At 55.5% G+C, this 121,896-nt stretch overlaps 4 protein-coding genes across 18 annotated transcripts in view; all 4 read right to left on the bottom strand.

The window, feature by feature from the left end:
- Positions 1-8,449: 8,449 nt before the first annotated feature.
- On the bottom strand, positions 8,450-73,113 carry AHDC1 (AT-hook DNA binding motif containing 1). 4 transcript variants are annotated; one of them, XM_060140910.1, is made up of 7 exons: positions 73,086-73,113; positions 72,315-72,412; positions 29,790-29,967; positions 24,593-24,704; positions 24,410-24,447; positions 19,107-24,014; positions 8,450-8,877 (listed from the first exon to the last, which is right to left on the bottom strand). In XM_060140910.1, exon 6 carries the CDS (start codon positions 23,938-23,940, stop codon positions 19,150-19,152), a length of 4,791 nt encoding a protein of 1,596 aa, XP_059996893.1. In that variant the 5' UTR covers positions 23,941-24,014; positions 24,410-24,447; positions 24,593-24,704; positions 29,790-29,967; positions 72,315-72,412; positions 73,086-73,113; the 3' UTR covers positions 8,450-8,877; positions 19,107-19,149. The 4 variants fall into 4 exon arrangements, with proteins under 4 accessions (XP_059996893.1, XP_059996891.1, XP_059996894.1 ...); XM_060140908.1 differs by lacking the exon at positions 73,086-73,113 and adding an exon at positions 72,643-72,866; XM_060140911.1 differs by lacking the exon at positions 73,086-73,113 and having other exon boundaries at positions 24,593-24,809; positions 72,315-72,514.
- An 8,418-nt stretch (positions 73,114-81,531) lies between these two features.
- FGR (FGR proto-oncogene, Src family tyrosine kinase) lies at positions 81,532-99,069 on the bottom strand. 7 transcript variants are annotated; one of them, XM_060140907.1, is made up of 13 exons: positions 98,881-99,069; positions 95,764-95,837; positions 90,583-90,815; positions 90,008-90,110; positions 89,092-89,190; positions 85,880-85,983; positions 85,487-85,636; positions 84,681-84,836; positions 84,405-84,584; positions 83,750-83,826; positions 83,359-83,512; positions 82,452-82,583; positions 81,532-82,343 (listed from the first exon to the last, which is right to left on the bottom strand). In XM_060140907.1, the coding sequence occupies exons 2-13, from the start codon at positions 95,781-95,783 to the stop codon at positions 82,135-82,137; spliced, it is 1,617 nt and encodes a 538-aa protein (XP_059996890.1). In that variant the 5' UTR covers positions 95,784-95,837; positions 98,881-99,069; the 3' UTR covers positions 81,532-82,134. The 7 variants fall into 7 exon arrangements, with proteins under 7 accessions (XP_059996890.1, XP_059996885.1, XP_059996888.1 ...); XM_060140902.1 differs by lacking the exon at positions 95,764-95,837 and adding an exon at positions 91,818-91,880 and having other exon boundaries at positions 98,881-99,012; XM_060140905.1 differs by lacking the exon at positions 95,764-95,837 and adding an exon at positions 91,818-91,880 and having other exon boundaries at positions 90,583-90,812; positions 98,881-99,012.
- A 12,531-nt stretch (positions 99,070-111,600) lies between these two features.
- LOC132516320 (large ribosomal subunit protein eL31-like) lies at positions 111,601-112,054 on the bottom strand. Its single transcript, XM_060142740.1, is given in 1 exon segment — positions 111,601-112,054. A coding segment is annotated over 1 exon segment (378 nt). The 5' UTR covers positions 112,025-112,054; the 3' UTR covers positions 111,601-111,646.
- A 2,930-nt stretch (positions 112,055-114,984) lies between these two features.
- The window catches only part of IFI6 (interferon alpha inducible protein 6), an 8,942-nt gene continuing 2,030 nt past the window's right edge, over positions 114,985-121,896 (bottom strand). For 2 of the 6 annotated variants that reach the window (XM_060140881.1, XM_060140882.1), the window contains 3 exons: positions 121,866-121,896; positions 121,636-121,785; positions 120,618-120,851 (listed from right to left, as the gene is read on the bottom strand). The exon at positions 121,866-121,896 is cut by the window's right edge and continues 23 nt beyond it. In XM_060140881.1, coding sequence (XP_059996864.1) covers positions 120,745-120,851; positions 121,636-121,785; positions 121,866-121,896 — 288 coding nt within the window. In that variant the 3' untranslated portion in view covers positions 120,618-120,744. Of the gene's footprint in view, positions 115,425-120,617; positions 121,145-121,635; positions 121,786-121,865 lie in introns of those variants that run through there. The other 4 variants (XM_060140886.1, XM_060140885.1, XM_060140883.1 and 1 more) reach the window with 3 other exon arrangements.

Here is a 121,896-nt window from a genome sequence, read left to right as displayed (position 1 = left end):
CACCCGGGATGTAAACTCTATGAGGGCTGTAATTTTGGTCTGTATGTTCACGATACCCTTTGTGTCTAGAATAGTGCCCAACACACAGTAGGCACTGGATCATACTTCTCAACTGAATGATGAGCGAGTGTGTGCATGCTTGGCTAGGTGTGGGAAGTGTGTTATATGTCTGAATTGTGTGTGCATGTATCTGGGTGTGTGAACAGGTACATTTCGTGTTGTCCGGGTGTGTGAGGTTTTAGGCATAAGTGGCACGTGGACCAAGTGTGTGCACAGGTGCATGTGTGTGTGTCTAGATCCGCACATAACTGTGTACCTGAAGCTGTGCCCCTTAGGTGAGCATTGCGAGTGTTGGGGGACGTGGCTGTGTGCGTGCACAGTTGTGTGTGCATGTGCAACGGGGGCGGGAAGGCGCTGGCGGCTTCTCCCAGCCTTCAGCACTCACTCAGCTTCACCCCAGGTCGCCTGCTGCGAAATGTCAGTGGCAGAGAAGCTAAAAATACCCGCTCTCCTCCTCCTGCTCACTGCTTGGGCTGACAGGGCTGTGGGGCCCCAGCAGGCCCCTTGGGCCCTGGCGGGAGGAGGAGCTGCTGGGGGAGGGGCGGGTGTGGGGTAAGATAAGGAGGCCCTCCTCAGCACACTCCCTCTCCCTTTCCTCCTGGGCTCCAAAACCAGGCCCCAGGCTCACCTCTGTCAGGAAGCCCTCCAGAACCCCCCAGGAACTGCCACATGCTGGTGTGTGTGTCTATGTGTCCGTCTGTAGTGTCCAGAGCTGCCTGGGAGGGAGGTGCAGCCTCCGTCAGACCGGACCTCATCTGGGCAGGACAGTGCCTCTTCTGTCAGTCCAGGCAGGGACTGGGGAGGACAGAGCTTCAGACAGGGCCTCCTGGGGATGGGCTGTATCTTTCCCCTCAGTCTGAGGGCTCCCAGGGAAAGAGCTGGTGCTGTTTCCTCCCTAGTGCTGAGGGTACAGCCCAGGCTGTATGGGTTCATCTGGAGCTGGTACTGAAGCCACTAGGGCCCTCTGACCTCAAGGCACATCTGCTGCTCCTCAGGGCTTGTGGGCAGGGAGGAGTCTCCGCTCCGCTCACACCCTAGGCCGGCATGTGTTTGTGCTACGGGTATTTGTGTGGGTGCGGGTGGGACATGTCAGGGCCCATGGTCCTTCAGGGACTTGTGTCTCTTCACATGTTGGGCTCCTGGGTGTGTCTTTGCTTACATCTGTGCTGTCAGCAACTGCCTGCCTTAAGCATTGTGGGCAATCAATAAAAGTTTGGGGAGTTGTGTGTTTCTCAGTGTGCGTGTGGGTGACTCCATATGTGAGGCTGGGTTTCTTTCATAATGCAGACCTGCAAACTCTAGCTGGAATGAACTGCGTTAGTATGATAGCTGCTGGTGTTACCACATGGGGATTTTGGTGTGTCAGTGTTCTGAAGTGTCTGTCTCTTATCAGATGGTCAGTGCCTGTTTGTCCTCTGTATCAAGAGGTCTGTGCGTATGTCTGTGTGTTGGGGTTTCAATCCCTTGATTACTGCACTTCTGTGTGTCTACCTGGATGTCATTATGTGAATGGGCATCTCTGTGCCTGTGTGTGTGCCTATGTTAGTTTGATTTCGTGGGTCTCTGTGTCCATGTGTCCCTGCAAATGCTGGAGTTGTCTGTGTGGGTTGAAATCTGTGCACAAACTGGGCACCCTCATCCCCCAGCCCTTTCTCAGGGAATTTTTTTTTTCGGCCATGCCACACGGCTTGCAGGATCTCATTTACCCCACCAGGGATTGAACCTGGGCTACGGCAGTGAAAGCCCAGAACCCTAACCACTAGGCCACCAGGGAACTCCCCCAACCCTTTCTTAGTCTCCCACCATTTCTATGTTGAAGGCCTTGGGTTTTCTGTGTGTGTGTGTGTGTGTGTGTGTGTGTGTGTGTGTGTGTGTGTGTGTGTATCAACTGTCCCCAGCCCCAAAGCCTCCAGCTCTGTGCTCTGCCCTCCCACTCTCTCTCCAGTTGGACTTGAGGTAGGAGCTGAAGCAAAGAGGGCAAGCAGGCACCAGGCACGAAGCCCACCACAGCCAGGGGCTGGGGCCAGGCTGCCACCAGGGCACTGCCTCAGCTTTCCTCCAAGCAAGCGGGTAAGCCAGAGCCTCGGTTACATGTAAACACCAGCTGTGTCAAGACAGCGCAGCTTCTTCTAGGTCAACAGACAGCTGTGGGGTTGCTAGGCAACCGCCTGGCTCCCCCCCATTAACCCCCCCCACCCACTGCCTCTACCTGCAAACCCTCTGCTGGCTCCCCCAACCCTAGAATACCGCCACGCCCCTCCATGCCAATTAAAACATAGGGCCTGAGTGGGTAGGGGGTCAAGGCTGTGTGAAAGGGGGGGGCTCAGGGACTGGGATTAAGGTATGGGGAGTTGTAACCCTTCTGGTGCCAATGCCCCCCTGCCCTCAGTCCTCAGCACACTCCTCCACAGCCCCACCTCACCAGTCAGATGAGCAGAACTGGAGTGATGGTAACTGATTCCCACCCCCACCCACCCCCACTCCCACCCCCGCCCCACCGCCACACACACACACCATAGGCCAAGCCAGAACTGGAGAGATGCTGGAAGCAGATGGAAAGTGAGGGGTGTAGACTGTATTAGTGCTTGGTCAAGTCCCCTCACGCTCCCCAGCCAAGCCTGGCGGAAGACTGGCTGGAGGGACCTCTGGCAACAAAAGGGTTAAATTCCCCCTTTATTTTCCCCCCTCCCAGGATTGCCACCCCGGTTTCCAAGACAGCACCTGCGCTCCCAGCTGCCGTGCCCGTTTGGTGCCCGTGCCCAGGCCGGGCAGCGCCCCAGGCCCTCGCCCCGCGCAGCCTTTCACCTGGCCTCCTCCGGGGGTCCCGCAGCCCCGGGCTTCCCGACCGCCCCAGGCCCCAGGCCAGCATGGGGGAGCGGGGGGAGGCTCTCGCCCTCTGAGTCGGGTGCGCGGGCCAAGCCGCGGGACGGGACGACTCGGGCTGAGCTGGAGGAAGGAGTGGGAGGAGGGAGCGGAACGGACAGGGGGCAGCGCCAGTGGCCGCTCCATTAGTATGCGGCCGCGCTCTGCGCACCATGGCAACCGCTCCCCCAGCGCCGAGCGGGCCAGGCAGCCCCGGGCGCAGCGCGCACCTCTCCTCCCACAGGTGGCGACGCGCGCGGGGCGGGCACGCTCGCACGGGTACGCACACGCGGGCACGCACACTCGGGGCGCCTGGGGCCGCCTGGGGGCGAGCCGAGGGCGCCAGGTGCGCTGGGCCGCCCGGGCCCCGCTCCCGCCGCCTGTGGGCGTGTCCCCAGGTGCTCCAGAGTGAGCCCCGAGGGGGGGTGTACCTGAGGATGTTCTTCCTGTGCCTGGGTGTGTCCCTCAGTGTGCCTGTTGTGCCTCTGTCTCTGGTTGTCCTTGAGGCTATTTGCCTGTCTGTGCTCATTTGCCTCCTTACTCCTGGCTGTATGTGGTTCTGAGTGTGACTGCCGTGGTGGAACTGAGTGTGCCTGTGCCCCTGTATATTTGTGTTTCAGTGTGTGATTGTGTCTCCTATCTTTGTGTCTGTGTGTCTGTATGTTTCTTAGGGTGTGTGTACGGTTGTGTCCGTGTGCGTGCCCATGGCCCTGGGTTTTCCTCTGGAAGAATGCCCCGGGTGCCTGTGACTGTGTATCCCGGTGTGCCTAGATGAGTATTTGTCAGCGTGTGTGTGTGATCTTTGCATGTGACCCTCGGTGTTTGGCATCCGTGTGTTGTGGGGTGTAGCTGTGTGTTGAATTGTGTACCTGTATGTCCCCGAGGACCCATCTCTCCATGTATGACACTGTGCGTTCCTGTGAGCTCCCTGTGTATGTGTCCTGGAGTGTGGCTGTGTGTCCAGGGGCTCCTGGCTCTGTGCCCTTCTCAACTGCACTCCCTGCTGCCTGAGTGAGCTGACACCTGCTCCCTGAGCACTGGGCCCCCTCCTCCCACCTGGCAAGGACAAGGAAGGACACGGAGACAGAGGCGGACATAGAGGCAGAGACAGACAGACTTGGAAGGGGACACAGAGAGCCAAGTAGGCTGGAGAGGTGGTGACCCAGAGTCATGTGATCAGCCTCAGAGCCCAAGACCCAGAAGAGAGAAACAGATCCAAGATCCAGACATTAGAGAGAGGGAGACCCAGAGTCACAGAGAGACCCAGAGCACTAAGTCCGGAACTGCTGAAACAGACCAGAGATCAAGGATGTGGCTCCCCAGCCTCCCTCCCTGTCCCTCCCTCCCTTCCTCCCACTCTAGAGTTTCCAGCCCCAGCTGTGCCTCCTCCACACACCCAAAGCAGAATTCTCCTGGCCCTGGGAGTTTGTGCCCTGAGACTGGAACTCAGCCTCCTCTTTGCAGCAGCTGGCTGTGTGTGTGCGCTTGAGTGTGCACGTGCCACCATCTGTGTGCTGTTCTAGGCTGGTGCCTACTTTGCACACAGCCCTCCCCCATCACCCCCTCCTACACACACACACACACACACACACACACACACACACACACACACACACTGTTGTCCACACTTTCACTGGCCCAGATCATGCACACCTTTATACACATACCACATAGTCAGCCACACTCATTCAAACCCGGAAACATGCCCTGGGTCTCCCTCTCTCAAACACTTCTGCACACAGGGCCAGAAGATCCACCCTGCACACAGCCAACCAGCAAGTGTCACCTTCCTAAGCCCTCCCAGCCAGCCATTCACCCCTTAGCAACCCCTGAGGGGTTCCCAACCCCTGCCACCCACAGGGAAAGACATAAGACCAAATTTGTCAATACTATCAGACCATACACACAAAGGCAGGGACCCCATTTGTCTTGTTCACTGGTGTATCCCCAGGTGCCTGGGACAGTGCTTGGAATCTTATAGATGCTTAAGAAATATCAGTTGAATTAATGTGTTCACACAGTGTCTCTAACAGTCACTGAGAAGAACCCATGGTAATTTACAACCAGCCGCTCAGTGATAACCACTGATGGATACCACAGTGTTCACACAAGAAAGCATCTTATGCACACCTAGGACAACTCATTAAATATAGGTGTGTGCACACAGGTGGCTGCTTGTACGCACTCAGCACAATAGCTAGGTTAGAGGTTCTCAACTTCGGCCGCACTTTAGAACCACCTGGGGAGCTTTTAAAAATCCCCATGCCCAGGCCCCACCCAGACCAATAAAATCTCTGGATTGAGAACCACTGATCTAGATGAATGGACTCAAAAATGTTGACACAAGGATTGTTACCAGGAATGGGGGTAGAATGGGTTTTCACCTTGAACAGTATAGTGAAGCAGACTCCTGAAGGAGATTGCTTGGGTTTCAACCCTGGTGTCATTATTTACTCACTGAGTGGTCTTTGTAAATTACCTCTCTGCACTTGAGTTTCCTGTCTGTAAAATGGGAATGATAATCATTACAGTAAAGTCTCATGGGATTGTTGTGGGGATGGAATGAGTTTATATATATGGCTTAGAATAGTAACTAGTACATAGTGTTATATAATTATTTCTTACTCTTATTTCTATCATTTAAAAATTTTATTATAGAATAGATGAATTGAGGGATGAATTTTATAAGCAAGATTTTTTTGCCTTTAAATTGTTATGAAAAAGTAAGGGCTCAGAGCCAGACTCTGGGCCAACCTACTTCTGCCACCTCCTGTGGGATCTTGGACAGGTCACTTACTCCGTGTCTCTGAACCTGTCTTCCCATCTGTAAATGGGGTGAATATTTTTCTCTACCTCAAGGATTGTCTTGAGGAACAAAAACCTCAGGGAGGCGTTTAATAAATGGCGGCAAAACCCAAATATCTAGGAGCCACATTGCCTTGATGTATTCCGGGATCAGGTGTGGGATTGTGGCTGCGAAGCCCCTTCCCCCAGAAGCCCCAGGGCCCAAGGGCCAAGAGAAGCTTCCATCCCAAAGGCTGGGCCCTTGGCCGTGGCAGATGTCCCTGAGCCTGCTCTCCAAATACACCTCGGCCCCCCTTAGCCCTCTTCAGCCCAGACTAAGCCACAGACCCTAGACTGAGACCCCTCCCCTTCCTGAGCTCCATTCTCTCCAGGAGCCCTTCCTTAACCTTTCAAGGAGCCCCAGTTCTCACCAAGCCTCCCTCCCATCCTGGAAACCACAAGGCCTTCTCTGGGTTCCATCCCTCTCCAGGTGCCCCTCTCTTTTCAGTGAATCCCTACCCCTCCTACAAAGCCCTCTTCAAGTTACAGAGTCCCCTTGCTGGGCTATAATTTCCTCCCTAAACTCCCATTTCCTTCCTGGGTCACCCATCTCCACCCCCACCCCAATTCCTGGGCACACAAGCCTTCACCGTCCCTCCTCCCCATCTTGCAGAGCTGCAACAATCCCTTCCACGGAATAATCCCCCCACTACCCCTTCCCCACTGCACTTCCATCTCCCAGCCCTCAACCCCCTCACCGGGCCCCACCCTCTACCCAGCCGGCCCCACCTGGACAGCCTTCCCTGATCTCTTCCGCTTCCTCAGCAGCCGCTGAACACTCATTTTTTCCCTGCGGGCGATTCTTGGGGCTGAAAACAAACTTCTCCTGGCCTCTCCCACTGGTGCCTTTGAAGCCACCCACCCCTTCCAACCAACCTCCCCCCTGCCCAGGGGTGACCTTTCCAAAGCCCTCTCCCCTCCCCAAACACACACACAGTGTCTACTCCAAACAGACCTAGCCACGTGTGGCTTCCACCCCCTGCTCTTTCCTCCTCTGGGAACTCCCTCATTCTTCTGCCTCGCACCCTGGTCTTGGCCTCCAGGAAACCCTCGCCGGGTCTTACTGCCCCTGCCCCGACTCCCAGCCCCACCCCAGCTGCAGCTTGAGCGAGTGGATGCCTCCGCCCTCACTGCGCAGGAAGGTAGGAACAACGGCGTCTTCAGCTGAGTCTTGGGGCTGCACAGAGGGGGCTTGGTGGGAGGCTGAACCTTCACATCCAGCACAGAGAATGCAGTTTTAGGGACTGTTACCTGCCCCTGTCTGAACCCTCCAGCGTCCTCTTTCAGACAGGGGTGCCCAGAAGGTGGGGGGTCTGTCTCCTGCCTCAGGTGGAGGGTTCCTCTGACCCTCCCAAGGCCTGGGCCTTACCAGTAGGGTCAGGGAGGGGGGCAGGTGGTGCGGAGCTGTCCCTTGGGGTCTCCTTGAGCTTCAGCAGGGAGGGACATAGAGCAGAGCTTTAACATAAACTGGGTCTATGGGAAAAGCGGCTTGCTAAGGACCAGGCAGCCCAAAGTGGGCTTAAGGGCAGTCAAGGGCAGCCAAGAGCTCCCCAAGGTCAGGGGGTGTGATACAGTTCGGCCCTGCCAGGTCCACCAGAAATAGGCACAGGATTAGGAGTTTTCTTCTTCCAAAGTTTACAAAAGCTGGGAGGAAATACAGACCCGGCATTTGGGGTTCAGAGTGGAAAGACAGGAGAAGGCAGATGGGTTTGGCCTAGTCAAACCCTGGAGTTTGCATAGGCAGAGGCAGGTGTGTTGGGATAAAAAAGAGGGGGGCCTGGAGACAAAGGAGACCCAGGCCCTGGGGTAGATGGGAGACACACAAACAGGGGATACTCCAGTCTCTGTGGGAAAGGGGGGTGTCCCACAAGGGTTCTTGCGCTCAGGATTGATGGAGTGTCTGAAAGACAGGTATCCTGAACCAGAGTACAACGGTGGGGTCCAAAGGCTGAGGGGACACAGGACAAATGAAGGGGCTGGAGTCAGAGACCTGGGACTGAGGATGGAGTAAGGGGGTCTAGAAGCAGGGGAGACCCAAGACCGGATTTATAATGGGGGTTCCTCAGGGAGAGGAAACCAAGGACTTGGGGGATAACAGGGGTCTCAGAATCATGGGAGACCCAGGACCTAGGGCAAAAGGAAGGTCTAAAAGGCAGACTCCTTGGACCCGGGACAGAATGCATGGACCAGGGGCCAGGAAACCCCAGGGGGCAGTCTGGGGAGCCCAGAGCCAGGGGAGACTCAGGGCCTAGGGTGGAAAGGGAGGGGCCCAGATGCAAAGGTGACTCAGATCTCAGGCAGAAGGGAGAGCTCTGAGGGAGGGAACACATGAAGGTATTTCAACTCCTCTGGGGACCCAGTGGCTGGTGACGACCCCCAGCTGTCACACCCCTTCCACTCTGTCCACCCTCACTCACCCCCTTTCACAAGACACGAGGTTGTTTTTTTGTTTTTGTTTTTTTTTTTTTTTGCTTTTTTTCATTTCTTTTTAATACAAACTTGGATCTTTGGGTGTGTCCTGCCAACAGAAAACAACAACAACAACAGAAGAGAAAACCCAAAAGAGTGAAAAATAAGAAAAAAAACCCAAAAAAACAAAAAAAAAAGCTCCCGCAAGAGGTTCCTCTCCCTCCCCCCCACCATGCGAATTTGCACACCACGGGACCACAGCAGGTTTACAGAATGCAATATACAATCCACGATTTATAATAAAACAGTATATACAATAAATAGGATATTGTTCATTTTTGTCAAACGACCTGTAGATAAATTTCTCAGTGCATACTTGCAGGGACTCTGGACACCTTGAGGCCCCGCTCGCAACCTCTTGCACACGCTCGCGTTCTCTCTCTCTCTCTTTTTTTTGTCTTTTTCTAAAACTGTGTTTTGTTTTTAAGTTTTGTACATTTTTAAAAAGTATTTACAATTGCTGGTTTTGTGCAGAAAGGGCTCACCTTCGGCTTCTGCGTGGAGGAGATGGGCAGGGAGGGGTGGGGGGGGCGATGGGGCTGCAGGGGGTGCAGGGGAGGTGGGGCGGGAGGCAGAGGGGCAGGCGCCTGCCGGAGGACCATGTGGACGCTGAGAGGGGTCTTGGCGTTGGTTTTCTGAAAGCTGCAGAGAAACACAAGAGAAGAGGCAGAAGTCAGCGGCAGGGACAGACCCTGAGCTCTGGGAAGAGGGAGGTTAAAAGCAGGACCTCCACCCGGTTCCTACCAGGATTCTGAGAGAAGGGAACTGCATTGTTCCTTCTCCCAGAAAATTCCAAGTGGCCCCATCCATGAGCCTCCGGACTGCTTTCTGGCCTGCTCTGAGCTCACTTTCCCCATCTGTAAAATAGGTGTGTGTCCAAGGCCCACACCACTGAGAGGTAAAGGATGTACTGGATGAGGAGCTGGGATTCCAGGCAGTGCAATCTGTTCAGAACCTGAGCTCCTGAGTCAGCTGAGTTCAAACGCTAGCACCACCATTTAACAGCTCTATGACCTTGGGCAAGTCAGTGAATCTTTGTCAGCCTCAGTTTACTCATCTGTAAAAAGGGGATAACAGAACTAGCCCGTAAATTTGTTGGGAAGGTTCAGTGGTTTGAGGCAGATTAAGCCTGGTCCATAAATGTGTCATAAATGATCCTAATTAGTACTAGTCATTATCTTCATGGGGCCCGGGCCAGCTAGGCTCCCCAAGCCTCGGCTTCCTCATGTACCAGTTCGTTTAGTAATTCCTCCTACCTAGGCTGTTCTGAGGAATGACATAATGTGAAGACAGGGCCTTAGCACAGCACAGGTGTGACCCACTGCTTTAATTTCTTCCAAATCCAACCTTCTCCCCATTCCCTATCAATGTCGTTCTGTTCCTTAGAGGGGTGAGGTGATGAGGAAGTCTGTCTGAATAAAGAAATTGCCCAACACAATACCATCTGTTTGGCTGCACCCCGCCTTCCTGAAGCTCAGAAAATCTCGAGTCCCCAGTCCCTACAATCACTAGACAATAGAGATCTCAAGTACCCCCTTTCCCTAGACAGTCGGTCCTAATTATGTTTGCAGGGCTCTGGGGACCTGACTCCCTATCCAGAGCCCTAGCTTTGCTGGGGTGAGTGGGAAGATGCCCAGTGGGAAAGGGGTGGGCTCAGTTATTCTCAAGACCTCCAGTCGTTAGCCTGGCTCTTTCAGAGCTCTGTCCTCTTCTCAGAGCCCTGAAATTCATGTCTCCTACATTGGGTGAGTGACCAACCCACCAAAATTAAGGGGCAGGCGTGAGGGTCCTAAAACCACCTTCTGAGACTCCTCAGCAAGCCATCCACCCTCCCCCACCCCTGCAGGAACCAGGCGGCCACAGAAAGCCTTCCCTCTCTTGTCCTCTTTCTTGGCTTCCCTTTCCAACGGGGCCACATTTAAATTCTGCTCAGCCTTGGCTGCTGTCTGCTGGGCAGTCAGCCCCCGGGAAGACTTTTGTCCCGAGGCTGGACTTGCCAGGACTCCCCTCAGGGAGCCAGGTGGGCTCCTGGGAGGTGGGACAGCACCCCATCCTGGTGCCTCAGCCCAGGCGGCATGCAGAGGCGTGAGGGGGAGGGTAGGAGCTGCATCTGTGTTAAGCTCTCGGGTCTCCTGCTGGTGAGGGGAGGATGGAATATTAGCCATAGGGGTAAGAGGTGTGCTTGTTAGGGCGACAGCTGTATTACAACTGGGGTGATGGGGAGAAAAGCTGTATCGCAACTGGGGTGATCGGGGCAGGGGATACAGCTGGGGTGGGTGTCAGTTCTCCAGTTAGGGTGATAAACAGGGTGGGGGGACAGGTTCAGCTGGAGGGCTGGGGGCATCTATCTGTAGGACAGCTTTACTGCAGTTGAAGAACAGCTGTCAAGCTAAGGAACCCCTGTTGGGGTGACAGATATGGTGTATTGGGGTGACAAGTGAGGGGGAGATTTAGGACGGGCAGCTCCAAACTACTTAGCAAGCGAACTGTGCTGAACCCCAGCCTTCCCTGCTCCCCTTAAGGGCCCCGGGGCAGGCTGGGAGCCTCTGCACAAATCCCTGTCACCCCCGCCCCCTCCAGCCCTTAGCCACTGCCAGTGACCCTCTCCAAGCCAGGTCTCCATGGTGATCTCAGCCCAGCAGGCAGCTCCTGCCAGAACCATTCCCGTGGTGCCCGCGGCCAGGCAGCAGGGAGGCTTTCTCACCCTCTGCTAAGCCACCGCTGTCTCACCTTCCTCCTCACACCGCCCTCCCCAGCTTTCATGACTTGGCCAGAATCTGGGGGGATGGGGAAAGAATCAAAACCAGAGGTTCCTGAGCCAGGGAGAAAGCAGAATGCTATGGCCATGCAGAACCCTGACTTCACCAGGTTCAACTCGCCACGGAACAGAAGCAGTGCTGCTGGGCCAGGTGGCCCAGTGCTGGGCACTGGAGACAAAGCAGACGGCAAGACGGATCTGGTCTCTGCCCTTGAGGGGCTCACAGAGCACAGAGGGAAGCAAAGCGGACCCCAAACCAGGCGATCACACGCAGGGAGATGGGGGTGTGTCAAGAGGAGCCCTGGGGGACTCAGGGAGCACAGCGGGGGCACCTCACCCAGCTTTGGTGAGAGGGCCTGTGGCTCTTCAACACACCGCTGAGCACGGCGCCCAGCACATGCTGGGGTCAACAAGGTGCGCCGACTGAACGAAAGAGCCGTGACCGGTCTGAGTCTGATCGGCGAGTCAAGGTCCAGGTCAGGTGTTGCACATCTCCGGACGCCTCCTCAGACCGCCCTGTTACCATAGCTACTGGGGCACTTATCATTCCCTTCCGTGCTCCTCCTGGGCAGAGACCTGCGTGGGGTACCTCCGTATCCCCGATGCCAGCAGTGGCTGGCGCCCCAGGACACCAGCCATTGTTCACGAGACTTAACCTTTTAGTGCCTCCATAACGAAGGACTGCACGTCCCAGAGTCTCATGCTCCAGTAGTTTTACCATCTGTGAGGCCAGGGCTTTAGGTGGTCTCTGCCTGTCAGTGGGCGCTGGCACTGGGGGTGCCAAGGGAGAGCTGAGCAGGGATTTAAAGTGCTACAGATCACATATAAGTCAGGTTGTCCAAAGAGAGCTGCTCTCCCTGGCAAAAGGAGCATTCATTCAAGCAACCAGCAGACATGTATTCACAGCCGCTAACTGCCAGGCCATGCGCTAAGGTCTAACCCTACCTTCTAGTCTCTACTCTCCAGAAAGGGGTCTCAACATCAAACAAGGCAGTGGAGCAGAAGGCAAAGAGTGCATGAGGATTTGAGAGACGGATATGCTGTGTGACCTAGGGCAAGTCCTTTCCCTCTCTGGGCTTCAGTTGCTATGTAAAATAAGGGGGTTGAACAGGGAATGGCAGAGATCTTCAGGCACTGAGATAGAGCACCAAAGACAAGGGGTCAGAGACAAATCACAGCTGTCCTGGGAGGCTGATCCAGCCTTTCTGATGTCTTCAGGCAAAGTCAGGCTTTTGAGTCCCTTAAATGTGGAGAGGATACTGCTTCCCTGAGGCCCAGACCACACCTGACAGATGGAGATACCCTCTGGACCCAGAGTTCTCTGAAGGATGAAGCTTCCAATTGGGGATGGGTAGGCTGTGGCATGTGGGTGGGTGTGTGGCTCTCCTCCTCACTCCAGGGAAGTTTTTCAAAATCTGTCCACCAGTGACTAGAGGCATTCCTTAAACTCTAGCTCTGCCAGTCATTCCCTCCTTAGAGATCTTCTCCTACCTCCCCCACTGCGGGGCATAGAGAGGGATGCTAGTGGGACCAAATGGGGTTTACTTCCATGGTTGCCCACCAAGCTTGTGTGACCTTGTGCGTATCTCTCACCTCTCAGAGCCTCACGCTCCTTACCTGTCCTGGGAGGAGGCTATACACGCCCCCACCCCGAACACCCACACTCTCCACCCTCCTGATCGGAGATGCCTATATAAGGACAGGCATCTGTCCCACATCTGGGTATGTGTTGGGCATGCAACTGAGTGGAGGCTGAGGAAGTAGCAAGAACATGGAACTGGGTGATCCCCGAGCGACCTTCCTGACTCTACCTTTCTGGGCTTCCCTGCCTGGGTGGCTCTGTGTCTTTGGGCGAGTCCCTCTTCCTCTCTGTAAACTGGAAGGCGCTGAATTTACAGAACTCCAAAAGCCCAGTTAGCCTGAGAGTTGGAACTGGTTTATTTATACACCCCTCCCCTGCCTCATCCTTAGGAGCGCATCTGATAACAGTACGGTTGAGAGAAACCAGCTCATGCCCCGTTACCCAATGCCTAACCTTTTCTCTCACAATTCTCCCTAGTCTACGTGCCCTTCTTTGACTCCTGGAAAAAAAAAAAAAATCCTGACCCTTGAAGTGTCCCCGGCCTGATGAAACACTGGGGAGACAGGGACAGTGCACAGAGATGAGTAACCAGCCTAAAGGAGCTGATGGCATGGTGAGGAAAACATTCCCGGGAAGGGCTGTCATGGATGCATAAAGGGCTGGAGATTAATTGCGCCTGGGAAGGATCCTGGAACGCTTCTTGGAGGAGGCAGTGTCTGAGTGAAAGATAGGAAATGACAGGTGGGAGATAGATGATGACTTGGAAAGGGCGGCCCAGGCCAGGGAACAGCTAAAGCAAAGACACAGGGCACACTGGGGAAAGGGCCTGGAAAGCTCCCTCCCGATCCCACAGTATAGAGCTGGAAAGGGAGGCTGTGTGAGCAGGAGGTCAGGGCTGAAGAAGCAGCCTTGAATACCCGGAATACCAGGTTAGGAAGTCGGGCCTTTATTTTGGAGGCAAGGAGGCTGGCGAGGGAAGGACGCAATCAAAAGGTGTTAAGCAATGAAGTCACCAGAGCAGACATGTTTTAGTCAATTCATCCAGTAAATGTTCTGGGGGGGAGGGGGAGGTTGCTCCAGACACCATGCACCCCAAAATGCTGAGGGACATGCAGCAGCCACAGTGGGGGCTATGGGCTCAGGAAGCGGGGGCAGGTGTTGGGGCAGAGACCTGGCACGCACTGGCTGTGCTGACCCAGGTGGCTGAGCTAGGGCTATAGCTGCCGAGGCCTCAATTTGTTCAAGACCCACTTTCTGCCTCCCCCACCTGCCCCCCCCCAGGAAGCTCTTGCTGTCCGCCCTGCCCTACCACGGTTCAAGAGGGTGGTCCCTGGTATTTCCGGTGGGAGCACTTCAGTCCCTCCCCTGGAGAGTGACGCCCACATGGAGGCTTGTAATGAACACCTGTTTCAAGGCTGTAAACTCCATGAGCGCAGGACACTGCTCATCTTGTTCAGTGGTACCTTTAGTACCGGATGCAATGCCTGGCCCGGGGCAGGCGCCTGGTTCATGCTGGTTGAACACAGCATTAACCTACTTCCTCCTGCCCTCCAGCACAAACAGAGGGCACTATGGCAGCAAAAGTTAGGATGACAAGCAGGGCAAATCTGCCGGGAGAGAAATCATGATGTATTACAAAATCACAAGGCAATCTTCTTTCGGATTATCTGTACCAAAAGAGAGGACTGCTGTGGATAACTGTGTGTGGACAGAGTTTCTAGCTGACCTGGGTCATTTAGGAGTCTGGGTCCTGTTGCCCAACAGGCTTTAGGTCCCTTGGCGTGGGGTCTGTGACTTACCTTGTCTCTGGACCGCCCAGGGAGGACTCAGCCCCACTGTTAAGGCATATAACTAGGTGGTATTTCACAGCCTCCTGCCAAAGGCCCCAAACCCATACTAGAATACCAGCTCCTTCCTAGAAGGGAAGCAGGAAAAGCAGGTGAAGGAGTGCTGGCTACAGAGTCCTGAGCTCGGAGGAAAGGGTCAGAGGTGTGCGACGCGCACAGACGGCGGGGAGGTATTTTATTCACCCATCTACCAACCACTGATTACATGCTTCCTGTGTGCCAGGGACAGGCTAAGTGCTTCACGGGTAATCTCATTTAATTCTCACAAGAGATGCAGTGAGGTGACGTGACTCACCAGGTCACCCAGCTGGTAAGGGATGGAACCGGGCTCTGCACGGAGGCCTGTTTGTGCCCACAGGCATGCTCCTAGCCACCACCCTCCAGTTTCAGGGCCTTGCTCCCTTGGGTTCTTCTGGGTCCACAGGGATGTGGGGAGACGGGCGAGGAGGAGCGTGAGAGGGCATGCTCATGGAGAGATTATATTTCCAGGAAATGAGGGCTCAGCACAAGAAGACCTGGCCTGAAAATGGCTGCAGGAGAGGCAAGAGATCGGATTGGAGGGAGGAGAGCCCCAGAGAGTGGGAAGAGGAGCCCAGGAGAGGCAGGGCAGGCCTGGCTGACCCCTGACGTGAGGGCCTCTTGCCTAGGGCCAGAGGCAAGATCAGGTGACCTCTTGAGGTTTCAAGACATGGAGAGACAAAGCCCAGAGCGGCCAGTGCCTGGCCCAGGTCCGGGCATGCCTGCTGACCCTGGCTGGTTGGTGGCCTTGGAAGCCGCCTTCTGCTCCGGTGAGGCCCCAGCTGGTGTAACCTTGGAGGACCTGTGACATTTCTCTTGGCCTCAGGTCCAGGCCTGAGAGGGAATAGGGAGGAGAGGGGGGACTCGAGATCCCTAAACACCTTGGAGGGCCCTTCCCACCCTCCCACCCTTTCCCCAGGGTCTGGAAGGGCTGATCTTCAGCCAGTGAGGGCCCAAGGCGGAGCCAGTCTGTCTGGCTCTGCATTCCATCTAAGGGACTAGAAGATGTTTGCGGGGCCCAAGTCTCCCTCACCCCCCACCCCCACCCCACCCCGGCCCCACGTCCCTCTCTGTCCCATCAACTCAGCTCCCAGACCATTCAGGTGCCCCATTCCCCACTCTGGCTCCTCCAAGCTTTCTTCTTCTAATTCACATTGGGATGTGACCTGCCCTGGCTCACGGTTTCCTTGGCCTGGAATGCCCCCCCGCCCCCCCGCCCCGTCTCCATCTCCGTGTGTCCAAATCTCGCCTATTCTTCAAGGACGAGCTCAGATGCAGCTTCTTTCACAGAACCTCAAAATCCGTTTAAAATGTCAGACCCAGAAAGGGTTGTAGTGAGCATCCAATCAACCCGTCATTTTGCGGATGGGGAATCAGGGGCGCAGAGTGGAGGGGGAGCAGAGCATCCAGGCTGGGAGGGGGTGCAGTACTGGGTTCAAATCATGACTCTGCCATTTACTACCTATGGATCCCCTGGGCAGGGTTCAGAGCTGTACCTGTTTCCTCAACTCTCTGATGGGGGGTGAGGGTGAGGACCCGCACCTTCCAGGCTGCTGTGAAGGGTCAGTGAGGCAGTGTTGCACGAAGGGCCCAGCACGAATATATGTCCCTTCTCTCACCAAAGGGGCAGAGCGGTGACTTCTGACCCCACGGCCCACCTTCCTGGTGCACGAGCTTTGCTTCTCCCTGCCACTTCCCACCGGGTGTTTGAGGCTCTCTGTGTGCTTGCTTTAGCTTTTTGGGGGTGGACGGGCACTCTTGAGGACAGGGGCCACGTCTGCTTTGTCTTCCCCGTGTCTGGTCTCGGGACAGGCATGGAGGGGCTCAAGACGTGAGGCTAAGCTCAGTGACTGCTCCCCCCGTGCCAAGGGTCAAAAGGGCTCAGTGCCTGTCGGTGAATGAGTGTGTCACTGTCCTCCCTGCTTAAGCCCTCTGTTGACAGTGACACTCCCTCTGTTAACTCTTTTTCCTCACTGTTCTCCTTCCCTATATCCCCAAGGCTTCTTCACTCCCACAATGATTGTAATCAGTCCTTGGGCGGGGCGGGGGGGGGTAGAGTTTGCCCTAGATGAGGGAGTGTTTGGATGAAGAAGGGGGACAGCCCTCCCACCACCATGGTCCAAGCCACCACCACTGCTTGCCTGGGCTACCGCAGCCGGTCTCCCTCCTTCAACACCAGCCCTGCTCCACTGTGGCCCACGACATTCTGAGAACGCTTCAGTGGTTCCCCATTTGTCTTGGGACAAAGTTCAAACTCCTTCCAATGCCCTGCATGATCTGGCCCTGCCCCCTCACCCCCTCACTCAGTGTTGCCGTCCTCCCATCGGCTCCTCAAAGCTGAGCCGCTTCCTGCCTCAGGGCTTTACCCACTGCTGTTCCCTCTGCCCAGAATGCTCTTCCCACTTCCCATTTGGCTGACGCCCCCTCATCTTTCAGGCATCAGCCTCAGCATCTGGTCAGCTGGCCGCAAGCCCTCATGGCCTCCTAGCTTTTCCCCTCTTGCACAGTCCTTCCTACAGCGATAATTACCAACATTCTGTTTACTGTCTTTCCCGCTAAACTGGAAGACCCTTGAGGACCAGGACCTCGTTTGAGGTGTTCACTGCTGTGTCCCCAGTGCCTGGCATGCAGTGGGCGCTGGACAGACGTCTCTGGCTGGAACAACTGAATGCATCGGTTTGAGGACAGTGCTGTGAACTCCCAGCTCTGAGTGGGGAGCGGGGCCAGAATGTGGGGCTGGATGGCATCCCAGTTCCTCCTGCGTTCAGGGCTCACTGGGTGGTTCCATTATGTATCTCACTGAGCCGTGACCTGCCCAAAACCCAGCCCCCTCACCCGTTTATTTTCCCACCCAGAGCCCAGGAGGAAAGCTTTTCGGATTATTTCACATGTCTGGATTATCCATGAGACATCTCCCCTCCAGTGAGAAGGATCAGGAGTTTGACATTTTAAACCCTAAGCAGCTTCTCCCTGGCCTGCTTCAGATCTGCGGCTCTGCTGCTTGCAGTGAGGTGCATGGGGAACGGAAGGCCATTTTTAATCTTGTTCTGGTTTCATTAGGAGGAAAACTATGCTGTCCCCCAAGAAATTCTGGTGCACTGTCTATGCCATGCAGAGTTTTAAGAGCCCAAGAGATTATCAAAGTCAACTGCCTTCAACAGATGGGGAAACAGAGGCGGGGGTGGGGTGGGGTGGAGGAGGGGCGAAAGCTTGGTCAAGGGCGTGTAGCAAGTTGGCCAGTTGGGGAATGGTCCTTCCCCAGGCCTCTTGACTCCCATGTGCTGCCCTCTGCCATCTTCAGGCACCGAGGGAGCTGAGGTCAGGCAGAGAGGGGGTAATAAGTTTCCACTGACATGACTTCAAGACCCTGAGTCACCCTGGCTTCGAACAGCCTTCCCAGAGCAGGGACGGGGCTTTCCAGGAGCCCTCCTATTTATTCTCCAGGAAAAGGCACTCCCAGGAGGCTGCAGTATACTGTAGCAGAGGTCAGGGGGAGTGAGGGGCTCAGAAAGGCCCCCAGCCCACTCCATCACCACCCACCACGTCTGGGTCAATTTTTGTAACAGGTCTGTTCCAAAAGCGGGATCTCATGGGCCAGTTACGGCTGCATTTCTGGAGCAGGTTGTTCATCAAGAAAATGATTCCTCCAACTCTGTCCCGTTTTACCACTTTGCGGGCATTTCCCCTCTTTTATTTTTCTTTTCCTAAACACAAAATCTTAAGAAAACTCAACGAGGTGACAGTACCTGATAAAACAATATCTGAATACCTAACAATATTTAACGGAATTCTTTTTTTTTTTTTTTTTTTGGCCACGCAGTGCGGCTTGCAGGATCGCAGGATCTTTGTTCCCCAACCCGGGATTGAACCCATGCCCCCTGCAGTGGAAACGAGTCCTCACCACTGCGCTGCCAGGGAGTTCCCTAATGGAATTCTTAAGGAAAGCAATTGGCTTCAGGAAAGGGACTGGCTTTTTCTAGGTAGGAAACATCCTGCCTGGGGATAGACCCGTGCTGGCTACAGGTCCCCAGGCACAGGGAGATCCCAACACCCCTGTTGAAAAATAGCCTTTGGGGTACTCTGGGAGACCAGAAAAGGACATACTGGCCACACCCTCAGCCTGGCCCTTGCCAGACTGCATCGTGAACTAAATGAAGCTCCCAGGGAGACAGGGAAGCAGGCAGGGTCAGTATCCTGGATGGGCCTCGGCGGATAATTATCCAACCTGCTTCTTTCTCCATCTGTCACATGCAGGGCGATGCAAACGCCCTCCCTTGCAAGAGGTCAAGTGGTGAGTGCTTCCTGGGACTCAGGTGGTCCCTGCCCACGACCTAGCATGGATGAGGGAAATGAACGCTTGAGGAACCGAACTAGATGGCCCCATCCAGTCTATGGTCCTCCAGCCATTTCAGTAACGGGACCCCCTGAATGCCCAAGCCCCACACTGGGTTCCCCACCCAAGACCCCATCTCCTCCCTAAGACTATTCCCAACATCTAACGCCAGACTCCCTGAATCCCAACTCGGGACCCCAGTCTTGTCCTCAAATCCTTCCTGCTCGTTGCTATACTTCTTCCCCTTGCCCAAGCTCTAATGTCCTCATCCCCCCACCCCACCCCCACCCCACCCCCGGCTTCTTCCCACTGCACCCGCATCCTCAGACTCACCCAGGAACAAAACCTCGAGGTCCAGTCGGCACTTCAGTTGGCACTACAGGGAGGTGACGGTGAATGTGTCCTCAGGGTGAGGTTCCGCCATGGGCCCCAGGAAGCCGCTCTTGGGGCCCCCACCCAGGCCGGGATGCGCCTGCGGCATAAAGCCTGGATACCTGTAGGCGGTATCCTGCAGGGGCAGCAGCGAGTCCCTCGGCACAGGGGACAGGGTTAAGTCACTAAGGAGTGGGCAGCCATAGCCAGCAGCAGCTGCAGCGGGGCCACGGGGTGGGCCGGGCGGCCGGGCCATCTCCAGTGGCTCCTTGTCGGCCTTAGGTGTGGCCGGCGGGCTAGCCAGGTGTGGGGCACTGAGGCACGCGGCCTCCGTCCTGCCCAGGAAGTCAGCCAGCAGCCCTGAACCCACCTTGCCTTCATAGGGCGGGCTGCGGGCAGCTGAGCCTGGCGGGTACCAATATGCTGTACCCTTGCAGCTGGGGGAGTCGTAGTGGGGCTGGCCCAGCGGCAGGTCCCGGCAGCTCAGGTGGGCCTGGGCTGCAGCTGCATGGCTCAGGCTGGCCCCCTGGAGCCCATGCTTGAGGGGCTCACAGGCAGCCAGCTTTGTGGGTGGCGGCCGCAGCTCTTCCTTGAAGCCCAGGGTCGGGGAGCAGGTGGGGGAGTAGGCCTTCTGCAGGCCAGCATCAAACACCGTAGGCGGGTGGGCCAGCGGCGGGAAATGCTTGCCATCCAGCTCAGGGGCACCGAGGCTGGGCGAGTCGCAGTGGAAGCCTTGGCCGAAGGTGCCGTCCGATGGCGTGGACGGGTTCATGGAGTAGGGTCCCATGAAGTCACAGGGATCTCGCTCGCCCACGCTGAAGGCCCTCGACTGCGAGGGCAGCGGTGACATGCTGCTGTCCCCGCTGTAGTAGTCCAGGCCGAGGTCTGGGCTGTCCTGGAACAGCGGGTTGACCGGCTGGGGCTTGGGGATGAACTTGGCTTTGGCCGCCGCCCCGCCCCGCTCCTTCTTGGCTGAGCAGGCCCCGCCCCCCCGTCCACCCCGAGGCTGCCGGGGCCCGGTGCTCCGTTTGGATGGGTAGCCCGCGGCGCTGGCCGAGGCGGTTGACGGGAAGCCCAGATGTGAGGCCTCGAACAGGTCCACCTTCTTCCGCCGTCCACGGCCTGGCTTGGAGCTGCTCTGGAAGAGGACGCTCTGGTTCCAGTTGTAACCGGGAGCGGACGATGCCTCGTTCCAGTCCATCATCAGTTTCTCCAGGCTGGACAGGCTCGACTGGCCCTCGCTGCTCGAGGCCTCGCTGTTGGCACGCCGGAAACCGCCACCGCCGGGCTGATTGAACTGGGTGCTGTCGGAGGATGACTCGGAGAAGGTCTCGGACACGGCTGTCTGCTGCTTCACCTTCTGCGGCGTGTAGTTGGAGATGTCCAGGATCACGTTGGGCTCGCTGACGTGGCAGTCGAAACCGGGATTGTAGAGCTGACTGAAGGCCTCCGAGGCCCAGTCCAGGCCTCCATAGCCCTGCCGGAAAGGCCACTGAGAAGCCCCCGCAAACTGCCGACAGTTCTCAGGCGAGGGCTGGAAGGAGGAGGAGGACGAGGACGCGGCAGAGGTGGCAGAGGCTGTGGTGCCCTTGGGTACCATGTAGCCGCCGGGTGAGACCGTGCTGGCCCGGCTGTCACAGCGCAGGGGTGTGGGGGCCGAACCAGAGAAGGGGCCCCCCTCAGAGCTGTTGAAGAAGGATGCCTTGCTTGGTGGCAGGCAGGGGCCACCGGTAGGCGGTGGGGCGTAGCCAGCGCTGTGGGCGCTGCTGGGTGAGGCAGGGAGGCTGTTGCCACTGCCGTAGGCAAAGCTGCAGTCCTTGCTGTTGGCGCAGTCCTGGCCCGTAAAGGGCTTAGTGGGTGCGAATACACTTTGTCCAGCCCCGTAGCCCCCGTACTGCGGGGGGTAGGTGCTGGCGGGCGGGTGTGCGGTAGGTGAGCGAGCCACGGCAGAAGGCAGAGGAGCCAGCTTCGGGAAGGTCTCGGCTGCCCGGCAGTCTGAAGCGCCGGGGGTCAGCCCATAGCTCGCTGCCCGGCCCGGCGGGAAGGTCTGGCGAGTGGGCAGAACGGGCTGGAAGGAGGGGTCCGCCCCAGCCCCGCTGCTGCCCACCGCCACCGGGCTGGCCTTGGCTCCCCGGCTGGGGAAGGTGGCCAGGCCCCGCTGGGCGGGCAGGGCGCTGCTGGGGGGCCCTGTGTAGGTGCCTGATGCCTTCCGGGACTCGGGGCGAGAGGCTGAGAGGGCAAAGTCCAAGAGGTCGGAGGAGTCATCCGAGTCGAGCAGTGAGCGGAAATAGCCGGTGAAGAGGTTTTGGCGCTCCTGGCTGAGCTCCGTCTGGCCCGCAGGTGCGGCTGTGCTGTAGTAGCTGCCACGACCCGAAGCCCCGCTCTCTAGCCCAGTGGAGGCAAAGGCCCGGGCCTCGGTCCCCTGGAACCCGCAGTTTCGGCCAGCTTGCCCGCCCGGGTGCCCATGGTGAGGGGCCCAGCCACCACCCTTGTCCCCGGCCCACTCAGTGCCCGCCTCCCCAAAGCCTGGGCCACTGGGCACCTGTTCCGGGAACAGAGTCCCGTTCTTCCGGGACCGCCTCTTGCGTTTGGGCTTCCCAGTCACAGCGTCTACCTCCCCCCGGCCCCGTTTGCGTGGGTGCCCCAACTCAGCGAGGCCAGGGCCCCCGACCCCGGCGGCTGCCACGGCCACCACCTTCTTTTTCTTGCCGATGCCCTCAAAGAAGTCGCTGAAGGAGCATCGGGCCGCCTTGGCCGCGTGGCCCCCACCCCGGCCACCAAAACCGCCTGCTTTGCCACCTCGCCGTCGGAAGCCCTGCACACGGTGCAGGAAGTGGGAGATGCTCTGTGTGTCGGGCGCCTGGTGCACTGACTCGGGCTCACTGGGTGTCCAGCAGCGGGGCGGTGAGCACCGCCCAGCGCACTGGCTCTGGCGGTTCAGGAAGGCCAGCTTGGCGAGGACGTCTGAGTACTCGGCCTTGCTGTCGTTGGCATCTGCTGCGTAGGACGGCTGGGGAGATGCCAGCTTCTGCTTCCGCCGCCGCCGTTTCTTCACCTCCGGCATGGCCATGGTGGCTGCCGCCACAGTGGCTGCCTCGGCCGCCACCACCGCTGGCTCCTTGGGCTTGCCGGGGCCCAGGAGCAGGTTCTTAGGAGGGCGGCCGCGCTTACGCTTGAGAATGATGGGCATCTCGCCGGGTGGGAAGACCACCACCACGTTCCGCCCATTGTTCTTCATCTTCAGCAGCGGGGTGGGCTCTGTGGACACGCGCAGGCCCAGCTCCTTGCCCTCCACGCTCAGGCTGCTGCTCAAAGACGACACCTTGTACGTGGTCTTGTTCCGCCGGCCCAGTGACACGGGGATCTTGGCCATCTTCACCACCATGCGCCGCACGCCCCGGCACTTGCCTCTGCGGGTAGGGACCACTGGGGTCTGGGAGGATTCGGGCTCCAGCTCTGGGACTGGGCCTGGGCCGGGCAGGGTGTGAGGTGGGGGCGGGGGCGGGGGTGGGGGCTCAGCCAGGGCAGCCGCCAGCCCTGTGGGCACAGGCAGGGGCAGCAGACGGCCCTCGGGGCCGGCGTCTGCCTTGCGTCCCCGTCCGGCTTTCCGTCGGCGACACAGGATCTTTGGCCTATCGGTGCGCCGCAAGGCGTATTTGGGGTGACCCTCAGGCCCAGGAGGGCCATGGGGTGAGCACAAGTCCAGGCGCAAGGGCTCAGCCAGCGGGCAGGGTCCCAGGGGCTGCTGGGGCTCCAGGCGGCGGCTAGGGACGTCAAGCAACTTGGGCAGGGGGTCAAGTGCCTGAGGGTCGAGCAGCTGCGACTCCAGGGAGTCGGGCAGGGTATCTAGGGCCTGCAGAGCCAGGCCCGGCAACCCCAGAGGATCAGCAAGGGGTTGCAGGGGCGGCAGCTCCAAAGCTTCCCCGAGCGGCTCTAGTGCCTGTGGGTCCAGGAAGCGGGGCTGGGGGTCTAGGAGCTGAGGCTCTGGCTCAGGCGACGGTGGCTCCAGGGCCTGGGCCTCCAGCAGCTGGGCCTCGGGGCAAGTCAGGGAGGCCAGCTCACTCAGGATGTCGGCGTCAGCGAGTTCTGAGTAATCAGGGCCGTCTGGCTCGGGCTCTGGTGGCAGACCAGTGGCCGCGGCCGTGGCTCCGGGACTATGGCCTTGGCCGGGCTGGGGACTGTCCCTAGGCTCAGGCTCAGGCTCGTAGAGGGGATGGCTGGACCGCTCAGACTTGGCATGGGGGGTGGCCCGCTCCTCAGGGCTGCGGATGCTGTTGGCCAGGCTGGGTGAGGAGAAGAAGCTATACTGAAGGTCCCCGGGGGGCGGGGCAGGTGGGCGGCTGAGCCGGAGGCCACCGCAGTCCAGGTGCACGCCGCTGTGCTGCAGGTCCTGGGAGAGCCGGGTCAGGTCCTTCATGATGTCAATCAGCTGGACCACTGGACGCAGGTTCACCCGCCCGTTGTCCCAGCGCCGTCGGGAGCTGCTGCCGTCTCCCGCGGGGGTGGGGCAGCGGGCCTGGGAGACAGGACGGGCCGCCCTCGGGGGCAGCGGGTCGTCCCCCTTGGCAAGGACTGGTGGGCGCCGGGTGCTGGGGTCCCGGCGTGGGGGTGGGCGCGGGTTCTCGGAGAAGGTGTGGGCGAAGGCCTTGTCGGGTGGGCTGGCAGGGGGCCGGGCGGGAAGCAAGGGCCGGGGGGTGGGGGGGCCGCCGGGGTAGTACTTGGGCTCCCGGAGGTAGTCAGGAGAGCTGCACACGGCACTGGAAGTCACCACCAGGCCCTGGGGCTTCACACGCATCCTGACCTTGTCCTCCACGGGCCGCCGGGCGGGGCCGGGGCTGACATGAGGGTGCGAGAAGCCGGGACCAGGACCTGCCAGGCAGCACAGCCAGGAGGTCCCTCACCGAACGCCTAAGTCCTCGTCAGCTTCCCATGTCCTCAGTGATCCCGGCACCCCTCCCCTGAGTCCCCTCCTGAAGCCCCATCCCCTTGCTGACCCCCAGCTTTTCCTAAACCACCACACGCATCGGGAACCCCCACGGGCTCCAGTTCCACTTATTGACAGCTCACCCACTTTTGTCTAGACTCTGGCTAAGGGCTGGGGGAGAACAGTTCACCCGCTTTGGGGAGGGAAGCCCATCAGCAAGGTGGATCAAACGTCAGGAGAGGGCCAGGCCCCTGTCAGAGGGCCCGGAGGTCCTATCAAGGACACGGCCTCTTCCTTCTTGCCCCATCCCCAGGGCTCTAGGAGAAGCCCGGCCACTCACCCTCGGCTCTGCCGCCTGGGCTGTCACACTGGAGATCTCTGTGGGCAGCGAGACAGGCAAGAGGAGATCTCAGCGGTCTGCTGGCCACAGCCCAACCACTGCCCACCTGCCCACGGGGCCCGGTCTCCCCCACATACCGACCCCAGCTCCCCCAGTACTCCCTCCAGCGCACGCCCAGCTGACCTGAAAGAGAGAGGGCCCCCGTGCCTGGGGGCTCTGCCAGTCGCTGGCTGTCAGCTGGGGGTGCTGCGGGGCAGCTTCGGCCTGAGCCCAGGCCTCGGGGCGTGGACAGCGCCTGGAAAGGACCACCGCAGCTCAGGTTTAGTGAGCACCTACTGCGCGCCAGGCACTGGGCCGGAAGCTGTCCAGGCATCGTTTCATTTAATTCTTCATACCAATCCTGCGAGGTAGGGGCTATGAATAACCCCATTTTGCAGATGAGGAAATGGAGGCTGAGATGAAGTGACATCATTCACTCATTCATACGCTCATTATTTATGGAGTGCCTACTTTGCACAAGAGCTGGGTAGACAAACATTTAACAGATTATGGTAAGTGACTTAATTATTAGCGGGATAAGAGCTGCAAAGAAAAACGGAAGAGTGCCTGAGGTCAGAGGTTTAACAATCATACCAGGGAGTCAACAACGACAGAAGCACATATTCTGGGGACGCTTTCTCTGCTGCCAAACACGGGACTAAGCGCTTTATGTGGACTACCTCATCTGACCCCCCTGCAAACCCGGGATCAATACGATTATCATCCCTGCTTCCACAGTCGAGGAAACCATCCGCTGGAAGGTGGTAAGCACCATGAAGGCAAGGATTTCTGTCCTGCTGACTTCTGTGTGTATCTCCCAACCCCAGGATCAGCACATGGCCCACAAATGTGCTTCAAAAAATATTTACTGAACGAATGAATGAATGAATGAGGCACACAGAACAATCAGCCCTGCCTTTCCCCCTGAGGCTCTCTCTCTTTCTTCTCCAGACCCGAAAGTGGGACCCAAGTAGGATGTGGAAGGAGGGAAGGAGATTAAGAATGTGAAAAGGGACATTCTCCGCCCTCCATGCCACCTCTAGCCTCCATCCGGCCCCTGCTGCATATTTTTAGAGCCCTCTTTGTTTCACCTTCACCGTATTTATCATGACTGCAGTCAATTACTTGTATGACTGGGTGTTCAGTGTGTCTGCTCCCCAAGTATGGGCTCTGCAGGGGCAAGGACTGTGTCTGTCTTGTTTTCCGTTGTGTCCCCTGACCCCAGGGCCCGGGCTACGGATGCTACATAAATATTTACCGAGTGACTCCCTGAGCCGGTCAGGGCAGAGTTGGGATTTAGATCCAGGCATGTCTGACCCCCAAGGGAGCCTGGGGACTCAGGGCCCCGGCTGATCCCCGAGAGCTGGGGTTTGGGGGAGCAGGGAGCTGAATGGTCCTTGACCACTGGGAGGATCGCTACCCAGGGTTGTTAACTCCACAGGAAGACTGCAGAGCTGACTTGGGGACAGGGGAGTGTGGGCAGGGACACTCGTCCACTCACCTTTGGTGGGCGGCAATTTACAATCTATGAAGCACCTCCACATATATGACCCACTGAATCTTCACCGAACCTGGGAGACATGGTTTACTGTCTCCACGTTACAGAGGAAACAGGCTCAGAGCAGTTGTATAACTTGCCTGAAGTCACATAGCTGCTAAGTGGCAAGATTCCTAATTCTGCCAAGTCCAAAGCCTCCTTCCACTCCCAGCTCCTGCAACTCTCCTTCAGCCACTCCTGAAAGTGCTCCTTCTAGAGCTGTGGCCTCACTTAAGGCTGGAGGCAACCTTAAAATCATCTAACCCATTGGCTTCCAAACCCTGGGCCTGGGGAAGCTATGTAACCTTGCAGATACCCAGACCCTAGTCCAGGGGGGTCTGACTCATAAATCTGAAGGGACATCTGGGATTCTGCATTTTTAATCGGCTCCCCTAGTGGCTATGCTGTTCTAGTGCCACCTCGTGCGCCTCCCATTTTATAGATGAGGAAACTGAGACCGGAAGAGGGAAAGAGACTTTGCCCAAGACCACAAAATGGCATGAGGAGGGCCTCTTTGTTGCTCATCCAGGCAGAACATCCCCTGTCCCTGCAGGTCCCAGGCCTCAGCTGTTCCTCACTGCCCCATTTACTCGATCACTCAGGGTTCTGTTCTCTCTCATGCCTGCCGGCAGACTGTGGCCTGGCCCCTTCTAGGCTAGGCTCTCTCTGCTTCAAGAATCTCACTGTTGCTCTCGCAGGACGGGCTGTGGGTAAGACACTCACAAAGGAGCGAAGGGGCTCAGACTCTGTGGAGTCTCCAGGTCAGATTTCCAACAGTATGGCTGATCCACAGTGCTGCCCTCTTTGAGATGCCTACCAGAAGCCATCATCCCTCCCTTACTGAGGGTGGGGCTCACCAACCCTCCCTGCTCTGGAGACCTCCCACTTGGGGCCTGAGGGTGTGATCTTGGCAGAAGAGAGAAACCTCCTCTCCAGTGGTTGCTTCTGTTCCACCCACCCGTGAAGACCTTTGGGCACGTCGTCCTGCCAGACCTCCTGACTCTGTCCACTGCTCTCTCGCAGCCTCCAGGATCTGAGGGAAGCAGCTGGTACCCCTCCCCACCACACCCAGGCATCCATTTTCTTGGACCCCTCCCAAGGGCACCACCTATCCCACGTCTGTGAACAAAGTCGAAAAGGTTCTTCTGTCCATCTGTCTGCTTCTGGGTCAGTGTGTCTGAGCCTGCCTATGGGGACACCAGCTGGCTGGGAGGGAAGGGGGCTGGGGGCCCCAACCTGCTGTGCACAGTGCCGGGAAGGGCCAGCCCACATCCTTGAGTCCCCAGCCCCACCCTCCCCCGCTGCGGCTGTGACCACCCCACCCCTTCCCCAGGCAGCCTCCCCTCCCCCACCCACAGCCTCCCCAGGGGAGCCAGGCTGCCAGCCCCAGCTCTCACTTCCGGCCTCATGGCCCTCTCTCTAGCCTGCATACTCCTCCCCGCCCCCCCAACACCATTTCCCTCCCAGCCCGGACTGAAACCTCAGGGATGTCCTCAAATGGAAAACTCTGCATCAAAGGGGCTATCACTGCTGCTGTGAAACTTCCCCCATCACCTCCCTTCAGGGCCTTTATCTCCCAGGATCTGCCCCTTCAGGAACTATGCATCACCCCTCTCAACTTCCTTATCTTCAGCCCTCTCCCAGCCACCCAATTGTACCTGAAGATCTTCTTCCAACCTGACTCCAGACCAAAATCATAATAAAAATAACAACGATGAAAAAAATAATGGCAGCTGTCACTTATTTGGCATGTAAATGGTGGCTCAGAGAGGTTAAGTAATGCCCTTAAGGACAAACAGCCATGACAGGGAAGAGCTGGCGCCTGCACTTAGGTTTGTTGGGCTCCTCTAAACCAAACTTCTTCACTGTCCAGAGAGTCAGCCCCCTCCCCTGAAGCTTCCTCTAACTGTCCTAGTCCCAACCACCAGTTCTAACTTTTGACTTCTAATCTACCCCGACCCAGCTTCGGCACCCCTCCCACCTAGGTCATCTCATGCACTACCCTCCCTCACCACTAGGTGTCCCCTTAGAGCCACTGACGCCCCCGAGGGGAGCAAGCCCCGCCCCACCCCCTGGAATCATCAGGGCTCCCCACCACAGCACAGCACACCCCACCCCACCCTACCCCCAGCCACACAGAGCTCCTTTGTGCAGCCCTTGTCCACCCCCTTCCTGCCCGGAGCGGGGCACCTGGCAAGCAGGTCTGCCCCAGGCCCGCCCCCTGCCAGCCCCCAGCCCTGGGTGCCAGGTGTGTGGGCACCAGCGCCAGCTCTGGCTGAACCTGAGGGTCACCCTGCCGGGCAGCCCTCCCTTCCTCTCTCCGAGGTCACCCAGGGACTGTGCTTCCCGCCCTGCTCCGCCCCCATCCCCTCCTGCCCTTGGCCCTTCCAGACTCCTGTCCTTGTCTTTCCTTCTGTCTACTGGAGGACTTCCCTCCTCCAGCCCCACCAGGCCCTCCCCACAGCCTCTCACCACCGCCCACCTCCTTCCCCTGAGAGCTCCTTGTTCTGCCCCCCCCCCTCCCCGCCCAGGTCTGAAGAACTCCTCCTCCTGGAAAGTTGCTGCTGGAAAGGAAGTGACTTCAGCAATTTGGCCACAAGGCTGGGCACTGCTGAGCCCAGCTCAGCTGAAGGCTTGCCCAGCCCACCTCCAAAGCACAAACGGAGCCACGTGCACACACCACCCCCAGTGTGCAGCCGGAACCCTGAACACACGCTTCCCCGTGATACGCGGAAGGATCTTCGTGTACACACCCCACCCCACTGTACTCACACATCACCCCAGTGTGTTCAGATTCTTGTCTACACACCTCTCCAGTGTACACTAGCGCCCTGCACACAGACACCATCCAGCGTGGCACACACAACACTCCAGTCTCCCCACACCTGCCCAGGACACGCTCTGAATCCTGCACACTCACTCCGATGTACCACATACACAGCCTCTGAATGTCCCCCAGCCCAGTCCACTTACTCTTGTGTGCAGAACCCTGCACACCTGCGGACAGAGTCCTGCACGTGCCTGCTTGCACACAGTCAGAGGACTTTGCACACGAGATGCTCTGTGCACATACAGTCAGGTACATCCAGCCCTGCATCCTCCACAGCTGAACCTCCCCATGCTTACAATCCCAGGAGGCCCCGCCCCCAGACCTCAGGCCCCAGGAATGCTCTTTTGGAAGTTGGGTGGGGTCCCCAGGCAGGCTGGGATCTAGGGAGCTTCCTGGAGCCCGAGGCTTGAGGCTTCATGTGTCAGTTCGGGGAGTTGCCTCTGCAGGGCAGGGCAGCCCCACCTGGCCTCTGGCTCTTGAGCCTGGGTGGGCTAATTCGGGCCCAGAGTCAGGAGGTGGGTCCTGCCCCCACCCCCGCCCCATCTCATCTCAGGAGGGCAGCCTAGTATACCCGAATTACCCAGGTCCTCTCAGCTTCCACAGACTCTAGAAGGGAGGGGTCCTGCGGGGTCAGCTTCACACATCAGGCATTCTGGTCTCTACCTCTGTCCTGGGTTCTGGTCACTGTCACAACCCCTTTCCCTTCCCAGTTCTCTCAGGTCATCCAGGTGCAGGGAAGAGTCCCCAGACTAGGAGGCAGGACTCCAGGGAACTGCCTGTATATCCACGGACCTCACCTTTCTGGATAATGGGGAGTCTGAGTAAGTTGGGTTAAAATATTTTGATTCTAAAGGGCCTCTTTTTGGCTTAAGCTGGGAGGGGGGAAATCCCTGCCATGACTGGGAAGGAAGTACCCCTGATCCCCACTTCCTGGGGTGGCCAGTCACAGACCCGGCTTCCCTATACACTGTTACCTGAGCAGGCTGTGCAGACAGGCCCAGCTCAGCAAGAAAGGCCTGTCTTCGCCAGTGGTTCCAGAGTGGTCTCTTCGGCGGCCTGAGAGTCGCCCCAAAGCCGGGGCCCTCTGCACGCACTCAGCTGGGCAGGCTCTGGGGTCCAGGCCAATGGGCAGACAGGCAGGCAAGCTCCCATCTGTGGAAACAAAAACAGCACCGCAGACATAAGCATGGATACGGGATGAGCCAGAGAGAGGGACCAGGAGGCCATCCTAGATGGGGTCCACTCTTGCACAGGATGAAATTGGCTCCGACTTCATTTCACTGGGGAGTGTGAGCCTACCTCTTGAAACCCCAGGTAGCATCGTCGTGCGGGTAGGTACATGTACGCATGAACATGAACACACATGCTATGGTGAAAAGAACCTGGCCTTGGGAGTCACAATGGTCCTTGGCTCAACTCTCACCAACCATGTGATCTTGGGCAAGTCAGTTAACCTCTCTGTCTCTCAGTTTTCTCATCTATAAAAAGGGGAGAGCTTATGAATGGGGAGAAGCACTCTGGGGAAACTATAAATGCTAAGAGCTCACTTACAACGTAGGTGTGAGAGTTGCTGTTCAAAGTGATGGTGAATGCAGATTTTCGTGATGGGTATGCAGCTGGCATTTACCCTTCTCCATCAGCGACTGGTTATATGTCTCTTGTTTTCTTTAATAACCGTGGCCCTCCTTACCCCCCCCAACCGGCTTCCTGCCCATTTGTCTGCCTCCCTGAGCTCTGTACTGAAGCCGAGAGTGGGTCTGGGAACCAGGCCTCATGGACTGCTTATAGGTTTTGGTTGCCTGGGAATGTGTATGTGTGTGTGTGTGTGTGAGAGAGAGAGATCCTGCCTGTACAGATGCACGTCTGTGAGCGTCAGCTGTCTGGGCAAATACACCTGTGCGTGGCTTCCTGGGTCTACTTAGCCTTCTGTATGCTTCTCTGGGTGTATTTGTATGTCTATATGAGTATATGTGTAAGAGTGTTACACGTATGGAACTGTGTGTGTGTGTGTGAGCTGATACTTGTGTTCAGTGTCTTCAATTATATGTGTGGGTGTGTGCACCTGGGTCTGTTCAGTTCTTTGTGTGTGTCCAGCTGAGCCTATGTCTGCACGCCTGTGGGGACACAGAGGTGTGAGTGTGTACCTAATGTGTGACAGGTGTGCCCAGCTGTGGTCAGGGGGTGAGTGCCCATGTGTGCACACAGCTCTCTGCATCTCACTGCTGTCAGGAGCTGAACCGGCTTCTGCCCATCTCTGACTCTCTGGGCGTGTGTACTGGGGCGGGGCGTGTGCCCCTGCAGGCTTCCAATCTCGAGGCCTGTGACTGCGGGCACTGGTGTCACTGTGGATCAGTGTTGCCTCCCTCCTACCTCTGCCTTTCTCTGGGTTTTCAGGGTCATGGTGTGATGGCATGACTGGTCACAGTGTCCCTGTGGGTCTGTTTCACTGTGGGCCAGTATGTGCTCACGTGTGTAACTCTGCGTGCGTGTGCTGTATGACTTTATCGTTGTGCATCTGTGCATGTCAGTGGGTCCTTGTGCCATGTCATTGTATGTCTGTGTCAGTGTCAACATGGGTGAGTCTGTGTGCCATGGTATGCCTGTCAGTAAAACGGTGCCTCAGTGTTTGTGTGGTGCCTTTATGTAACTTGTCAGTGTGTGTGCGCACGCGTGTGTGTGTGTGCATGGGAGACCCTTTGTGAGACGGTGTGTGTCTGTGTCACTGTGTTTGTATGCCTGCTTCCCTCCTCCCTCCCTATCTCCTGCGTTCTCTCTCTCTCTCTCTCTCTTTCTGTAGGAGCCAGACAACTCCCCAAGCCTGGATTAGGGACAATTTATCCACAGGCAGAGAAGGAGAATTCCAACCTGCCAGAGCCTCCCTCCTCTGATCCGTCCCCCCTTCCCCCCTGGTTGGGTGGGCAGAGAAATGCAGCCGGGCAGCTCCCAAGCCCTTGGGGAGCCCCCACCTCTGCAGCTCCCCAGAGGCCCAGGAGGGCGGAAAAGATGGAAATCTGGGTGGCCCCAGAGCCCTCCAGTGGGGGTGGATTGGCCGCCCCCCCCAGGCCGCCACAGCTCAGCTCATCTTGGCCCTGTTCTCCTACATATGGTGGTGGGGGGTGGGGGGAGTCTGCATGAGGTCTGCCTGGCCCTGGGGGCTGGGGCGACCTAAGGAGTAAAGCTGCTTCCAACCCCTCCACAGCCTGATACTCCCCAACTGATAAACGCCAGCTCCGACACCCCCGGAAATGTAAATGACTGGGGAACTTGCGCCTGTGCCCGCACAGGCTGGGGGGATGCTGGGAGGCAGGGGACAGCGTGGTGGGGGGAACGCAGCAAGGGGGGAGCAGGGGCTGAGCTGGGACTAAGGCTCCCTTCACGGTGCTCCAAGCGCAAGGCAGAATCACATGTTTCCCATTAGCTGCTCTGGCCTCCTTGTTCAGGGGGTGTTGGCTGGGGGAGATTTGTTCTGGTTGCAGACACCAGCCGAGACCACACAAGAGAGAGAGTAAAAGACAGAGAGAGAGAGAGAGAGAGAGAGAGGAAGAGAGAGAGAGAGAGAGAGGAGAGATTGAACGCCAGAGGGAGAGGAAAAGACAGAGAGCGAGCGAGAAAGATACACAGAGACACACAGGGAGAGAGACAGAGACAGAGAGACATGAGAACAGAGACAGGCACACACAAACACAAAAGCAGAGGGACAGAGACGGGTGATGGGAGAGGCTAACAGAGTGGGGGACAGGGAGAGCGACAGGGAAGGCGACTGCAGTGCAGAGAGACGAGTCAGAGGCTGAGGAGCGAGTCAGTGAGGCACAGAGTGCGAGTCAGGCCAGGAGGGACTGAGGGGGCGGAGGGCGGCGCTGGGGCCGCAAGCCTGATGGAGGGGACCCGAGGGTGACAGAGCGGGAACCTGCTGCAGGGCCAGGGAGGGCAGGGGCGGTGGGTGGGGACGCGGGTGGGCAGGGGGAGTGGCTGCTCCAGCGCCACCGGGCGGGGCGGCCAGGAGCCTGGAGCCTCCCGCCTCCTGACCCTAGAGCCTGGGAGAGATAACAGGCCGGAATAGTGCTGACTTGCGGTTCAGAAATCCAATATCCTCCGCGGCGCACTAATCGACTACCTGAGCTCCCGGTCCGCGCCGCCGAGCTGCCCCGATTAATCCTGCGGCTCCACAGCCTTAATTAGTTTAACAGTTTCAGGGGCAGGAGAGGCAGGCATAGGGGCTCCCAGACCTGCGGGGACACAGGCCCCCATGCCAGCCCTGCCTGGTGCCCCACCTCCCCAGTCACACCTGCCCCAGCCCCAGAGGCCCCTTTCCACACCATCTGCAAAACACTGGGTCTTTCCTCCTGGGGGATAGTCCCAAGGGCTGGCACCTGGGTCAGAAGGTAGGTCTTGTGGAACAGAGACTCCCCCATCCCAGCTTGTCCCTGTGCCCGTGGCCTGGGTGCTTGCTCTGGCCTGCCCTTTGGGGCCCTGCCAACCGTCAGCCCCGTACCACTGAGCAACATGTCGTCTCTTTAGGGTGACAGACAAGCTCCCAAGTTACTGACAACCCCCCAACAGCATGAGCTAATCACACATGTCACTCCACACACCGGCATGATAGGCACATGGTGACATCTCACACATACCCAACAGTCAGAGACACAGGAGTACGAGAGAGTGACTACCCTCCTAACAGGATGAGCTAAGCACAGAGCCTGTCACTTCCTCCAAAGCCTGAGATGGGCACATCTGATACCCCAGACAGCATGAGACAAGAACACAGGTTGTCACCCTCACAATGGTGTAACTGACAAACAACCAGGCACCCCCTCACCCACTGATAGGATGCGAAATGCAGAGAGCCTGTCTCTCACTCACTGTCTCTCTCTCTCTCTCACACACACACACACACACAGACACACACACACACACACCCCTCCCTCACCTTCCAGGTGTGACAGAGGTACGGACCCCTCCCCCGAACACACAGAGTATCAGCCAGGGACACGACCTCACCCCTTCCCCATCAGTCCTCCCTCCAGACTGCAGGATGGGTAAACGACATGTCACCCTGGCTGCTTTGGACGGGTGACAGCCCACCCCACCCCTCCCCCGTCACTGCCAGCCTGGTGGTGCCGTCCTCTGCCTGCAGAGGCGTCACAGCTCACAGGGCATGAATGTCACCCCAGCACTGCCAGAGCCGGGCCCAGCCACATGTTGCCCCAGTGACAAACACCACTGGCCCCAGGAGGTGGAGGTGCACAGGGCTCTGGGCGTGACCTTGGTCCCTGAACACCAGGAGGGGAGGTGCCGTGGCCTCCCTCCTGGGTAACCCACTGGCCCCGGAGCTGGGGAAGATGAGTGCTGGGAAGAAAGCCACCTGGGCACACAGACAACCTGAAAATGCCACCTCCCCAGGCAGCCCCCCCCACACTTCTAACTGAATGTAGCTGTTATCGAGGGAGGGGGCAGACTGTGTAGTGGAGGGAGGCTGTCAACGAGGCCTGAGGAGCAGTTCCTACAAGACTTCTTGGAGGTGGCGGAGGGTAGGCAGGGTAGGGGCTGCTGTCACCATGCCCTCAGGGCCCAGGACTGAGGGAGTGGGACGATAGCTTCAGACTCCCACTGTGGCCAGGGGAGCCCCTCTTTCTTACAAGGGCCCCCTCTCCAAATTCAGGCCACAGAGCCTGACAAGGAGGCCAAAGTCCAGGGGCATGACTCACCCAGGGAACAGGCCCAGCCTGCTGGCCAGAAATTGAGGGAGGACAGGAGCCAAGGGGCCTGGGTTCAAGTCTGAACTCCTCCCAGGCCAAGCGCAGTGACCTTGGAGCAGAGGCTCAGTCTCTTTGGCTTTGGGGAGGTGGGGAAGAGGCAACAGCCAGGGAAGCGCTGAGGCTGCAGACCAGCAAGCAGAGAACTGGGGGCCACGGGAAGGAGGACACAGCGGGTCCAGCCCCTGGCTCCACCGCTTCCTCACCAGGAACCTCAGCTTTCTGTACCTCAGTTTCCTCAGCTGTAAAGCAGGAACGATAACGTCAGCCTCACGAGATAACGCAGCATGAAGTGGACAGGTGCTCAGGAAACGGGAGCTTCTTATTGAAGAGGGGAAAAGAGACTAAGAGAGGGCAGGAGACTTGCCCAAGCCACGGATCAAGCCAGTATTGGCTGAACTCGGCCTCCACCTCCAGGCTTCCCACCTGAAGCTGTTTCTTAAGACTGCTTGGAGACTGACTGTGTGTGCACGTGTGTGTCAGGGTGCTGTTGCTTACAGAGCGGCCCTACTGTCCAGTGAGGATCAAGGAAATAGATAGGATATAGCCTGACCTTTACCCTAAACCCCACTTGGCCCACCTTCAAACTTTGGACCAGAGGGCCAGCTCTATGGGAGGGAGGCAGCCCACACTCCAGCCCCCATAAGCAGCACCAGCACCTGGTGCTCGGAAGGACTGGGGGACTGGGAGGTCAGTGTCTGGGGCCCTCTCGTTGTACAGGAGCTCAGAGAGGGACAGGCCTAGCCTGAGGTCACACAGCATGACAGCAGCAGAGTCCAGAGCCCTGGCCAGCGACAGCCTCAGAGCAGAGTTGTCTAGCCCCTAGGGTGGCTGGAGCTGGGGGGCCCTGGGGGACTGAGCAAAACGTGGCGACAGATGGCCTGCCGAGGCAGCGGCGATCTGGGCGGCTGGCAGGCATGCTCGCTCCCGCGCAGGGAAGCGGCTAATTTTAGCTGAGGCCTCGATGCCAGCTTTGTTCCCCCCACCCACCCGCCGAGGGGGCCCAGCATGCCTTGCGTGCAACCCGCCTCCCCCAGGCACCCCTACTCCCCCGCCTGGCCACTTGGTGAGTAGTGCCCAGACCCCAGGGTCCTAGAACTGTCTGTCTGGCCAGGTCTCATCACACCCAGAGGCAAGGGCTGGGCCCTGGAGGCCTGGCATCCCCACCCCAGGGCCTGCTTCCCATGACGGGAAGCTCATTCTGAAGAGGGGCTGTGGGGAGAAGGGCTAGAGGCCACTGCCCAGACTGGGAGGGAGGGCCTGATGGGAGGGAGGGCCTGACAGCAGGGGCTGCCAGTCTTTGCGGGGGGTGGGCATTGTCCTCCACCAAATACTTAAGGAGACAGGACCCTTATTCTACCCCTGCCCCGAGCCAAACAAATTCTTCTGTGCTGGAGTCCCCCTCCAGCACAGCGTAGTGTTGAGCAAGGGAGTGGGAGTCACTTTACCCTTTCCCTGCTCTTTATAAGCCCGATTTTGCTCCAGGAACTCAAAGTACTTTAAAAAAAGTCAGAGATAGAGCAAGGGTAGTACCCCACCCGCACCCCGTGCCACTGGGGGAAACTGAGGCACAGTCTGAAACAGCTTTCATTGTAGCAGGGGAGGAACAAATCCCAGGAATCGGTGAGGGAAGCCTAAACATGCTCTACTTTGAGTTCTTAGAGCTGGGGGCTTCTTGGGCCAGCTCAGCCCCTAAGACTACCCTCTGCCTCCACCTGGGCTGGTAGAAGGTAAGCTAGATGGATGGAGCCCGTTCTCTGAAACCCTGGGAAGGGAGGCCTGGCATTCTTGGTTCCTGGTACCCCACCCCCTGTTGGCTCTTTGACCTTAGAACCTCTCCTCCTCATCTCAGGTTCAACTACATGTGCCCAATGGGGTGCCAGGACATCTGGCCCCCGCTTGAAAGGGGACTCCTTCGGGGTGATTCTGGAGGGGCCCCCTCTCCCAGTTCCAACCCAGGGGCCGTGAGGGTAATGGCCAAGTGGGAAATAGATAAAGAAGGCTGGAAAGAAATCTATGTACTAGAAGGAGAGAGTCGGAAGAAGAGAGAGAGAATGAGAAACCAAGGCAAAGAATCAGATTCAGGAAGAGAGAGACGGAAAGAGGGGGAATGTGGGGGCAAGAGAAACAGGGCAGAATGAGGGTGAAGAGGCAGGAAGAGCTGAGGAGGGAGGGGCTGCGGGAGAGACAGAGAAGAAGCCAGAGGAAGGAGAAGAGTGAAAAAGAGACTCAGGAAGAGAGGGACAGAGGAGGAGGAAAAAGACAAAGAGACAGAGAGACAGGCAGGATGAGGCAGAGACAAAGACAGAGAGAGAGAGCAAGACACACGCAGAGGGGAAGGAGATGGAGAAGGAGTTGCCGCGGACGCGGACGGGGCAAGACTCAGGGAACTGAAGACACCACAGGGAGCTGGAGACACACAGAGGGACTGACACACCCAAAGACCAACAGACACAGAGTGAAAGGGCCAGACGCACTCAAGAGACTGGGGAGGGAGGAAGGGGGAGACACTAAGTGATAAAGTGTGTGTGTGTAGGGGGGCAGCAGGAGTAGACAGAGGCAAGGAGGGAGGGGGCCTGAAGAGGAGGAGGGGGAGATGTCATCGTCAGAGCTGGGGGGGACCGGACAGAAATGGAATGTGGGTCTGGGCATGAGGCTCACAGATGCATCGGCTCCGGTTTCAGCTGGGGCAGTTGGCTGCTGCGGGGGGGGGGGAGATGGTGATGGTGGGGAGGGAGAAAGGAGCGGAGCTGACAAGGGAGGGGGGCCTGTTGCCATGGCTGCGGGCACGGCAGGGGCACAGTCTGCTGGCACTTGTAGTTCTGGGCATGGTAGGGGGCAGACTGAGGGGGAAAGAGGGCAGTGATGAAGAAGCGTGGCCCCTGCCCTCGGGGCTCCACCAGGAAGAAAGTTTCCAGAGAGAGGATGGGAGACCTTGGGAGCTGAGCAGAGCTCTGGGCCCTGCTCCACTCCATGGGGGGGACCACTCTCTGGGGTGCCGGTGGGCATCCCTGGTTCCCATCCGTGCCTCAGGCTGGCCCCTGGGGATCCTCTTTCTCTGTCCCCTCCAGTCTAGCTGAAGATCCCGCATGCTGCTGCTGCTGCTGTTTCTGCTTGCAGGGGAGCAGCAAGATTGTGAATTCAGGATCTGTAATCCTAACGCAGAGCCCAGGCCTACCGGGCTCCAGTTGCCAAGGCGACGGAGGGTCAGAGGGCAGCACAGGGCGCCCGCTCCTCCAAGTCAGAATCCCAATTGTTAAAGCCCAAGAATAAACAGCTGAAGCGGCCATGGGGGGGCCGGGAGGGGGGCTGAGGTCTGCATCGGCTCAGTGTGGTGTTGTCAAGCGAGATGTCACTAATTGTCTGAAGGAACGGGCTGAGGCAGCTCTTAACTGCTTCTGTGCCACCGGAGACACCTTGGCTGCCTGGCCCCATCCCCCGGGCCTCGCAGCATTCCACCGGGCCGGCTCGGTGGCGGGGGGAGTGCTGGCCCAGCACAATCCCTGCCTCCCTTGCACTGAACCCCTACATACTTTGGCTCCCAACCCTCCTCCCTGCCCCGCTTGGAACCTCCCACCTGCAAGCGAAATGCTTTATGTCCCCAGAACCAGTACCCTCCAATTACTGGAATCACACTACTCCTTATAGCCCAGAACTGCCACTCTGGCCTGCAAAAGCCCTCCCAGCTCCTCCAACATCTCTTCTTCCTCATCCTCTCAGAAGTCAGGGATTCTGGTACAAGGTGTGTGGACTGCGGAGGAAAACAGATTTCGGGTTCTTCTGATCTTTGGTGGCGGGAGAAGCCCTCCTACGGGAAGAGGGAAGGTCTGTGGCATCCTCTGTGCAACTCCCTACTCTTAGTCACACACCAGAACTAAAGACCTGAATGGAGCCTGGAAACCTGGTTTCTAGCTTTGATTGTTCTACCTACTTGCTGTGTGACTTTTGCCAGGATATTTTCCCTCCATGAGCCTATCTCCTCATTTACTATCCATCCTAAACATTTAGTAGTGCCTATTCTGAGCCATGCCATGTCTGGAACCCCTGCCCAGAGGAACTTCCAACCCAGCGGCTGAGAAAGGCTCATAAGACAAGGTAGAAAGCAATCAGAGATCCATCAGGTAAGATATTCAATGAAAAACACGGAGCAGTCTGGTAAATCGTTCAGTGGACGGCTGCTGCTGTTAGGAGCAGTCAGTACTGGTATCGCCGTTATGACGGAGGGTCGCTAAAAGGGTGTAGGTCATCAGAGAAAAGATTGGGGGGAGGTCGGTTCTGGAAGGCTTCCTGCAGAAAGTGGTACCTGGTAAGATTTGGACAGGTGGGCAAGAAGGTAGAGTGCACCAGGAGAGAGATCTTGTGAGCTGCTCTGTACACTCTCAGGGTCGTGTGCTCAGCCCCGCCCAGAGCAGGAAGGGCGAGGCCTTCAATGGTCTCCCCGCCCCATGGGCCGGCGCTGCCTCCTCCTCCACCTACTGCGCCTCCCGATCTCCGGAGAGCAGAGCCTGGGAGGGGCGGGCCGCCCGTGGGCACGGCTCCCGGAGATTGGTAGCACCTGGAGTGATGTCATGGGGCGGGGTCAGGTCTTAGGACACGCCCCTGCCCCAGACCCCGCCCCCCTGCTCCGGGCCGAAGCGTGGGTCCCGGGAGGGGTCGCTCAGGCAGCCTCGCGGCCCCCTCAGGTGGCAGGCGGGGCTGGGGCGCTGTCCGTGGGCAGGGAGCTGGGCGCGGAAACAGGGGATCCCCCAGAGAGGGCCTAGCCCAGCCCCGGGCTGGACTCGTACAAAAGGCGACTTGTTCTTTCTTGGGATGCCTGCGCCTTCTCAAACATACCTAGAGCCACACTCCGGGGAGAGCTACACCCACACATGGCTGCACAAACCCGCCGGGGTGGGGAACAGGGGGCTGTCGCCAGCCCCAGAGGTTGGCGTTAAGAACTTTGCCCCAGCCACCCCTTGCCACAGACTAAACATCATTCACCTCACCCCATCCTAGCCCAAGTGACCTGGATACTCCCAACAGTCTCCTGCAGAGCCCTGGGGACACTGACCCAGTCACATTCTCATGACTATCCTCTCCCTCAGACCAACTCTAGCGGCTCACCAACTCCTCTGGAGCCAGACTGCCAGTCTTAAAGCGGGTGCCACACTAGTGTGTGACCTTGGGACATAATGAGGCTCACTAAGGGTTACTTTTTATGGAGCACTTGTTCTGTGCCAATCTTTATAATTGCTCTTTATGGTGAGTACTATTAGTCCCATTTTGTAGCTGGGGAAACTGAGGCTTACGTTAAATAGCTTGCCTAAGGCAGAGGCAAGGATTTGAACCCTGGTCAAACTTGACTTCATAGCCCACGTTCTTCCGTGTATTATCTGCCTCCCATCACACCATGCTACCCTCTAACACCCCACCACACACAGTAAAGCCATCTCAGAGTTAGGGTGTAATTCTCCACCCCAAACACATCTCAGTGTCACCGTCTAGTATCAGGCAGCTTCTCTCACTAATCAGTGTGTGTTCTGGGGGGTAGTCTCCTACCTTTAAGCTTCCCCAATCCCCAATGTTGGCTATCAGAGTCATAAATGGGACACAGTAGGAGCAAGGCCAGAACAGGCTACCTCTAACCTTTCCAGCAAGCTCACCTCCACCTCCCCTGACCTTAGGATGAAAAAGCACTGCCGTACTGGCTGGGGCTCCAGGCCTGTAGCTCTCCCTGACCCCTTGGGCCAGGACCTTCCCCTAGCCCCCAGTGCTTGCTGAGAACAAGTGCTCGAAACAAACTCCTTCCTGGGGATGTCAAAGCACCTTTCCTGGGGGAGGCGGCTCTATGATCCCCTGAGCAGGGCTAGGATCCGGTTACTCTTTCCCCAGCTGTGCCTGGACTCCTTGGGGCTGACCTTTCACCTCATCCAGGCCAGGACCCAAAGGGGGCTGGAGTCCAGCCCTCACCTCCTGTTAACCCTCTGCATTCCTCATCTTTCCATTCCAGAGCCCCCGCGGGGAGGGGGTGGTCTCAGGAAGCCCAGCCGGGCATGCCAACCTTTTCCCACCCTCCCATCCTGGGGTCTGGTTTCCCAGAGAGCTTTACAGAATGCTCCTCCCTGCCCCCTGCCCAAGCTGCCCTGCCCTGCTGGGATCAGATACCTCCGCCCAAGCAGCTGAAAATGACCTGGGCTATTTTCGCTCTGGGATCACGTTGCAAACTCCCCCTTGAGCTGGCAGCTTCCCACAATCCCTCCAGACCGTTGCCCCCCACTCCTCATCCCTCACCCAGAACCACTAACCAATAGGACAGGAGGGCTGTAAGAGACCACTGGCCTGAGCCCCTCAGATGGGGAGACTGAGACCATGAAGAGTCAGGTATAGGACTGGGCAGAGAACCAGGCTTCCTGGGTCCCCGCCCAGGTCTCTTTCTACTATCTAGCACAGCCTGCTCTGTACCCTAGATCTCAGAGCCTCTGACCCAGCCAAAAACCCAGCCGACCTCCTCCAAGCACCAGAAAGTCACACTGGAGGCTACCCACAAATCTCTGGGCCACCCTGCATGTCAGAAACTGCTTCTGCTACACTCTTTTCTTTGTTTAGAACTAGGACCAGATCTGTACCTGTGTCACAGCTATGTGGACCACGGGAATGTTTGGGGGGTTGCAAACTGGGAGGAAAGACGGGGGGACAGACCCAGAGGAATAGGAGGCTGATTCAGGCTTCCAGAGGTTTACATTGCACAATCCTTCCATGTTCCCAGCAGCCCCTTGCCCCACCTTCTCGGTACCCCCCCCCCGCCCCGATTCCTGCAAACCCAGCCCCCTCCAGGCCCCTGCCCCTCCACCTCAAGCCCTGGTCCTCCTGGGCAGGAATGTGACTGGTCAGGTCTGAGCTGACCACATGAGTGGCTATAAGGCGACAGACCCCCATCCTCCCATCCCCCCAGCCTGGGGGAAGCTCACATACCAAGGTGAGGTGGGAGCTGCTTTAACCCTTTGCAGCCAGGCTTCCAGGGTGAAAAAGAGGGGTACTCTACTTCCAATGGCCACTCCCAAACGAGTGCTGCCAGGCTGGGGAGTGCAGGCAGAACCTACTTCCCCCAGTGGGTGGAATGGGAGTACTTGCCCTGCTAGTCCCTGTTAAGAAAAATTATCCTTTGCCACACCAACTGTTTAGTCTCATCTCCCATGACATTTAGAAAAACAGTCATGAACTGGTGCTGAGGGAAGAGAAGGAAAGGAGGTATCATGAACCCCAACCTCGGGAGCCCCTGGTCTGATGGGAGAAATACAACCCTGCCCTGGGGAGTCTGATGGGGGAGACCAGGCACAGAAGCTGGGACAAAGAGCTGAGAGCAGAGAAGAGCATGGAGCCGCACAGAAGTGGGAGGAAGCCAGGGCAGGAGCAGAACAAGCCAGGTGGGGTCAGATCGGGCAGGCTTCCCGGAGGCCCCTCTGCCCACACCCCTCCCCCCAGGCTCTGGAATCTCGGGGGTCAGGGCTGAGGGACAGCCCCGCCCCCTGCTCCCCTCGGGCTTAGGAATTCCACCAGCCAAGAGGGGGGGGCGGCTGCTTCGGCCTCAGTCCAAGTTGGCTCCCACTGGACCGGGAACTACAGCTCCTCCTCGGCCCCCCCCACACACCCAAGCCCCTGGGCTGGCCCCCGGCCCCCTCCCTCGCCCTCCCAGGCTGGCACGGTGTGTGCCAGGCGCTGGCAGAAAACAAACCCGCCGGGGTGGGTTTGCAGGGAGCGGGGTAACCTTGACACAGTTGCGGCAGTCGCTAATGGCAGACACACACTCCGCCTGTTCTGGGGGGACTGTTGCCGTTGCTAGGAAACCGGCAGCCGCGTGAATGGAAATGGGTCAGTAAACCTGGGGAGAGATAGTGTGACACTCGAACCACTGCAGCTGCTCCAGCCCACACCGAAATCCCTCCTCTTCAATATTTATCACTCCCGCCTGGGCCCTCGGCTCCTGCCAGGCCCTGCACCAGCCTGGCCCTCAGGCCCCCCGCAAGGCTCAAGAGAGGAGGGGGAGAAAAGAGATGTGGGGGTTGCTTATCCGCTCCTTGGGTGGGGGGGAGCCCCAGGAGGGATGGAACTGGTTCTGGAGGAGATTGAACAGGAAACAGTCTAATCCCGTGGCAGGGAAGGGGTTAAAAGGTCAATTCACGCCTGTTCCTGATTTAGGCACCGTGGTAAAATTACTGCGAGTGTGAGCGGGTTGCGACTGCCGGCTTGCCTACCTGCGGAAGGACTGATTAAGACAGGAGACCTCTCTCCCAGTGTGTAAGAGATGGCGGGGGAGGAGGCACCCAAAACATGGCCAGGAATCCCTCACAGCCTGGCAATTCCCCCAATACAGCCCAAGGCTTCCTAACAGCCAGAACTGATGCCCCTCGAACAACCTGAGAGTACCCCAAACGGACAAAAGCTGCCTATTGCCTTACAATGTCGTCCTGTACAGACACTCCCCGCAAACAGCCAGACACTTGCTGTTCAGAAAACCTTGACAACACCCCTGCACAGATACCCCACAACAGAACGTGACAACTGCAATTCAGAACACTGCAGTTCAGCACAGCACCTATAAACAAGCCGACAAACCTAGGCACAGGCAAAAAAAACTGTGTTCGACTGTGTGTTGAATCTTCTGTAACTTCCCCATAAGGCTGGAGCCTCCCCACACAGCCTGCCCTAACCCAAAGCCTGGCTCTGCGGTTCATCTATGTTTTTTCCTCCCTCCCATTGTCAGCCTCCTTGTCTTGCACACACCCCAGTAAACTGCCCCTGTGTTTGCTCTTCTGGACACACCATCCCACAAGCTAGCTGCCTCATGCACCGCACCCCCCATTCCCTGGAGGCTGGCTGGTCACTGACACACACATTCCCTTCCCCTAGAAGCAAGCAGAGTCTCACAGCCCTGCCTGACACAAGCTCTCGTTCTTAGGCGCAGGCCTCTCTACTGACAACAGGGACCCTGGGAATCAGCAGCACCACTTGGGTGATATGCCCCCTCCACCCATCACAATCTCAGCCAGGATCCCTGGAAGGTGTGTCTTGGGAAGGGAGGCACTCCAGCTTTCTGGAGGAGGGGGGGATACCTCAACAGGAATCTCCCAGCTGACTCGGTTCTGTGTGCTCCTATCTCCTAGGATACATCAGTCAACACAGGCTCCGAGCCTGTCAGAGCTGGAAGGTGCCTTAGGGAGTCACTAATCCAGCCTCCTCTGCTATGCAGGAGGAAACCGAGGCCCAGAGAGGGGAAGTGCCCTGCCCAAAGTCACACAGCCCAACTGCTGCTTCCAGCCCCTTTCTCTTCTACAGTCTCTGAGAGCCCTCCATGATAACTGGGGGTGGGGGACAGTCAGCCTAGGAAGGTTTCTCTGAGGCAGAGCGAGATGGGACTGGATTAGCTAGGAGAGGGAGAGCCTGTAGTCCTAGAGAGTTTATGAGAACTGCCCAGCAGTGTATTCAGACACATGGGCACCTGGCAGCCCTGGAATCTGGGCCACATAAGCTTCCTCGAATTTGTACTTTGCCAAATTTATCTGGTAGACACTCACCCCCAACCCACTTCCTATCCCAGGGCCCCAGAGAGCTGCCTCCCCAAACCAAAGGTAAAAGGAGGCTGCTCTGTTCCCTATACCTGGCCTAGAATGTACATTCTAGGGAATCCCTGCCTTTTATTATTATTATTAATTTGTTATTATTTTTTGGCCACACCATGTGGCATGTGGGATCTTAGTTCCCTGACCAGGGATTGAACCCACGCCTCCTGCAGCGGAAGCGTGTGGAAGCATGATGTCTTAACCACTGGACTGCCAGGGAAGTCCCCGCCTTTTATTATTTAAATAGTTCTCTGCCAGGGAGCCTCTGGGATGCTGTGAAAGACGTTTTCTGCAAGGTAGTTTTAATTTCAACTCCATTTTGCTGAAAAGCAAAACGAGGCTCACAGAGGTGGTGTAGTTTGTTCAAGTTCACACAGACAACAAATGGAGCCTTGAGTTCCTTCCAGTACACAAGGAAGGCCCATCCAACAGGAAACAGGGAGAACGGGGGGGAGGGTGGGATAGGAGGAGAGGGAAGGGTGGGAGTTGACACAGGCCCAGGCCCAACATCCTGGGCTGAGGGGGAGCCAACAAGCATTTGAATTTGAATCTGGGTATCTGGGTTCCACCCCCCACCCACTCTAGCAGAGGTGGAGTGAAAGGTCAGCAAGGAGATGGGAGGGAGAGGAAAGCAGAAGTCCACCAGCTTCTCAGCCTGCATGGGCCATGCCCCAGGGAGCTGGGCCGGGGGCTGCCCCAACTTCCTGGCCCCAGAGCTGTCTGCCAGCCTCCACCCCCCAACAGCAGAGGGAGCATTGTGAGGAGACCCTGCCTCCTCCCAGGGCCTCAGTTTCTCCATCTGTACTAAGAGCTAGCCTAGCAGGAAGGATTTCTTAAGGGCCCTTCCAACTTTAACATAATGTGGCGAACAGTCCTAATTATCAGTCTCCACCACAAATGTATGTCTCTCCCCCAGACTGGAACTAGCTGAGAACCACCTTAGATATGTGTTTAATGAATAAATGAACACTCAACAGAACCAATGTCTTTCCATCCTTCCCAGACCAACTGAGAGGCACTACTTACCTCGGAAGGCTGAATTTCTCGAGGTTGCTGAAGGGAAGGGGGATTCGAACACTTTGAAGGCTCTGAAGGGGGCTGTCTGATACACAGGTGCCCTTTATTTCCTGCCCTGACCATATGCAGACACTATGGTGATTGCTTTAAATGTTCTTCAACTTCAAGGCCGTGGCCTACCTACTATCATCTAGCTTTTCAAATGAGCAAAGGGACTAAGGAGTGAAGGGACTTGCTCAAGGTCACACAGCCAGTGAGTGGAGGAAAAGGTATTGGAACTGCACCTATCCCCCCTGCTTGTTTCGCACGGTGAGGGTCTGCTGGGCTGGGGCAGGACGTGAAGTTGAACAGGGACCACTGGCAAGGGGAGAGGGGGTCCACCCCAGGAGGGGGAGGTGCCTGCTGAGTTGCCAAAAGGTTCATCAGTTTGCAGAGCACCAAATGGTACTGGAACTAGCAGAGTGGTGGGAAAGCATCTCTTCCCCTCCCCCACAAAGGGCAGGGTAGACCTCTTTCCCTCCCGCAAGACACCGTGCCCAGAGTGAGCCCTAAGAGGTCACTTACCTACTCCCCTGGATCCCAGGGCTCCTGTAAAAGGAAGCCCCTCCCTCCCGAGAGCCCTTTTCTTGACTCCGGGACCTGCAAGGTGCAGAGCCGCCCCAAAAGAAAGCTGCCGCCGCCGTCGAGAAAATTGTCCAGGATTTTTCTGGCACATCCGACCACCATGCGGGAGATGGGGGTTGGGGAGTGGTTGCGAGAAGGTGGCCTCAACTCCCTCCTAAAAGCCCTTAGGCGCCTCCAGCTTGAGCAGGAGGCTCTGGTCCGCAGGCCCAGCCGTTCTCAGGCCCGAACGGTCCGTCTCCGACTTTTCCCGCCGCCGCCTCTCGGGCTACCTGGCAGGCCTGCACAGCCCCCTGATCCCTGCCACCCCCGCCCCCTCCCAGATGAGGCCGCAGAGCTTCTGACTCCTGGAGGAGGTGACGGGCCGAGAGGGAAACCAGGCGGCTGGGGGAGGGGCGCTGCCTGCACCTGGCCCCTCTCCGCCGCCCTGGCCGGGAGGGGCGGGACTGGACCCCCGCCAGACCCGAAAAGCACGGCGGGGGATGGGGGTGGTGTGTGCCGCCTGCCTCGCGTGCAGTATGGGGGGCGGGTCTGGAGATCTCCCCCAAGTACCCTCGCCGCGGGGGCGCCCCCTAGGGTCGGGTTGCAAGGCGCCCCTTCCCGAGCCGCGCGCTCAGCCCGCTCCCCCGGCCGGCCGCGCTCTCCAGCTGCAGGAAATTCCAGAAGCTCTCCATCATCCCGGCGCAGCGCGCAGCCCGGGCTGCCAAGGCTCCCCGAAGGAGAGCCACATGCCGGCCGGCCGCGCGGCCCGCCCTCGCCCCCCCTTCCAACCCGGCCAGGCAGCCACGTCGGGCCGGGCGGGGGCCCGGCCGGCCGCCCCTTCCCGCGCCCCGGGCCCAGCGGAATGCGTGGCAGCCCCGGCTGGGGGCTATTTTGAGCGGGAGGGGAGCGGCCCAGCCTCGGTGTTTTTGGCTTTTTCCTGGCCCCCGGCCCGCCAGCCCGGGCCCTCGGCTGCCCGCGGAGTGGGGGGGGTCACGTGGCGAGGGGAAGGGGAGGGCCGCCGCGATCCGTCTGGGGCTCGGGCCCCGGCCCAGGCCCGGGAGGCGCCCGGCGGCGGTCCGGACCTGCGCTCTCGGCCGAGGCCGAGCCGGAGCAGCGGGATTATTAATAGCGCGCCTGGCTCCGGCTGCGGCTCCAGGGCGCCCGCTACCTGCACGCCCCTCCTCCGGTGAGCGTGGGCGGCCAGGGCACTCCCTCTCTAGCAGCGGACTCAGGCCTCACTGGATAGCGCCACTGGGCACCAGTAGCCAATCACCGGCCTCGATTTCCTTACCTGTAGATTGGGGGTGAGCTACCTGGCTTTATACGGTGGGTACCAAATAAAGGTTTTGCTTGCTGTGTGCCTCTCCTTGGCCAAAATGCCGTCTCTTTTGGGGGCCTCAGTTTTCCCGTTTATAAAATGAGGGGGTCCGAGAGGACTCTTAACAGGGGAAGAATCCCTCATATTCGAATAATGCATTTTCACTTACAACCCATTTGAGCTTATGGTCTACCCGATGGCAAGATCCAACACTGGGCACTTGCCCTGTATAATTAGCATGCATTAACTCACTTGATTATAAAGTTCCCATAAAGCAGGTAATGTTCCTTCTTTACTGATGAGGAAACTGAGGCTCAGGAAGGTTAAGTGACCCGCCAAAGGTCACACAGTGGCAGAGGCCAGAATTAGCAAAATTCTGGCTCCAGAGGCTGCGTAAACCACTGAACTATAGTGCCCTGAGACGAGCAGGACAAACACTGCCCCGTTTTCACAGAAGAGTAAACTGAGGCTCAAAGTGATTTGCTCAAAGTTGCCTTTGACCAGTTAGTGGCAGAGCTGAGCATCTAACACAGATCTTCCAACTCCTAGTCTAATGCCCTGCTGCAGTCCTCTGAATCTGTTCACCTCCTGCCCTGGGGCAGCTACTGGGGCCCCTAGGATGGGATCTAGAAATGGGCACAAAGCTGTGTCCAGGGCCCTGGAGGATCACCCTCTGCTCCCAAGGGTCAGCCCCAGACTCCTGGGGCCCCAGGGTTCACTAATCCACCAAATTCTATCTAGGCTTAGCCCAGCCTCAGAGCCATGGGGGTGAGGACACCTGGGGGTAAGGAGAGATGGCATGCAGGGGTAACAGCCTGGGAGAGGGCCAGGAGTTGCTTCCTGTCCCCCCGATCCCTTAGCAAGGAAGCACAAAGGCTGGCAGGCCCCCCACTCCGCCCCGGAAACCTGGCAGTTTATTTCTGTCTCTGGGCCCCCTGTTTCCACAGAGTCAGTCCAGGAAGGCTGGCAGCAGCTAGCTTGGAGGGGTGGAGCTCCTGCTCCCTCAAGGGTCCAGCTGCTACCCGGCCCCACCCCCACCTGCCAGGCCAGACCAGACTCCAGAGTCAGAGGTGACATTGGGATGAGGGAAGGAGGGGCTGGAGGCCAGTTGGTCAGGACTCCAAGGAAGGGATCCCACCACCACCACTACCACTACCACCTCACAACCCAGGGCCTAGATGCTCTCCCAGGATAAGCCAGTCTATACCCAGTTCAAGTCTGCTAAGAATATAACCTCTGGTGTGTCCAACTCTATCTACTCCAGATCATCCTGGCTCATGACTCCTCTGGACCCTGGTCCCAAAGAAAAGCCTGCTTCCAAACTGCCCAATGCTGGTAGAATATGCTGCCCAATGTGGTAGAAACTAGGTATTGGGCACTGGGAATGTGGCTAGTTGCAACTGGGATGTGCTGTAAATATAAACTATACACCAGATTTTGAAGTCTAAATATGAAAAAAATATAAAATATCTCAATGATTTTTACAATGGCTATGTGTTTAAATGACTATATTTTGGGTATATTGGGTTACATAAGATATATTATTAACACTAATTCATTTCTTTCTTTTTATTTTGTTTAATGTGCTACTAGAAAACTTAGATTGCATATGTGGCTCCTATTACATTTCCACTGGACAGTGCTGTTCTAGATCATATGGTGTTCTGGCTTTGGACCAAGACTTTGTCTGCTCTAGATCAATATCTGTGTGGCTTTAGCTCACCCACTTCCCCATATCCAGACCACAGCCTTACGTGTGGGTCTAAATCTCACCATCCCACACCACCCCTCCCCAGCTTTCTGTGAATCTGGCTCAGCCAGAGATTATGGCTTAGTCTGCTTTAAACGACTCTCTAGTACATTTCTTGATCACCAATTCCCAATATCTAGATCCAGCGAGAGTGTGGCTCTAGAGCACCCAGCCTTGCTTGCTTAGATCACTGTCTAGCAATATTTAAGATCTAGACATCTGCAGGAAGAATAAGGTTCTAGATCAGATATTGGTAAACTATGGCCAGAGGGCCAAATCTAGCCTGCTGTCTGTTTTTATGATTCAAGTATGATTGGACCAGAGCCATGCTCGTTCTTTTTTTTAGATTTTTTTTTTATGTGGACCATTTTAAAAGTCTTTATTGAATTTGTTACAATATTGCTTCTGTTTTATATTTTGGTTTTTTGGCTCCAAGGCACATGGGATCTCAGCTCCACCGACCAGAGATTGAACCTGCACCTCCTGCACTGGAAGGCAAAGTCTTTAACCACTGGACTGCCAGGGAAGTTCCCACCACGCTCATTCATTCAAGCACCGTCTATGAAGGCTTTCAAGGTGCAATGGCAGAGCTGAGTACTCATGACAGAGACCCAATGGTCTACAAAGCCTAAAATTTTTACTATCAGACTATTTACAGAAAGTTTCCAACCCCTGTTCTAGACGACCAACAAGTCCAACCCACCATAAATCTAGATTCCAGCCTGAGACTATGGCCCAGTCTAATCTCGATCACCTCCTCCTAGATGGTACTGCTGATCAGGATCTCAACCAGAACCTAACATGTACCCAATGCTGTTTGGGTTCCAGATCCCACTCTGATCTCAGGACATGGGCCCCAGTACTCTTCTCTGGGATGGAAAGGGTGTCCCCACTTCCAAACTCCCCTAGAGAGATCAAGGCCCACGGGCCCTTGTCAATGGCCTTGGGAAGGGGGAGGAAGGGTAGATTCCAGAGACAGCACTGGAGGCTGAGTCAAAGAGTCAAGGGTAAGCTCTTCCTGCCAAAGGGGCAGAACATAATCAAGCCAAGAAGACAGAGTAGCCCCACCCCTCCCCAGCAGGCTCCAGAGCAGGTCACTTAGCTGAGGGTCATGTGGGACAGATACCAATCTCCTGGAAGCTACACAAGGCGCCTCCAAACAGAATCTTCACCTCCAACCACCTTGTGCCTATCACCTCAGGACTGAGCTGGTACCACTATCCGCCCTTCCCACAGTTTCTCTCTAGGCCTCCTTCTCCATGGCTTTCTTTGAAAATTCTCCCACATCTGCCCTCCTCCCTGCCACTTCTCCTTCCTCCATCCTAGAATCCTAGCCTTTAACCATAGCGGTTAAGATCTCAAGCTCTGGAGCTGACACACCCAGGTTTTGATTCCAGCTCTGACTTTGGGCAAGTCACTCTACCTCTCTAGGCCTCCTCAGTTTCCTCAACTCTTAACAGAATGATAATAATGGTACCTACCTCATAGGGTTGTTGAGCGGACTGAACGGGATTATGATGTATAGCACTTTGCCCATAATAAGCACCTGGCCCATAATAAGCATGTTAACGCCAGCTGCTATTTTTACTATTACTGATGATCTATCTTGGTTCCATGAATGGACTTTGACAAGTCTGTAAACCTCACACGATTTTAACCAAAATGTATTTTAGTATTTTTCTGAAGAGAAGGCTCATCATCTTCTCAAAATGGATCCTTAGCCCAAAGAGTTAAAAAAAGCGGGGGGAAGCCTTTAGTTCAATCCAAATGGGGAAACAGGCACAGAGGGGAAAGGACTAGCCTAAGGTCCCTCAGAAAATGCGAGGTAGGCAGTTCCCTGGTGGTCCAGTGGTTAGGACTTGGCGCTTTCACTGCCGTGGGCCCAGATTCAATCCCTGGTTGGGGAACTAAGATCCCACAAGCCACGAGCTGTGCGTCCAAGGAAAAAAAAAAAAAAGAAAGAAAGAAAAAAGAAAATTCAAGGCAGACCCAAGGGTAGCATCCAGGAGTACCATCTCCTGGGCCCCACTCTTTCCACTAGTCCGAGCTGTCTCTCTGATCTGACCTCCTCATCATTTCTTGCCTGGTCAACTATGCTAGCCCCCCGGCAGGCTCCCCACTTCCAAATACCTCCTCTAAATCTGCTCTACCTAGTGTTAGATTCATCTTCCTCAAATCTCATTCTCGGGTTTCCCTGGTGGCGCAGTGGTTGAGAGTCCGCCTGCCGATGCAGGGGACATGGGTTCGTGCCCCAGTCCGGGAAGATCCCACATGCCGTGGAGCGGCTGGGCCCGTGAGCCGTGGCCGCTGAGCCTGCGCGTCCGGAGCCTGTGCTCCGCAACGGGAAAGGCCACAACAGTGAAAGGCCCGCGTCCCGCAAAAAAAAAAAAAAAAAAAAAAAAAAAAATCTCATTCTCATGACACAGTGTCCCTGCTCCAAAAACTTTAATAGCTCCCCACTGCTGACAACAACATCAAGGCCGAGGTCTTTACCCTGATATTCAAGAGCCTGCACAGCCAGCTCTGGCCCACCAACCTCCTAACTGTTCCCTCTTATCTGGTCAGTCCTCTCCTCAAGCCCCTCCCATATTCTCCATACCACCCACACATTCACTCCGTTCTGGACAGATTCTGCCCCTCTGCTCAATCACGCAGTGTCTCAGGCCCAGCCTGCTGCCCCTGCTCTGCCCTCAGGGTTGCCCCTGGGTCCAGCCACGTCGAACCCACTCTGATCAGGCCACACTGAGGTATGCTGACCTGAGCTCTCGCTCCAGGAAGTAGGCCTCTGCCTCTGCTCTCCAGCTCAGCTGTATCCCGAGACACTGACCCACCTTAGCCACTTTCTATACCCTCTCCAATTAGCCTCTCTCTCCTTCTCTCCAGACTTTCAGGAACAACACTCCTCTTGTCACAGGGAGTCAGCCAGTATAGCCTATCCTCGAGTCATGACTCCAAGGTCAGAATCTTCTCTTTGAGCCTCAACGTCCTTATCTATAAAATGGGGACAGAAATACCTACACCTTGAGTGATGCTAATGAAGGATAAATGCCTCCTAAACTGGAAGGTGCTTTTTCTACTAAAATCTGTTATACAAATAATGCTATAATACAGCTATACAATAATTCTATACAATAACCTCCATTTATAAGTTTACTTGAAATTGCAACCACTCTAACCTTGGCACTCCCCAAGCCCTTTCCATGTTTCATTTTTCTGCTTGGCATTTATCAGCATCTAACAAACCATATATTTTACTGATTTTTGTGTTAACTGTTTCACCCTCTAAATGTAAGCTCTTTGAGGGCAGGGATTTTTACCGACTTTGTTTTCTGCCGTGTGCCCTAAAAAAGTGCCTGACACCAAGTGTGCACTTGGTAGTTGAGGAATGAATGAATGAATCAAGTGCTTTTTACTACGTGCCCGGCACTGCACTACGCACTCCTCACAGATGGTCTCGTCTTAGGAGGGAGGTACTTTCATTACCCCTCATTTTGAAAATGAGACATCAAGTGCCTTGCTCTGATCACACGGTAGGAAGCAGCCTGACTAGAATGTGACTCTAGAACCTGCCCTCTTGTTCACTGTGCTCTATTACCTGTCCAGATGGGAGGTTATTTCTATTCCTACATTAGCTAGGCCTCTTGAATCTGTCATCCTCCCCATCTCCCTGGGGCTGTCTCTCTCCCTATGCCCCTGAGGCCAGCAGCCCTCCCAACCCTCATTCTGACCTCCCTCAGCCATTTCCTCCCACTTCTCAGCCCTACACCGTGCTGCTCACTCACCTCAGGGCCTTTGCGGATGCTGTGCGCTCTGCCTGGAATGCACCGGCTCCCCATGTCTTTCAACTGCCTATTTCTCAAGACCCACCTCTTCTGGGAAGCCTGGCCTCCAGTCTTCACTCGCTCCCTTCCCTGAGCTCATGCCTTGTTTACTGCTGGGAAAACCCACTGGGGGAGCATATGCTGACTTGGTCCATTCCTCACTATTTGCCGAGGCTGGAGGCTTTGCCCACCTCTGTCCCTCTCCTGGCCAGGTCTCTCCCTCCTTCCTCTGCTGGATCACTGCCCCTATCCCATGCCATCTCTTAATCAGGTTTAAAGCTTTGTAATCAAGAGCCTGGCTTTTGAGTCTCTCAAAACCCAGCTCCACCCCCTACTAGCTGTGTTCCTTTGGGCAGGTCACTACACCTCTCTCGACCTGTTTGCTACCTGCAAAACAGGGATGATGTGAGCACCTCATAAGCTAACGTGCCGAGAACATGGTAAGCACTCACTAAACATCAGCCTGTGATCAGAATGTCGTTCATCCCCGTTTAGGCAAAGACCCTGAAAAGCCTCGGCCTCCTCTTTTCCTCCTCCCTGAACGGTCCCCTGCCTCCTGAAAATGACTTGATGATAACAATAAGATCGCTAACACGTACTGACTATTTATTATCTGCAGTGAGTAGAAATATGTCTGGCACCCAGCAGGTGCTCACTATTGCTTATTTAATAAATGAATTAACTAGTTTAATCCTCACAATACCCAATGATGGTGGTGGGGGTGGGGGTGCACTATTATTATACCCATTTTACAGACAAGGAAATCAAGGCCAGAGAGGGTAAGCGACTTGTCATGGTTGGGATTTAAACCCAAGCAGTCTGACTCCAAAGCCGCGACCCTCACTGGCCTCCTCGTCCTCACTATTCCCAGTCTGATCTGCTCCAATGCCATCTGGATGGATGCTCACTGGGCCCCTGCTCCAAAGCTCAAATCCTGCACATTTTATATAATTTGAGCCTCACAAAATCCTATGGAGTCAGAGCCATCATTATTTCCCCTTGACAGGTGAGGAAACTGAGGCTGAGAGAGGAGTCAAACGGCCACAAAGGATTCCAAGCCCAAACTCTTTCAACGGCCTCGGGTTTTGTGCCGTTTCTCTCCCCGTCTTACACAACTGTTGATAACTGTTCACACACACCTGCCTTGTTTTTCCAGTCAGTCAGAAGGCAAGCTCTCTGAGGGCTCCGTCTGAGGCAATGCTTCTGTCAACACTTCTGTGTCCCCGGCCCCCTACCATGGCCAGAACTGTGGCCACGGGGCCATGCTCTAAAGGCATCCTAACTGCTGATATGCGCCTCCCAGCCAGGCACACCCTGACACTCTGCCAGCTTCCCGCACAAAGCAGCTCTAGATCTGTGGGCTCTGTCTGCCCTATCAGATTTGGGTTTGGTGAGGGTGGGGCTGGAGCTCCCCTTCCACCAAGGCTAGAGGCTCCCCAAAGATGCAGTACGTCCTGGGAATTCAGGGCCCTATCTCCCACTTAGAGCATTAAGGGGGCAGGATGGTACGGTGGCTCCGAACTAGGACTATGGATCCCGGTATTCCAAGTTCAAAGGCTGCTCCACCAGGTACTGGCTGTGTGACCTTGGACAAGTTATCCATACTCAACCTTTCTAAGCCTCAGTTTTCTGATACGTAAAATAAAGACGATAATAAGAGGGCTACTACGATGATTAAATGAATATCTATTTGTAAAGTTAGAAGAGTATCTAGGACGTGGTAAATGCTATGTGTTTGTTAAATAAATGAAAGTAGAGTTCCACCTAGCCATGGAAGGGTCCCCCTGGTAAGGTACAGTGCAAGTGACAAAGCAAACCCCAGTTCCAAACAGACAACTGAAGGCACCGAGGGAAATGGAAACAGGTGGCAGAGACCTCACATCTCAGGAAGCCCCTTGTGGCAAGGACCCGCTCCTCTCCTCTCCCCACATCCTCGAAAGCCAGACGACCCCATCTCCTGGCCCCATCAGTCTTCTGACCTAATCCCCCCACCCTAAGCCCCAAGCCACTTCCCCTCCCTTCCCTCCAACTAACTCCTTCTATGCAGCCAGATAGATTATAGCCAGAATCCAGACCCTGCTTTCCTTAGTTGCTGTGTGACCTTGGACAAGTGACTTAGCCTCTCTGAACCTCACTTCCTCCTCTCTACAGGGGATAATCCTCCCCTGGAGGTCTGTCCTAGAGATTAACTAATAACTGAAGTGATGCCCATGGATGTGTTCACAGGCGTTTGAACATGCTAGTGTCCCATAGGCCTGACCACAGCGATGGGCGTGCTGTTTGGGCGCTGGGGTGGGGAAGGGAGCTGCCATTTAAAACTGACCCCCACTTTATAAGTTTTCCCAACAGCTCTTAAGCACCACTTCGGTTGCAAGCCAAGCTCCCTGTCCTTTAATCCACCACCTATGACATTAAAATACAGTTTCTTGGGGGACAGGCAGGGATCTCATGTTGGCCTCTCTTCACCAAGTTACTGCATCTGAGGCCCTGAGGCAGGCCTGAGGGGAGAAGAGGAAGAAGTAGGAGGGGCTACTAGTGAGGGGGGAGGAGAGGGCCCATTTGGAGGAGAACCAGGGAGAGTGGAGAAGACCCTTGGATTGAGGGGCAAAGGGGGAGAGGGTCAGGCCCCCAAGGCCGTCCCGTGCCCCCACTGCTAACTCGGCAATCACCTGGCCTGGGCTTCCATCCTTCTGAAAAGGAAGAGGAGCCAGCCGCAGCAAGTTACGATAGACCATTACCCGCCATTAATTAATTAAAATAAACAGCAAATTAAATACAGCAAAATTAAAATAGCACAGGAAATTAATTCTCTGCCGGCCCCACCTCACAGGTGAGATGCTTGAAGAGCCCTTTGCAGCCAGGATCCCGGGCAGCTGGGGTGTCACCAGGACTTGCCTTAGACCACAACTCCTGGCAACACCAAATATAAATGAACCCGGTTACCCATGGGCGTTTACTTGGCTCTGCCACCCTGAGATTGGCCTCCTGGCTCCTTAACCCCAGGGGACTCTAAGCCCTGGGCCACATTCTTGAACCCAAGCCCTGCTCCTCTGTCAGTGGGCCGAATAGTCCTGATACCCCCTGGACCAGGGACTGGGCACGTGGCCCACACCTGCCACCACACGGGTCAGGGCGAGAGGGAAGAGGGACCTTGACGTTCTCTTCTGGTTTCCCTCTGGGGCTTGGAGTCAGATCCAGGCACAGACCCCTCCCTTCCGTGTGGAGCTCCTGGCCCCTCATTTGCAGCGCCCAAAACCTGCCTCTGGGGAGCCCCTCATTTTGCTCCTTTCTTTGGCTAAGAGTGTTCAGGAAGGAAGCACTGCTGAGACCCAGAATCCCAGGCCAGAAGATGCCCAATGAAGTAGGCTAGGCCAGCCCCAGGACATGATACCGGAACTCCCTCCTAAACAAGACTGAACTCATCACACAGATGGGGAAACCGAGGTCGAGGAGGGCAATGGCATGCTGTTCACCGTCACCCGATGGCTTACTGGCGGAGCCTGGAGCAGAGTCTCTAACGGACACATTCCAGGTCACCACCAAAACATGGGATTTCTAGAGTGCAGCTCAGCCCGTGCTGACCACCCCCTCTTAGCCTGGCCACCAAGGTCTCGCCTCCATAATCCCATCCCACGACACCCCCTTCCTGTGTCCCACACAACAGCCGGATTAGACCCCTTGCCCTCAGGCTGTCGTTCACAGGGCTCCTTCTCCCCGAAGCTCCTTCTCCCACCTCTGCCTGCCCAAGTTCAACCAGCCTCTTTAGGGTTTGGCTCAATGCCAGCTCCTTCGTGAGCCACCCAGAGCCCTCATGCTCCTCTAACCTTCCGAGGTGCTTTGCCTCCACCCTCACACCCTGCGCTCTGTTGTCCACGTGAGCTGTGGTTACGGTGTGTGAGCTTCCTGAAGCCGCAGATCACCTCCCTCCCCTCTGGGCCCCAGCACCTGGCACAGTACCCAGCACTCAGTAGGTGCTCAGTAAAATCTCCTCCTCATCTGATGCCCTGCCACGTCCTACCGATAACCGACAATAATGGTTACTGTTTATCGAGCATATACCATAAGCCCGGCTCCGGTACTGTCTCCCATCCTCATGTGATGGACCCAGGTCACAGAGGTTGTGTGACTTTCCTGAGGTCACAGCTCTGGAACTGGAACCCCACTGGTTCTTGTGCCTAAATGAGTCTCCTTTCCTTCCCACTCACCTCTTCTAGGTCAGACCACCATCATTTCCTCACCCTGTCCTGTCACTAAAGACTTCCCATGACTCCTTGTGGCCCACTAGACAAAATCTAAACCCCTGAGCATGGCATCTAAACTCTGTGACATCTGGCTTCTTCCCTCTTTGCAGCTTCTCCTCTAGTCTCTGAGCATCACCTCAGTTTCCAGCCTACTGTACCTTGATTTACTTGTAGGCTCTGCACATGCTTTTCCCTCTGCCTAGAACACCCTTCCCCTACTTTTCCTCCTGTGAACTCCTACACATCTCTCAACATCCAAGATCAAGGGTTACCTTCCATTCTAGTCAGATAAGACAAGCAGCAAACGAATTGGACACAAAATTGAGAGCTCTACGAGGGAAGGACCTGTGTCATCATAGTATCCCCAATGCTTAACCCATAATCAGTGCTCAGTCAACATTTGTTGAATGAATAAATGAATACTCTATATATTCTTGTTGACTAAACGGAGAAATGGCAAAAGAATACAAGGCCACAATATGCAGGGCTGGAGGTGGAAGGGAAGAGACTGAGGCCAGGAAGGCCAAGGACGTGGTGGAGTACAGTGACAAGTACTTCAGGGGCTGCTCTGCAGCAGAGCCACGCTCTTGGCAGAGGGAGTGTTTGTGAGAGACAGAGGAAGGAAAGTGATGGTGTGAGGGAGGCTCTGAAAGTATGTGTGTGTGTGTGCACGCACGCGCGCATGTGAGAAGGCGGTGGGGATGTATGCGGGGGAGTGTGCGTGTGTGAGTGTGCTGCATTTGTGAATTAGTCTGTGAGAGCGGTGCTGAGGAAGTATGTGAAGGAGCGCGTGTACATGGCTTGTGGGTCTGTGGCGGAGAGCCCGTGCATTCTATTTGTGCATGGGGGTCTGCGTGAGAAGGCGAGGGTGTGGGCCACGAGGGCTGTGCAGGAGGTTGTGCATGTCTGCGGGACGAGGGGGTGGGGAAATGATTGAGAAAGACAACAAGGAGGGGACACCTGAGGGGGGGTGTGAGGGAGAAACCGTAAGTGTGCGGGCGTGGAGGGTGTCGTGGTGAGCACGTGCGGGAGGAGACGGTGTGACCGTGAGTGTGCATGACGCGGAGGGTAAGGTAGGATGTCAGGGCGCTGCTGAGGGTGTGGCGGCGTGGCCTCGGCCACGGGCCGGGAGCCAGAGGTGGGGGCTGGCCCTGGGCCCAGGGTGGGGGGCTCTGACCGAGCAGAAGGTTCCTCAGAGTTCTCCCTGGAGCCACGGGCGCCAGATCACCACGTCCCCAGGCAGAGAGGCCGAGCAGGAGGCCCAGATGTGTGTGTGCGCCTCACATTTTGTCCACAGCAAAACCTCTGGGCACTTATTTGTCTTTGTCTGTGTCCGGGTGTGCACGCCTGTGCTTGTGTGCGTGCTGCCGGCTGTGTGTCTGTGCCTGTCTTTGTCTCTGTATGTTTTTGGGCCTTTGTCTCAGTGTGTGTGGCGGTTGGTCTAGGCTTGCCCACAAGACTGTGTCTGGGGTTGTGTGTGTCTACGTGTATCTGTGCCTGTGGGGCACCGGGCGTCCTTGATCTGTGCATGTCTAAGTAGGGCTGCGAGCATCCCCCTGGACCGCCTGTTTGTATCTCTGTCTGTGTGGCCTTAGTATGAGTGGGAGAACGTTGTGCTTTGGAGACTGTGGGTCTAGATCTCGGTGTATCTTTAAGTGTGAGTGTGTGCTCGTGTATCTGCGTGTGAGAGTCTGCCACGCGTTGTAGTATGGAAATGCTTATGTGTGCCTGTGGAAGGTGCGTTTGTGAGACCAAGGATCTCCGTGTGTCTCTGTGCCTCTGTGTGTGTATGTGTGTGTTGGGTGTGAGGGGTTTGTCACAGACTGGTGAGCAAGTTAATCTCAGACTCCGTGACACGTGGAATAAAATCACGCTCCCATAATGGGATCATTCGTCTTCCTGTCCAAGGAGAGAACCAACTCTTCACCCTCCGCCCTGGGGGAGCCAGTGGGGCCAGGGCCAGGCTTAGGCCCCTATGCAGGCCCCCCTGTGGCCTCAGCACCCTACCCCCACCTCTCCTCTGCCACACCAGGCTCATTCTGCCTCCAGAGTGCCCTGGTGCCCACTGCTGGCTGGGCTAGGCTCCAGGACATGTGACGGAGCCTTAGAGGCCTGTCCTGGGCCCCCCAGCCCCACCCACTGCTGAGGAGGGCCCTGCCCCAGATGGGAGGGCGGGTGCAGGAAGGAATCTTTGGGCCCCTCCTCCTCCCGGAGGGGAGGGATGAGCTGCAGGCCCGACCGGGATTTTCCATCTCTCAGCAACAAGATTCCTGGTGAGCAGGCTGCGAGGCTTGGCAGGGCGCCTGCCGGAGACCCGCCCTCACCCGCCAGGACGCCTGGGTCCCCAGGGCCGGGCAGCAGCGGGTTCCCTGGGGAGCTAGGAAGGCCCCAGAACTTCAGGCTACAGCTGCCCGGGACTATGGGAAAGCCGGACCCTTCCAGGCTCCCACCCCCAACCACAGACGGCTCCTCAGCCCCCCAGGCAAACCGCCACCCTTCTCCTGGCCTCTCCCCAGCCTCGGCCTTTGCTTCAGAGAGCAGCCCAGCCACCCAGCACCACCCACTCCCTACCTGAGCCTCAGCGCACACCCAGCCTGAGTTCAAGACCTCACCTCTGGGTGTGAGGGCTCTCAAGGCCAGGACTGTGCTGCTTATCTCAGAATGGGGCTTCTGAGGACAGGGCCATGTGTCCCGCAGCTGTGAAATCCCTCTTGGTCTTAGCACTCCTTCCTGACTGAGCAGTCAGGCACCAGGAGAGGATTTCAAACCCAAGGCTGGGGAAACTGAGGCAGTGAAGCTCTCTGCCCTGCCTACCGTTATGAATCAGAGGCCAAATCCAGGAGTCTAGACACACAAGTTCTTAATTCTGTCCAGCGGCAGTGGCTGCAACTTGTTCTTCCCCATAGGGGGTGCAATTTCGGGGGGGGCATCAGTTGGAGGGAGAGGGGAATGGGCAGGTGGACTCCCCTCAACCCTCAGACTTGGATGAGCAGCCAGAGAGCAGGTTTGGTAGGAGATTAAGGTCGAGGAGAAGAGAACCCAGACGCTCCAAGATTTATGACCCTAATTCTTCTCCCTTAAATTCCCCTCCAAGCCCCCCAGCCCTAGCCTGGTCCCTCCAGGGTCATGCTGTGGCCCCAGGCCAATGTCAAGGCCTTAACCCATCCATCAGCTGTTGCCAGGGAGTTTCCACCCCAATGGGTCCCAAAGGGAGGAGATCAACTGACACTACGGGCCCAGACTGACGGGGAAGGGGCATGGCCCTATAGAGGTGGCCAACAGCCCCCTGCCCCCTCCCAGGATGTAGGGGCTCACAACCTCCAGGGCAGAAGCTAGGCTGGTGGGTGGGTCCAGGAGGAGGTGACCTCCAGCTCTGGCACCACTCCCAGCCCCGCCCTTCCAACAGGCCAGGAGACCTGGGGTCCCACGGGGCCCTACAGCTCACAGGGTGTGTGGCCTTGGGCCCTTGCTGCTCCTCTCCAGGCCTCAGCCACCCCACCACGCAATGCAGGAAGTGGTCTGGATACCCCAGGCATCCCCCCTTCAGCTCCGCTCCCTCAGTGCTAAGCCCTGCCCTCTCTCCAGTCCAGGGGTGTCACCTAGAATCTGGGTCAGATGGGGTGAGGCTTTGGCAGTTAACTGGAGGAGCCCCTGAAGCCACCCAAGTCAGAGCTGAAGAGCGTATGGTGCTCACTCCTCCACCGTACACCCATTTTCCAGAAGAGTGAAACTGAGGCCCTGAGAGAAGGTCGGGGTCTGCACCAAGACCTGAGTTTTACTGGTGGGATGGTTAAGAGCACAGGCTCTGGTGACAGAAAGACTTAAGATTAAAATGTCAGCTGCAACAGAAACTTGTTATGTGAAGTCCCTTGCCTTCTCAGCCTCAGATTCCTCATCCATAAAATGGGCAATAGTGCCTCCCTCCTACGACTGCTGAGTTGAAATAAGAAAACGCATGTAAAGGGCTCGGCCAGCGTAGCAAACGCTCGGACAATGGTAACTATCATGACTGTGGGTAGTATTAACACAAAGCCAAGTGGCCGGGGGGAAGGGTAGGTGGGGTCCCGACCTGGCTCACCCTCCAGACCAGGAGGGCCAGCCAAATTCCTCAAAGCCCCCCAGCTGTCTCCCCTCTTCGTTAAAGGCCTCTCATTAGTGAGCCTGGGCACCTGCCCCTCCACACGTAATAAGCCTCATTAGTATCTTAGCCCCAAGCTCTGAGCCCAGAGTCTGTGCATGTGCACAAGCATGAGGGTGGGGGGCTGCGACAGGCCACCAGCCAGGAGACAGCATCCCCGCCAACCACACCCCCTGCCTGTCATCAGCAGGGCCCGTCACCACCCAGCTTGTCACCTGCCTGCCTCGCACCCGCACCACCTGTCACCCACCCAGCTCGTCACCCACCCAGCCCATCACCTGCACCACCTGTCACCCACCCAGCTCGTCACCCACCCAGCCCATCACCTGCACCACCTGTCACCCACCCAGCCTGTCACCGGAGCTGCCTGACAGGCCTCTGGGTGGGGGACAGGAGATGGGGAGGAGAAGACCACAGGGGTTTGGAGCTGGGGGCCCCAGAGACCCTGTAGGACCCCCACTTCAGCTCGGCATCCTGCAGCATCGCCATGGCAACGTCTCAGCCGCAACCACTTTCCCAAACATCCCCCGCCCCCCCCACCCCCCCCACCCCCCCAGGCCCTGCTCTTAGCTGAGCTGAGGCTGAGAAGAGCCTTGAGTGACAGCAGAACGGGACAGGAAGGAGGTGCTCATCAGCTGGCTGGCCTTGGCCATCCCTGCCCTCTCTGGACTTGGTTACTCCATCTGCAAAATGGAGGGGCTGGAACTGGGGAGGCCCCTGTACAGCGGGTCATCCCTTCCCAGCCTGGATTTGCTGAGCCAGTGGCCAGTTAACCTGTGAAGGCTGGTGGGGGCGGGGTACAAAAGGACAGGGGGTTCTGGGTTCTTCCACACTCCTTTGCCCTGGCCCAGCTCACACAGGCTGGGCCTCTGGCCCAAGCTCACATAGCAAAAGAGGAGGAGCAGGCTGGAAGGCAGAGGGGCTCTGCCACAGGACTGCCAGCTGGAGATGATGCCACAGTGGGTGACCCAAGGCTGAGTTGGCCCCCACCTCCAAGCTGCATTATTTATAAAACCCAGAGCTCCTAGCCCAGCAACAGCTGCGGTGCCGCCCCTCCAGGGGACACAGGCAGCGGTGGAAGGGTGGTGCCTCCCCGGGGGAGCCCCCTGGGGTCCCAGGCTCCCTCCACAGCTGGCCGGGGCAGGGGCTGAGGTGGGAAAGGGGCGGCCGCACCATCCTTCCCCTCCCAGCCCCCTCTCCTCTCCTCTCCTCCAGGCAGGCGGCGATAGGATTACTTCTGCATGACTGCCCGCTCCACAGGGTTCCAGAGACCCTCCTGCCTACAGCAATCTTTAAAATTCCTGTAGCCCGGCCTCTCTCCCTTTCTCCCCACAGTGAATGCTCCAGCTTCTACCGCAGTGTGCCCGCGGCCGCCACCACCACCAGCGAGCTGGCCCGGGCCCCAGGTCCCCGGAGCCACGGGCAAAGGTAGACCCATCTTCGGGGTGTCCCTCGGAACCCTCTGAGGCCCAGGCCCTGCCATCCCCTCCGGCCCCTGGTGCCCGTCCAGCCCCACAGGGCAAGGCTCAAGCTGGGGTCGGGCCTGCCAGCTGCGCCAAGGAGGACCGGCACATACGTGCAAACACACCTGGTGGGTCCTGGCGTGCCTGGCCACATCCTCTGCTGCCAAAACCTGGATGTCCCCACCTCTGCTCTAACCGCCCCCTCCCTAACCTCACTAATCCTTGCTACCCTGGGGTGGGCAGACAGCTGGGCCAGGCCAGCGCCTGTGGCTCCCCAGGGCACAAGAAGCAGGCAAGAGATCGATCCACTGAATTTTTTAAGGCTCTAATGGAGCCTGCCTCCCCAGACTTGGGGCCTGGGACACAGGCGATCTCTCAGGGACCCCTCCCTCAGCATTGCAGTTGCTTCCTCTTTCAGGTCTAGGGGGTCGGGGCACCTTTCTAGGAGCCTTTCCCCCAGCAAGAGAAGAGGCACGAGGGGCCCCTGGGAAAAAGATGGGATTGGGGGGCTGTGAGCAATACCCAGAGGCCCCCCCAGTCTCCCCAGCCCTAATGCAGGCAGAAGCAGCTCAGCCTCTAAATCACTCCCCTCATGCTGCCCTCTGAGGCGGATTCTGTGCATCTGTAATTAGGGGGTGGAACAGATGGTGGAGATTCCGTTTAAAATCATGCATCTAGTAAAGTAACCTTCACTGTCGGAACTGACTCCCAGGGAGACCAAGCCCCAAGCCCGGATCTGGGGGGGTGGGTGGGAGGGGAAGCATGTCAAGCCAGCACCTTCTCCATCTTTTTTCCTGAAGCTCCAGGCCCAATGTCCCCCTCAGGTGAGCCCAAGAAGAGGGGGATCTGGCAAGCACCTGAGAAAGTGCAGGCTGGGGGTAAATCCCCCTGCCCAGGCCGCCCCCACCTCCCACCCATACACGACAGGGCAGGGCTGGGTACTCAGAGTTCTTGGCTGACACACCAGGATGACCAGGTGCCAAGAGCCCCCAAAGAGGCCCCAAACCCCCAAAGCCCAGGCCAGGGTGCCCAGAGCACAGGGTCTTGGGTGGGGCAGCTTTGAACCAGATGTACAGCCTCACTGTCCAGGAATGAAAGGCCTGGGGCAATGAGGGGGGGTGGAGATGCCTCCCCAGGCAGAGGAGGCTCTGGGAAGTGGGGGAGGACCAGGCAGCCCAGAAACGAGAGAGAGCACAGAAGAGTGGGCCAGTGTGTCTGCAAGGCTGAGGCTATCTGCGGGGAGGTTTGGGGGAGGGAGGCTGGGGAGGACAAGGTGGGGTGGGGGGGCGGTGATGGAGAGCGCTGAGGAGGGAGGCTGTGCTGGAACGTGTGATGGTGGGAGTGCGGCTGCAGGGTGAGGTGTGGGCGCAGGGCGGAGCTGCTCTGAGGGGTGACTGGGCTGGGGCCCTGTGTGTTTGTGTATGAGTGCGGGACTGGTGTTTGGAGAGGGGTGGGGGCTGTCCCTGGGCCCTTGGATGGCTGAGCAAAGTACTGGAGCTGGAGCTTGCTGGGGAATGCAGAGAGGACTGCTTGTTTGCGGAAGTGCTGGGATCTGGGGGGTGCGTGTGCGTGTGCGGGGTGCGCATGCACGTGCACGGCCTGGAAGGTACAAGAAGCTGAGGGGACATTACTGTTCAAAGATGCACCGTGTCTGTGTGTTTGAGGTAAATGGTGTGGCTACAGGGGTGTCCTCCTCCGCGTGGGTGTTGAGGCGGTGTGTGTACGTGTATGTCGCAGGGAGAGTTTGGAAAGGTGTAGGGGGCTGTATCGGTGTGTCTGGGGACGTGATGAGCTGCAGCGGAGGGAAACGCTGGGGCCGTCGGGAGAGTCTGAGGGTGTCTGGTTAGGTGCTGGGACTCTGAGAACCTGAGTGTGTGGAAGGTATTAGCGCTAACAGTAGGGTCCTGGGTGTATCTGGGGAGGTGCTGGGATTGGAGGAAGAGTTGATATGTTTGAGGATGTGGTAGAAGCCTTGTGTGTGTGTGTTGGGGTGTCTGGGGGTATACTGGGGGTCATAAACATCTGGGTTTTGGTTAAGTACTAGGGCTGTAATATGTGTTTGGGTGGGTAGGCATGTGGTGGTTGTGTGTTTGGGGGCGTGCTGGGGCTGTGTGTTTAGGGGTGCTGGAGCTGTGAGTGGGGAAGTGGTTGTGTATTTAGGAGGTGCGAGGGGCTGGAGTTGGGCCCTTGTGCCCAGACAGGTGATGGGGCTGCGGGGTGAGGGCGGGTGCCCCTCTGAGGAGGTGAAGGGCAGAGTCCTGGCCTTTGCTCAGGGGCCCACCTGGGGGCTGCCCGCTAGAGCCCCTCTGCCGGTGGTGCCCGCCCACCCCCAGACCCCACGTCCGGGTGTCGAGACAGGCAGTCCATCTGTCTCTTCCTGTGCCCAGGCCGAAGGCGCAGTGCCGCCTCCTCGCTCCCTGGGGGGGCGGCAGCAGATCCCAGCCCACCCATCTGCCTTCAGATGGTCGAGGCAGGAGCCTCCACAAAGCTGCCTGGAGGGCATCCCTGTGTTTGAAGAGGCACGGGCTGGGGGGTGGGAGGAACTGCACAGCAAACAGTCCTCGTGGAGGCTCCTTTGAAAACCACTGACGCCAGGAGAGACGAAGAGGGAGGACAGGGGCGGGTATGTCTGTCCTTGTGCGTCTGTGCGGGTCAGCGCCCAACTGTGTGCCTCGGAGCCCCTTCGCATGTGTTCATGCCGGTGGCCTCTGTTCAAGCAGCATCCTTGCCTTGGAAAACAGCCCTCCAGCCCAGGCTACGAGCTCACAGCCTCACACAGGCAGCTACCCCCTCATCCATGCACCCTGCCTACACTACACTCACACGCAAACATCCCCCACACCTTCACATCTGCAGAACACTGCACCCTGGTACACATGCCCCTCAGCCCCAGAGTCCCAGTCCTTCACATGTGTACGCCCATGACACACACCCGCACACTGCAAAGCCAGGTACAGCCACATGCACCTGTCACATATACATGCCTCCACACAGACATACCCGACAAGTAGCTGTCACACCCACACCCACACACTCCACACACCTTGGGGAGTGGATCTCCCTGTCACACCCATATCCCACCTCATATGCACTCAGTCTCTCTCATACACATTGTAACAGACACTCACCATCCCTTATACCTGTACATACGTGCACATGTTTGTACATGTGCATACACACTCTCACCAGCTCTCAGCTCTTTCACACCAGCCAATTTCTCTGTGTCCAGGCCAGGCCCTGCAGGAAGGCTGCCACCGGCTGAAAGTGTCTCCTGCCTCCCTGCCCTGCCAGCTAGGTCAGAGTGGGGGGCATACCCCCCCCAATGACACCATGGCTCCCTGGGAACCCTGATCTTCCCCTCCAGAGAGAAAGAGTCCTCTCTCGGCTCTGGGGTGACTGCCACTGTTGTGTGAGAGTGTGACTGTGTATGTGTGTGTATCAACATGTTTCGAGAAGCCACGATGAGGCCTGTGTGTCACTGCCTGTATGGGTAAGAAAGCATAGGGACAGGTTCACCGGTTATGTTTATGAGATTCAGGATGAGTGTGGGAGCAGAGACATGTATGCCACAAAATGTGTATTTGTGAGTGTGTGTGAGGCCAGGCCCCTGCGGACAGGCGTGAGTATGGGGGGGGTGCACTTACACAAGGAGACACACAGTGAGTGTGAGTGGGGAGTGAGTGGGGAGTATTCTGGGATATTTTCTGAGACAAGAGGTATGTACATTTGTGAGTAAGGGTCAGGGCTAGGAGAGGCACCCTCTGCAACTCCCTCCCCCTACAAAGAGCTCAGGGGAAAGGGGGATCTGGGGGGAGTGTGTGTGTGTGTGTGTGTGTGAGTGTGTGTGTGTGTGTGTGTGTGTGTGTGTCTTCCTCTCTCTCTTTCTCCCTGACCTCTTTAGCAGCTGGAAACTGAGCCGGGGGTGGAAGGAATGGAGACTTGGCTGGCCTGGGGGTTTGGGGAGGGAAGCAGGAGAAAACACCTTCCAGATTCTCATCAAATCCTTGTTTGTGGTTTGTAGCCTTCAGTCTCTCCTCTCTCTTTCTCTCGGTCTGGGTTTCCCCCTTTCTTTATCTCTTCCTGCCCCTCCCTCTCTCCCCCATATCTCTCCTTCTCCCATCTCAGTCATCTTGTCTCCCCCCTTGGATCTCCCTGTCTCCAAGTCTCTGTCTCTCTCTGTCTGTTTCTCTCTCCCCAGGCCCTTCCATTTTTCTGACTTCTGTCTCTGCCAGCACCTCTGTATGTCCGTCTCTCCCAGTCCTGGTCCATCTGTCTGTCTCTCTCCGTCTGCCTGTGCGTGGGTGTCTCTGTCCATCTGCTCCGCCACCCATCTGTCTGGTTGTCTGTGCTAGTCCTTCTAAGGGTGCCCACTCGCTCACCAAGACACCCTCCCCCAGGTCAGCAAAGGCCTCTCCTGGCTCAGGGGGCGGGGAGGGGGTGCAGAGCTGCAGCTTCTGGAAGCTTCAGTAGCAGCTGGCTGAGCTGGGAGTTCGAGGCCAGCCAGCTGCAGAAGTGGCCCCTCCCCTGGGCTCCCAAGCCAAGGACCCCAGAGCAGAGAGAGGAGAAAACAGGGCCTCACTGCAGCTGAGTCTGTGTGCGTGCGTGTAGGGGGAGGCAGGGGGCCTCACTTTGCCTTCACTTCACCGTTCCCCCCAAAGCCAGGCCCTGTAGGAGAGGAAGCTTCAGTGCCCACCTCCCTCATCCCCTCACCAATGGAAGAGACGCTGGGGATCCAGGAGGGAAGGGCTGGGAGATGCCAGGCCTTGGACGAAGCCATAGCTTCCTGTCAGATGGGTGGGAGGGGGGCTCCTTCCCTCCTCCCTCCCAAGCAGTCCCTGGGGATCCCTCCAGTGCTGGTCCCAGCTCCGGACACGAGGGGCCCCATAGGCAGTTCTCACCAGCTCCCACAGGGACCATTCCTACCTCCCAGCTGCCCCAGTGCCTCTGACCCACAGGGATAAGGTGGAGGGGGGTGGATCACAAGGGTGTCTCCTCCCTCCCCAAATAGAGGTTGGCTCTGGACATCTGGAGTTCGTGGCCCTGTCTACGCCCTGGCCATCCTGAGAGGCCCCAGGCAGTCCACCTACCATTGCCAGCCCGGCACCACACACACACACACTGCACCCCAGCACTCGTCACCGCCACTCCCTGGCCCAGCAACTCTGAGGGCTCAAGAGGAGCCCTAGCGCGGAGACCTGCACCCTACACTGACTGGTGGCAGCCTCCAGCAGGGCCCCGGCACAAAGCCAGCAGCTGGAGGAGGTACCCCCAACACTTCCCAGGAGGCTCTGTTCTTCCCTCTCTAAGAAGAGCTCACAGTCCAAATCCCACAATAGATGGGGAAACTGAGGAAGGGATGGGATGACACAGTCAGTCATTCTTCCTGAGACCCTGGGGTGGGATCATAAATGAGGAATAGGGAATGAAAAGGACGCCGGGAATGAAAAGGACGCCGCAGGGGCAGAATCTGGCTCCTTCCTGACCTGCCACGGGCAAAGTCCATGTTGGCTGCACAGCCCTGCACAGGCCTACCGCTGGGCCAGGGCCAGGGGCTGGCTCCCTCCCTCTAGAGCTCTCCTTGCCCCTGGCTGGGCCCCCTCCCGCTCCTCGCTTCTGAGCAGCCCTCCCTGCCCTCTCCCTCCCAGCTCTGGCTCTCTCATCCTCAGCTCTTGGAAGCCTGACTCACTGTTTCCCCTCCTCTCTCCCCTCCCTCCCTCTCTCCCGGCAGCGGCGCCTCCCCCTCCCCTGGGGGGGCTCTGGCCACAAGGGTGCCCGCCTGCTCCTCTCCGCAGGCTCTGGCCCCCTCCGCACCCAGGAGGCCCCCTGCAGCTGTTCCAGCTCTCTAACTACAGAGAGGTGGACGGAAAGAGCCTGGGTCCCAGGCAAGCAAGGGGAGGGGGCCCCTCTAGACTGGATTTCCTCCTGTCAAACAAGGTGGGGGGATCCAACCGGATGACACCCCTGGTGTCTCTAACGGTCCTAATGTTCCCCACTTTTAAAAGCCCGGTGCCTCCTGACACAGAGCGCCCACAACCTGTGGGGCACTGTACCTGCCTCAGGCTCCGCCCCCAGGTCCAAAGAAGAGGTCGGCTCTGTTCCCAGAAATTTGGGGAGAGGGGAGACGCTGCCCTGGGGCAGGAGCATTAGTCAAGTGACCCCTGGAATCCCCCTGTCTCCCCGTTCTCTCTCCTCCCGTGGGAGAGCTTCCTTCTCTCCCTCTCCCACCTGTCCTCCTCTCTTTTCCCAGAGACGTTCGCTTGTCTCTCCTCCAGATACTATCCTAGCAGCATTTGATCTTGGGTGAGAGGCTCTCAGTGCCCGCTCATTTTGGGCTGTGGGGTGGGGAGTGGCACATGCCTAGGCCTTCTTGGTCCCCTGGATGCCATCTCCAGGGGCTGTGATCCTGGCTCTTCTCCTTGACCGTTTTCTCTCTCACCCCCTCATCACTGGCTTCTGTCACCATCTTTTCCTCTTTCCACCTCAAGTCGGGCTCTCTGGGTCTCTTTCCTCCCCACCTCCCCCAGCTCTCTCCCTGGGGGGCCCATCTGCTGACATTAGCAACAATGTTACCGTTGCTCCCCCCCTTCAGTTCCCAGCTCCACCCCATCCTGGCTTCCCCCTCCCCAGCTCTGTCCCAAGAGACCCAGGGGACCCAGAGGCAGAGCTGGGCTCCATCCCATAATGGTGAGTCTGCTTGACCTCACTAATCACACCAGAAGTGCCTGGGCATCTGGTATGAAGGCATGGCACCCTGTGGTCTTGGGTGGCTGGCCTGAGGCACAGAGCTCTGTATTCCACAAACCAAAAAAAAAAAAAAAGAAGTTGACTTGGGGTGGGGCAGAGAAGAGGGTAAGTGAGGGGGATCAGGTTTGCCTGGAGAAAGCCCCTGTCCAATGGGGAACAGAGGCAAGAGGAGGTAGTGGCTCGAGCCAGCGCTCCAGGCTGATTGAGAACAAGCAATGTCCCTCTGGGGCTCTGCCGGTCCAGATCAGCCCCCCCTAAAAAAAAAAGGTCTTCTGCCAGGGACAGTTTGCCCCGCAAGCCTCCAGCACAGCCACACCAAGCAGGTAAAGATCCCGTCTCTGTCTCTTAATCTCCTTTAGAATCCAAATCCATCCTCCCTACAGTATACCCCCCACTGAGCTCAGCAGGGGGTTCCATAAGCCTCCCTGCCCCAATCTAACCAGGTGGAATGGGGGGGACAAAGCCCCCCAGCTCCCAAGCCCCCTCACCAAAGGCCCCATCAAGGGCTGCGGAGCAATGCAAAACAATCCTGGAACCCACGCACCTCCAAACTGAGAAGCAGCCCTGTCCATCCACAGCACCTGGGGGTGCTGGGGCTCCCTGCCCCCACGACCCTGCTCCAGACCCCCCAGCCCAGCAACCATAATAACAGCAAGCTCTTTTTCTTTATGACACCAAATTCCCCCAAGCCGAACAGCTCCTTCCATCACTACCTCAGCCATAGATCACATTAAAAACTCACAGAGGGCAACTTAAACACATCACATTTGTTTCTCTCTATATTATTTCAAAAGTAACGGCATTAAAAATGGATTTTACTACAGAAAATAAATATCAACACGTGGGCCGGGAGCCCAGACAGGGGGAGAGAGCCCAGGAGAAGGTCCCTGAGGGCTCGGGCACAGCTTAGGCACTGACCAAGGAGGTGGCTGAGAGGACAGACTACACCTGGGGTGGGGTGGGGTGTGGGGGGAATGCCTGGGGAGGGGGCAATGCCCGCCCACCTGGGCACCTGCCCCAATGCCAGACCAAGAGGGACAAGAGTCACTGGTTTGAACTGGTCCCCCAAAGCTCATGCCCTCACTGATCTTTGCAACCTCTGGAGGGTAGGAGCTCTGGGGCAAGAAGTTCACTAGTCTCTAGGGGTTATTCCAACTATTGGCACAGCAGAAGAAAAAAATGAATTCAACTTACTATCCAGTTTGATTTTCCATTACTATAAAAATATACATCTGCTCAAAGGAGGGAGATGGCAAGCTGCAGGCGCATGCCACCTGGGGGGTCCCCCCGCAGCTCACCACCACAACCCAGCCTGCCCCTCCAGGCGGCAGGGGTGGGGGCTGTGTGTGGGTGGGGGACAGACCAACTGGTAATCTGTCACCTACAGCCCCAGCTCACACAGCTACACACACCGGGCCACACGGAACAGGAACAAGCCAACAATAGAAACACCCCAAATGCTCCTGGCAGGACTCTGCCCAGGCCCGGGCGCATGCCCCCGCCCCGCCGGCGGCAGCAGCGGACAAAATGTGGCCACCCTGACCCGGAGGCAAAGCTTGTCCTCACACCCTGAGCTCTGCCCAGGGAGCTGGGGCCAAGTCCCGCCTGACACCAACTGGTCCGGCGGGAAACGCCTGCCCAGCCAGACAGGCACAGGCCCCCCAAGGGTCCCTCCTTGTGCTCAGGGGCCAGGCTGGTGCAGCCTGGCCCTACCTCCCAGGGTGATGCCTGGGCCCAAATTCAGCTGGCCCTGCCAGTCAGGCACTGGTGCAGAACGGAGGGCACCAGGCTCAGCCCCTCCCAGCCCAGCCCCAGGGCCCCCAAGCTAGGAGGGAGGGGGGACTCCCCAACCCTCCACATCTGGCCCTGGCCCCCAGGGTCTGCGGTAGAGAATTCCCGCCCCCGCTTCTCTCTCTCTCCCTCCTCCCTCTCAGTGCCCGCTGCCCGCCTCAGGGACGGCCCCAGCTCCCGCCTCCGGCCAGCAAGGCCCACATCCTTCCTCCCTCAGCTGGCCCCTTCGCCTGGCAGGAGGCTGGGGGGTCAGGCTGCTGGGGAACCCCTCCAGCTCCCATCAGTCTTCATCCCCAGCCCCCAAACTCTGGGTTGCTGTCCCTTTTCCTGTAGAACAGGAAACAAGGTTATTTCCTAGACTCAGAGCCAGCCCCCTGCCCCTCTGGCTCTGCCTGGGGACCAGGACCCAGCAGGGGAATGCGCCCTTAGCCAGAAAGCAGAGGGATTCTGCAATTCACCCCCAGCTACCGGCCCAGGGGGCTGACAGCTGTCACTCAGCACCCCACCCCCTGGGGAAGAGGGGGCCGATTCAATCAGAGCCTCAGAGGAAACGCATTGATAGGCGATTATTTATTTATTTATGCAAAAGTGAGCCGACTTTGTTCGCCAGGTAACCGGGCACGCGGCCCAACCCCTACGGCCCTGGCCGCCCCCAAATCCCTCCTCCGCCCCACACCCCCTCCGGGTCATTAGGTCCCCGCCCCTCAACTCCCAGAGCACCAGCAGAACCTTGGGATTTGGGGGTTGAAGGGGAGGGGCTCCTCCCTCCGCAGTCTCCCCCTTTCCCAGGGCCGTTCCTAAAATCCAGCCTTGTTCTCCGCTCCCACGGTCCCCCCCTTCACCCACCCCCCCCCACATTCTCAGCAAGCTGGAGAGCAAATTGCAGTTTTAAATCCAAAGACGGAGGGAGGGGGAAGGAGGAGGGGGCGCGCGGCAGCGCTGGGCGCGCACCTCGCCCCCGAGCCGGGGGAGCCGTGGGGCGGCCAGGAAACCCGAGAACCCCCCCTCCCCGCCCCCCCTTCTCGTCCACCTCCCCCTCCCCCTTCCCGGCGCTGCCTGCCAGGCTTCGAGCCGAGCCCAGCCGAGCCGCGGGCCCCGGTGGAAACAAAGACCGATCGCACCGCGGGCACCGCAGCCACGGGGTCCGGCGGACCGGACCCGGGCGCGCGGAGGGGGCGCAGAGCCCCCCCGGTGCGCTGCACAAAAGAGCCCGGCCGGCCGGTCCCCAGCGGGGGTCTAGGGCTGGGGAGGAGGCGCCACTCACCGGAGTGCTGGGCTGCCGGCTCCGTTGGTCCGAGCCAGGCGAGGGGCTTTGGGGGGCGTCTGTCTTCCGGCCGCGGCAGCGACGCGGGCGCTCGGCAGCTGGGGAGAGCAGTCGTGGTGGAGCCCTGAGCCGCCCGCCGTTGCTGACAGCATGGCTCGCGCCTCGGCTCACATTCTCCGCCGCTAACTCCACTGGACACGGCCCCCCGCTCCCGCGGCGCCCCCCACCTCTATCACTCCTTCGCTCTCTGCGCCCCCCTCGCTCCCCCCACCGCGCACACACTCTCACAGCCCTGGACACCCCCGCCCCCACCCCCCCAATTGCAAACCTGGGAGGGAACGCGCCCCGCGTAGTCCTCCTCCTGCTCCTCCTCCTCCGCCCTCCTCCCTCCTGCTCTCTCTGGCTGTCTGTCTGTCTCTCTGACTGTCTCTATCTCTCGCTCCCTCTGCCTTTCTCTGCTCTCAGAGCTGGGTGGGAAAAGGAAATGAGGACAGAAAGCAGACGCTGGCTTTGGGTGGTGGTAGCTGGATTCCCTCTCTCCCTCCCTCCCCCTCCTCCCCTCCCTCCTCCTGCCTTCTGCTCTCTCCGCTGCGAGCGGGGCTGAGCGCAGCCTGGCGGGTGGCTCGCTTTGCCCGCCCGCCCGCCTGTCTGTCTGTCTGGTCTGCCTCGCTCGCTCCCTCCCTCCGTCTCTCGCCCTCGCCCTGCCTGCCTGCCTGCCTGCCGCTCTCCGTCTCCGCCGCCGCCGCCGCTGCCTCTGCGAGCTCGCCTTACCTTCGCCGCTCACCATCCGGAACCCCAGGGGGGAGCGCGCGCGCGGCACGCCGGGACTTGTAGTCCCCGCCTCGGCCGCTCGGCGCGCGGGGCGGGCGGGGCGGTGCCAGCAGCTCCGACGGCGCGGCCGGGACCCTGCAGGGACCCCAGCGCCCGGGCCCCTCAGGCCGGGGCGAGTCCTGTTTTACCAAGGGGTGCTGGTTCTCCCCAAGGATTGGGAACGTTTCCCACGTTCCTAGTCCCCCGCGGGGGCTCTGGCTTGAGCGGAGGTTAGGGGCGGGAGCGAAGGGGCGGGGTCTGCGAAGGGAATGAGAGTAGACTAGGGAATCGAGGGATTAGCTAAAGGGCCTGCTACTTTCTGGGGCATCCCAATTAAATAAGAGAGGAAGAGGAAAGAGGAGAGGACCGGCTCCCTGAATTTGGGGGCATTCTCCCTTTATGAAAAGGTTTCCTACTGAGTAAAGCCCAAGGGTTTATGGCGAGAGGGCTGCTCTAGAAACCTCAAAGCCCACCAGCACCTCCTCCTCACTCAGTGACTCCGTCTCAAGTTCTGAGCTCTGGGTTTAGCGACCCCCACCAAAGCTTAGTGTTTCTAGAAGTCCAAGGGCGGCGAGGGCACAAATTCCTGGATAATCCACAGATCTCTCTCTCTCTCTCTCTCTCTCTCTCTCTCTCTCTCTCTCACACACACACCCCCACACCTTGCCTTCCTGAATTCGACTGAGCTTTTTCCTTGTGTCAGGAAGCAACATTCAGATTCAACAGTTCAGAGCCCCTGCTGTGCCCAGGGGGCTGGACTCAGCACTTTCACCTACCTCCTCTTCAGGTCACATCTGTTATCCAGCCCCTCGCTCTGGGCCCCCTGCCTGGCCTATCCCCACAGATGGAAATGTGCACTGCCAGGGCCTGGTTACCAAGGGGAGGTATCTGGACAGCCCAGAAAGGAAAACTGCTGCTGCTGCCATTTACTGAACACCGCAGGGCTCTTGAGTCCTGCAAAGACCTGGTGAAATGGTATTGTTATCATTTCCATTTTAGAGATGAGGGCACTGAGGCCCATGACACCCACTGAAGAAGTGGTAGAGCCCAGCCAGACCAGGATCCGTTTCATTCCAAAGCCCACTGCTTAACCTCTGGGCCGTGGCAGGCAGCTTTGACTCCGCAGGTCTCTGTCTGACCTTCTCTCCCAGTGTCTGTGTGTCCTCTCTTGGCACTTCAATTCGACAAATGTTAACTGAGGTATGCAGGGCTCACAGGGGACATGGAGATGAATAATGCATGGTGGCTGCCCAGTCTTTGGTGTCTACCAGCACCGGCCCTGACTGGTCCTGCGCTAGTCCCACTTCATCTGTGTTTCTGACATTCCTTTGTCCAGTGTCTGCTGGCTTTTTTCTGTCTTGCCCCATGTCTGAAGTTTCTTCAGCAGTGCCTTTGTCCTTGGCCCACCTGTTTCTGACTCTTCCTTTGGCCCTGCGGGGTGTTGCGAGGTGAGGGCCAGCATGTGACAAAGGCAGGTGGTGTCATTTTGCCAACTGCAGCTCCCTGTCACCACCTTCCCTACACCTCCACCCCTCCCAAGCCCCTCCTCTAGAGAGTCTGGAACCCCCAGAGGGCAAAAGAGGGGATCTAGGGGGCACTCTCTGTTGGCCTTTTACGGGGACCGGGGCACAGCAGCCGTGGGAGAGGTTTAGGGTCTAAATAGTACACCTATTGATCTGGCATCATGGGGCTGGCATGGCCAGTGGCAGAGGCCCCCCATTTGGGAGCAGCTTCTCCTTGCAGGCAAGCCATGGGTTCAAAGATTTATTCATTGAATGGGAACAGTTATAAGGTCAGATATTAATGAAAGCAGTGGTTAAAGTCGTTAGGGGCCCTTTGCACCTCCAAAGCCTGAGTCTAAAGTTATCACAAATAGATGGGACTTTGGCATCTTGCACCAGCTGGTCCCCCACTGGTGAGACTTATCACTGGGGAGCATAGGAGAGGCCCAGGTTCCCCTTTCTTTTACCCCCTCACAGCATCCTTACCTATTAGGCTCTGCCCAAGGGCATGAAGGTCCCACCTAAGCTGAAGCAAATTTGGGGAGGGAATTGGGTGGGCATACAGGATAGCTTCTGGGAAACAGGGAGCCCCAGGTAGATTGGGATGAAAAGGCATTTGGGAAACGCGTGGGAGGGGAGAGGTTAGGTCATAAGGTGCAAGGTGAGTAGGGCCCATGGCTCCACGAGTGAGAGGGGAATAGAAGTTAGGTGGGGTTGTCCGCGCGTTCCCCTCCCCACTCCAGGCTGCTTCAGAGACCCCCTCCCCAGACAGGGTGGGTGCTTGGTCCCTAAGGTGTTGGGCATAGCTGGAAACCAAGCATCACAGGGTTTCCCAGTCATTTGGGGGCTGGTCCTTCTCTTGGAGCCTCTTAAAATTGTGTTGGGTGAGGGGGGGTGGTCACCCCAAACTCAAGCTGAGTCTTCCTGTAGGTGGCTGCTGCCACCTAGTGTCTAATTGACATCTCTGCTTCACCAGCCTAGTCTAAATGGGGACTACCCAGTCCTCAAAAACAGCATCTGGGGTCACCTCAGGCTGGGCAGGGTAGCTATAAGCGCCCAGAGAAAGCAGACTTGAAGGCGGGGACCCAGGTCCTGGAAGAACCTGCATCATCCTTTCTGGGTTCTGCTCACTCCAACCATTTTTGATTCAATGTAAGCAGAAGGTGGTATAGCTAGACCCCAGGAAATAGAGGTGAGAGTCCAGAGGTAAAGTTGTAGGGCCTGAGGGTTTGGAGGCCATGTGGAATAGGAGCCAGACAGACCTGGTTCTTTTTTTTCAGCTGTGCCAAGCGACATGCAGGATCTTAGTTCCCCGTCCAGGGATCGAACCTGGGCCCCCTGCAGTGGAAGCGTGGAGTCCTAACCACTGCCGGGGAATTCCCCAGACCTGGTTCTGATTCTGCGTTTACTTGTGTGTCCTTAAAACTCTCTGAGTCTCAATTTCCACGTGTGTAAAGTTGAGGAGTAACCCTTTCTCTGTGTTACAGGCAAAGCTGTTGAGAAGATTTACTGAACACATGGATGTGAAAGCACTTTGAAAACTGGTACGGGCATGCTGAGGGATTATTAAGTCATGATGATAATAATGACAATAACTGAGAGGTCACAGCAGCCTGGAACCAGGCCCCTGGAGCTCCTGGAAAGGGCAGAGTGAAGGGAGCCTTGCCTTCCCTGACTACAGAAGTTCTGGGGTTGGTCCCACTCTTGGAGCTACCGCAGGAAAGGTCTGGATTGCTGGAGAGGGATTCATCCCAGTCCACAGAAGGAGAAACTGGGCCAAAAGAGGTTGAGGGCCTGTCCTGAGCCACTGAGCTACTGATCCAGGAACAAGAGGCCCGTTGGACTGGAGCCATTATGGCCTTGGTTTTCCCCTCCTCTGGATGGGAACGGCTCAGAGCTGGGGCCCAAGAGACCATGGAAGCAGGAAGCCCTCCTTCACTGTGGTACAGTGGGAACCAAGGCCCCCAGGTCCCCATTATCCCTCCTCATGGGCTAGCCTCCCTGCACTCACCCCTCCCAGAAAGTCCTCCCACATTCCTCCAGGCAACAGGAAACCCCAGCTGCAGCCCAGACTTCAAACGGCTCCTCCCTCTGGGCAGGGGGTGTGGGAGGAGAGGCCAGAGGCCAGAGGGCAAAGGTCAGCTTTGTTCCTGCCCGAGGTGGTGAGGGACCCAGGGGGAGAGAGAGGGGGGCAGGGTAGAGCCCTTGACAGCCACACTGCGTGTGTGTGTCTGTGTGTGTGTGTGTGTCTGTGTGTGTGTGTGTGTCTGTGTGTGTGTGTGTGTGTGTGTGTGTGAATTCCTGTGTCCATCAGGGCATGCATGGTTCTCACTGTCAGCCTGTGTCTGGGGGTAAATGTGTGTCCTTGGTTTCCTTTTGGCTCGAGGACCTGAGTTATATGTCTGAGCGTCTGTCAGTATGTGTTTGTTTGTCTGGGTGCTCAGCCTGGGGTCCCACTGACATGTCTGTAGGTGTCATCACGTGTGTTGATATATCTGGTTCACAGACCTGCCCAAAGCTCTGTGTTCTCCTATGAGTGTGACCTGGTGTGGTTCTTTGTGTCCAAGAAGGGTGTTCCTCTCCCACCTCTTCCCCTCCCATCCTTCCTCCGTGTTGGTCACCACGGGGTTCCTTCTGGAAAGTGAATCTGACTCTGTTATTACCCTGCTCAAAACCCTTCAGTGGCTTCCGTGGCCCAAGGTTTGGAATCCTAGCCCGAGGGCAATGGCAGACAAGACCCCCTGCCTACCTCGTCATCTTCATATTTAGCCACTGATCCCCCTCAAATTTTTCACTCCAATCACACCTACTTAATTGTATCTCTCTGCACGGTCCCATTTCCTGCCTCTGAGCTACTTAATTCTGTCAAGTCTGGAATGCCCATCTCTTGCTTGCTTCTTTCTTGCTAGCAAACTTTCACTCCTTTTTCAGGTCTCCAGTGGTGAAGCAACACCTCTAATGAGAAGACTTCCCCCTGCCCAATTGAGTTAGGACCCTCCCCTGTTCTCCTACGTCTTCTGCCTGTGCCTGTCTCCTTCACTCTCACTATCATTACATTGTGAGATTTCTGAGAGCAGGAACTGTACTGAATTACTGTCTCTCCCATTCTGATGGATTGGGAGGCTCTGAAGGGACCTGGTCCTCCTGTCTCGGACGAAAGTTTTGGATGTAGTGCCCAGAGTGACCACTAGAGGGAGTATGGACACCACTGCAAAACCATCCAGGGTGTGTGTGTGTGTGTGTGTGTGTGTGTGTGTGTGTGTGTGTGTGTGTGTGTGTGTGTGTGTGTGTGTGTGTGTGTGTGTGTGTGTGTGTGTGTGTGTGTGTGTGTGTGTGTGTGTGTGTGTGTGTGTGTGTGTGTGTGTGTGTGTGTGTGTGTGTGTGTGTGTGTGTGGTGTAATGGATGTGGATGGCCGGGTAGAAGGGGGGCTTTGATACTGTACCTGGGAGAGAACTCCTGGAGTGGATAGTGGGTCCACCCAGCTCAGAACTGGAGCAGTGGGATCCAGAATCGACTCATCCCAATAGGTCCTGGGGCACCGAGATTTTTCCTCTCTGACTTTTCTCCACAACTCAGGGACCATAACCCTTAGTTTTCTCACCCTCCTACCTCTTGCCTTGACTTTCCAACCATCTTCTTATATGCCTCATCTTTTCCCTCAACCCTCCCATACATAATTATTTGCTCTTGCCTGACTTGTCCTTGCTCTCCCATACCTCTGGACCTTTGCACATGCCATTCCCTCAGTGGGAGATGATCTCACCCTCTGGCTGCTTCATCAAGCAGACTTTTCTTTCACCTCCTCCAAGAAGTCTCCCTTGGCCTCCAGACTGACCTTGCCCCTAAGTGTTGTAATTGTTTACTGTTCTGTCTCCTGGACAGGACCAGCCTACAAGAGACATCAGTAGATGTGTGTGAAATTAATAAATGACTTGGCTCTTTTATGAAAACAACCCTCAGCACATATGGGGCTACCCCCGCCCCCTATCCTCCCTGGCCCTGACTCTGGTTGAGTATTATACTTCCCCATGCTGCTCCATTAAATAAGGCAACGTGACACAGGGGGATGCATAAGACTTTGAAGTCACGCAAACCTGTGTTCAAATCCTGACTCTATCATCCAGCTGGATGACCTTGAGCAAGCGTTGTAGTCTTTCAGAGTCTTTGTTTCCACTTTTGTAAAACAGGAATAATCATACTTCTGCACTGCCTCATGGCGAGGCTCAAATTAGACGAGGCATGTGAAACATCCAGCATTAGTCAATTAGGTGTCCTCCTCCCCCAGCATGAACTTGGAAATAAAATTGCCCTCTGAGTCTTAAGCCAGTAAAATCATGCATCACAGAAGAGAAGAGCCAGGTGGGGGAGAGAATGAGACGAGAGATGGTTTTGTAAATGACTGAAGGGTTTTGTGAACGGTGGAAACCGCAATCAAGGTGACCCGCCTGTAATCTCAGGGAGGCAGGGCGAGGATGTGATTGAAATTGAGAAAACAGAGGCCTAATCAATTGCATTGTGCTCTATCTGAAGGGAACAGAAGGATGCACAGAAAAGGGGGTGCAAGGGAGGATTCGTTCGGCTGCACCAGAGGGAGGGACAGGGAACCAGTAGACATAGGGATTCCAGGCTCAGGTGGCTCTGGTCTCTGCTGAGGAGTCATGGGGGCCTGGTGGACTCCAGGTGGCTCACTGCCCTGCTGGGCCTCCATTTAAACTAAATGGATATCCAGGTGCCAGGCAGAGCCCCTTTGGGCAGACAGGAATAGTCTGGTCCCAGGGAAAGACTCTAGATACTGAGAGCACTGATTTTGGAGTCAGAGGACCTGGTTCAAGCCCCTGCTCTGCCATTATGTCTTATAATCTATTTACTTCACTGTGCTTCAGTTTCCTTATTAGTAAAATCAAGATATAATAGCCCTCACCTTATAGGGCTCTGTGCACTTAGTAGGCGACATGCACTTAGTAGGATGTCTGGCATAGAGTAAATGATTTGTAAGTGGTAGTGACAAAGACAGCTAACATGTATTGTGCATTTATTTCCATTTCAAAGATAAAGAAATTGAGGCTTGGAGAGATTAATAGCTTGCACTAAGTGGCACAGCTAGCAAGTGGTAGAGGCAAGATTCACAATACTACACTACAGCTCCAGAACTGTGCTCTTATCTGCTTACTCCATGGCAGGTGGAAACACTAGGCTTCTGGTTTATACATCAGGCTCTTGTGAGTTTGGTTTGCCAGAGAACATGGCCTTCTGGAAGCCTTGGCCCCTGAGAGTTGGAATGTACAGAGCTAAGGCTCCCACTCCTGTGACCACTTCTCTAAGCAGCCACTTGGCCTCTACCCATCTTATCGCTCCTGTTCAGCCATCCCCAGCACAGGGCTGAGCACAGGGAATGCTCCATCTGCACTGGCCACCTCATCCGCTTTCCTTTAAGTCACTCAGCTTGGGGGGTTTCCAGGGACTCCTTCTACCAATATTTCAAAAGAGAAGGATCACCCAGACATCCACCTGGGACAGATAGGATCTTTTCCCAAGGCCCAGAGGCAGCAAGGTCTGGTAGAAAGATCATGGGCCTTGGTGTGAGACCTGGGTTCAAATTCCAGCTCTGTCACGTATATCTGTGTGACCTTGGTACATCATGTAACCCCTGGGCCTCAGTTTCCTCATCTGTAAATGGAGGGGGGCTAATCATAGAACCAGATTCAGGAATGGGTTAAATGAAAAGATGGATGTAAACACATCCGGCATTCAGCTGACACTTAATAAATGAGTTATTATTACTATTATTTCTACCCAGCCTGACTGTGAACTCTTCTAGGACAGGGACAGGTCTTGTTCATTTCTGTGTTCCCAGGGTCCTGCCAGCAAATGGCCCTTCACAGAGTCAATGCTTAGTCATTGTCTGCCAAGCGTAGCAGTGATTCCCAGCCCCCAGACTCTTTCCCCTGGCCATTCCCTTAATAAGTCAGGGGTCAACAACTTCCTGATGGGAGAGGTGGGAATCCTTATTCCCTGTTCGTCTATTTTTTTTTTTTTTTTTGCGGTACGCGGGCCTCTCACTGTTGTGGCCTTTCCCGTTGCGGAGCACAGGCTCCGGACGTGCAGGCTCAGCGGCCATGGCTCAGGGGCCCAGCCGCTCCGTGGCATGTGGGATCTTCCCGGACCGGGGCACGAACCTGCGTCCCCTGCATCCGCAGGCAGACTCTCAACCACTGCGCCACCAGGGAAGCCCTCCCTGTTTGTCTTGTTTCCACCCGGAGGCACATCAGCTGCTGGAGTCTCTCAAAGGGGGAGCCGGGGGGGGGGACAAATCTTCATTGCAGGGTACATGGCAGGCTGTTAAGCAGCCCCCTCCCTGTCCACTACATGCCAGTAGGAGCCCCCAGTCATTGTGACTAACAAAACTGCCTCCAAACCTCTCCAGAAGCCCCCTGGGGGCACAGTTGCCCCGAGTGAAATCCAATGAGCTAGACTCTCAGGCCTCTCCCCACCCACCCCTTGTCCCTTCTGGGGAGCTGCAGAGGGTCCACTGTGGTCTTCCCCCTGCCCCACTCGGGGAGGCCTGAGGGTCTTCTGTGGTGCCTGTGATGAACAGTAGATCTGCTGAAATCAACTAAAGAATTAGCAAAACCACTGCATGCAGACTGAAAGCTACATCAGTAATGAAGGAGATGTTTTGATCTGCAGTTACCTGTCTTCTATATCCATCTCTCAACTCGCCCTAAACTCACAAGGGGATGAGCTTCAGGACTTTGGGGTGTCCTAGGGCACCTTGGGTGCCCTGTGCTTAGTAGGCATTAGGGCGCTCTCTTGCCTCCCCTGCCTCCCAGCGGCCAAAGCAACCCCACTCACCTCCCACCGACCACCATCCCTCCCACAGGAAGGGATTTTCACGGCTCAAGGATTCATATTGTCACTTTTCTTATTTACAAAATCAGTAAACACACACATGATTCAGAGAGGGGATGAGCCCTCAGCAACACTCTCCTTCACCCTGGGCTTGGACCTCAGTCCTGGACTACAGAATCCACCCAGCAGGAAAGGGATCCGGCAAAGTCTTTCCCTCTCTTTGTAACTTACAGACATGAGAGAATTGAGTAGGAGGTGAATTCTGGGGGCCAGGACCAGGGTGGGATGACAGGGTAGGAAAGCAGGGACAGGAGATAAGTGAGGGAAAGGATATACAGTTTTATAAATAACTAGACAAGATCTGAGCATTTCTTTTGTGGGGGGAGTGCAGACAGGAAGACTAGAGGCATGCAGGGGCAGAAGTGGGAAGGGGAGAAATAGAGCTTGGGGCCAGAGTTGGTGAGGGGTTATCTCTGAGCCTTGATTTACCTCATCTTTAAAATGAATGGGTTGCCCTAGATGATGCCAAAAGCAACTTGCTTGCTCTGACATGCTAGGACTCTATAGGGTTCTAGGCCTGCGGGGCTTTGGGACCAGAGCCCTGGCAATTGGAAGGGCTGGTGAGCACCCCCAGAGAGGTGGTTGATGCCCAAACAGGCTATGTCTCATCCCCAGGCTGGTACTGGGGTTCTGTGGAGGTGAAGTAGTCCTCCAGGAAGGACTGCAGGTACTCGAAGGTAGGCCTCTCATCCGGGTCCAGACGCCAGGTCTGTTCCATGACCTCGTACAGGGATGCTGGGCAGCCTGTGGGGCACGGCATGTGGTAGCCATGCTCCACCTGTTCCAGCACTTCCCGTTTATTCATGCCTGGAGGGTGGGGCTCCGTCAGTCAGGGGGCTTAGCCCCTCCTGAAGAGGCAACCAGGAAGAAGCCCTTCCCATGACCACCCTTCCACCTCCCCACCTCCCAGCAAACCTGGGTAGGGGACTCGGCCCTTGGTGATGAGTTCAGTGAGCAGGATCCCAAAGGACCACACATCTGACTTGATGGTGAATCTGCCAAAGAGGGCAGCCTCTGGGGCTGTCCACTTGATGGGGAACTTGGTCCCTGGGGAGATTGGGGGAGAAGGGAAAGTTAGTGCAGAAATCCCTGGGGACAGCTGGATTAAGAGAATGGCATCTTTAGGACTGGAGACCCTAAGCACAGAGGTCTCTGGGCATAACAGAAAAGACCTGGTATCTAGCCAGCACTTGTTACTGTGTCTAGTATAGTACCGGGCACTTTATAAACATTGTAATAATTCCCATCATAATAATAGCTAACACTTGTATAGCCTTTACCATGTGCCAGGCACCATTTTAAGCGATTTACATGCATTAATTCAATTAACTTTCATGAAAACCCTGTGAGTTTTATTACTATTTTTTTTACTATTACTATTATTATCCCCATTGTGCAGAAGAGGAAAAGGTGGCACTGAGTAGTTAATAACTTGCCCAAATCACACAGCTTGTAAGTGTCTAGGATTCATACCCAGGCATTCTGGCTACAGCATTTCCCCTATTACACTCTATGGTCTTTCACTTGAGATTTATAGCAGTGCCTTGCACATAGTAGGTGCTTGATAAATATCTGTTGACTTACTGTTGTCTGAATATTTTCATTGAGAATTTTATCGTGAGAAAAGACAGCTCCCAGAGAGGTTAGGTGACTTGCCCAAGTCCACATGGTTGGTAAGTGGAGGAGCTGGGTTTGAACCCAGAGTTGCCTCTTACACTACATCAGAGTGGGAATGTCCCGGATGGTCTGCGGGAGTGTGGGGCCCCATGGCAGCCCCTTGGTGCACTGGGGAGCTCTTGGAAGGTGGGGTGAGGCAGGGCACCTTGATGGGGGTTGTATTCATCATCCTCAATGAGACGGGCCAGCCCAAAGTCAGCAATCTTGCACAGCAGCCGCTCCCCCACAAGGATGTTGGCTGCCCTCAGGTCTCGGTGGATGTAGTTCATGCGCTCCATGTAGGCCATGCCCTCAGCTACCTGGGGGCGAAGGTATAGAGAGATGGGAACACCATGGTTTGCGTGGGGGATCATTTGAAAAACGCACTTTCCAGACTGGGGCTCAAAGAGAGGGGCAGTGCCCTGCCTCAGGTCGCACAGATGATCCAGGGGGCTGGGGCTGCACTTCCAGGGGTAGGCTAGGCGTTTGAGGACACAGGGATTTGTGGAAAATAATAGGAGGGGCTCTGAGAGTTAAAGGCTGTTGGCCCAGTTTACCTGGGCTGCCATGTCCACCAGTTGGGGCAGCCTCAAATCCCAGCCCTCCCGGTCCTTGAGGAACTCCAGCAAGCTACCTGGGGAGGAGAACCCAAAAAATCAGCATCAAGACACTACTCCCAGCTCCAGGCTTGCCTTCTCTCTCTTGGCCCCGCCCCTCTCCATGACTCCTCTCACATAGTTTGACCCCATCCCTTGCTCCCAGGCCTCTCACCCTAGATCCGCCCCCGCTCAGGATTCTGCCAGGTGCCTCAACCCTTCACAGATCTCGCCCAGGCCCTACTCTCACAGACACCCTGATTCTGCCCACGTCTCATTTCTTCTCTTCCTCCATCTTCCCTAGACAAACCCCACTAAGACTCTGCCCCAGATCCTTTCCCATCACAGATCCCGCCTTCACTCGCCCAAGCTCCACCCACCAGCTGACCACCCACGAGGCTCCGCCCCCAGGCCGGGCCCGCCCCGTCTAACTTGGCCCCGCCCCCACTCCCAGCGCTCCTGTGTTTTCACTCATTCCGGCCCCTCACTCGGACCCTGCCCATTGTTCCTCGCCCCATCCCAAGTCGCCACCCAAGTTCCTCCCCCAGAGACACGCACCTTAACTTCGCCCCAAATCCCGCCCTTCCAGACTCCGCCTCATGACCCCGCCCCTCACCGTGGCACAGGAATTCTGTCACGATGTAGATGGGCTCCTCCGACACGACTGCGTACAGCTGCACCAGCTTGTCATGGCGCAGCAGCTTCATGATCTGCGCCTCCGCCAGGAAGGCCTTCGGGGACATGGTGCCCGGCTTCAGCGTCTTCACCGCCACCTTCGTGCTGCCGTTCCACATGCCTGTCGGGCGGAAAGGCTTGTCAGGACCGGCTCGCCGCCGTCCCAAGCCCTCGCCCCTGCCTCGGGCCCCGGCCCCCGCTCCCAGGACCTCCGTACCCAGCCACACATCCCCGAAGCAGCCGGTACCCAGCCGCCGCTCGAGCGCGATGGAGCTGCGGCTGATCTCCCAGGCGTCCTTGGCCAGGCCCAGCGTCTGCGGCTTCACGGTGGTGCAGGCCGCCGTGAGCAGGTGGCACAGCCCATCGTTCACCTCTGGGCAGTGGGGGATTGGGAGGTTGGAGGTCAAAGGCAGACCAGAATGGCCCACACATTCCTCACGCCATCCCAGCCCCCAAGATCAGTTATAAGGAACTAGGACACAGCTGAGGTCACAGGCCAGGGCAGAAGGCAACCTGGTCCACTGAGTAGGTGAACATGTTGGTGCCCAGGGAAGGAGGTGGCACCAGAGGGAGAGATGATCCCTGAAAGGATTGGGGGCCTTCGCATAAGAGGTGGCCTCCAGCTGGGCCTGACAGGTAGAAATGGATTTGGGAATTGCAGACAAAGGTGTGGACATGAAGCCCTCACCCTTCCACGGACCTATCCTTGGCCTAACCAACCAAAGCAGAAACCAGGCATGGATGCTAACCTTCCCCTCAACCCCACAGCCCATCCTCCAAGTCAGGTCCACTCAGTCTCCTACCCAGCTCAGACATGAGAGGGCATCGTTTGGCCATGGACAGCTTCATGCCTCAGTTTCCTCTGGAAACCTACAGAGCAGGATCTTGGGCTGGGAGCCCGGATATTTGGGTTCTAGTTCTGGTCCAGCCACTACTGCTTTGGGAGCCCCTTCTCTGGGCCTCAGTCTCAGCGGATTGGTTCAGGAATCTGAAGCACACGCCAGCCTTGAGGGCTGCCCTCACCCAGGTAGTGCTGCACCAGCTCCTGTACCGAGTCGAACTGAGCCCTCGTGGTGATGTAGTAGCCACCTGTGTCCAGCTTGCGGATCTTGTAATGCTTCACGTGATCGCCTCTGGCCTGGTCCCAATCCCGGATGGACAGGGAGTAGGCGCCTGTGGGCAAGGGTCACCTCTGGGCCAGCTTTCCTCGTCATCCCCAGTCTGGGAGCCCAGAGAGGCCCACAGGGCTGGGGACTCTGAGGTTGGATGGCCACATCCCCTGAACCCAGTCCCAGTTTACCTCTGCCCCTCCAACCCTGTCCCAGTCGTGGCCCTGTCCCAAGCCCCACCCCACGGCTCCTAGCCTCCCCCTAATGGCTAGGCTTCCCTGTTGTATGGTCAGTGGCACAGCCCCACCTTTGGTGGTCTCGCTCTCTCGAATGAGAAAGGCCCCCCGGGGGTTCCCCGGGGAGAGCAGCTGCCTCTCTGAGTCCTTCCTCCCGATCTTTCCAAAGTACCACCTGTTGGGAGGGCAGGCAAGAGTCAGATACACCCAGTTCAACCCCCAACCCAGCCTCCTGGGAAAAGTCACCTCAGTAGCCAAGATTCAGCCTGATTGGGAGGATCACAGAGAAGGCGAATGCAGAATGCCTGGTACACAGAAGGTGCCCAATAAAGGTTAGACTTCTCTCCGCTCTCTGGGTTTCTCTTGAATTTAAATTGCTAAACCCCGGTCATCAGTGACCTCATCAGGGTCCATCTCACTACCGCTCCTTCCATAGGCTCATTTACAGATGAGGAACTTGAAGCACAGAGAGGGGAACTGACCTGCCCACAGGGCTGGCTGATGAGCTCTACCTGAAATCCTTTGCCACCCACCCTACTTCTTTTCCCACCATCGCAGGCAGTCGCTCAGATTCCTCTCCCCGCACACATCTCAAACCCTTTCCTCATTTGTCGTCCAGATCGACACCCCTTCCTGCTTCTCTTCCCCTCCTTTTTTTCCCCCCTCGGCTGCACCTCGTGGCTTGTGGGATCTTAATTCCCTGACCAGAGATTGAACCCGGGCCACGACAGCGAAAGCGCCGAGCCCCAACCACTGGACTGACAGGGAACTCCCTCTTCCCCTCTTTTTGACGGCTGCTGCCCAGCTCTGACTGCTGCTTTTCCTCCACTCTCTTAAATCTGGATGTTGTTCTAAGTCTCTACTTCAACCTCAGACCTCAAGCATCCCTGCTGTCTCTTGGATATTCTTTCTGGGACTGAACTGTAGCCTGAAACCAACTGTGAGAGTACACTGGGAGAGTCGAGGTGACCGTAGGTGTCATAGAAGACTCAGATGTCGTTTGATCACTAAATTGGCCTGTGACCATCTTGGGCTGAATTAAAAGGAGCATAGTTTTCAAATCAAGGGAGGTGGCAGTCTCAGTGAACTCTGGGACTGTCAATCCATACCTGGGTACTACGCACAGTTTGGGGAAGAGGGGAAGGCATTGGCGAATAGCGTGTCCAGGAGGGCAGGCAGGGTGGGAAAGGAGAAACTGTTGAAGAACTATGCAGACAGAACACATTCCCAAGTTTTATCAATGCTCTGCCCCCACTCACACCCATGACATTAGCTACATCCTTAATAATTGACGTAATCATAACACCACTTATTTTGTGTCAGGCTCTGCTGATACAATATATGTATTCATACATATGAATGAATATATGTATTCATTTAATTCTTATAACAACACTGTGAAGTAGGTACTATTATTAACCCCCATTAGACAGACGAGAAAATTGAAATGCCTAGTGGTTAAGCAACTTACCCACAGCCACTCGACTCTTAAGCTGTGCTGCCGGAACAGGAACCCAAGCTGTCTGCTCTAGGGCATGCGCTCTTGACCACGACACTGTTCTTAACCATGACACTGCATGGAGTGCCTCTCTGAACTTCACAACACTGCCGCCGAGATGTGGACCCCCAAACCTCTCATCTTCTGCCTCATCACCTCTCCTCTCCTCCACGCCTCCTACCACCCTCTCCAGATGAAGGCCTCATCCCATTTGAGCTCAGGACCCCGTTCACTACCATCTGCTCAAGGACACCTCTCCCCCACCGACCAGCCCCCATCTGCAGCCTCTCCATCCCACCACCAGCCTCTACATATGCCCACATTTCTTCCTTCCCCAAAGGAAACCGTTCTAAGCTCTATCCTGCCATCAACATTCTGCTATATCTCTCACCTTCCTTCACTTGAAAAAGCACTTCACACTTGGGTCTCTACTTCCTCACCTCCCACTCCCTCCCAGGCTCTGCTGTCTGGCCTCCACCCCCACTTCACATGGAGAGATCTCTCACCAAGGTCACCCCCACTGCCAAATCCAGTGGCAGCCTCTGACACTCCCTCTCTTGTTTCCTGAAACCTCCCCTCCACCCTCTTGGCTGTTCTGACTTAGCCTGGCCTGGTTTTCCAACAGCTCTTTCCAAAGTTGGGTCCTAGGGCCAATCTCTTTCTCACTCTTCTCCCTCTTCCTTCACTCCCCTGTGCAGCTCTATTTATCGTCTCCACTCTGAAGAGTCCTGCCACCCCAGCCCAGGTGTGCCCTCTGCAGGAGCCACAGCAAACAAACTAAGGAGCCTTAGTTCCAATGAGAATAAGATGCCCCTTCCTCTGGGCTAATTCAGGGGCATGGCTTGGCATGGGCTGGGCACCTCGCATACAAAGCACAACCTAATCTAATTGCTGGCCGTCTCTTCCATGTGGGTGTTCCTCTCCACGAATTCAACCTAACAAGCTCGCTCATGTATCTGTGCCTGCTCCTGTGTTCCCCACTTTAGCAAATGGCACCCACTCAGTTCCTCAGGAAGGTTTTGGGTCACCCTGGATTCCTCCCACTCCCCATAGCCCAATGGCAACTCAGTCGCCAAGTCCTGGTGACTCCCATTCTGCCGTCTCTCCAATCTTTACTTTTCCCATATATGTATGTATACATGAGGCTAGATAAAGAGTTTTTATGAGCCTCAGTTTCCTCATCTGTAAAATGGGACAATAATAATATCCATAGTGTTACTGTGAGAATTAAATGAACCTAGATAGGTAAAGTATCTGTCATAGTATCTCAATTACATCAAGATACTCCATAAATGATACTTGCCTGATTCCTTAATAGAATTAATTCTAAGTAATGCCCCCTTCCATCTGTTTAGCACTTTACAATTTTTTTTAAAGTTCATACACTGCTGTTATCTCCGAGAGGCTCTATATACATAATGCTTAGCAAATGTAGCCAGACTATCTGGGTTCAAATACCAGCTCCACCTACTTACTAGCCATGTGAACTGGGCAGGATATTTAATTTCTCTGTGCCTCAGTTTCCTCATTTGTAAAATAGGATTCTATTAGTTTCTAACTTTGTTAATGCACAGGAAGCACTTTGAATAGTGTCCAGAACATAGTACATGCTAGATAATATTTACTTACTCTTAGTGTCATCATTATTATCCTCACAAAGATCTTACAGAATTACAGGTAAGGAGACAGGCTCAGAGTAGAGCTGTGACTTGCCCAAGAGGTGGCCTTGAGTCTGGACTCCAGGGTCCTGTCTGTAAGGCTGGCCTCCCCCCAACCCCTACTTACTCTTCAGCCTGGATGGAGTCCACAGGGGCCACGTAGTTGCTGGGAATGTAGCCAGTTTGTCCAGAGCTGAGGGACCGAGCCTCCCACCAGTCACCCTCGCTGAAGGCACAGAACAGGCGGCGTCGTTGGCAACCCAGCCCCTGGGGCACCATGGGGCCAGGCAGGGTCACGCCAGGGATCAGGTGGACACTGGCCCTGCCAACCCCTCACCTTGGGTACACACCCTCCCCAAGGCTTTCGTCTGTTCTGCCCCAGCCACTGCAGCTGCCCCGGGAGCTTCTCCCTGCTGAAGGAATATGTCTGGGGACATCTGGGCCTCCTGGCTTTCTTTTCTGACACTTCAGCTGGGCTGGGGTTTGGGCGGGCAGTGGACAGCTAACTAGGTCACTTCTCCATTAAAAACCCCTCCAATGGCTATATTTCCTTCTTGATAAAATCCAGACTCCTCAAGATGGCTTAAAGAGCCCTGCAGAATCTGCTCCCACCCACCTCTCCAGGATCTGCTCTCTCTGTTCTGCACTTCATACTTTATGACCCACCTATACTGAACCACTTGGTGGTTTCCAGAAGTCATCATTTAGTTTCGTTCTCTCTAGTTTCATTCTCTCTCGCTCTCTCTTCCTTTTTTCTCACCCCTTCTTTCAATGTCTATTCATTTTTCTAGTCTCAGCTTAGAAATCCCTTCCAGAAAGCCTGCCCTGATCACTACTACCCTGGAGACCATGGCTGGTGTTCTTTCTGTGCCCATAGTTCCTCAGGCTTCCCCTACATAGTAGCAACCACCCCGGCCTGTGATTGTCAAGTATCCCTCCCCAGCTAGGCTAGAGCTTTCTGAGGACAAGGAGCAGGCAGGATTCCTCTCTGGGTCCTGCTCCCGGTCTAGGCCGTGTCCTGAGCTGGTGGCCTGATCACTTACATGTTGTTCAGGATGTGGAACTTCTCGCCCTTGGCGAAGGTGAGGTCATCCTCTGTTCGGGCCTCATAGTCATAAAGGGCGATGAACAGGGTCACCCCAGTCCCTGCAGAGTCAGGGCTACTCATCAGGGGGCACCACAGGGGCTGCACCCCCAGAGTCCTGTTCCACAGCCAGGCACTATGCCTCCCCACTGCTGCAGTGCACTGGCTCGCAAAGGTCTTTGGAATGCAGTGGATTTCTGCTTTGGACGTGGATTCAGGACACACACCTTCAAGCCCATCCCTCCTCCCTTGGGGGCTCCCTGGGGAGTCGCTTCTGCTCTCCCCCACCAAGCAGACTTCCCACCGGCATCTGTCATCAGAGTCCTTCTCTCAGACTGGGAACAGAACTATGTCTCCCCCTCAGACTGGGGTTTCTGAAGGTAGGGCTGTACATACTCCCTCAGACTGTGCGCTAAAAGCAGGGCCGTGTCTCCCAAATCATAATGGAGGCTCCTGAGGGCAAGTCCAAGTCTCTCCGTCCCCTAGGTCCTGCCAGGGTCCAGTCAGTGCCTGACTCCAGCCCATTGGACTCACCTGAGATGCCCCTGATGGTGCCCCCATTGAGGAAGGCGGGGCTGGCGGGCTGAGGGGAGAAGTGGTTGTAGTTGGGGATATGGGCGAAGGAGGATGCAGGCCGGCCCTGAGTAGGGGCAGGGCCACAGCAGTCTGCAGCCCCGTAGCCCCTGAAGTCCTCTTCCAGGCCACCATCCTCCTTGGGCCCCGGCTCCAACTTCTTGCAGAACACACAGCCCATTCCACGTGCCCTGCTACAGAACGGGGGCATGCTTCACTTGGGGCCCCTGCCAGATATGCCACCCTAGGCACACATGCACGCACACTTGCACACACACACTCACGCAGGCATGCAGCTTCCTCTCTCAGGCCTGGAGTAGGGGGTGTCCTCCCTAGTGAGGGATAGAGGTGGGGCAGGGCCACCGTTGCGTCCACCCCCCAAGCTGCCTTAGTGTGTGTGGAGAGAGTATGTGTCTCCTCCACGGGGCTGGTTTTCTGCTTCACGATGTTGCTGTGTTCATTTACATATTTTTGCCTCCTAGTGCTTCAATGTGTTGGGTTTCCGTGACTCCGTCAGAGTGCTTGTGTGTGTATCTCTGAGTATTTGTGAGTTTGCTGGTGTGTGTGTGTGTGTGTGTGTGTGTGCAGCCTTTTGTGAATGTCTGCGTCTGTGTGTGTATGTGAGTGTGTGTATGAGTGTGTGTATGTTTATTGCATGTGATGACTCTGTGTGTTCATGTCTGTATGAGTATTACGTATGCATGTGTTTCTGTGTGAGCGTGCATGTGCGTGCCTGTGTGTGTGTGTGTGTGTGACTGTGCATGCAGGTGGGTGTGTGTGAGTGGGTGCCTCTGTATCTGTGTGTCACGTCTGTGTGCATAGCCCTGAGTGGGAGTATTTGTGCCTGTCTGCGTGTGTGTATCTGTGTGTGTAGGTCTGTGTAAGTAGGTGTGCATGTCTCTGTGGGTATGTGTGTGTCTCTGTGTGTGTGTGCATGTCTATGTATCAATGTGTGGTTGTGTGTAAGTGTGTGTGAGGGCTGTGGAGCTTCCCTGCAGAGGGGGATCAAGGCCATTTCCTGTCGTGGGTCCAGCCTCTGGCCTTTCAAGCTGCCTCATTCCGGCTCCCCCATCTGTTACCTAGCAACAGGGTCCTTGTAGGAGGAGGGGGCTGTGAGGAATTGTGGGGCCCAGAAAGGCCACCCCTACCCCATTTCCTGACCCTGAGAGCCCTCAGTCCCCATTCCTCCCACTCACCGCTCAGGCCCCTACTCCTGGGTCAGTGGGGCTGCGGCATGGTCCTTGGGAGGGGCCAGAGACCTGAAGGCGAGACAGAGGACACGGAAGGTGAAGTCTCTGCCAGTGTTCCTGCAGCCAGATGCCGGCGCCTGTCCCCTCCGGGAAGCCAGGGGGCCCGGGCTCGGCCCTAGCGTGCCTTCTGCCTTCATTTTCCTTCCCACAGCCCCGGCTCACTTATACATCCACCCCCAGACAGGACACGCCACCACACCAGCCCTCTCGCACTCATATCCACCTGACACACCAACACATAGAGTAGCACCCATGGCAGCACACCGTCACACACCGGTACTCACAGCGCACACTTGCATGAGTGTGCTCACCAGCACTGCCACACACCAACAAAACTGACTCTCACACGAGCCCAGGCTCTGATGCATGGTAGCACACACAGGCACACACACGCCACAGGCTGCCTCTCAGGCTAACAGACTCGTACACTCACACACTCGTACCTTTGGGTTAGACTCATGTCTCTAATAGGATTTTGTCAAGCCCTGCTCAGCTCACTACAGGCCTCTGGTCACTGTCTCCTAAAAACAAGCCCAGCCTCCGGGCGCTGCCTCTGTTCCCACCCTGGGCTGGGTAAACCCTGGCAACCCCAGGACTATATCTGGTAGCTGAGTGCAGGTGGACACCTACCTCCAGAGCTTGTTCTTATCCCCACATCAGGGGAAGGCCCAGGTCAGAAGCCAGAGCCACCAGGGTCCCTTGGGGAACCCCTAAGTGAGCCAAGCCTTTGTGTCCTCTGAGCGACACGGCAGGCAGGTCATTGAGCAAGGGCTCTCCACGCCCCTCCAGAAACTCTGCCACTGCAACACTCAGAGAGGAACTGCTGGGGAGAGGGCTCGGTTTCCTCAGATATGAGATATGAGAGGGTTCTCCAACCCAGTGAACCCTGATTTCTCCCAGAGGTGCCCAAGGATCCTTGGGACAGGTGCCCGGTCTTGCTTTTCTCAACTCCCAAGTCCAGTTCCCTTTATGGATAGCCTGCCCCCTCTTCTCTATGGGTCCTGCCCCTCCTACCCAGCACTACTCACCTCTTCCAGGAAGCCTTCCTGGATCCACTGGATCCAGCTGCTTAGCTGATGGCTCTGTCACATCAGTGCCCTGACTCCCACTCTAGACCCACCAGCCTGTCTCATGCTCCACTGTAACCATTCTCCCGTGTGTGTGTGTGTGTGTGTGACACCCATGTGGTGAGCTGTGAAGCAGGCTGTGGTTTGAGCCCCAAAATAGGCCCTGTTCACCAAGCCATTGCCGAGATCTTCACCTCAGGACCCCTCCCCTGGGGTGAAGCCACTGTCTGAAGGGCTACAGGGCTGGTTAGACTCAGGGAGAGAATAGACGTGGAGGTGGGGGGCATCTAGAGCTAAGGCAGGGGATTTCAGGCACTGAGGAAACAGATGGGGGTAAGATGAAAACAAAGGTTATAGGGTGAGAATGGAGGTCTTCTCACAGGAAGACACATTGCACGTCTCAAACAACACAGAGCCCTGCACGCAGGTCCACACGGCCCTCCCGACACCTTCTCAGACGCACACACGTCACCTCAGCTACACGCAGCGCCTCACACAGAGACTCTGAGCTCCTCTGTACAGATTCACAGATGCAGACATCTGTGAATACACACACACCTTCAGCCCTCACCCATCTACACACACACACACACACACACACACACACACACACACACAGCCTCTCCCAAAGAATAGCATATGGAGGATTTATAGCACTTCCTCTGTGCCAGCCACTGCATTCAACGCTTTATATATATATATTACCTCATTTTATTCTCACGACAACTCTACGAGGTAAGTATTATAATTATTGATAAGGCGACTGAGGCACAGAGAGGTTTAGAAACTTGCCCAAGGTCACACAGATGATGTATCCCGGCATTTGGTTCCAGGATCTGAACCACTTCTCTCCATTGCCTGGTCACAGACACAGATGATTACAGCCATTCCTGCAAGCATGCACAGGTGCACAGAGCCCCCAGAGGGAAACCCAGAGATATATGTAGCTCCCCCATCCCTGAGTCACAGACCCACACAGAGCTCCCCTCTGTAAGAGATACAAACTTATACAACCTCTTGGGTCCCCACTTAGATACAATGCGGCCACTTCCAACAATACACAGGTACCTGTTACCACAATGTTTTCAAATCAGCCTAAGGGGAGCCCAGAATTCTGCATGCCTGGAGTGGAACGTGGGTTCAGAAACTGTCAGCTTCCGAGAAGGAGGCGGAAGGCTCTATGGGCTTAGGGAGAGCCCTGGCAAGGCGGCGGGGGCAGGGGTGAGGGTATCCTGGTATACTGACTTAAAAGAAAAGGGGGGAAAAGGACCCTGATTTGTAGCAGTTGCTGATTTCCATGGTGTAAATATTCCCACCATGGCTGATTTCAAGTTACTGAAGTGACTTCCTGAACGCTGGGCTGGAAAGAGATTCGCAGAATCAGCTCCCAAGAGCCAGTACCAGCTAGCTAGCTCCAGCATATCACTGCCAGAAAGAAACAAAGAGAAGAGACAAACAGACAGAAATGAGAGGTAGAGAGACAGAGAGGGACAGAGACGGAGAAAGAGAGAGGCAGAGACAGAGAACTAAAGAGCTAAAGCTAGGAAAAAGAGAAAGGGAGCAGGTAGGGTCCTCTCTGCTTGGCATCTGCATGAAAATAGCCCCCCAGGATTCTGTCCTCACCTAGGTCTGATCTCAACTACCAGCCACCAATTCCTAGGAGGGTAATTTGACTTCCTAAAAGTCTGGGGTGGGGGGGCAATGACTATTAGTTTTAAAATGCTAATTTATTAAACACCTACTCAGTGCCTGACATTGTGCCAAGCAATTCCCATGATTGATCTCATTTAGTGACCCTATGAGGTAGGTTTTATTTTTACCCCTATTTTACAGATAAAGAAGCTGAGTCACAAAGGTGTTAAATAACTTCCGTAGGATTAGCTACATAGCAAGTAAGGGGAAGCTAAAATGCAACCCCAATCAATTTGGCTCCAAAGCCCGTCATAAGCGATGTTGTATTTTGAAGTCCTTGTGAAAGCAATAACGTATGTACCTTAATGAGCACCTACAGTATGCCAGGCCCTGTGCTACATGCCCTGAATTCTCATTACAGCCCAGCGAGGGGAAGTGACCTGCCCAGGGTCTCTCAGGCAATCACTGATTTTCATAGCTCTTAGAATCTGAGTCCAGGTCTCTCTTTTCTCAGCGCTGATCTAGGCTGCCTGCTAACACCAGAAAGGCACTAGCTCAGAGAACGGCTACAAGTGTTCTGGTCACTGCAGGGAGTTGAGTCTGTTAATAAACATGCCTCTTGAACATCTGGTTGACAGGAGTTGGTTTCCAAAGTCTGATCTGGATCAAAATCAGGTTGTGGATGTCAGAGCTGAGGTCCAGTCCTGGACCATGTTGTTCCCACCTTCAGCATCTCCCTCTGTGTGGTCCTACCCAGCTCTGGGGCTTTGGGCGAATAATGTGAGCCCTCTGAGCCTCAGTTTTTGCATCTGTACCTTCTGTGCAGTTATTGGGAAGGCTCTTGCCCAGTGTGGCTGAGTGAGGCTGAGAACCATATGCTAGAATGACCCCAGGGACCATTTATCAGTCTACCTCCCTCTTGTGTGTAGGGGGAAGTCACTTGCTGGAGGTCAAACAGCCAGACAGGGGATTCAAAGCCAGGATTATTAATTTGGGTCCAGAGTTCTGTTCCCGGCTATGCTCTCCAAAGCCTGAGCAGGAGGTCATGCTGTCCCTGACTGGTGAATGTCATATTTCCTACCCAGCTCCTGGCCAACTGATCACACCACCCCTGCCATATGGCAGCTGGCCACCCAGCAGGGAACCTGCCTCCCTCCCACCCCTACTCCTGGACATAGGAGCCCCAGGCTCACCCATCTTCCTTGAGGTCCATACTTGCCAACGCCACATCAGGGCTTTGATGGAGACACAGGACGTCCTGTGGGATCTGAAGACAGATTTCGCCTCAAATTCTACCCTGCCTGACAACTAGCTTGAGACATTGGGCAAGTCAGTTCACTTCTCTCTGAGCTGCAGTTCCTTCACCTAGAAAACAGGAATCTAAATCTCTACCTCATGGGGTTGCTTCTGCGCATCAACTGCAGTCAAGCCCCTGAAAGCACAGGGCACTCAGTAGTTGCTCAGTGAACTTTCACTTCTGTTCCCTTCCCTTGAGGAAGCCCCCTCTGAGGCTGAGGGAGGAGGAGCGGCAAGGCTGAGAAGAAAGAGAAGTGCTCTGGGTGCGGCGGGAGGGCTGAGCTGACCCAGCTGCCTGGGGGATTTCACCATAAGGGAACTGGGACTGAACAGCAGCAGGAAACCACCATCCAGCAAGAGTTCCGGCTCCTCCTCAGGGCTCTGGGCTGGCCAGGAGCAGGCCCAAGTCTCAGCCCCGCTGCACACCGTCCCTCGCCAAGGCCTGACACCCCTGATGAATGCTTCCACCCCTCACTGGGACCCTCCACCCCTCACTGGCTCTAGTGCCCTTACTGCGCCCTCATCTCCCTCACTGAGGCCCTCGCCTCTCATAGGACCTCCAACCATCTCGCACCATTCCTGCTTGAGGCCTTACCACCCCCAGCCCTGAACACCCAGGGGCTGAGGCCATACCAGAGTCTGACTCTGCCACCCGTAGGGCCAGGTGCCTGCAGGGGGGAGAGGGGCCACACTCACTTTCCCCTCCACATGGCCCTGAGGGCGTCAGCTGAATTTCCTCCATTTCTTGTGGGTAAAGGTGGTTTCTCATCTGTTGCTGAAAACCTACTCATTAGCCTCTAAAATAGGGGTCTTGAGGGAATGGAGATTCTTGGGGGATGGGAGCCATGGGTGGTCCAGGGGGAGCTGAGGGAACAGGAGCCTAGATTCCACTGTGTGGCCAGACTTCCCCGGGGTCCCATGGTAGCCCAGCCTGGTCTGCTCTGTGCAGGAAGGGCCCTGGCTCCTCCTTCCCCAGTTCTGGGGTCTCCCTACCCATCCTCCCAAAAGTCTGGCCACTTCCTTTGCCACGTCAGCCCCAGGTGGCTGCAGAGAACACCCAAACACCCACACATATGTTCACATGCCCATGCTCATTCACTCAAAGCCCAAAGCACATCCACAGACACTCTCTACCCTCACTCACCACTTCACACCCACTGGGGAGCAGGTGCCAGCCATGAAGCCCAGGAACCCCATACCTTCTTCCATCACACCCCTCCTCACCCGCTCCCCCCTCCAGAGGGCTACGTGGGATTTGGTAGGGTTCGTGGGGAACGCCGGCCTCATCTCTGGCTACTTCCTTCACCACATCAGGGACGGGATGCCCTGGACTCTGGGTCTCTACTGCTAGCCTGTCAGTCCTTCACTCCCAAACCTCCATCTTCCCATCTTAGAAGTGGGAACACAGCCCTGCTCTCCCACCACCATACACAGATGGAAGGATGCCAAAGGACTCAGGGATCACTGGTTTCAATAAAATGAAGTTTCCATAAAACTCATATTGAACTTTGTATTATTTGGAATTGAGAACGGCAAAACTTGCTGACAAACCAGTGCTTATACCATGAACATAAACACAAAAAATAGCAAAAAAAGGGGGGGCAGGGGTGTGGGGGACATATCTCAAACCTGCTGACTTTCCCAGTATGGGGCCTCAACAGACCCACAAACATTTATTTCACTAGAAGTCAGCTGTGTGCTGGTTCCTGGAGGCCCTGTCAGGCTTTTTGGTCCCGCTCCATGCTTTTGGGAAAGTGAAGGGGTGATAAGTCTTAACCCCTCCAGCACACTGGGCAAAAACTGCTTTTTGCACCTGGTTCTCATGACTGGGGATAAGGTGGGGGATGGGAGCTGGGTAGGGGCAGAGATAATGTCCTACATAATTCAAATGAGGAAAATGAGGCCCAGAGAAGCCCCATAACTTGCCTAAAGTAACACAGCAATCAAGGTCCCAGTCTGGCTAAGTCCCTGAGAATGCAGATTCCCCACCTCAGGATCCCTGAACACTGAGCATCATTGCCTTACTCCTCTGTCCCGCAGGCCGCCCTCGACTGAGGACCCAAAATGGGGGGGGGCGGGGAGGGGACCAAAGCGGGCACCGCGGGCGTTGAGTCCTGCTGCAGCCAAGCGCTGGGCTCGGTCTCTCCGCCCTCTTGTTGCCATGGAGACAGCCCCTCCCTGCAATCGCGGTCAAAGGCAGGATTTCCGTCGGGGCGGCCAGCAATTCCCGGATCCCGAGAGGAACGTGGACCGAGACCGCCACCGCGGGCCAGGAGGGGGCACCCAGAGAGGCCCATCCCTGCCGAGGGCGGGGACTTCCCCAGGAAACGGGAACCCACGCCTCCAGCAAGTTGAAGGAGTCCCCTAGCCAACCGGGACCCGCCCACCTGTGCTGGGCGGGAGAGTCTAGGGGGCTGCAGCGTGGCAGCCTCCCCTCCCTTCCCAGCTACAGACTTCGCCCCCAACTTCTGCCGATTCCGGATAGGGGGACTTTCTGGACCACCGGAATTGCGCCCCACGTTCTGCGTCCTCCAGAAATGGTTCTCCTTGACCCCTTTCTGGCAAACTCCCTCACCTGATTCTCCCAGGCCCCCCAAATAGTAGTTCCTCTCTTCCAGACGCCTCAGCTTCTCCCCAAATTCTCGCTTTCAAGGTTCCCAGGCCCTTGTGGGGGTCCCCTCAGTTTCCCTCCCCCGACTCAGCCCCTTTCCCAAATTCTATCTCTACAGGTTCCCTCCGTTTTCCCCACCAGACCATTTTGGGGGGTCCTTTTAGTTTACTTTCCCCATATTCCCTCATCGCCCTCCCCAAATTTTACCGGTTTCACTCTCCAGGCCTCCTCAGTTTTCCTTTTCAGGCTCTTTTCAGAGCGGGGTCGCTTTGGCCTTCAACTCCCTCAGCAATCCTCCCCAAGTTCACGTCCCCCCACTCCCCAGCAACCCGGACCCTGGGGCCTAGGGCGGGCTGGGGGCGGGGCACCGCCTGCCCCTCCAGCCCCACCTGACTGCACCTACCTGGTCCCAGGGGACACCGCTTCTGACCGACCCCGGGGCTAGCCAGCCGGGGCTCCCAGCAGCCACAAGTACCGACGGGGGTGGGGGCGAGAAAACTGGGGTGCTGCCCGCCTCTGACCGCCGCCCCCTCTGGGCAGAGAGGAGGAAGCAGCCTCGGACTTCTCTTATTGCAGCCGCAGCGGCGCGGTGGCGGTGGCGACGGGGAGAACTTGCAGTCACGCCCCAGCCCCAAGCCAGCTGCCCGCAGCGGGGAGGGGCCCTCAAATCCCAGGCCCTCCCGCCCCCATTTCCCACCTTCCCCCGGGTTACCGCGGCTCGGCTTTCCCAGGCCTCCCCCTGCACCCTGGCTCCTGTCCCCAGACCTGAACCCCCAGCACAACCTTCCCAAGACCCCCTCCAAAGGGGCAGGTTCCTCACACCCAGAAGCACCTGCTCTTTTAAAATCATGGCATTTGAGGTCAAGAGGGGTTTTTCTCTATCACTGCCCCACCCCCCTTCTGCAGCTGAGAAAACTGAGGACAAGATGCGGACAGACCTTAACCCAAATTCTCACAGCCAGTTGACCTCACACTGCTGTCACCAGGGCCACTTCGGATCCAGTCACCACACCTTGCCATCCTTGGGGACTGAGCGCCGTGGAGGCGGGGATCTAGGACAGTGGGGAGCAGCAGAAGACCCTTCTCTTAGGAAACTGCTTTTCAGAGGATCAGTCACTGGGCTACACTGAGGAAGCAGGGAGGTGTCAAGCCTCCCCCCACACCCAAGTTTTAGAAAAACTGAGTAGCATCTTCTGTCACAGTTCCAGCCTTTCCAAGGTCAGGGAGGACCCTGACCTCCCATCAACCTGGGGTTCAATCCCCCCCCCCCACCACTATTACTTCTTCAGCCTTCAGCCAGGACCAGGAGAATCCCTCCTGTCTGGGGAGGAAGAGATACGTGTGGGAGGGCTGTTTGGTGGAGAAGTATGTGTGTTGGGATATAGTGGGGAGGCAGGGAGCGTGTGTAAGAACAGGTGTGTGTGTGTGAGTGTGTGATTGGAGGCAATGAACGTGATGACTGCAATTTTGGAATCAACAACTGGGACACATTATGCAGGCACATGTGCTTCCGTGTATGAGCAGGGATGCGTTTGAATGCCTGTGTGTGTCTGTGCACACGCATGGGCTCACGTGTGTCTCAATATGCTTGCGGGGTGGCAGAGAACAGTGGGGTGCAGGTAAGAATGGCTTTCTCTTAGGATAATGGGAGGAAGGATGGGGGGAGGAAGACACAGGGGAGGAGGTGGAGGTGCAGGGACTTGGGAAGGGTGGCGTCACCCTGGCTGGACATCATCACCTCCGCCATCAAGCACTCCCTGGCTGGCTACTGTCCCACCTGTTCAGTTAACAAACAAACATTTATCACTGCCTGTCAGGTGTCAGGCTTCGGGAGCACAGACATGAAAGAGACTGGTCCCATCCCTGGGGATCCCCCAATCTATCAGGCTCTGTCATCCTTCAAGGGCTGGCTTCTTATCCCCAGCTGAGCACTCAGCATCATTTTCCTGGGGTGTGCGGTGTGGGATATGTTTTCCTCAAGGCCAAGGACTAGACCTGGCTCTTGGCAATGCCCCTGGAGCCCAGGCAGGGCCTGGCACAGAGAGGCAGGTTCTCTGGGTACAGGAGTGCATGGATCAATCAAGGAGCAAAGGAATTAATAGGTAAACAAATGAAAGCCCAATGGAAAACGACTGAATGTAAGAATTAAAGAATGAATGAAAATATTCAAGAATCAATGAATAAGCAAATGAACAGAACAGAACTGCTTCTGCTTTTTTTTTTTTTTTTTTTTTTTGCGGTACGCAGGCCTCTCACTGCTGTGGCCTCTCCTGTTGCGGAGCACAGGCTCTGGACGCTCAGACTCAGCGGCCACGGCTCACAGGTCCAGCCGCTCCGGGAAGATGAGTGGGGCATGAACCCGTGTCCCCTGCATCGGCAGGCGGACTCTCAACCACTGCGCCACCAGGGAAGCCCTGCTTCTGCTTTTAAGATACAAATCAGACCACATAAGTTCCTCGCTTAAAACTCTCTCATGGCTTACCTCCCATTTTGCTTGGAATAACAAAAATACAATTCAATAATAGGGAAGAATAATAAAATCCAAATGCCTTGCCATGACCTCCCAAGCCTTGCGTACCTGGCCCGTGCCCACCTCTTCAGGTCCATTTGGGCCATCCTCCTTTTCAGCCGCACTGAAATCCTTTTCAGTTCCTAGACTACATTGACTTTTTGCCTCAGGATCTTCTCACATGCAGTTCCCTCTTCCTAGGACACTCTTTCCTTGGCTTTTCGCAGTACTGGCTCCTTTCTATCCTTAACCTGAAGTGCTGCCTCTTCAGAGAAGCCTTCCCTGACCACCTCATCTAAGGAGGTCCCTTTACTCTTGCCCTTGGCACCCAGTTTGTCTCCTTCATGGCAGTTGTCACAATCTAGAACTGAGTATTTCTCAGTTCATTGTTGATCGTCTCGGGGTCTCTCTTGACCAGATCGGGGCTCTGACCTCAAGATATACCTGGCTTCACCCAGGACAGAGATAGGCCGAGTCTATGACTCTCATTCATCCATTCAGAATAACCTGGTGGTTAGGAGCACAGACTCTGGGCTCAGACTGCCTGGTTTGCAGTCCAACTCTGCCTCTTCCTAGCTCTGTGACTTTGGACAAATTATTTTACCTTTCCATGCTTCAGTTTCTTCATCTGTAAAATGGGGAGTCTCTACCTTACAGAAGTCTTGAGAGAAATCGATGAGCTCTTAGACTAGTGCTTGGTACATAGTAAGTGCCGTATAAGTGTTCGCTATCACTCATTCATTCGTTCGATCATACTCAACCTTCCCTGTCACTAGTCTGTGGCAGGCTCAAATAGGAGCCAGGTCCAGTCCTTGCCCTCCATGTGGCACGTGCCCCCCATATGACACAGGAGACAATGGGCACAGGGCAAAGAGGCCACGGGGGGGGCCTCCCCCGCTATCCTTAGTGCTCACAGCTCCTGCGCTCGCTCATGTGTTCCTTTAAATCAGTTCTGAAAACTGATACCAAAACCAAAAATCAAGGCCCAGCCAGCTGCTGAGACCTCCCATCCATTTCTCATCCAGCCATCACTCTCCCGCTCTCACTTCTGTTTTCAACTATCTTGGATTCTGTGGTCAGTTGTTATGGTGCCCCTTTGCCAAGCCCCTGCCCTGCCTTGCTGCCCTCCGGTGTGCTTGCCTGGAAAGCCCCAGGCCTGCAGCAATCCAACCATTCACCTTCTCTGGGTGAGGAGGAGAAAGCCACCTGCCAGACAGCCAAGAGTTACAGCTCCCAGATTCAAAGGACGCGAACCAGGCCCAGCAACCCTCCGGTGCATTTCTTAGTAAGCTGGCCCTGTGTGTCTGCGCAGATGACCAGTTCACACCCTTTCTTCTGCCCTCCCTTCTCCCACCCTTTTTCCCCCTTCCCCAATTGCACTCTACATCCTCCCACCTTTTTAGGACTTCACGCCTTCTGTAACCTCCTCTCCTGCACCATGTCTTTCCCTCTCTGAAGAATTATCCTCTCAGCATACAAACAGGTTCTAGAATTTCCCATTAAAAAGAAAAAAACCCCAAAACCTTCCCTTAGAGAATTTAACATTTATCCTGTCTTTTTAGGAGGAGCTGCGGTTCATTCCTACTTGATGAAGGAAAGCTTTTCTTTGTAGAAGAATGCCAGCTAATATACTAGAGGGAATGTGAGAACTAGAAAAACTCCATGTTGCAGCCTCAAGTAGATGATAATCACTTTAGGCAAGAATTGTCAATGATGTGTTAGTCACTTGGGCTGCCATACCAAAAGCCATAGACTGCGTGGCTCAAACGACAAACATTTACTTCTTGCAGTTCTGGAAGTTAGCAGTCCCAGATCAAGGTCTGGCAGGGTGGGTTTCTTGTGGGAGCTCTCTTCCTGGCTTGCAGATGGCCGCCTTCTCAATGTGCCCTCACATGGCAGAGACAGAAGGAACTCTGGTGTATCTTCTTTCTTTCTTTTTCTTCCTTTCTTTCTCGATACGCGGGCCCCTCACTGTTGTGGCCTCTCCTGTTGCAGAGCACAGGCTCCGGACGCACAGGCTCAGCGGCCATGGCTCACGGGCCCAGCCGCTTCGCGGCATGTGGGATCTTCCCGGACTGGGGCACGAACCCGTGTCCCCTGCATTGGCAGGCAGACTCTCAACCACTGCGCCACCAGGGAAGCCCTCTTTCTTTCTTTTCTTATGGCTGTGTTGGGTCTTCGTTGCTATGTGAGGGCTTTCTCTAGTTGCAGGGAGCGGGAGCTACTCTTCGTTGTGGTGCGTGGGCTTCTCACTGCGGTGGCTTCTCTTTTGGGGGAGCATGGGCTGTAGGCACGCAGGCTTCAGTAGTTGCAGCACTTGGCCTCAGTAGTTGTGGCTTGTGGGCTCTAGAGAGCAGATTCAGTAGTTGTGGCACACAGGCTTAGTTGCTCCGCAGCATGTGGGATCTTCCCGGACCAGGGATCGAACCCGTGTCCCCTGCATTGGCAGGCGGATTTTAACCACTGCGCCCCCAGGAAAGCCCTCTGGTGTATCTTCTTATAAGGACACCTGTCTGATTGGATTTGAGCACCACCCTTATGACCTTATTTAACCTTAACTACTTCCATAAGGGCCCTATCTCCAAATACAGTCACACTGGAGTTTGGGCTTCAACATATGAATTTGTGGCAGGGACACAATTCAGTGCATAGCTGGTGCTAAAAACGCTAGTTGAAAGGTTCTAAAGAGCACAATGTTCACATAACGCTGAAGGAGCCCCGCACAGCTGACCTGGCATTTGCAAAGAGGGTCTCTCTTTTCAATGGAGAGGTCTAGTGGACATCCTGCAATTCACCCCGTAACTGGCATAAGCTGGCAGTACGTGCCTCCTCATGTGATGACTATTAGGTATACACCATCAGTATGAAGAATTCTTGCTACAGATGCTTAGCCTAAATCCAGTCAGGGGTTAGAAAACCATGGGTCAAAGATGGCCCTCTGCCTGTTTCTGTGCAGCCCCTGAAGTAAAAATGGTTTTTACATTTTTATTTTATTTTATTTTTTGCAGTACGCGGGCCTCTCACTGTTGTGGCCTCTCCCGTTGCGGAGCACAGGCTCCGGACGCGCAGGCTCAGCAGCCATGGCTCACGGGCCCAGCCGCTTCGCGGCATGTGGGATCTTCCCGCACCGGGGCACGAACCCGTGTCCCCTGCATCGGCCTGCGGACTCCCAACCACTGCGCCACCAGGGAAGCCCGGTTTTTACATTTTTAAATGGTTCTAAAAAATCAAAGAAAGAATAATATTGCGTGACATATGAAAATTACGTTAAATCCCAATTTCAATGTCCTTGAATAAAGTTGTAACTGAAAGACAGCCACGCTCCATTTGCATACTGTGTATGGCTACTCTCATGCTACGACGACGGTGCTGAGTACTTGCAACAGGGACTGTATGAGCTGCAGAGTCCAAAATATTTACTTTTGGCCCCTTCACAGAGAAAGTTTGCTATCCTGTGGTCTCTACCTAACTTCCAGTTACAAGCGACACCGGGTTTAGAGGAATACGGTAAACGACACTAGAGGGAACCTTCATGCTCACCTATAATGTGAAACATTCTGAAAGACAACTGACTAGGTCATTTAAAACAGTTGTTGTCTTTAAAAAAAAAAAGGCAGGATGGGGTCACTGTTCTCTATTAAAGGAGACCAGAGAGACATCATTGCCAAATGTAATATATAAAATTTGGCTAGATAGTTTTGGGGGAAAAAAACAGCTATCAGGGTGTGTATTAGTCAATGTGTTTTTCTGCCTCCCGCCTAGGCTTTCGGCTCCACTAGGGCAGGGCTTTGGTCACCAGGTCTGCCCAGCACATCGATAGTGCCTGGCACCTAGTAGGTGCTTGGTAGTCGTTGGTTGAAAACAGGAATGAAGAAAGGAATGAACTTTGCTTGGGGGAGAGGGATGACTCCCCAGGGGAGAGGGTATCTAGTGGGTTCTGAAGGAGAAATAGGAGATTGCCCACAGGTGAAAACTCTGATAGAGTCCCTCCCCCGACTTCCACCCCCTGAGGCTCTGGGATGACACTCCTTCTGGGGACCCAGACAGCAAAATTCTGACCAGCGGGTGCAGCCTCAGGCAGCAGAATTTCAGCTCAGAAGCAGGAAGAACTACGTTCTCAGAATAGCTCAGCAGCAGAATGGTTTGTCTCAGGAATCACCAGGGAGAGCAACAGAGGAGATCCTCATGGACTAGCCTCATGTATGGGCAGGGGATGGGCCCCCATGGTGATGCACACAAGTCCCACTGCCAACCCTTGGCCCAGAGGTCTCCCCAGCTGGCAGCCTCTCTCTCCTCTTTTCTTGCCCAGGCTCAGCCTTCTAGGCAGGTGGTATTTTCTCCCTTCCCTGACCCTCGAGCACTTCTTGTCAGCACCGCTGGAGGGCGATTGGCACGTTCTGTCTTTTATGAGCAGCAAGTCTTTACCTGGGTAAGAGGCAGGGCCTCTGATGGGCTGTGTGACCTTGAATAAGGGTCTGCCCACCTCTGGACCTCTGTTTCCTGATCTGAACAAGCACAGGGTGGGACAGGATGCCCTATGAGGCCTATTCAACCTCCAGATGTCTGGCTTGGAGTCTAGTCCTCTTGTCCTCTATGGGACTGGGGTCTCTTGGAGGACAGAGATGGCACTGGCTCAGGCCCCACTGCCAGGACTCCCAGGAACAGACCTGGCTCGTGGAGGGCATCAGGGTGTGGTGCTGCTCTGACTTCTTCCTTGTCAAATGTAGGATGGACCAAATTTAAGCCCCATAAGTTACTAGCTATGTTTTCTTGGGCTGTGACTTAACAACGCTAAGCTTTAATTTCCACATCAGTAAAACCAGAACTTAATATTTATCTCCCAGGATGAGGAGTAAAGGATATGATGCCTTTGAAAGTACCTCGTACATAGTAGGTGTACAAAAGGCTGTCAGGAGCCAGGGAGGGATGTCTGATCAGGAGTTTTAGAATCTCTCCCACCATCCCTGTATACCCTAGTCCCTGCACGCACGTAAGCTGATTGATGCAGGGAGAAATAATAAATACTTTATGTCTATGTCTGATGCAGACCTGGCACATAGTAGGCACTCAATAAATACTTGTTAAATGCAAGATTCATTCTCTAACTGCTAGTTCACTGGAGCTTTGAAGCAAACTGGTAAGGGGCAAGAAAAGTATTACTATCTGTTTCAAAGGTAAAGCGACTGCAGCTCAGAGGGGAAAAGTGATTGGCCTAAAGTAACACAGCAGAGCTGGCTTTGAACCTAGCTCCTTCCACTTGCTAACCCATAATTAATATCACCTTCCATGCAGCCACCTCATGGTCAGGGACTTGCTAGGTTCTGGCAAAATCACCCTCACATAAGGGTGACCCAGTGGGTGGCACTTGAATAAGCACTAAAAAGGGCAGGTAGCCCCCCAAACCCTCCCCAGAGGCCCAGCTCCACTCCCTGGTGACGCAGAAGCCCTACTGGGTCACTGTGTTCCTTGAACAGAGACAGCTTGGCCTTGGCCTAACTGCCCTTTTATCTTAGATCCATGGAGCCACAGGACAGGTGTCTCAGAGCAGCACAAGGGGGCAACCGGTCGGGTGCTGGAGCTGACTGAGCCCGCGGGATTACTCTGGGCAGCTGACCCAGCCAGGGGGTTCCTGACAAGTTGACCTGGCAAGTCAGTGGTGTGCTGTCCCACAGGGCCTGGGCGCCGCCAACCTTTGGGGACTACTATCATGTTTTGTTAGTGGGGCCCTTAACCTGGGTGGGGGTGGGGGGAAGATTTCTAGAAGGGGACTCTGTTTGGCTGGAGGACTGTGAGGAAGCTGGTGGGGTCATCTCACAGCCTCCTCCCAGCAGGGGTGTTGATGCTGCCCTATGCTGATGTCCAGGAGCCATCTGAGGTCCAGGAGGACGCCTGAACCAGCAGGAGCCAGAGCAAGTACTACCTCTCAGTATGTTCTAGGCAGGCCTGGGGGTCCATCTTTGTGGACAGACAGAGCATTACAGAGGTTTGGGGCTATCAGAGTGAGACTGGAGTGTTACTGAAGGGGCTGGAGGATTTTCACTGGGGGTGGAGACTATAATGGGAGTGAGGACTAGAGTATTATACTGGGGTGAGGAGTATTACGCGTGTTGGCATATTTCAGGGGGACTGGAGTATTGAACTTGGAGCACACATTTAAAGTTGAGCTGCAGGACTTCCCTGGCGGTCCAGTGGTTAAGACTCCGCACTTCCACTCCAGGGGGCATGGGTTCGATCCCTGGTTGGGGAAGTTCTGCATGCTGTGTGGTGTGGCCTAAATAAATAAATAAAATAAAAAAATAAAGTTGAGCTGCAGCTTAACAGTGGAGTGCTGTTTCAAAGCCGGGGCTGGAGTACTTCAGAGATGATTGGAATATTGTATAGTGAGGGACTACAGAATGTCACTGAGGGCTGGGTTATTTCAGAAAGTGCTAGAATATTATGGGGAGTGAGGAGGGTCTAGAGTATTTCAGAGAGAAGCTGGAATGTTGTAGAGAAGGTTGAAGTCTTCTGGGGAAGGCTGGATTATTTCAGAGGCAACAGGAGTACTTCAGAGGGGGCTGGAGTCTTTCACTGAGTGGGCTGGGATATTTCAGAGGTGAGTGAGAATAGTGGTGGAGATGGTATATGGTCTTGGAGGCTGCCCAGAGAGCACCGTTCAGCCCCGAGTCTGCAGTCCAAGGATTCTGGGGTCCCTGGAAGTCCCATGCTCTCTCCTGCCCCTCAGGGCAAGTCATCACCCTCCAGTTCAGCCATAAGCAGCCCTTCAGTATGGGCTACAAGGTGATGCTCGTGACCATGGCCTGGGGGGGGGGCCAACATCTGCTGTGGCCTCCAAGTCAGTGGCACCAAGGAGAAGCCAGTCCTGATGCAGCGTCCCGTCTGAGCTCTGGGGCTTCCAGATAAGGGTCAGGTTAACTTGGCCATCCCTCTGCCTTTGGGCAGGACTCCTTTCCTTTCCTCAGCAGCCCTTTCTCAAGAATGGGACTCCCAGTTGAAGTGGGGAGCATTGCTGGGCACAGACCCTTCTTCCAAGGGTGTCTCTGCAGTCTACCTGCAGTCCCTCCTGCTTTATGGACAGCTTGCTTATTTCCAGAGTATAGGAGCCCTGTTGGGGTGGAGGAGCTACTCTGCTTCATAGCCTGTGAGACCTGAGGCCCTTGGGGGCCAGGGCGCTCAGTGAGAGTGTGTCAGTAGGTGGTGGGCGGAAGAAAGTGGGCCAGTTTGGGTGGCCCAGGCCCTCAGGGTACAATTCCTATTTGTTCCACCATGCGTAGCGTTAGCGACGCACTGGGCTGTCACTTGGACAAGCAGCAGCTGGACTGTGCCAACTTCTCCAGCTGCCGTCCACACAATGTGTTCACCTTCCAGCAGGTAGTAGCCCGGCAGCTCACTCAACATAGGGCAGAGCGCCAGCCACGCCCCTGCAGAGCACCAGCCCTTCTACCTCCTGTGTGCACACGCTAGCCACACACACACTGCGCAATGAGGTGGCACAATGCTGTGGTTTCTGTGTCAGGCCTGGGGCCGGAATAGCCCTTCTCCGACTGGGCTGCTCTCCAGCAGCCTGGCGACTATCCCCTAGACCCCAGCAGGCAGAGGCTCCCTGCGAATGGAGTGACCCTGGGAGTGAGGGGTGCTCTCAGCAGTCCCCCAGGCCTTTTCAGTATGGGAGGAGGGAACACAAATATTGTCTCTAAGACAGCTAGGTCAGCCCGCAGGCCTGAAATCCCTACCAGAGCAGAGAAATAAGGAAGGGAGGAGGGAACACACTTTACTGAGCACCTACTCTATGCCAGGCCTTGTTCTAGACATTCTACCTGCATTATCTCCCTGTGAAGTAGAGTCATTCTTCCTGTTAATAGGGATAGAGGCCAGAGAGTTCCAGAGACTCACCCAAGGTCACACAACTAGTGAATAAGTGAAAAACTGGGGTTTGGCCCAGGGTCTGCTTGAACCGATTAACACTGCCTTCTCTCCATAACCTTGACATTGGCCTCTAGACAAATCCTGACTACTCCATTTACTGACTGGGTAACCTTGAACAAGCTGCTTAAACTCCTGAAGCCTATCTCCTCATCTGTAAAATGGCTATATTAATAAAATCTGTAATGTGATGAACTGAGATGAGGCATGTGAGGTGCCCATTGTATTGTGTCACTGAGCACACTAAATGCACAATAAGGTCAATCTCACTGTCCTTATTTTACAGATGGGGAAACTGAGGCCCAGGGAGGCTGAGTTACTTGTCCAAGAATATAGTGATTCATTGATAGTTGTCCCTTGGTATCTGTGGAGGATTGGTTCCAGGACCAATGAGAAAACTGGAGCACAGAGAGGCTAAATAACTTTTCCAAGATTACACAGCTTCTAAGTAGCTGTATTACTACTACAGCTTCTAGGGCTGCTATAAGAAATTATCGCAAACTGGGTAGCTTAAAACAACAGAAATTTATTCTCTCACAGTTCTGGAGGCTAAAAGTCCAAAACTGAGGTGTCAAAAAGGCTCATTCCTTCCGGTGGCTATAGGGAGAACTTCCGTGCCTCTTTCCTATTTTCAGGTGGTTGCCAGCAATCCTTGTCATTCCTTGACTTGTAGATGCAGCACTCTAATCTCTGCCTCTGTCTTCATATGTGTGTGTCTGTCGCTGTGTCCAAATTTTCTTCTTCTTAAAAGGACACCAGTCATATTGGATGTAGGGCCCACCCTAATCAGGGATGACCTCATCTTACCTTGATTACATCTGCAAAGACCTATTTCCAAATAAGGTCACATTCACAGGTTCCAGGTGGACATTTGGAGGGACACTACTGAACCCAGTATGGTACTAGAATGTGTATTTGTACTCAGGCAGTCTGGCTTCTGAGCCTGGGCTCTTAATCACTGGTTGCCCTGCTCCTCAGCAGGAATTTGAATATATAGTTGGCCCTTGAATGACACAGGTGGTTCCACTTATACAGGGATTTTTTCCAATAAATATAGTACCTGGATTTTCATTTTACAGATCTTTAATTGTGTGGGGAAAAGTTTGTGTTTGATTAGCGATCACAGTCTATGGAATCAAAAGAGTTAGAGTCTGAATCCTGATTCTCTCCAAACTGTTTCCCTTCCTGCCCTTGTGTGAGTCATTTATCAAGTCCTTTGTTTATGAGGCAGAGAGAGCAGTACATGGGTTTTTCCACTGTGCAGGGATTCAGAGCCCCTAACCCCTGCATTGTTCAAGGGTCAACTGTGTATATAATTCTCCCCCCTTTTCCTACGAAAGGTGGGATATCATATATGCTGCTCTGCACTTTGTTTTTTAAACTTAATATCCCTTACAGATATCCTTTCCCCATCTGGACACACAGATCTCCCTTATTCTCTTTCTTAGTTGCATAGTATCCCATTTTATGGATAGACTGTGCTCTACCTAACCTAACACTTACTAATGGACAGTTGACTTGTTTCCAGTCTTTGGCTATTGCAAACAGTGCTGCAGATAATAACTGTATCCATACATCATTTCTCACTTGTGCAAGTATATCCAAAGGATAAATTCCCAGATATAGAATACTTGGACTCATTTGTAATTTTGATAGATTTTGCCAAAATGTCCTTTTGGGGACCTGTACCAATTTATATTTGCAGATGTGAGAGTACGGTTTCCTTACAGAAATGCCCACAGAGTATATTATTAAATTTTTGGATTTTTTGCCAGACTGATAAGAAATGGTATCCTAGTGTGGTTTTCCTGATTTTCATTTCTTTCGAGTGAGTTTGATCTTCTTTCTATATCTTTAAAAGCCATTTGTATTTACTTTTCTGCAAACTGTCAGTTCATATCTTATGCCTATTTCTACAGATTGTTGGCCCTTTTAATGCACTTCTGGGAATTCTTTATAAATTAGAGAGATGACCCTTTATCTGTGATCTGAGATGCAAATATTTTCCTTTAGTTTTTCATTCATCTTATGACTTGATTTATATGAGTTTTCCATGAAACAGTTTTAAATTTTATATAGTTGACTTTATCAATCTTTTCTTTTTTATTTATTTATGTATTTAGGTTTTCTTTCTTTTTTTTTTTTTGGCTGCGTTGGGTCTTCGTTGCTGCGCATGGGCTTTCTCTAGCTGCGGCGAGTGGGGCCTGCTCTTCGTTGCGGTGCGCAGGCTTCTCGTGGTGGTGGCTTCTCTTGTCGCGGAGCATGGGCTCTAGGTGCGCGGGCTTCAGTAGTTGTGGCATGTGGGCTCAGCAGCTGTGGCGCGTGGGCTCTAGAGTGCAGGCTCAGTAGTTGTGGCGCTAGGGCTTAGTCGCTCCGCAGCATGTGGGATCTTCTCTGACCAGGGCTCAAACCCATGTCCTCTGCATTGGCAGGCAGATTCTTAACCACGGCGCCACCAGGGAAGTCCCTATCAATCTTTTCTAATGACTCTTTTTGAGTCATGGTTAGACTTTTCCCACTATGAGATTACAGATTCTTTCCCATTAGTGCTTTTATTTTAAATTTATTTATTTATTTATTTATTTATGACAACTAAGTGGCACACAGGCTTAGTTGCTCCGCGACATGTGGGATCTTCCCGAACCAGGGCTCGAACCCGAACTCATGTCCCCTGCATTGGCAGGCGGATCCTTTTTTTTGCGAAGGCAGCTCTGTAACTTTGTTGGAGAATCAGCAGTTAGTTCTCATCCACATTAACTGTCTGTAGATTTTTGAAAGTGGTGACAGGTACATAGGTAACCAACGTACAGAGCTTGTTTGGTGAATCTTCATCTTCATTCCGTTTTCTGGACAACCGCACACGGATATGTTATGGGACATTCCTTATTCCTTTGGCTCAGACAGCTTTGTTGAGCCTGGTGTCAATGCGTACATCTGGAGTTCCCATCTCCTTCATGGCAAATTTCCGTATTTTTTTGAGTGCCCGAGGGGCACGCTTCTTGAAACCCACTCCATGGATGCGCTTGTGAACGTTGATGGTGTATTCTCTGGTCACCACCTCGTTGATGGCGGCCCGGCCCTTCTTCTTCCCGCCACCCTTCTTTGCGGGAGCCATCTTGCCTAGCCGGGGTTAGAAAGGAGCGGCAGGCGGATTCTTAACTACGGTGCCGCCAGGGAAGTCCCAGTGCTTTTATTTTATTTTAATATTTTTTAACATTTAAATCTTTGGAGCTTATCCTAATGCTCCATGTGAGGTAGAGATCTCATTTTTCCCCCAGTAGGCTACCTAGTTGTCCTAGAACAATTTACTAGAGAGTCCATTCTCTGCTTTGAGATGACACCTTTATCAAATACTAAATTCTCCTGTGCAGTTGGGTCTATTTCTGGACATTCTAGTCCAGCCCATTCCTTTATCTCTTCCTGCAACCAAAGCAAGTTGTTTTAATTATTGAGGCTTTAAATATAATTATCTATAGTAGTATGGTTAATGGTGTCTTTTCTTTCTTCATAGTTTCCTGATATTCTTTTCTCTTCCCCCCCCCTTTTTTTTCCCTGAGGGGTGGGGAACTGTAGGAGGTTTCATGGGACTTATACTCCTGTAGGGGAACACACAATAAGCAATACCTGTCATTTGGTAGGGCCAAGAAAAAGATAATAAAGCAGATAAAAGGACAGAAGGCAAGTAGGAAGTAGTATTTAGATGGGCAGTGAGGGAAGCCCTTGGACGAGGTGGAGACATCTGAGTGAAGAGAGGGAGGCCACCTGGATACCTGGGGAAGACATTCCTAGCAGCACCAAGGGCAAATGCAAAGGCTTGAGGCAGAAGCATGCTTGGCAGGTTGAAAAACAGCAAGGCAGCCCGTGCAGCCAGAATAGAGCTCTCAGAGGGGAGAGTGGGAGGCGGTGAGGTAGCTCATGCAGGCCTTGCAGGTCACAGCAAGGACACTGGTTTTTCCTCTGGGCTAGGGAGCCATGGGAGGGGGTTGAGCATAAGAGTGACATGTTCTGACCTCCCTTTTATCGGGATGGCTCAAGCTGCAGTGTGGAGAGCAGACTGCACCGCTGAGGGCAGAACAGGGGAAGGCAATAGGATTGGGGATGGGTGAATGAATTATAACGTGGTTTCCTTGTCAGTCTCTCCCTTTGCAAGGACCAGCACTGAGCTTATTCAGTGACACAGAGTAGGCATGGATAAACATTTGTGGGAGGAAGAGGGGAGAGAGGACAATAGGAGGAGGCAGGAGAGGCAGGGTCCCTTGGGGAATGGCTCTGCAAAGGCCACAGATAGTAGAGGGAGCAGAGGTGATGAGATCCGGCTCCTCAACAGAGATGGAGGCCAAGCAAATAATTACCTGCCGTTTGGTAGTGCCAAGAAAAAAATAATAAAGCAGATAAAAGGACAGAAGGCAAGTAGGAAGTAGTATTTAGATGGGCAGCAAGGGAAGGCCCTTGGATGAGGTGGAGACACCTGAGTGAAGGGAGGGAGGCCACCTGGATACCTGGGGAAGCTATGCCCTCTCCCACCTGGTGCCTGCCCAACCCAGGATCTGTGACCCCCGTGTGCTGCCCAGACAGAGCTGCTGAGGCCCCAGTGGGGGTGGGATCCAGCTGTGTGGAACAGGAGCCATGGGACCCTCAGAACTTTATGATGCTTTCGGCAGGATGGGCCTGGCAGCAGGGCAGGTAGACAAGAGACACCAAGCTGAGGGGTAGAAGAAAGAGGTTGGGCTTTGAAGTTTGCCCTGCCTTGGCCACTATCTCACATGTGACCTTAGGTGAAGAGCATCCATCCAGAGACCCCAGTTAGTGCCTCTGTAAAATGGGAACAGCATCTCCTGCGGGGCTGGCATGGGGTCTGAAGGAGGTAGGAGTCCAGTGCTACTCCTCGTCCAGCTCTTTGGGGTCTGAGTTTGGGGTGGGGGGAAGAGGTGAAGCGTGTCCAGAGGTGTGAGGGGGGAGTGGGGGGCTGTGTTTCTGGGACTTTCGTCGCTGAGGTCAGCGGCCCGAAATAGCCGCGCTTCAGTGAGCGCGTCGAGGTTTGGTCACTGGCTCTCTGCCCCGCCCGCTGCGGGCAGCCGTCCAGCCACAGCGCGGGCCCCTTCCGCTGTCACATCTCCCTGCAGGATGGCGAGAACCTGGCCAAACGCTCGGCGCTACGTGAACGCGACCTCAGGGGACTCCGATGAGCTGAGGCTGGCGCGGCTGCGGACGGCCTCGCCGAGGTCCACGGGCACGCCTTGCTGCGTTCCCTCGCCTTGGGTCCCACTGCATCTACTCCGACAGCAGTGGCTGTGAGTGCAGCCTGTCGTGGCGCCCGCCAATCAGGGAGCAGAGGCTGACTCCGGGCACGCCTCCCGTGCCGTCAATCATCCGGCCCCCGGAAGCCCCGCCCAGTGGCCTGGCCTGAGAAAGGCCTTGAAGGGCTGGTGGGTGGGGGCCTCTAGAAGGATGAAAATAACACCCCTGTGAATCGCGCACTTTATAGCTGACCTGAGAAACACAGGCAGGTGAATAGTTTTATAAGTTTTAAAATATATTTGTTCCCTCAGTCACTCGTCCACCCATCCGTCTGTCCATCCAGCTGTCCACCTATCTGTCCACCCACTCAACCAAAGCTACTGGACGCCTCTTGTGTGCCAGGCGCTGAGCTGGGTGCTGGCGGTAAATAACGATGAGTCCTGTGCTTGTGCTCAGAGAGCTCAAGTCTAGTGAGCAGGTCTGACAGTAACAAAACGCTTATACCAATCGTGCTGTTATTACAACCGTGACCAATTCTAGGAACATAAGGTACAGGCTGCTGGAATAACGGAGTGTTTAATTTAGACTGGGGGCTCAGGTCTCTGGAGAAGTTACATTCCAGCTGACTCCTGAAGCAACAAGAGTGTTCCAAGCAGAGGAAAGAGCTTGTGGACAGGCACTGAACTTGGCAGGCTCTTGGAGGGTTCTGGGAAGGGAAAAGAGGCCAGTATGGCTGGAAAAGAGTTGGGGGAGGGGAAGGAAGGTGAGATAAGACTCTGGAGATTTAGGGGAGCAGGTTATTAAAGACCTTGAAGGCCAAAGCAAGGAAGTAGAATTTTTTTTTAAATAAATTTATTTATTTATTTTATTTTTGGCTCTGCTGGGGCCTCGTTGCTGCGCGCGGGCTTTCTTTTAGTTGCGGCGAGCGGGGGCTACTCTTCGTTGTGGTGCGTGGGTTTCTCATTGCGATGGCTTCTCTTGTTGCGGAGCACGGGCTCTAGGGACGCAGGCTTCAGCAGTTGTGGCTCGCGGGCTCTAGAGCACAGACTCAGTAGTTGTGACACACGGGCTTAGTTGCTCCGCGGCATGTGGGATCTTCCCGGGCCAGGGCTCGAACCTGTGTCCCCTGCACTGGCAGGCAGATTCTTTACCACTGTGCCACCAGGAAAGCCCAGGAAGTAGAATTTTATGCTAAGTGTGATGGGCAGCCACCGTTGGTTTTGAGGGGGTTGGGGTGGATGTCACTTGATCTACTTTGTTTTCAGATCTTCCTGACTCTATGTGGAGAATAGACAAGAGTGAACACAGGGGGGCAAGAGTGGACACAGGGAGACCCATTAGAAGGACCTTGTAGTTGCCCTCCAGGCCTGAGGGTAGTGAGCTAGATGCTGAGAGGGGGGTCATGTGGGTGGAGACGCGTGAACAGACTAAAGAAATAATTAGAAAATAGAATCTCCAGGCTGCCTGGTTGCTCAGTTGAATGGGGTTGGATGGGTGAGGCAGAAGGAGATTAAAATTAAGTTCCTTGATTGGACAGTCACTTATAGAGTCCCCTCTGGGTGCCAGGCACTGTCCTAGTGAGGCTGACTGGGTTTGAATCCTGGCCTGTCACTTGCCAGCTGTTTACCTCGGGGAAGTGATTTGACCTCTCTCTGCCTTGATTTCTTTTCTGTAAAATGAGGATCCTAATAACACCTAAGAAGATTGTGGTAAAGGGACTTCCCTGGTGGTCCAGTGGGTAAGACTCTGCGGCCCCGGTTCAATCCCTAGTCGGGGAACTAAGTCCCACATGCACGCCGCAACTAAGAGTTCGCACGCTGCAATGAAGATCCCGTGTGCTGCAACTAAGACCTGGCACAGCCTAAATAAACAAATAAATATTAAAAAAAAAGAAGATTGTGGTAAGGATTACATGAGTCAATATAAAAACCTTGGATCTGGGTGTTTGGGACTGGGTTCTGAAGCTGAGTACTTGGACTTGAGTATTTGGGGCTGAGGGCTTGGGCCTGCTTCTTGAAGTAACCAAGCCCCATTTCTTTACTGGCCTTATATAGAAAATTGAAACAGGATGATATGCTAGCACAGTGGTTCCCACACTTGCCTGTCTGCACATTAGAATCACCCAGAGATTTTTTTTTTAGCTTCCGAAGCCCAAGGCTACACCCCAGACCAGTTAAATCATAATCTCTGTGGGTGAGACACAGGTATCTGTATGTTTTGAGGCCTCCAGGTAATCCCCAGCAGCGGATAAGTTTGGGAACCACTCTGGTAGAGAGAAACAAGGAGGCTGCTTTAAAGTAGTGGTCAGGGAGGGCTTCTCCGAGTAGGTGACATTTGAGCGGAGACCCCAGAGTGAAGAAGGAACTGTCACTGGAAGGTCATGGGGAAGGCCTTTGTCTAGCCTCGGTTCCTGCATGCCTGGAGGTGCCTTTGGGCCTACTTCTTTGAGTGACCAAGGTGCCATTTGTTTACTGGTCTTGTACAAATGAACTGCCCCTAACCTGACTCTCCTCTCTGTGGCTTCACAGCACGTGGGAAAGGTGTGACCCTGCCTGTCTGCACTGTCTGCTTCATGGAGACCCCAGAGGGAAAGGAAATAGAAGGCTGCCCTGGGCCACTTCCTAGGGTCTTCCTAGGGCCTTCCTCTCCCTCTGAGCCAGGAAGCCCGCGCTCTCTAATCTTCTGCCCCTCCCTCACAGCCATCTGCTTAAAGGAAGTGGCTCTTTAGTTCTTCACAGGAAGCCACAGGCCTCCTCTGCCTCAGCTCCCTCCGGCTACTGCTGACCCAGGCCCTCTGCTGGCCCAGGTCCCCTTCAAGTCTGGGTCCAGGAATGCCCTCTTCCTGGCATCACCATCTGCTGCCCAGACAAGAAATGTTTGTGTGGAGTGCTCCTCTCATTGCCTTTAAATCCCTGTGGCTCAGGTCTGGAAGCACAGGCTGGAAGTGAGACCTGATTGCAGAGGGTCCTGAATGCTGTGCTCAGGAGATCCCAGCATTGCAGGACTGAGGGTCTGGAAGGAGAGGAAGAGGCAGGCCCTGCAGGGATCCTGAGCGTTGACCACTCCTGTGAGCTTCAGGAGCTCCTGCTGCAGAGCAGGCGCAGGGCCTGAATCTTTTTGGTCTCTAACATCTATGGGGGGCCTGGCCCCAGGGAGGGCTGTTGATCTTGGTGGAGCTGCTGGAGGAGAATTCAGGCTGAGGATTCCAGGCTGGGACTGTATTGCCACCTGGTGGCCACATCCATGCATAGAGCAATGGAATTGTGGGAGGCTTGCCTGGAGAGGGAGTGAGTGGACTTTCAAGGGTCTGGGGGCCAGGGAGGGCCTTAAAGAATAAAATAAATCTCTAGATAAAGGGATTTTTATCAAAGAGCAAGACACCTCTAACTTGAGCACTTTGGAAATACATTCTAGGTCTAGAGGAGAGTCCAACACTTCCCTTCCTCTGTTTTATAGACTAGGACACTGAGGTCCAGAGAGAAATGATGATGTCAGAGGACCTCAATGCTGTTTTCCATCAAGTAAGCCACACAGATGGGATCTATTTTTGGGCTTGTGTTAGGGTGTGGTCCCAGAGTGAGGAACTGCCCTGCTAGTTTCTAGCCACCCTCATTTGTGACCAAACAGGCATCTCTCAGCACCATCACCCACCTTAGTCACCAAAGTTGGCACCACAAGGTGGCTTTTGGTAGCTTCCAAAAATAAAATCTCAGAGGACCGGGACCTGACAGGACCCAGGGGATTCAGAAGTCTGCTTCAGGCTCAGCAGTTTTAGAGCAGGAAGCGCTCGGAGACTCTGATGTCCAGCCCCCCTGGTTTTGAAAATGAGGAAGCTGGGACTCAGAGAGGGCAAGTAACCTGCCTGAGTGCCCCCCCCGGAGCTCGGCCAGGACTCAGCATTGTGTCTTTCTGAAGGCCATTGTCAAGGAGAAGTCCAAAGGTGATTAGCATGTCCGGACTTGTTGCACTAGTGAATTCTGGTTTGTATTCATCATTCTGTCTCATACTTTGTAGACAAGACAATGGTGGTCCGTGAAAGTTGACAAGGGCCAGGATGGGTGAAAGGAGATGGGGGCGAGGAGGTGGTGACAGGGAGGGAGAAAGGGGGTCATGGATGCTTTGGGGGGCTCCTAGTTTGTACACTATGGGCTCCAAGTACGTAGGAACTGGGTCTCTTCCACTGCAGTGTCCTTAACACTTGGCACAGTGCCTGACACAGAGTGAGTGCCCAGCAAACCGCTGCAGAATGAAAGCAAAGATTTATCCTGCACAGGCCCAAAGGGATCCTGTGGTAGGCAGAGGATCTCCTTAAAGACAAGTCATTGCCAGTGTCATTCAGCTTGAGAATTGCCGAGGCCTCAGATCTAAAACCTGGGGGCAGAGCTGTCCATTTCTCTCTGGCCTTGACGCTGTTCAAGGCAGTATGATGTCTAAGGAGGGTGTTTGCCCCTGGGGCAGGCTGCCCGCCCTTAGGAGGAAGGAAGAACAGGGGCTGTGAGCCCCAGAAAGTAAACCCTGACTGCAAAGCTAGAGCATCTCATTCTTGGCTGTTGTTTGGCTCTTTCCTCTTTGCTTCATGCAAGTCCTTAATCATAATAATAACGGACATTGAGTGCTTGCTATGTGCCAGCGTCATGTTCAGCTCTTTCTGTTCATTATTTCATCTAATCTCGTAACAAAAACCCCGCGAGGTAGATGCTGGTATCATTCTCAGTTTACAGGGGAGGAAACTGAGGCACAGAGAAGTGAAGGAACTTGTGCCAGGGCATGCAGGTAGGAGATGGCAGGGCGGGTCTGAACCCAGGTCTGTGGGACTCCAGAGGGACATCCCTAACCACTCTGCTCCACTGCCTTATTGAAAACCCAGCCTCATCTGTGCTAGAGAATATTGAATAAAAGGTTAGGGGCCTGTGTTTACTTGACCACAGTGTTAAAGGGGGTTGAGGTCCCCGCTCCGAGGCCTGCATGGCAGTGACAGCGGGTATTATCAAGGGCTCCCCAGAGAAAGAACAAGTGGTCCAGTCCCTCCTTCCCATGAAAGTTGGGAAAGGTAAAGGGACAGGTAGATGGGCGGAGACTAACCTCAGGTTCAATTCTACCCACATATATTGAGCACCTACTGTGTGCCAGGCACTGGGGAGGAGAGATGAATTAGATGCAGTGCCCGCCGTGAAGGGGCTGAGGGATACACGTTTCTGTCTCTGGGATATCAACTCTACAGACTGGGGTGCAGTTGCCAGGCCTGGGAGAGTGTGATGCTTGAGACCCCATCCCCTCCTGGGCAGAGGTCCACTCCATCTGCCCCTCAGTGAATGGCCCGAACAAAGGCAGGACTCAGCTGAGGCCCAGTGGTGATTATCAGGGCAGGGGACTCAGCTCAGCTTCCGCTCTTGGACACAAGCTGTGGAGACAGTGTTTGAGGTGCAGATAGTGCCTCCACCACCTGTGTCCCCTCTTCCACAAACACTGCTTCTCTGGGGGCCTGGGACAAGCCAGCTGAGGCAAACCATTGCCACCTGCAGGGGTGGCGCTGGACCTGGGGATGGGAGCAAGCACGAAGGAGCCTCTTACCCACCTCCATACATTTGTAATCGAAGAAGAAATTCTGGATTAGAAGTGGGGCTGGGTAGGGGAGGCCTGAGGACAGCTGGCTTGGCCTTTTAGTGACCAGCTTTTGTAGTTCACACATGGCCACTTCCCAGGGGTGCAGATCTCTCTAGAAGGCTGGTCTGGTATCGAGGCTGGTACACCCACTCAGACCAGAACCACAGCACGATTGGTGCTAGAACCAGCCCTAGCTTTACTACCAAACAATTTCCAGGGCCTTTTTGCCCTCCCCCTGCCTAAGTCCTGGCACTCTCGTTCACTGAACAGGCCTCCCAAACCTCAGATCCTCCCAAGGGCTTGGCCTTCCCTTCCCCCTCAGAAGGCATGTAGGCTCCGCATGAAAACTGCCTACCCTGTCCCCAGAGTTTTCTGAGGGAAGGGAGGCCTTGTTGACCCCCCAGAAGCTGCTGTTACACCGTTTCCCCAAGACAAATGTCTGCCCTTCTATCCTGCGCCTGAGGGAGACTACTCTAGCACTTCTTTGGAGAATGGAGATCTGGCTTCTCCATCTCTGCCCAATCAGGGAAGTAGTTGGAAACTTCTCTCACCGAAAACAGAAAGAATCTGCCTCCCCAGGAACCCTGAGAAATAGAGCCTGAGCATTCAGGCTGTGACAGGAGTAGCAGCTCTGCTGGGAAGGAGTCCCGGAGGAGGAGATGTCTGCGCTGGGTTATGAGCTTCAGAAGGACATTCTAGGCAGAGAGAACAGAATACGCCGAGGCTCAGAGGCAAAATCAGCTAGTTTTGCCCCGGGAGCTGTGATGGCCTTTGGGGGAAATGCGGGTGGGGTGTGTGGATGAGGCAGCCCAGAGCCAGATCTTGTGGGGCTTCTCATAGCCAGCACGACTCACAGCAGGACAGAGTGTTTTCTGAGAGACGTTTATTCTGTTTTTTTTACCTAGGTCATTGCCAAGTGTGAAAGAGGAACCTCTGGACTGCAGCTGGAAAAGGAAGACAAGGAGGAAGGAGGGGGGTCCAGGGAGCTGCTAGCTACTCCTCATCCGCTCTCTCCTTCCCTCTGCTTTCGATTTGCTTGTGGACAGTATAGCCCAGAAGGGCCCCAATCTTGGCCATGAGGGCACTGCCACCGTTAGCCCCTGTAAAGCAAATACAGTTGGTGAGAGAACAACCACCTTATAGCACAGGACTGTTTCTAGCCTTGCCCACACCCTTCATCTCTCACTGCTGGGGTGCAGCCTGGTCTGTGTCTTCCTCTCTGCCCCCTCTGAGAAGGGCTGTGTCCTTTTGGGCTGGTTCTTTGGGCTTTTGCCATCCAGAATTGAGGGAAGATGGAGGGTTCAGAAAGGCAGAGGGGCAGTTTGTCAGGGGTGGTTTTTCTGTAGGATTTTGGACGCCTCAGAGGGGGAGAGAAAAAACAAAAAAGAAAGGGCTGGAGGAAAGAGAGAGAGAGAGAGGTGAAAGCACGTTTTTTAGAAGCACCATTCTGTGCTCTGTATCCATCCCCTTCATGATGTTCAAGAAATGCAAGAGCAGGGTTGGTACGAGATTGAATCGGGTCGCTTCACCACATTTCTTTGGCACTCTGGTTCTCTGGGATTGAGGGGACTCATAAAATGTTAAATTGAGGATGTTTATCCTGGTTAACGCATGAGGAAACTGAGAGACTTGTGACTTGGCCAAAGCATTAGTGAAGGCTCTGGCCTTAGAGTCTGAAAACCAGAAGGCAGACTGACTGGGTTTGAATCCTGGCCGTGGTGCTAACTATATGGGAGAATTTGAGTAAATTCCTTAATCCCTGGGTGCCTCAGTTTCCCCATTAAGTGGTGGGGATTAGAAGAAGCCCCACCTAGTAGAGCTGAGTTAGCCTGTGAAAAGGGCTCAGGACAGAAAAGAGGGCCACCTGGGCCGGCCCACACTCACCCAGGCTCTGCAGCGTGGCCACCAGCCCCCCGGCGGGCACTCCGCCCCCGTTCGCCACGGCCGAACAGCTCATCAGCGAGGCAGCCACCGAGTTGGCGGCGATGCCTGTGCTCGTGAAGCCCAGCGCGGGCAGCGCCACGGCCATGAGCCCTGGAGGAAGAGGAAGCAGTGAGGGACGCCAGCCGCAGGGCCCGCCCCACCTTCCGGGGCTCCCCGCCCTCCAGACCCACCTCCTCCGACGGCCATGTAGGTCAGCGTGCC

This window comes from Lagenorhynchus albirostris, chromosome 2 (genome assembly GCF_949774975.1).
Source record: "Lagenorhynchus albirostris chromosome 2, mLagAlb1.1, whole genome shotgun sequence".
In the NCBI taxonomy this organism is placed as follows: Eukaryota; Metazoa; Chordata; class Mammalia; order Artiodactyla; family Delphinidae; genus Lagenorhynchus; species Lagenorhynchus albirostris.
Note: the sequence above shows the minus strand (reverse complement) of the source record. Positions and strands in the feature narration are given on the sequence as shown.

What these genes read in the sequence shown, in the direction of transcription:
- FGR (XM_060140907.1), bottom strand. Translation starts at nt 95,783, where the DNA reads ATGGACCTCAAGGAAGATGG. An exon ending in GACTCCATCCAGGCTGAAGA is followed by an intron (nt 85,984 to 89,091) that starts GTAAGTAGGGGT and finishes CCCTCCCAACAG; the next exon opens with GTGGTACTTTGGAAAGATCG. An exon ending in GACAGAATTCCTGTGCCACG is followed by an intron (nt 83,827 to 84,404) that starts GTGAGGGGCGGG and finishes TCTCCTCCCCAG; the next exon opens with GTAGCTTGCTGGAGTTCCTC.
- AHDC1 (XM_060140910.1), bottom strand. Translation starts at nt 23,940, where the DNA reads ATGCGTGTGAAGCCCCAGGGCCTGGTGGTGACTTCCAGTGCCGTGTGC.